Genomic DNA, 134,386 nt, shown 5'->3' on the forward strand with positions numbered 1-134,386 from the left:
ACCCTGCTCCCAACCCCCACACCCACTTGCAGTACTACATCTACCTTGCCCCGCTCAAATGGTCTCCAAAGCCCAGCGACCTGTGTCCCCTCCTCTCTTGAGCCCTCCTGGATTCTCCCGGTGAGAAGTGACCTTTCCGTCTCCCAAACTCTCACAGCCCAGACTGCCTGTGTAATCTAGAAGCTGCAGACTGCAGGAGGCGAGAGATCTCTCGCGCTGTACGGGGGTGTGGTGTAGGGTCTTGCTCCAAGGCCCTGTAGGCAGGAAGTATCTGGTATCAGGGGAGCAAGGTGGGAAGGAAGATGGAAGCCTTCCGATGGGGAGGGCTGTCCTGTTTTTTCCATGGCTTGGTTAGAGGGACCACACCTGATGGTGCTCTGGGATTTAGTGGTACTCCAGACTCAGTGCTCAGGGTTGGCTCCCAGCGGTGCTCAGGGTGCTCAGACCGCGCCTGCAATGCAATCATGCAATGCTGGGGCTGAAACCTGGGCTCCAGCATGCAAAACATGTGCTTCAGCCTTTTGCACCACGTCTGGGTATCTGACCCATGTATTTGAAGACATGCGACAGGAGAGCATGGAGAGTGTGAGCGGTGAGGGCGCAGAGGCTCAGAGATGGGGCCCACCCCAGGACTGGAGAGCCCAGCTACCGTTGCACCCCTATTCTGCGGGGCTAGCCCCCTTGCTGTGTGTTGGGGGAGGCCAGTCTATTTCAGAGTTCTTCGTGGGTGGGGGTGTCGGGGCCACACTCGGGATGCTCAAAGGCTATTCCAAGTGACCCCCGGAAGAACTGGGGGCGCACCAGCTGAACCGGGATTCGAACCACTTCTGGCTGCAGGCAAAGCAAGCACCTTAAGCCCTCGGCACTGGCCCCGGCTCCAGCTCTCGAGTTCCTAAGAAGTGCGCGCAGATCTCACAGGTCAAAAGAAGCCAACAGCAAACAAAAGCCCCAACGCCGCTGCGCACCCGCCTCCCACACCGAGGTGTGTGCGCCGCTGTCAGGGTCCCGGACAGGAGGGGGGACCCTAACTCCGCGCGCTCTCATCAATTTCCCCCTAGACTCCTAGACTCGGCACCGGGGCAAAGGCAGCACCCCTGGCCCCCCCCGCGCACCCGCACCAAGCCCCCTCTCGGGCCAGCCCGGCCGCTCCGCTGCGGTGCCCAGAAGGGAGGTCGGGGGTTCCCCAGCCTGCCCCAGCCCCAGCCATTCCCGCGGCACCTCCCTGAACTCCGGGGTCACCGAGCCGCGTCCGCTCCCGCCCCGCCGCCAGCGCAGACCCAGGCGTCCTGCCCCCGGCGCTGACCCCTCTGGCCCGCACCTCGGGCGACCCCTCACGCACACAGCCTCCCCCGCCGCCCCCCACCCCCACGCACGCACACAGCCTGATAACAGCCCCGACCCCCCGCCCGAGCCGCAGTCCAGGGGCCGCACCCCCGCCGCTCGCCTGCTCGCCCGCTCCCGGGTGCCGCCGAGCCCCCCGCCGCCCCCGAGCTCCCCGGCATGCGGGTCCGCAGCGCGGCCCGCCGAGCCCCCCGACACTGAGCAGCCGGCGCGGCGCGGAGATGGGGGCGCACGGTGAGTGCTCACGGCGGGGGGCGCTGTTGGGCCGGGGCTCTGCCGCCGGGGTTCAAGGACCCGCGAGCCGCCGCGGACCCGGGCAGGGCCGGGGGGTGGGGCCGCCGCCACGTGCCGGCCCGGCCGGGGGGCGCCGAGCAGGCGCAGAGCCGGGTCGGGGCCGGCGGGGACGCGTGTGGCCCCGAGTGAAGTTTGGCCCCGGCCCGGCGGCCGGCGCGGGGGGTGGGGTGCGCGCCGCCGCCGCCCGGGTGAATGAAGCGCGCGCGGGCCGGCGCCGGCCGTCGGGGAGCTCGGGGTCAGCCGCGACTCTGGGGGCAGGGGAGGGGGAGGCGCCGGCACGCCCCCTCGAGCCCACCCCTCGGGGCCTCTCCCTGCCGCCCAGGCTCAGGGTCGCGCCGCTCGCGGGCATGCCCCGTCCTGCTGCTGCTGCTGCCGGGGGCCCTCGCCGTCCTGGGCGCCGTCCCGCGGCTCGTCTGTGACAACCGCGTGCTGGAGAGGTACATCCTGGACGCCAAGGACGCCGAGAACGGCACGGTGAGCCCCCTCCCCAGGCCGCTCCGCCGCGCGCTCGCGGGGATCCGAGCAGGGGCTCCCCGGAGACCCTGCACTCCCGCCCCTTAGTGCAGGGCTGGAGGTGGGAGGCAGAGCCCCCGCAATCAAGACCCACTAGACCCCGGGGGGGGGGCAGGGAGAGGCTGCCTCGCACGTGGCGGGTCGGTTGGATCCCAGCCACCACGCGGGGTGACCCCCAAGCACAGAGCCAGGAGTAGCCCCCAGTGCCCCTGGGTGTGACCCCCTCGAAAAACACAACCCCCCTAAAAAGTAACCTAATAGAGCCGGTAGCCCCGGGAGCCAAGGAAGACCCCAGACTGATTTGGCCCAGCACCCTCATTCCCGACGTCACGCAGCAGCCCCCGCAATCTACCGCTTGAAGGAGACCGAGGCGCCCCCGGCCCGCTGCACCGGCCCCGCCGGTGGTTGCGGCGCCCCCTAGGGTCGGCGATGCTCGCTTTTGGAATCGCAGCTCGGGACAGGGTGGGGGGTGGGAGTGGGGGGAGGGTCCTGAGGGCCGTGGGCAGGGCCGGCCGCTGGCGGGACCACCCACAAACCCTTTGGGCTTTGCAGATGAGCTTTGGTGAAAGCTGCGGCCTCAGCGAGAATTTCACCGTCCCGGATACCAAGGTTAACTTCCACGCCTGGAAAAAGATGGAGGTGGGTTCCTTTCCTTCTTCCCTTTAGGGAAACTGATGGGGGGGGGGTGGAGAGAGAGGGGGAGAGAGGGAGAGAAGAGAGAAGAGAGAGGGAGAGAGAGAAGAGAGGGGAGGAGAGGGAGAGAGAGAAGAGATAGGTGGGGAGAGGGAAAGAGAGGGAGAAAGAGAAAAGAGAGGGAAAGGGGGAGAAAGAGAAAAGAGAAAGGGAGAGAGAATAGAGGGAGAGAGAGAGGGGAGAGGGAGAAGCTTCCTTGGACGGCGTTTGCTGCCTCCTTCATTCATTCCACAGAGGAGAGCGTGTCTGCTGCACCCCTCGGGCTCACTCCAAGTCTCTGCCCCCTCAGGTGGAACACCAGGCCGTGGAAGTGTGGCAAGGCCTGGCCCTGCTGTCAGATGCCATCCTCCAGGGCCAGGCCCTGCTGGCCAACTCGACGGAGGTGCCGGGAGCCCTCCAGCTGCACCTGGACAGAGCCATCAGTGGCCTGCGCAGCCTCACCTCCCTATTGCGGCTGCTGGGCGCGGAGGTGAGTGTTGCCGTCCCTTCCGCGTGGTCCCGGGCCCCTCTGTTCTGCCCCGGACGCTTCTCCCAACCAGCTCTCTCCGGCAGAAGGAAGCCAGGCCCCCTCCCGCGGCCTCCCCCGCGCCACTCCGGACCTTCACGGTGGATTCCCTGTGCAAGCTCTTCCGCGTCTACTCCAATTTCCTCCGGGGCAAGCTGAAACTATACGTCGGGGAGGCCTGCAGGAGAGTGGACAGGTGACCCGCGCTCCTGTCCCGGGCACGTCCACCACCTCGCGCATCACCCCTGCCTGTGCCCACGCCTCCCGCCTCACCACTCCCGACCCCCGCCGAGGGGCTTCAGCTCAGCACCAGCCTGTCCTATGGACACTCCAGGGCCAGTGGGGACATCTCAGGGGCCAGAGGAACAGCCCAGAGCTCCAGTCCGACCTCAGGATGCCACCGGATACATCCAGAGAGCCAGGCCGCCGTGCTGGGGCGCCGCCAAAGCCTGGTTGCTGCTCTGGCACCCCAGAGGCCGTCACCTTGGACCGGATGGGCTTCCGCGGACTGACCAAGCAGAGCGCGACAGGGTGCACTGGAAAACTTGGGTGGCAAGCCATGACCTCTCCTGCACTCGTGGGGACCCGCTCCGAGGCCGACAAGAGCCCCCCCGCCCCCCCGGACTGTGAGGGTGGTGGGAGGCACGAAGGCACAGGGCTGGCGCCTGGCCGCCGTGGGGTCCAAGGTTTATGTATTTTTCCAATCTCACCGGCAAGAACTGAATCCACACCACGCCTCCTGGTTCTTCTGTTGTCCCGAAGCCCCCTGCTTTCCGGGTTCTGCCCTGTCCAGGAAGGCCACTGCAGGTCTGGGAAGCCAGAGGTGGCGGGGGCTGGGCCCTACGTGCTGCCTCGCAGGGCCTGGCTGACCTACTGACCCCGCCGGGCCTGAGGCCACAGGCTCTGCCCACGCTGGTCGATCCCGGGCTCCATTCAAGGCTGTGCTTCGGGAGGCAGCTGCCAACTCATTCAAACCTACCTCGCAGGAACCCAGGAAGTAGAAGCCTAAGACAAGGGCTGGGGGCAGGGGGCAGGGGGCAAGGGGCAGGGGCGGGAGGTTGTGACCAAGTCGGGCCATGGGGTATCTCTTATTTCCTCCCTCTTCTCCAAGAGCTTTCCCAAAATGCTCATTCCTGGATCACCCCCCCTCTGTCACCCAGGGCAGACATACAGCTGACTTCCTTCCCAATTGGGCACCTCAGCCAGAAAGCCACAGAAGAGGCAGAAGGCAGCATGTGTGTGTGTGTGTGTGTGTGTGTGTGTGTGTGTGTACGCACAGGGGGTTGAGGCGGGGGGAGGGACATGTAGCCAGCAGCCTTCGGGGCCCAGTGTCACTTACATGATCTAGATCCAGTGCAGTGTGGAGGCTGTCATTGCTCTTACTTTGGTACTTATTTATTTACTTGTTTGGTTTGGTTTGAGGGCCACACCTGGCAGTGCTCAGGGGTGGCCTGACTCCTGGCTCTACATTCAGGAATTACTCCTGGCATGACTAGAGACCCATATGGGATGCCAGGGGTCAAACCCAGGTCGGCAGAGTGCAAGGCAAACACCCTCCCAGCTGGACTATCGCTCTGGCCTCTTACTGTGTTTCTCGACTGGGCCAGCAATGGGGAAGTTGACCCATAACCGGCGGTGCTCAAGGGCTATTTCTGGCTCAGTGCTCGGGGAACAAATGTTGCTGGTATGGAATCCAGCCTGGCTGTGTGCAGGGCCAGACCTTCCCCACTGTACTGTCTCCCCAGCCCATCCACGGCATTTCCTGTGGAATGGATGAAGGCAACACGGGCCCCCGGCTCCCCGCATCCTCACCCCTTCTCTCTTCAGCTGAGCTCTTCTTCAGAGTCTCTGCTCCTGCAGCCCGTGGCATGGGGCGAGGGGTGGGGGGCTGTAGGAGAAACCAGCCTCCGCCAGGACCCAACTTCTTTCCTTACCCTTGACTCTGAGCACTGTCTGGGGACCCACCCCAGGTACCCCCTTGTTTCCCAGATGGCGGTCAGTCCTTACGCTTCTCGCGGGAGAAGCCAGCCTCCACCTCCAACAGAGGTGTGGAAGGGAGAGGGGAGTTTGTAACCCGAGGCAGATCTAGGGACGGGCTGGAGGACTTCTGTGTGGGATGGGGGTAGGGGTGAAGCCACAGTGGGCGGAGCTGGTCCAGCGGGAGAAATCCACCCAGGGCGGTGGGGCTCTGGGGAGAGAGTGCCCCCTGCAGGTCTTCCAGGGAAGTGTCAGCCGAATAGCCAGGGCCGGGGACTGACCTGCCCTACTCAGGTGCGCGCTGGCACAGAGGCTGGGGCAGGTGCCCTCCCGTTTCCATGGAGATGCGCCGCTGTGACTCAGTAAAGAAAAAACTTTCAGGTGGAGTTGAGAAAAACAGGTGGAAATGCATGTGCTGAAGCCCGAGGGATCACCGTACTAGGTGATGGAGGATCTGATCGAGGCGTTGTAACCCCAAACCCCTTCACTTAACCTGATTTGCTGGCCCAGTACCTGGCTTCTCCACCCCCCCACACACACACCAAGATTCAGCATTATTACTTCCCAACTTTCTTCCACACACCTTACCAGAGAGCACAGAGGTTCAAGTGTAGAACATGCTTTTTTTCTTTCTTTTCTTTTTGGGTCACACCGGGCGATGCACAGAGGTTACTCCTGGCTCATGCACTTAGGAATTACTCCTGGTGGTGCTCAGGGGACCATATGGGGTGCTGGGAATCAAACCCGGGTCGGCCGTGTGCAAGGCAAATGCCCTAACCGCTGTGCTATTGCTCCAGCCCCTAGAACATGTTTTGCCTAGAATGTGGCTGTAACTCTGGTTCAAATCCTGACACCACGTATTGTCTCCTGAGCATCACCAACAGGGGGCCCTGAGCACAGAGCACCTTCCCCAGGCACTGCCTTCCCCTCCCCCAAATTAGGCTGGAGCAGTAGCTTAGCAGTAGAGCATTGCCTTGCGTGAGCGAATTAGTGATGTCTGGGGTCCATTCCCGGCACCAAACACACACCCCCATTCCTAAGACTCCTCCCCCCACACACAGAGTTATGGGGCCTGGAAGAACCCACGCCATCAGGTGCTACCCTGGTGAGAACAGGGTTCAAATCTCACTCAGGCTCCTGTAGTTCCAGATCCCTGTGGCGAGGGGTCTGAAAGCAGCTGAGGAAATGCAGAGCATCCTGTGCTGAACTCGAGCCTGTGCCAGGAATACGGCGCCAGGCATGGTAGCACTGTATCACTGTCATCCCATTGCTCATTGATTTGCTCGAGCGGGCACCAGTAACATCTCCATTGTGAGACTTGTTGTTACTATTTTTGGCATATCGAATACAACACAGGAGCTTGCCAGGCTCTGCCATGCGGGTGAGATACTCTAGGTAGCTTGCTGGGCTCTATGAGAGGGGCGGAGGAGTCGAACCCAGGTCGGCCGCATGCAAGGCAAACTCCCTACCTGCTCCAGCCTGCCAGGCATGGTGGCTGGTATACTGGGGAGATGAAAAGCATAGTTCAGGAGGCTGGAGAGACAACACAGCTGGTGAGGTGCTTGCCTTGCAAGCGGTTGACCCGAGTTTGATCCCCGGCACCCATGGGGTCCTCTGAGCCCCACCAGGAGGGATTCCTGAACACAGAGCCAGGAGTAATCCCTGAGCACCACTGGGTGTGACATCCCCCACCTCCACCGGAAAGGAAACAGTTCATTGATTCCACATTTAGTGAGACGTGATGGTGCTGTTCTGGGACTAACAGTAGGAAACTTGAATGATGGTGTGGGACCCTGAGCAGGTAGTCCAAGGGGGCTCAGGGGTGCTCCATCTGTGGCTGATCCACAGGAGAGCGGGAAGGAGCTGGTGAGAACCAGAGGCCTGTGACGAGATGCCGACTGCACAGAACCTTCCAAGGGGGCCAACAGTTTCAGTGAATTTTTTCTTCCCTTCTCTTTTTATGGTTTGTGGGGAGGCCACACCCGGCAGTGTTCAGGGGCTGCTCCTGGCTCTGCACTCAGGAGTTACTCCTGATGGTGCTTGGGGAACTATATGATTGCTGAGAATTGAACCTGAGTTAGTTGTGTGCAAGGCAAATGCCCTCCCCGCTGTACTGTCATCTAGCCCCTCAGTGATTTTCTTTTTCCTTTCTGGTTTTTGGGCCCCACCCTGCTGTGCTCAGGGCTTACTCCTGGCTTTGCACTCAAGGATCACTCCTAGTGTGCTCTGGGGACAATATCGGGTGCCAGGAATTGAATCTAGGTCAGCCAGATGCAAGGCAAACACCCTCTGCACTGTACTATCACTCCGGCCCTTTTTCTTTTTTTTTTTAAGGGGGGGGATAAAGTTTGAGGCTCCACCTGGCAGTGCTCCAGCACTAATCCTGGCTCTGTGCTCAGCAGCAACCCCTGGTGGTGCTCAGGATTCAAATCCTGAGTGTGGTGGTGGGGTTTGAATCCAGGTCAGCCACTTGTAAGAAAAACACCTTGACTATTGCTCCAGTCCCTCTTTTTCCTTTCCTTTTCTTTTTTTTATTATTAATTTATTCTTTTATTGAATCACCATGTGGAAAGTTACAAAGCTTTCAGGTTTAAGTCTCAGTTATACAATGCTCGAACACCCATCCCTTCACCAGTGCCCATATTCCACCACCAAGAATCACAGTATGCCTCCCCCTCCCCCTCTTTTTCTTTTTTTGGTGAATGAGGAGCGGGTACTCCTGGCTCTGTGCTCAGGGACTCACTTGTTTTTGCTTTTTTTTTTTGGGGTCGCATCGGCAATGCACAGGGGTTACCTCCTGGCTTTGCACTCAGGAATTACTCCTGGCGGTGCTCAGTGGACCATATGGGATGCTGGGAATCGAACCCGGGTCGGCCGCGTGCAAGGCAAACGCCCTACCCACTGTGCTATTGCTCCAGCCCCAGGGATTCACTTCTGGTGTGCTCGGGGAGCACAGGTGGGTTTGGGGGATCGAACTGGAGTTGGCCCGTGCAAGGGAAGCGCCTTCCCGCTGGGCTGTGTCCCCAGCCTCTGCCCTGGGAACTCTCTTCTGAGCTGCGGTCCCTGCGTTTGGCCCCCAGCATCTTCGGCTGCCACCTGACAGACTTGCTTCTCCACCCCACCCCACCCCACAGGGAGGGAGGGGACCGTGTCCTGTCCCCATGGCGAGGAAAGGGCCCTGAAGCTGGGCCAGGTGAGTGGCTATGCCGGCGTTTCTGATTTCCCACTGGGCCCAGAGCCAGCTGAGCTGGGCTCTGAGTCAGCGGTTACATAATCGTTGGGCAGTCCTGCCTTCGACGTGTCCACCACTGTCCAGGGTGCCCCTTCTTTGCCCACCTGCAGTGGGAAGAGAGGGGAGAGAGAGCTCGTGGTGGGAAGGGCTGTGGTCAAGGTGGCAGGGCCAGAGAGAGGTTACAAAGGTTAAGACGCTGGCTGCCCATGGGACCCTGTTTCAAATCCCAGCAATGTGGACGGTTCCCATCAGCACCACCTGGCGTAGTGCAGCCCTGAGGGTGGGGGACAACCCCCCTTGGGTGTTGTCTATTCGTTTGGGGGCCACATTCAGCAGTGCTCAGTCCTGACTCTGCACTCAGTAATTAACTCCTGCTGCCGGTGCTCTGGGGACCATACGGGATGCTGGGGATCGAACCCGGGTCTGCTGCATGCAGGGCCAATGCCCTGCCTGCTGTACTTGCTCTGGCTCCTTTTTTTTTTTCTCTCTCTCTCTTTGGGTCACACCTGGCAATGCACAGGGGTTACCTCCAGGCTTTGCACTCAGGAATTACTCCAGGCGGTGCTCAGGGGACCATATAGGTTGCTGGGAATCGAACCTGGGTCGGCCACGTGCAAGGCAAACGTCCTACCCACTGTGCTATCACTTCAGCCCCGGCTCCTTTTTGGATATCTGCATATTTCTTCACTTGAACTCTCTTTCTATACTGTGATTCAATCTTACAGGTGAGCATGAAGTTCATCTCTTCCTTCCCTATTGGAAACAACTCTGCCATTACTATGGGGGGGAGGTTGCTTCCAAGCAGGACACCCAGGTCCTCCTGATCCGTGTGATTCTTTTTTGGGCGGGGGCACACCCAGCAGTGCTCAGGGTTTCCTCCTGCTTCTGTGCTCAGGGATCACTCCTGGCAGGCTCAGGGGGCCAATGGGATGCTGGGATTGAACCCGGGTCTGCTGTGTACAAGGCAAGCGCCCTCCCCGCTGCCCTTTCCCCCCAGCTCCCGCCACAGTTGGCACCTTGAGCTGCCGGGGCCAACCTCTGCTGGAGACAAGGGGACTCCTGCTTTGTTCCTTCCAGGCCTGGCCCGTCCACTTTCCAGTCCTGCAGCTCCTAGGCTGCCAGTTGGCCGCCTCTGCCACTGTTGCCAACGACAGAATCTTAAGTCTGAAGCGGGTTTTCCGTTGGAATCCCACGGGTTCCGTTGCTGCCGTTAGAATGCGGGTTGCTATCGGGAAGGCCGTGGCTACTCAGCCGCCTGATTCTCAGGATGCGACCCTGCATTTCTGTGTCCAAGCGCTCGGGATTCTGCTCTCGGTGCTCTGAGATTCCCAGGCATGCCTTCCAGGGGCTCCTGCCAGCCCCCGCTGGGCAGGGGCCGGAGCTGTGGGGTCTGGGCTGTCTCTGAAGCGCTTTCAGCTCACGTCCTGGCCTTCTGTGGGGTGGAAGGGAGCTTTGGGGGGACCCCCGGATCCCCTCGCCTCCTCTTTCCGTGCCTCGCGCACCTTCTTCCCGGCGTTCTCTGGGTTTCTCCTGCTAACGCTCCTCCCGGTTCTGACCTTCAGGCCTGCTGGTGCTCGTGCCACAGAGTGACTCCTGCCCTCTGACTGTGCCTCTCTCATGGCCTCCTGGGAAGGGTGCCAGGTCCGGCGGCTCGAGGGTGTCTAAAGAGGCCAGGGCTCCTTGCGCTGCTGCCCCCGTGCCCCTGCCAGCTGCCTGTGAGCTCCCATATGGCCCCCCCCATCTGGACACTGGCACTGCTGGTGGGGGCTGCCTGCGCCCAGGGCCACATGCCTGCCCCCATCCTGTAAGCTGGGCACTGGGGCATGTGCGGGGGGTGGGGGCAGGTCAGGGGTGAAGGCTCCTGCCATGGGGTGGAAAGGCAGGATGGGACAAGGAGGAGGGAGAGAAATGGGGGCCCCTGGGAGCATGCTGGGCAGAGAGGCAGGAGGGAAAGGGGTGCAGCGCTGGGGAGACGGGGCTGATGGGTAAAGGGGAAGCAAATCCTCAAGCGAAGGACAAACTCAGGGGCCGATAGTCCGGCGTGGAGATCACATGCCTTGCATGTGGCTGACCCGGGTTCGATCCCCGGCTTCCCACTCGGTCCCCTAGCGCACCAGGAGTAATTCCAGAGCACAGAGCCAGAAGTAACTTCTGAGCATCTCCGGGTATGACCCAAAAAATAAAAACAATAGAATACAGGATGGACTCTGGTCAGATCCAGGGCACAGAAGGGACACGGCAGGGAGGCATCCAGGAATGGGAAGTTTGGGGTCCGGGAGCCTGTGGCGGGGTCTGGCCTTGCTCCATGTACTTTTCCCTGCACCTCCTCCTCGGGGGCAGCACCTGAGCCCGAGAGGACATGGCCTTGGGGAGCTGGGAGGGGGACCCTATGTTTGTATGAGGGCTAGGGTGGCCATGGATCTCTGCGACAGGAACCAGGGGGCAAATGTCTCGTTTCCTTTCTGGGGCTCAACAACCAGGAAGGAGAAACCTCCGGACCAGAAGCTGGAGGCTCTGATCCCGAATGGCAGCAGTGAGTGGGAGGCCCCAGGACTTCGGGCCCTCCTCCCCGGGGACCCCTTAGGCCCTCTCGCCCCCTGGGGCGCCCGGTCTTCCTCCCATTAGTGTCCCTCAGACCCTCTCTATCCCCAGGGTACACTGTGTGTGCTTTATTCTGGTTTCCAGGGCCTCCCAACCATGTCGGGGGGCCCAGAGCTCCCCACAGGGTGCTGGGGTGCCCTGCGGTGCTTGGCACAAACCCGGGGCACCTCAGTCCCTCATGCCACCGCTATAGTCCCAAAAGGCTGTGAAGGGCCGCCCTTGGCCTGCGGGAGGAGCCCCCTCCAAATGCAGAACATGCCCCGGGCACACACCCTGGGCCCAGCCGCCCCCACTTCCGCCTGCAAGCCCTGTCCAAGCCCCCTCAATTCCTCCCCGGAGATGACTCTTCTCTCCAACCTTCCCTCCAAGTCCCAGCTCCCCGCCCATCCCGGGGGCCACGCGCAGGGTTCTGTGGGGCTCCCCATCTGGCCTCACCCCCCAATTCCCTGCAGCCATCATCACCCAGTGTGACTTTGAGGATGACATCAAACCCCTGTGTGGCTGGTCCCAGGGGTCCAGGGATGACGGGGACTGGACCCGAGACAAGATGTCATTCCCCAGGAGCGACATTGGGCCCCCTGGGGGGTACCCGAGTGGAGGTGAGAGAGCCTAGGGTTTAGAGAGCACTGCAGCCAGGGCCAGCGGGGCGAGGCAAGTGGATGTGGAGGCAGCCGGGAGGGCGCAGGCTGCATGGGGGCTGGGCCTGGGGGAAGGAGCTTTGCATGTGGAGGCATGTGGGCATCGGGGCAGCTGGGAGGGCAGGTGGTGGAGGGCTTGCAGGTGTTGGGGGAGCAGGGGTGGCAGGCAGCGGGGAGCAGGCAGCGGGGGGGGGGGCGGGCAGGTGGGCGTGAGGGCAGCTAGGAAGGGGAGGGCAGGCCCGGCCTCACCAACCAGGCTCCTGCCCCCCCAGATGGCTACTACTTGCACATGCTCTCCAGCACCTTCCCTCGGCGAGGGGTCGCCCGCCTGCGCAGCCCCCCGATCTGGGAACAAGGGCCCCTGTGCCTGCACTTTGTCTACCGCCTATTTGGGCTGTCCTGGGGTGCCCAGCTGAGGCTGCTGCTGCTGCAGGCCAGAGGGCGGGACCAGAACCAGCACCCCAACACCCTCTGGAAGCATCTCAACTCGCAGAGCCCCTCCTGGACCCCCACCACCGTCTCGGTGCCAGCTGTTGAGTTCAACCTGACCGCTTCTAACCTCAGCCTGCCCCGGCGGGTGAGGCCCACAATGGGGGCCGTGGGGTGCAGGGCCGACTGGGAGCAAGGGGGGCTGTGGTGGGGAGCAGGCTGGGCTGTCTGTCCGGAGTCAGGAAACGGGGAGCATCAGGCGGAGGTGCTCAGGGAACGTGGGGTGGCCACTGCCTCCTCCACAGCTGGTGTTTGAAGGTATGCTCGGCAGCACGTCTTACCTGGACATCGCCCTGGACTCCATCTCTCTCCATCGGGGCTCCTGCAATCAGGGTGAGCCCCCCGGCCCTGTACCCCTGCTCACCTGCGCTGTTGGCAGCCTAATCCGAAGTCTCCCAGAGTCGGAGCTACTAGCCCCTTCACCTCTGCACCCCATCAACAACCCCATCCTCTTTCGGGTTCCTTTAGGGCTGCCCCGATGTCCCCATCAAGTCCCGTGTTGGGTGGGGGACCCTCGATTCTGGGCATGCCCGGCTGGTCCCTTACCTGCCCAACTGACACTGGAGATTCCGGGGGAGCAAACTCAAGGGAGGGTATTCCAGAAACTGGAGGGTGAAAGGAACTTACACTCTGTGAGCCTGGCACCCCAACTCGACGTGTCTGCCCTCCCCCTTGTCTCTGCCGCACTTCACAGGCTGAAACCAAGGCTTGGGTGGGTTCATGACGCGTGTTACCACGCGCAGCCACTAGGGGGCAGAACTCAGACGGGCTCAAGCCCAACCTCCCAAAAGGGCCGAATCCCACACCCCGTCATCCGCTCCCAGTCTGCGAGTTACAGCTCTGCAGCTTCGACACGCTGAATGACTTCTGCGGCTGGAGCTGGATCTCCACAGTCTCGGGGGCCAAGTGGGTCCAGAAGAAAGGGTCGTCGGGGATGCCGAATGTGGGGCCCGAGGATGACTTTTCCAAACCCGGCGGTAAGGAAAGCAGCTCTTCTTGGGAGGTTATTTTCCCCTTGGCATCCTTTCTGGGTTTCTCTAGTGGCCTCGCCGGGGCTATCAGATGTTGACTGGCTGTGCCTCGTGACAATTTGGGATGGACCCCAGCGACCCCAAACCTCCATACGACCCAGCCCTAAGGCAGAAAGTAGACTCCTCTGCCAGGTGTTCCCACCGCCCCCCCACAGACCCCGCCCTCAGGCCGGCCCCTACCATCTGGCCTTCACCCGTTCTGGCATTCATCAGTGAATACTGAGCACCCACAGCCTCCCCGCGACCATCCCACAGACTTCCAAGGGGTCCCCCTGACTGTAGGAGGGACAGAGGGAAGGAGACGGTACCTGAGACAGTAATGAAGTAGGTCCTAGTGTCACGACTAAGCCTTCCTCTAAGGGAGACATAAAACTAACCAAGGGGGCTGGAGCTATAGCACAGCAGGTAGGGTATTTGCCTTGCACGTGGCCGGCCGGGGTTCGATCCCCAGCATCATACATATGGTCCCCTGAGCACTGCCAGGAATAATTCCTGAGTGCAGAGCCAGGAGTAACCCCTGAGCATTGATGGATGTGACCAAAAAAGCAAAAACAAAAACAAAAACACTAACCAAGTGAGGGCTGGAGCCATAGTACCTGTAGGGCATTTGCCTCACGCTCATCCAAGCGAGGTTGGATGCCAGGTTGGATGCCAGCACCTCATCTGGGCTCCCAGTACCCATCTATAAGTGCAGAGCCAGAAGCACGCTCTGAGCTCCACTGGGTGTGGCCCCCAAACCAAAAGGGAACCAAAACTTGCCAAGTGAGGGTTTTGATGTGCTGGGATGAGGGTGCTCAGTTTTTTGGGTTTTTTCTTCCTGATTTTCGAGCCACAGCTGGTGATGCTCAGGGTTTACTCCTGGCTCCGAACTCACACCACTTATTCCTGTGCTTGGGGAATTACAGGCATGCTGGGAAGCAAACCCCAGTCGGCCTTGTGCCCTTCCCACTGTCCTCTCGCTCCAGATCAAAGGGATGCTCAATTTTTTTTAACCTTTTTTTAAATATAAATTAATTTATTGAATCACCGTGAGAACAGTTACAAAGTTTTCAGGTTTAAGTCTCAGTCATACAATGATGAAACACCCGTCCCTTCACCAGTGCACATTTTCCACCACCAAAAACCCCAGTATCCCTCCCATCCCACACCCTCCCCCTACCTGTGTGGCAGATAATTTCCACTTTACTATCTCTCTACTTTGATTACATTCAATATTTCAACACTAGACCCACCATTATTATTTGAGATTTTACCCCAACACTCAGATCTGCCAAAAAGACATTAGACAGTTTGTTTTCTACTGCTGATTATGAATAACGTATGATGTTGTGTGACCTCAGTAGCGGCCACGCGATTTTGGATTTTTGAAATTTTAGTAATTAAATCTGGAGGGATTTCTGCCAAAAGCCGCTGGGTTCCGAGATTTGTTTCTGAGTCTCTGGGATCATGGCCATTAAGAGGGATGCTTAGTTTTATTTTTATTATTATTTTTTAAATTTTTATTTATTTATTTTTTTGCTTTTTGGGTCACACCTGGCGATGCACAGGGGTTACTCCTGGCTCATGCACTCAGGAATTACTCCTGGCGGTGCTCGGGGCCATATGAGATGCTGGGAATTGAACCCGGGCCGGCCGCGAGCAAGGCAAACGCCCTACCCGCTGTGCTATCACTCCAGCCCCGATGCTCAGTTTTAAACAGGGAAGTCAGGCAGAGACAGCTCAACAGGAGTGCAGGCTTTCCATGCAAGAAGCCCAAATTTAATCCCTGGCATATCCCTGCTGCTAAACACAGGCGCACCCTCTGAGCCCTGAGAGGAACTGCCAAGCACCACCAGAGATGGCTCTGAAAGAAAAAAACGTAAAATTAGAGAGGTCAGGGCAGATCTCGAGTTAATTTGAGCAGCAGTTTGCTCTGTATTGTGGCCACGCCCAGAGGTGGTGCCCAGGGCGCACTCCAGGCTCTGCACTCAGGGGTCACTCCTGGTGGTGCTCTGGGGACCATATCGGGGTGCTAGGGATCAAATCCATGTTAGATGCATGCAAGCCTTTCCTGTTGTACTATGCTCTGGCCCAACTGGGGCGATGTGGAAGGCAGGCAGAAGAGCATAGGGAAGAGCAGAGATCAGCCACGCAAAGGCTTCGGGGCGGGCGGATGTGGCTGGGATGAGGGGTGGAGGCTGGTCCTAGGAGGCCATTCAGGACTGCACTGAACGGACAGCCCGTGCAAGAGGAGCCCCTTGATTTGGCCTGCTTGAAAGTCTGGCTGTTTCTTTATGGGGAGCATCAGAATGCGCACGGCCAAATGCACGGACCCCTCTCCGAGGCTTCTGCACACGGCCAGACAGTGGACAAGACACTTAGGATACTGGTGCCTACCTTTGCCTCCTTCCTTTCCCTCACCTGCCTTCTTCACTCACCCCCTGCCGCATGCCCCCTCTGTCTCCAAAGCACACAAATTTCCAGGCTCCACTGAGCAGGGCGAGACGAGGATTTGCAGATCACATTCCCTAATTCCCTCCCCTGGTGTTTCTCCATCTTTTCCTTCCTTCCATCTACTCAAGTTTGTGATTTTTCTTTTTCCATCTACGTCCCCACCCTCCCTCCTCTTCCTTGCTTAAGCCCTTTTACCCCCCCCCCCCCCAACCCAGAAGCCGAGCCTCTGACTTTCCTGCAGTCTGAGGTTTTGGAAGGATCCTGAGAACCAACCCACTCCCTCCCCAGTGGCCAGGCCAGCCCTGTCGCCCCCTCACAGCATTTAGCAACCAACAGTATGCCAAGCTACGTCAGCAAAGGTTGCTGGTAGTAGTTGTTTGGGTTTTTAAAAAATTTAATTTAGGGGCCGGAGCAATAGCACAGTGGGTAGGGCATTTGCCTTGGACGCGGCCAACCCGGGTTCAATCCCCGGCATCCCATATGGTCCCCCAAGCACCGCCAGGAGTAATTCCTGAGTGCAAAGCCAGGAGTGACCCCTGAGCATCGCTGGGTGTGACCCAAAAAGCAAAATAAATAAATAAATAAATAAATAAAAATAAACAATTTAATTTATTTATTATTTTGCTTTTGGGTCACACTTGGCGATACTCAGGGGTTACCTCCTGGCTGTGCACTCAGGAATTAGTCCTGGCATTGCTCAGGGGACCATATGGGATGTCGGGGATCGAACCCAGGTCGGCCACGTGCAAGGCAAACGCCCTACCTGCTTTAGTATACCACTGGCCATACTGGTAGTATTTTCTTTCTTTGTTTTGTTTTGTTTCCTGGCGCTGATTTTTCTTTTTCCATCAATTAGTAATTCCACTAATTCAGGAATTACTTACGTCGTGCCGGAGATTGAATCCAGGTTGGCCGTTGTACTATCGCCCCCTAGTTGAAAATTCTTAAATTCTTTCTCTTTTTCCATCTTGCTTGCGGCCTCCCGGTCTCCCTTGTCCCATTTTTCAAATGACCGCGCATCGCCGCTCCTTGTTTCTCCTTCACCACGAACCGTTTCCTTTCCGGCCTCCTTCCTCTTTCCACGACGGTTCTTCCTCTCTTCTCTGCCTCTACCGCCCACCCTCGCCTCCCGTGTCCTCTGCACAGCAGCCCAGCCCAGCCGTGGGGGACGCCTCTCGCCTGCAGGACCGGGCGCGAGCAACGGCGCGCTAGTACGCGTGCGTAAACCCGGCGGCCGCCGAATTTCCCCTGGCGACCGGTTGCGTCACTGAGCAAAGTCCTGAGTGATTGGCTGTACGCGCTGAGGGCGTGACTTAGGGGCGGGGCCAGCGCGCTCCGTTCTGGCTCTCTTATTCTGTGGGGCAATCAGCCACGTCCAGGCCATCAGCCACGTACAGACGGGAAGGACGATGTGGCTTTCATGGGGACACCTCGAAGTCAGAACTCAGGGACAAGGTTCTGGGTGTCTGGGTTGCCGCGTTTTGTAGCTGCTTTCACCCTTCTAGAAGGATGGAAGACCTCAGACGTAGGCGGCTGTCGGGGTTCCCTACGGCTACCCCCTCCTTACCGACCCCTCACAGGTGGCTTCTACATGCTTCTGGACCCCACAAACGCGAAGGGAGGGCAGAAATCCACGCTCGTGAGCCCCAAGACGCAGTCGTCGGGGTGCCTGAGCCTGTCCTTCCACTACACGCTCCGCGGCTCCTCGCCCGGGGCCGCGCTGAGCGTCTACGCGCAGGCAGTGGGTGAGTGGGGGGACAGCTCCGCCCTGCTCCCGGGGAGCCCAGCCCCGGGCCGCGGTCACGCCGCGATCACGCCGGGGGAGCGCGGGGAGGCAGCTTCAGGAGCCGGGGGAAAGAGAGCAGGGGGTCTGCAGTCGCCCCTCCACCCCCTTCTCTCTCGGACCCCGGCCGCAGGCAGCATCCGGAAACACACGCTCTTCTCTGGCCAGCCCGCCGCAGGCTGGCAGCCGGTCTCCGTCAATTACACGGGCCAGGGCGCCCTGCAGGTACCGGGAGGGGCTGCCCGACGAGCTCCCAGGCACCGGGCGGGCGGGACGAGCTGCCAACGCCTGCTCCCCCCCTCCCGCCCCTGCAGTTCATCATTGTCGGCATGTTTGGAAAGGAACCGGAGCCCGCCGTGGCTGTGGATGAGATCAGCATCGTTCCCTGTGGGGGTGAGAGGCGGGTGCCGGGGGGGGGGGGGGGGGGGGGGGGGACCCAGATCTCTTGGAACTGCAAGAGGGGTGTGAGGCGGGGACTGGAGGAGCTCAGGTGTCCCCTTTGGATCTCCCAGAGACTTTGCCGCGTTGCGATTTTGAAGATGACGACCATCCCTTCTGCGACTGGTCTCAGGTGGCAGAGAGCGGCGGGGAGTGGACCCGGGGAAGTAGAACCAGCCCCGGTACATCATCTATCGAAAATTCTTTAAAAAACGGTAAAGAGAGGCTGTTTGCGTTTGCCTTGCAAGTGGCTGACCCTGTCTATTCCCAGCATCCCATATGGTCCTTGAGCACAGCAGGAGTAATTCCTGAGTGCAAAGCCAGGACACCCTGTGTATTGCTGGGTGTGACCCAAAAAGAAAAACAAACAAACAAACAAACAAAACAACCAAAACGGTGAGGAGGGCTTGGAGAGTTAGGACAGCAACCAAGGCGCTGCCTTGCACCTGGCCCGTTCAGGTTCAATCCCCAGCACCGCCTCTGGTCTGCAGAACATTGCCAGGAGGATCCCTGCCTGAGCACTGAGCCAGGAGAAGCCCTGAGCCACCTGATTGGCTCCCAAACCAAACCCAAGCAGCAGTGGGGAGCTGCAGGAGGCCTGAGGGCCCTGTATTCTGGAATAATCTGGAGTGAGCGTAGAGGCACGGCCCTAGGGATGTTCAGGGAAGGGCCGTGGCATAGAATTGTGATGGGACAGAGGTAGGCTCCAGGATTACCTGGAAACACTGCCCTCTTTTTTTAAAAAAACAAAAACAAAACTTTTTTATTGAACCACTGTGAGAAGATAGACCCTTACAAAGCTGTTCATGATTGGATTTCAGTCAGTGTTCCAACACCCGTCCTTCCCCAGTGTACATTTCCCAGCACCAGTGTCTCCAGGTTCCCCCCATCAGCCCCCACCCTCCACCCCCTGCCTGCCTCTATAGCAGGTGCTTTTCTTCTCTCTCTCTCTCTCTCTCTCTCTCTCTCTCTCTCTCTCTCTCTCTCTGTGTCTCTCATTCTCTTTCTCTCTCCTTTTGGGCATTGTGGTTTGCAATATTGATACTGAAAGGTTATCAAGAATATCCCTTTACCTACTTTAACAGTCAGATCTTGTCCAGCATGGTCATTCCCAGCTATTATTGTCATACTGGTCTCATCTCTCTTACCTACCCTCAGCCCCACACACACTTGTGGTTAGTTCCAACCATTGACCAGTCCCCCTAACCTGTTTTCCCTGGTCATGGATGTTGTCACTCTATCACTCTCATCCCGTTGCTCATAATGTCTCCATTGTGAGACTTGTTGTTACTGTTTTTGGCATATCAAATTCACCACGGGTAGCTTGCCAAGCTCTGCCCGTGCGGGTGGGATACTCTCGGTAGTTTGCCGGGCTCTCCGAGAGGGGCGGAAGAATCGAACCTGGGTTGGCTGCGTGCAAGGAAAATGCCCTACCCACTGTGCTATCACTCCAGCCATGGTCATGGCCATAGATATTAGTCTTCATATATATGATACATATATATAACAAATGAATGCAGTCATTCTGTATCTGTCCCTCTCCTTCTGACTCATTTCACTCAGCATAATACTCTCCATGTCCATCCACTTATAGGCAAATTTCATGACTGCTAGTATTCCGTTGAAGACACAGCCGGCTTCCTTCAGGTTGACCCCGGGCTTCAAAGTCCATGTCCTCCTTTTCAGTGACATTTACTAGTGAAGCCAACAGAGGAATCTGGGTGCTGGTGGCTTTTCTTGTTTCTTTTTGTTTGGAGTGGTTCCAGGGCCTCATACGTCCAAGGCATATGCTGACTCTTGTCCTTGGCTATGACTTCCTTTCTCATCCCATTCCCTTTAGTTAGACGTGCTACTAGGTAGGGGCCAGCAGGTTGGACGCCTTGCACGCAGCCTACCTGGGCTTGGTTCTCGTAGAGTCCCCCCAGGCCTCGCCAGGAGTGATCCCTGAACACAAAGCCAGGAACAAGGTCTGAGCACCACCGGGTGTGGCCCCCAAACAAACAAATAAAAGAACTGTCAGGCAGACGACTCAGAGAGCTGGGACTTAGGTCCTGCTGGCGGGAGGCGCCCAGCCAGGGTCGGGAAGAGTGACCCTCAGTGTCACCCTCAGTGACTGGTGTCTGTGCCTTGCATGCAGGAGGCCTGGGTTTGATCCACAGTGCCACATGGAGAGACACCCTAGAACCCAGAGCTCAGTACCACTTGAATGTGGCCCCCGACCCAAATTGAAGCAAACCGAAATAAGCAGGACAAGATGAAGCCGAACCCACACCCCACCCCCACCATGGTGGAGAGTTGGCTGTTTGCCTCCACAAAGCCCCTCCAGCTCCCCCTGTGGTGGTCGCTCACTGGCCTCTCCCCTGTCCCCACCCCCAGGGACTCACTTCATCTACCTGGCAAGTAACAAGTTCTCCCAGGAGGGCCAGAACTTCCGGCTGCTGAGCCGCCCCTTCTGTGCCCCAGCTACCATCTGTGTGGAGTTTTCCTACAGCATGTTTGGCCTTGGAAACGGCACGACCCTCAAGCTGCTACTCGGCAGTCCTGCGGGCTCCCGTCCAAAATCTCTCTGGTGCCAGCAGGGGTCCCAGAAACCCGACTGGCTGAAAACCTCCATCACCGTCCCCTCGGGACTCCCGCAACCCATGCAGGTGAGGGACGGCGTCCCGCAGACCTGAGAAGCCGGGGTGCGAGCAGGGCAGAGTGGTCGTTGGGGGCTAGAGAGAATCCGACCCCTGACAGAGACAAGGGGGTGGGTGGAGGCTGGAAGCAGGGCCATGGCAGGACATGGGCCGAGGAGGACAGACCGCTCGGAGCCGCTGCCTTCCTCACTTCCTTCTCTCCCTGGTATTTCAGCTGATCCTGAGTGCCGTTGGGGGCTCCAACGTGGCCTTCATTGTGGCCGTGGGCTTCATCGGGATCAATCACGGGGCCTGTCGAGGTGAGGCAGACCCCAGGGATCGAGCTCTGGGAAGACAAGCCTCGAGCTCCTGCCCTGCTTCCTACATGGGTTCTCTCATGCGGGAGGCGGGGGAGCAGTTGGGTTTTCTTCATTTTGCCCATCTCTGCCTTTACGTTCCCCCTGAGGTGCCCGTTTGAGTGAATGGGACTTTGAGGACAAGAATCCCCGTGGGGGGAAGCCAGAAGACCTAATCCTGACCTCCATGAGGAGGAAGGGGACTGCACATGAGGTCGTGGAGTAGAGAAGGGGGTTGCGGAGTGCAGTGAGTGAAAGCTGGCTTGGGGCTAGGGCAGGTGTCAGTAAGCTCTCTGTTTGGTGTGGGTTTCTTTTCTTTTCTTTTTTTTTTTTTTTTTGCCTTCTGGGTCACACCCAGCAGTGCTCAGGGGATCCTCCTGGCTCTGCACTCAGGAATTACTCCTGATGGTGCTTGGGGACCCTATGGGATGCTGGGAATCGAACCCGGGTTGGCCGCATGCAAGGCAAACGCCCTACCTGCGGTGCTATTGCTCCAGCCCCTGTTGGTGTTTTTCTTTGTGGCACTGGAGACAGAATCCAGGCCTCACTTGCATGGAAGCAGTTGCTCAACTGCTAAACTTCACCCCGACCCCAAAGTCTCCCTTTGAACCCACTTACTCGAGTGAGGGGTGATTGAAGGCAGTGGTATGATTTTGAATAATCGCCAGGGTTTTTATTTTCTCTACAGAACCTGCAGCAACAGTGCCTCCTTCCCAATCTCCTGACACATGTGAACCCCCTGGCCCTACAGAATTATTCACTGGCACCCTAGACACATTCACTGTGAGCTACACAGCTACCTGGTCTACAGAACAGATTATAGACCTCACAGAGACAACTGTAGGGCCCACAGGAAAACCTACTGTCTCCTCTGGGGAGCAGAACATTGAATGTCAAGAATTCACTCCCCCCCCCAAAGAATTCACTGTACCCCCTGAAAAATTTATTTCTCCCCCTAAAGTGGAAACCAACCTTCCTATAGAGATAAGTATCTCTCTGGGGCAAACTACCCTCCTTAAAGAGCAACCAACTGCTCTTTTTAAAGAGTCCAGTGTCCCTCCTGAAAAGCAAAACACCCCCACTGAACCCACAGAAAAGCCAACTATGCCTACAGAAGAACCCATCTTCCCCACAGAAAAAACCACCATCCGCACAGAAAAACCTACTGTCCCCACAAAAACATGTACTGTCCCCACTGAGAAGCCCATCATCCCTACAGAAAAACCCACTGTCCCTACTGAAACATCCACTGTCACCACTAAAGAAATCACAGAAAAAACAACCTTTTCCACAGAAAAACTCACCATTGCCACCGAAAAGCCTACCATTCCCACAGAAAGGCCCACCACCATTCCCACAGAAAAACTCACTATCCCCACAGAAAAGCCAGCTGTCATCACAGAAAAGCCAGCTGTCACCACAGAAAAACCCACTGTCCCCACTGAAAAACCCACTGTTCCCACTGAAAAACCCACCGTCCCTACCAAAAAACCCACTGTTCCCACCGAAAAACCCACTTTCACCACCGAAAAACGCACTTTCCCCACAGAAAAATGCACTGTCCCGACCGAAAAACCCACTGTCCCCAATGAAAAACCCACTGTCCCCACCGAAAAACCCACTGACCCCACTGAAAAACCCACTGATCCCACCGAAAAACCTACTAATCCCACCGAAAAACCCACTGTCCCTACCAAAAAACCCATTGATCCCACCAAAAAAACCATTGATCCTACCGAAAAGCCTATTGTCCCCACCGAAAAGCCCATTATCCCCACCAAAAAACCCACTGATCCCACCGAAAAAAACACTGATCCCACTAAAAAACCCACTGATCCCACCGAAAAACCCACTGATCCTACCAAAAAACCCACTGATCCCACTGAAAAAACCATTGATCCCACTGAAAAACCCACTGATCCCACAAAAAAACCCACTGATCCTACCGAAAAACCCACTGATCCCATTGAAAAAACCACTGATCCCACTGAAAAACCCACTGATCCCACCGAAAAAAACACTGTCCCCACCAAAAAAACCACTGATCCCACCGATAAAATCACTGGTCCCACCAAAAAACCCACTGATCCCACCGATAAAATCACTGGTCCCACCAAAAAACCCACTGATTGCACCAAAAAGCCCACTGATCTCACTGAAAAAAACACTGATCCCGCTGAAAAAAACATTGTCCCCACCGAAAAACCCACTGATCCCACCAAAAAACCCATTGATCCCACTAATACATCCACTATCCACACTGAAGCACCCACTGTCCACACTGAGAAGCTCACTGTCCCCACAGAAAAACCCACAGTCTCCACGCAGAAACTCACACTTCCTATTCAAAGTTCCATGAAATCAACAATCTTGGTGGCGCCTCCTAAAGCTCTGAGCACTTTCCCGATCACCACAACCCACCAAACAACCCGTGCACAGCATCCAGGTATGAAACGAAGCGTTGGATGAAGAACGAGAAGTAGGAGACAGTGACTTGGAGAGAGAATTCCAGAGGGAGACATGGGCGAGACGTCAGACATGGTGACCCTAGAGAAACGAGGCCTGTTCATGAGCTCGGGGACACCAGAGCTCACTGGGTGGGGTCTGAAGGACCTAGGACTTCTCTTTGAGGGTCTGGGCCACACCTGGCAATGCATGGGGGGCCGGAGATTAGTGGGCTATGCACAAGGCAAGTGCCTTCCCTGCTGTACTGTCACCCCAGCTCCCAGTTTTCTTTAAATTGAGATTTTCCTCGTCCCTGGCAGCCATATATTTGCTTTTTCTCTATTCGGGATTTGTCTGTTCGGGACATTTCCTGCTAAAGGAATCCAGTGCCGTGTGGCCTTTGCTGTCTGGGTCCCTTCCCCGAGGCCCAGACTCAGCCATGTTTGTACAGGACCTCCCTTCTCTTGAGGTCAGAATAACACGGCCGACTTCTTGGAGGAGAGCTGGCCTGTGGGGGTGGAGGAGACGCAGGAAGTCACCTTGGGAACAGCGGCAGACCTGTGGCTTGACCGAGGCTGTGTTTGCCCCTCAGAGATCTGCCCCGCAAATGCCCACTTCGAGAGGTGCGGCTGCCTGGCGTCCTGTAGCAACCCCAGGCCCAGCTGTGGCAGCCACTGCGTGAGTGGCTGTGTCTGCAATTCTGGCTATTTGTTCAGTAATAACAGCTGTACCGAGGCCTCTTCCTGCAGCTGCTTCTACAATAACAATTACTATAAGGTAAGACCACCCTGGCGTCCAAGATCCCCCAAGGAGAGGGCCAGCGGCACACTAGGCTTCCAGCTCCATCTGCTCCTCAGCTGACAGGAGTTGGGACCCAGGGCACGTGCCCAAGCAGTGGGGTCATTCATTCAGCATTTGGTGTTTGATTGTCTTCTCTGCTCATACAATTGGCCTCACAAGATGAACACTTGGCCCCACAAGATGCTACAATATGTGGAAGGTTTGTCTTCTGAGGCCTTATGCTTTATTTATTTATTTATGCTTTTGGGGGCACACCCAGCATGCACAGGGGTTACTCCTGGCTCTGCACTCAGGAATGACTCCTGGCGGTGCTCAGGGGACCATATGGGATGCTGGGAATCGAATCTGGGTCGGCAGCTTGCAAGGCAAACACCCTACCCACTGTCCTATCGCTCCAGCCCCTACTTTAATTCTTTTTTGGGAGGTACAGGAAGGAAGGCCACAGATGGCAATGCTCAGTTTACTCCTGGCTCTGCGCTCAGGAATCGCTTCTGGCAGTGTTCAGGGGACCATATGGGATGCCAGGAATCGAACCTGGGTTAGCGGCTTGCAATGCACGCGCCCTACCTGCCTCTGCCCTGTGGGCGTGTTACTGAATGTGACTAACAGACTTCCTATCTCTGTCCTCCTCTGCCGCCTGCTGGGGGCCTTGACGCATTACACCCCAGCCCTCTGGGGTATTCTCTCCTTGGGGGCGTGGCTGGGGAGGGGGATGTAGAGAGAGTCCTGGACACTGAGCTTCAAGGGGGAGCTTCAGGACAGAACCCAACATTCCAGAATCTCCTGCTACAGGAACTTGTAAATACTGATAAGCTAGGTCAAAAGAGAAGCATTGCTTCATTCTCTTCTCCCTGGGGAGATTTGGCAAGAGCGGGGGCTCAGGAAGGGCCCAGGATGAAGGCCAGCACTGTCCCCAAGGGACGGCATGCCAGCCACACCCGCTGTGTTTACGCTTCCTAAAAATCAAGTTAAATACATTTTAAAAAGTTGAATAGGGAGCTGGAGCAATAGCACAATGGGTAGGGCATTTGCCTTGCACACGGCTTACCCGGGTTCAATTCCTAGCATCCCATATGGTCCCCTGAGCACCGCCAGGGGTAATTCCTGAGTGCAGAGCCAGGAGTAACCCCTGTGCATTGCTGGGTGTGACCCAAAAAGAAAAAGAGAAAGTTGAATAGACTGGATTCATTCTGGTAATCCACTCTCTCGAATATTCATTTTTCAATATAATGAATAATTATGGATGATTACTACTAATTACTAAACAGGAATGTGTCCTTTGCGCTTCTGTGTTGTGGTTGCTCAGACTGTCTTCAAAACCCGGTGTGGCTCGTGCATCCTGCGTGGGCCACAGTGTGGCCTCTGAGCCACAGTGTGGCTCCACACAACTGCTGGCCCTTGTGGGACGAGAGACAGGCTTATCCCTCATGTCTTAGGGTAGCCTGGGGCTGAGGCTCTTGAGCACTTTAGTTCTGTGTCCACATTTATAAAACATGCACAGTGAGATTTTCTACCTGGTAAAATTAGGCTCAGACATAGGCAATTAGTTTCTGGGTGTTAATTACTGTTACTGTTAGCACAACACAATAGGCATCTCAGGTGCCCTATTCATTAAAGGGGCGTCGGATGCGTTTGTCAGAATCCAGTCTCTTCTCTAATCCTGATTCTTCTCTTCTTGTCATTGGAGCTTGAGCCAGTCCCTTTGGGGCCATTTCCTCCCTCTTTTCACCCCCAACAGTCTCCTGGTTATATCTGTGATCTTTTTGGTTTCGCTTTTTGAGGCCACACCCTGATGCTCAGGGGTTACCCCTGGCTCTGCAATCAGGGATTAGTCCAGGTGATCCCTATGGGATTCGGGGGATCGAACCTGGGTTGCCCGAGTGCAAGACAATTGCCCTCCCCGCTGCACTGTCTCTCGGGCCCTTGCAAATATCTATGGAAACCTCTTCACAATGCGTTGTACTCTGAGATGGAATGCAAATATGGAAATGCCTCCTTGGGACCTCCCCACAAATCAATAGAAAAGGGTCATCCTGATCAGTCCTGTGAAGGAAAGGCACCCCAAGCTGTGACGAGGAAGTGATGGGGGGGTACTAGCTCTAGAGGTTGGAAACCCTTCAGCCTCCGTTGGCTTAGAGGATAGATGTAGAAAGAGAGAGAGAGTGGTGCCCTCTGGGAGGAGGCCAGCATGTGCCAATGTCCTGGGGTGCATAGGTGTCCACTGAATGCCGGGGCCCAGCAGAATCAGAGTGCAGTTGGGTCTGTGGTTGTGTTGGAGGAAAAGGCAGGAGGGCCCCCCGGGGCTCCCGCCTGGTGACATGGTCCCCTGCTCCTAGGTCGGCGACACGTGGTTCAGTTCCAACTGCTCGGAGCGATGCCGCTGCTTGCCTGGCAGTCACACGAGGTGTCATATGGCTCACTGCGGGACAAACTCGGTGTGCCAGCTGAAGAACGGACAGTATGGCTGCCACCCCTATGGTGAGCACCGGGAGACCCCGCCCCTCTCTCAAGCAGGAGTGGGGGAGGGGCCTCGCAACAGGCTGCTCTAGCTTCCCTCCCCAACACCAGGGCCTGAGAGATAGAACCGCAGAGAGGGTGCTGGCCCTGCATGCAGCTGATCTGGCTCGATCCCCGGCATCCCCCCTGGTCTCCCTGAGCACCTCCAGGAGTGATTCCTGAGTGCAGAGCCAGGAGCATGGGAGTAAGCCCTGAGTACCGCCAGGTGTGCCCCCAGACAAACCACCCCCACCACCACCACCGTCACCACCTCCCCGCCGCAGGCTCTGCCATCTGCTCAGTTTACGGAGACACGAACTACCTGACTTTTGACGGGAGGCACTTCCGCTTCATGGGCAAATGCACCTACGTCTTGGCCCAGTCCTGTGGCAACTTGACAGGTAGGGCCTGGGCTGGGGCTTGGGGTGTCACTGGGGGGCAGAAGCAGGGGTGCAGGCAGGATGGGCATTGGGAAGGTCAGGGCTGGTGGGTGGCTCGCCCCCAGGGTCATGCTCTTGATGCATCTCTCAGCTGCTCCTGGACCCGCCTCTGACCCCGGGAATTAACGGGCAAGAAAAGTAGCCCAGGGGCCAGAGCGATAGTACAGCAGGGAGGGCTGCTGGCTTGCGAGTAGCTGACCTGGGTTCGATCCCCAGCACCCCATATGACCCTGAGTGAGTCCTCACTCAGGAATCAGAACTTGGAGGAACTCCTGAGCAACGCCGGGTGTGGCCCCAAAACAAAACTAAGCAAAACAAAAATGGTAGTTCCGGGGCTGGAGAGACAGTAAGGCAGGGAAGCCTCTGTCCGTGAACGTGGCCGACCCTGGTCCAGTCTCTCACACCACATTCAGTTCCCCAGGCACTTCCAGGAGTGATCTCTGAGCACAGAGCCAGGAGCAAACGAGAAAATGAGAGGGGAGAGAGAGAGAGAAGGGGTGAGAGAGAGAAGGAGGGAGGGGTGAGAGAAGGGAGGAGAGAGAGAGAGGGAAGGCGAGAGGGGAGGGAGAGAGAGGCTGCTATACCTAAGGGAGCCCCCATCCACAGGGTGGGAAGGGCTGGGGTTCCTGAACTGGCAGTGCCGGTTCCAGGAGGAAGAATCTGATTCCATCCCTCCTCTGCACTCTGGGGCCCCCTCAACTGTCTCTGGGATCCTTCCCTGCCCCGCACAGGGGTAGGTGTCCCCTTGTGGGGCACCCACAAATGCTGCTTGGGTGCTCTCCACCCCGTGTCTCCACCCAGAGCCGTTCTTCAGGGTGACGGCGAAGAACGAGGGGCGAGGGCAAGAAGGCATGTCCTGTGTGAGCAAAGTCTACGTGACCCTGCACGAGATAGCTGTCACCCTGCTCAAGGACCGGCGGGTGCTGGTGAGGCCCCTGGGCGGTGTGCAGGGGGACGGGGCCCAGCCGTGGCCATTTTAACATTCTCGGGTCACTTATGGCCAGTGCCCTTGGTCAGCTTCGGGATAGCAGAGAGGGAGGGGGGCGGGGAGCTAGGGATGCCGGCGGGCCCTTCTGGTGAGGATGACACACACGAAGGCACCGTCTTCACCCCCAGATCTTTCTCTGCCTTCCTCTCTGGCGCCTTCCAGGTCGGGGGTCAGCTGGCCACACTGCCGGCCAATCCTTCCAGTGGTGTCTTCCTGTTCCCAAGCGGGCGCTTCGTGGAGCTGCAGACGCCGTTTGGGGTGTGGCTCAGATGGGACGGTGACCAGCAGCTGTACCTGAGTGTGCCCAGGTACAGCCCGCCGGCCCCTGTGCACCCCGGGTTCCACGGGACCCCCTTTAGATGAGGCGCCGCCATGTCAGGGCAATCAGAACTGCAGGATGTGCACCTGATGCTTTGGGAATATGCTAGAAGGAATTGCTCTAGCTTTCCCTTCTAGCACAGAAAAGGCAGAGGAAGTCTCTCTCTCTCTCTCTCTCTCTCTCTCTCTCTCTCTCTCTCTCTCTCTCTCTCTCTCTCCCTCCCTCTCTCTCTCTCTCTTCTCTCTCTCCCTCCCTCTCTCTCTCTCTGTCTGTTTTTGTGTCACACCCAGCAGTGCTCAGGGTTTGCTTCTCAGTTTGTGCCCTGCCTGGAGGGCTCGGGGGACCACATGGGGTGCTGGGATGGAACTTGGGTCGGCTGCATGCAAAGAAAGCACCCTGTCCACCTTCCGCCCCAGCAGAGGGGGCCTCCTGACCCCCATCTCCAAGATGTGCCTTTCTGGGCAGTGTATACAGGGATAGAAAGAGTGAATAGCAGGGGCAGGAGCAATAGCACAGCAGGGAGGGCGACTGCCTTGCACACGGCCGACCCGGGTTCGCTCCCTGGCATCCCCATGGTTCCCCTGAGTGCAGAGCCAAGAGTAACTTCGGAGCATCACCGGATGTGGCCAAAAGGCAAACAGAAAGAGGGACTAGCAGGGGTGGGCAGTGGGGGTAACTGGGTAGCTTTAGGGGCCCAGGGGATTTGCTGAGGCTAGATTCTGAGCGGAAGGGAGGGGGTGCTGTGAGGTCCGGGGCCCCTAACCTGGCATCCTGGTTACTTGTTCTTGCCTGTGTGTGCCACGCCTGGCAGTGCTTGGGGGGTCACTCTGGAAGGTGCTTGCACGATGTCCTGTGCCGGTCACTGAGCCAGGCCTCCTGCACGCACAGTAGCCACCGAGCTTTCTCTCTGGCTCCTGCCCGCCTTCTGCCCACACCCCGACCCTGCCCCAGCCCTGAGCTTGCTGACACCCCTTCTCACGTACCCGGGCCCGATCCTGGCCCTGTAGCGCCTACGCTGGCAAACTCTGTGGCTTCTGTGGAAACTACGATGGAGACAAAAGCAACGACAAGCAGAAGCCGGATGGCAAAATGGCGGCAGACGAGGAGGAGCTGGGCAGGAGCTGGCGGACAGCGGAGGACGAGGACAAGGAGTGAGGCCCCGGGCCGGCATGTCCCCTCCCTCTCGCCTCCTCCCACGTCCCTGCGCCCTGCCTCCTCCCACCCCCTGCGCCCCAGGCCCTGGCTTCCAATCTCCCCTTAAACTGGAGGGGCCCAGAGGGGCCAGGTGCCAGCTAGCCTTGGCCCCGAGGCTTTATTGGGGGGTGCAAGGGGGGTCTCTAGCTCTCCTTTTGCTTTTTTGGGCCACACCCGGCGGTGCTCAGGGCTACCCTCTGTCCCTGCGCTCAGAGTCAGTCCTGGTGGGCCTCAGGGGACCCTCTGGGATGCCGAGACTAGACCCCGGGTCAGCCGAGTGCAAGGCAAGTGCCCTCCCTGCTGTGCTGTCGCTGTGGCCCTTCTCTTCTAGGTGTCAAAAGGGCCACGTGTCTCCTCCGTCCTGTAACTTGGCCTTGCTGAGTCGCCTGTCGGGGCCCAAGATGTGCGGCCTGCTGGTGGAGGAACGAGGCCCCTTTTCGTACGGAGGGCCAGGCCGGGCTGGGCTGGGCCGGGCGGGAGGAGAACCCTGGGGTTCCGCCCTCTGATGGCCTCTGCCCGGTCCCCAGGGCCTGCCTGCCACATGTGCCAGTCACCACGTTCTTCAGGAATTGCCTATTCGACATGTGCAACTTCCAGGGCATGCAGCAGATGCTGTGTACACACCTGGCGGCCCTGACGGAGACCTGCCAGGAGGCCGGCCTCGCTGTGAAGCCTTGGAGGGGGCCCGAGTTCTGCCGTGAGTGGTGTCCTGCCCTCTTTCCATCCAGGCTCTAGGTCAAGGTCAAGGTCACGTGGGCCTGCCACCCCTGGGGCCCGCTGCAGCGCTCCTGGGAATCTTGGTTTCCAAGCCCCCTTCTTCTTTCGGCCGCGTGAAGGGGTGTGGGGGGGGGCTGTGGCCTTTCCCCCACTTCCTCCATCACTCCCTTTCTCCAGCTCTGAGCTGCCCTGCATTCAGCAAGTACACCCTGTGTGGCAAGTCGTGCCCTGGCATCTGCCACTCCAACTTCTCGGGCGTGAGCTGCCGGGACCGCTGTGCCGAGGGCTGCCAGTGTGACCCCGGCTACGTGCTCAGCGGCCTCCAGTGCGTGCACGCCGGCCAGTGCGGGTGCCTGGACCCCACCAGGGGCTACTTCAAGGTGAGCAGCGGCCAAGCCCCCTTGGATGGTCCCGCCTGCAGGAGGCACTGTGGAGCGAGACAGAGCAGGGGTGGGGTGGGGGTTGGGGGGTACCGGACTGAGGCTCCAGCGATCATATCCTTGTCTCCTTTATTGGGGGTGCGGGGAGCCACACCTGGCAGTGCTCAGGGCTTCCTCCTGGCTCTGCGCGCAGGGGTCCCGCGCAAGGCAAGTGTCCAACCAGCTGTCCTATCACTCTGGGCCCCAAACTTTTTTTTCTTTGGTTTTACTTTGGGGGTCACTTCTAGCAGTGCTCAAAATTTATTCCTGGCTTTGTGCTTGGGGTTTGGGTTTAGGGGGCCGTATGGGGTGCAGGGGGTGGAACCTGGGCCAGCGGCGAGCAAAGCGGGCACCCAGACCCAGGGGCTCGTGGGGATACTAGGGTGGGAAAGCCAGTCGGTTCAGAGTCCGCTGCTCCACTTGGGGCCTTGGGGGTCTCCGGGGGTCCGAGCTGGGAGTCACCCTCCCTGCTTCCTCCGATCTAAAGGTAGGGGAGCAGTGGTACAAGCCGGGCTGCAGACAGCTGTGCGTGTGCGAGGCCAAGCAAGACATCCGCTGCTTCCCAGCTAAGTGCTCGGAGCGCGAAGTCTGCAACCTGCAGGAGGGCAAGTACGGCTGCCACCCCCAAGGTGAGCAGGCCGGGCGCGGCCTGTCCAGGGGCCCGGGGGTCAGGCCTGGGTGTGGCCTCGGTGCTCAGCATGTGTGGGTCGCGCCTCCTCCCGCAGGGTACGGCGTCTGCACCATCTCCGGGGACTCCCACATCCAAACGTTTGATGGGGCCCTGAGCCACTTCTTGGGCACCTGCACCTATGTGCTCACCAAGCCTTGCAGCGCCAGGGTCTTCGAGAGCCACTTTGTCGTGAGCGCCTCCAGCGAGTTCCGCTTGGGGAACCAGGACACCACGTTCGTCAGCGCCGTGCACGTGGAAGTCTACAAGGTCAAGATCTCGATGCTCAAAGGCTCCAGGGTCGTGGTGCGTGTGCGCGCTCCCCTCCGTGCGCACTTTCTCTGTGTGTGCTCCCCTGCTCGCGCACTCGTCTGTGCGTGTGCTCGCTCCCCTGCACGTGCTCGCTCCTCTCTTTCCCTGCGCACATGCTCGCTTCCTTCCATGCGCACGCCCCCACCCCTGCTCGCTCCCCTCTGTGCATGTGAGCCCTTCCCCTGCGCATGCTCCCTGGGAGTCCCTGAGCGCTTACTCGCTCCCTTGCGCACACACGCCCCCCTGCTCTGTGCATCTCTTCCCCTGTGCGTGCTGGCTCCCTTGCTCTGACACGCCTCTGTGTCCTCTGTGTGTGCTCGCTCCCCTAGCATATGTGCCCTGCCTCTGCGCACGTCTTCCTGCGCACGTGCTCCCTTCCCCTCGCACGTGTTTCGTCCCCCTGCACACGTGCTCCTTCCCTCTGTTTGTGCTGGCTCCCTTGCGCACACTCCTCTGAGTGTGCTCGCTGCTCTGCATGCGCACGCCACCCCACCCGGCTTCCCGGCAGATCCAGCCCCCCAGATTCCTGAAGCTCTCCCACACCTCTGGGCTCCTGGGCGCGCGGTGCCCAGGCTGGCCCTCAGCGGCGCCCTCCTCCTCCAGCTGAACGGCCAGCGGGTGCTGCCGCCCCTCAGGCTGCTCCAGGGCCGCCTGCTCGTGCGGCTCAGCGGCGTCTTCTTGCGCCTCTCCACCGACTTCGGGCTCCAGGTGCGCTACGACGGGAACCACCTGGTGGAGGTGAAGGTGCCCTCGACCTACGCGCACCGCCTCTGCGGCCTGTGCGGTGAGAGCCCCGGCCCCGTGCCCAGGGCTGGCGGGCCTGGGATCGTTAGTTTCCGTTCGGGGGTGGGGGGTAGGGGCGCGCTGCGTGCAAAGGTCTGTCTCGGTGGGCAGAGTGGGGGGTGGGGATGGGTAGGGGTGCAGCTGCTGGGACCTCCGTGAGCCCTAACGCCCCCACAGGGAACTATAACAACAAGACTCTGGACGACAACGAGCTCGTGGACCGGAACCACCCCTGGAAGATCCGGGAGGCCTCTGAAGCCGGGTGAGCCGAGAGGGGGGCTGGGGAGTGGGTCCCGCGGGAGTGGGGGACGCGCGGGATCCGGAGTGGATGGAATGCGACATCAGAGGCCGGAGCATGCTGGAGGTCTGGGTTCCATCCCGGGCACGGCCAGGATCGGTCCCCTCAGCCCACGGCACAGAGCTGCGAGTCGGGCCTGAGCAGCGCCTCCTGCGGCCCCAAATGCGGGAAAAGGCAAACCAGAGAAGGCGCTGGCCCCCGTGTCCACGCTGCGCCCTGGTGTGATCAGCCGCCACGTCATTTTAGAGGCGTCCCGCTTCCCACCCTGCAGCTCAGGTTGTGGTCTGCTCCTGTCCTCAGGGCCCCTCATTTCTCTGCATTCGGGCCCCTGTCCGCGACGTTAGTTTCCTCCTGCCCGAGCTCTCGATTTCCCTTCCCTCCCTCCAGCTGCTACACCACCATCAAGTCGCAGAGTTGTGTGAAGAAAGAGAGTTTAGAACCCTGGGAAAACAACTGTTCCATCCTACTGAACCCCCAAGGTGCGTGCTCTGTGCCCCTGGGGCCTCGCCTGGCCAGAGGAAGGAGGCAGAAGGGGGGGCGGGGAATCGGGGGCTGTGGGAGAGGGGCCAGGCCTTGGGTTCACTTTCCAGGGAGCCCTGATATAGCAGAGCGTCTCCAGCAGTCAGTGCCAAAGAAATTCAGTTTTAAAAATAAATGAAGAGGGAGCTGTAGGGATAGTACAACGGGTAAGGCGTTTGCTTTGCACGCCGCCGACCCGGGTTCGATTCCCAGCATTCCATGTGGTCCCCAGAGCACCACCAGGAGTAATTCCTGAGTGCAGAACCAGGAGTAACACCTGAGCATTGCCAAGTGTGACCCAAAAATCAGAAAAATAAATAAATAAAATAAAATAAATTAAAATAAGTGAAGAGGGGCCAGAGTGATAGTACAGCGGGTAGGGAATTTTCTTGCATGCGGCTGACCTGGGTTTGATCCCCAGCATCTCATATGGTCCCACAAGCACCTCCAGGAGTAAAGTAAATGACCCAGAAAGCAAAATAAATGAATGAAGAAATAAATTTTAAAGAAGTAAAAAACACCTGGTTTGGGGGCTGGGAGGTAGGCAGCATTTGCATGTTTATGAGGGGCAGAGATACTCCCCAGCCCCTCGGAGCCTGAACAGCTCCCCCATCCTTGGGCCCTAGCATTGCATTGCAATGTGCTTGACCAGGAATTGCCTGCAGGGGCAGCCCTGGGCCTCCTGAGCACTGCTAGGGAGCACCCCCTTTTCTAAATAGAGGTTTTGCTTTTGAGTTTCCTGCCCCACTTTCCCAGGAGGTTCTGCCCCCTTCTCGAACTTTCCTCTCTGTTCCGTTTCCTCCTCCAGGACCCTTCTCACAGTGCCACCAGGTGGTGTCCCCGAACGCCAGCTTCTTCAGCTGTATGACCAGCCAGTGTGTGAGCAAAGGCAGCCCCCTGGCTCTGTGCCGCTCCCTGCAGGCCTATGCCACTCTGTGCGCTTCAGCCGGCCAGGCCCTGTCCTGGAGGAACAGCTCGGTCTGCCGTGAGTGGTCCCCGAGTCCCCCAGAACCTTCTGCCCCTCTCCGTGCTCCCGTCTCTCAGCCCCCAACCCGGCTTGCCTCCCTGCCTGGGAGCCTCCTCCATCAGATTCTTACCTCACCCCAGAGTTTCACCCCTGTGTGCTGATTGCCCGTCTCTCCTCTTCCTGGGCCCAGACTGTCCCTGTTTTTCTGTCTTTTGTTTTTTTCCTTTGGTTTTTGGGCTACGCCGGGCACTGCTCTGGGGGTACTCCTGGCAGTGCTCAGGGGACCATAGAGTGTGTCAGGGATCAAACCCGGGTCAGCTGCATTCAAGGGTAGTGCCTTACCTGCTGTTCTGTCTCTCCAGCCCCATCTCCCCCCGCCCCCTCTCTCTATTTTCTTTCTTTCCCTTTTTTCCTTCTTTCTTTTTCTCTTTTCTTTCTTTATTTACACATGCCAGGCAGTGTCCCTAAGCCATCCTGTCTTCTGCCCTGGGTCTCAGTTTACACCAGACCCAGCTTCGTTCTTCTGTGACAGTCCCTCACGAGGTTCCTCTGAGCATCCCGCGTGCACCCAGTTAGCGTCCTGGTCCACTGTGGCACGGATGCCCACACCCTTTGCTGCCCAGGGGCTTGGGTGGACCCCATAGGCGCCCTTGACGGGCCCTGGATCTTCCAAATGCTAGTTTCTTCTTAGCCCTGCCGTGCCCATCGGGCAGCAGTTACAGCCCCTGCGCCAACCCCTGCCCGGCCACCTGCCTCGACATGTTCTCCCCGACGGACTGTGGCCCCGCGCTGCCCTGTACCGAGGGCTGCGAGTGCCAGGAAGGCTACATCCTGAGCGGTACCTCCTGTGTGCCCCTCAGCCAGTGCGGCTGCACTCAGGGCCCAGACGCCTACCACGCGGTGAGAGGGGCAGAGGGGAGGGTACGGGGAGGGGGAAGTGTCCAGGCCAGGGTGCGGGCAGTTGGAGAGAAGGAAGCGGCCTTGGGGGGAGGCGGGGGGTGGGGCTCGCTCTGAGTGGCTCTGGCTTCTGCAGAGCTGCCCCACTGATGCCCGCGCCCGCAGGTCGGGGAAAGCTGGTACTCGGACGAGACGTGCTCCAAGCTCTGCTCCTGCTCCGCGTCCAACAACGCCTCCTGCCACCAGGCCTCCTGCGGCCGGAACCAGCAGTGCTGGGCCCTGGACGGGCTCACTCGCTGCCGGAGCGCATGTAGGAGGCTCGGGACTACAGCCACCCCCTCCAGTCCCCCTCTCCCCATCCCCCGCACCCCTGTCATTAGCGCCCCCCTGAGATGCTTCTGGACCAGGGGCAGGTGTCACAGCTGTGGGGAAAGGCTGCTGCTTCTTTTGTTTTGGGGCCACACCTGGCAGTGCGCAGGGGTTACTCCAGGCTCAGCGTTCAAACCCCAGCGGTACTCGGGGGGCCATATGGGATGGAACCCAAGTCGGCCTCTTGCAAGGCAAGCGCCCTACCTGCTGTACTATCGCTCTGGCCCCAGGGGCTGCTTCTTGGGGTGCATTTATCCCTCCTGTAACAACCTAGAACTCAGAGGGGGACTTTGCCTCCCTGGCTGGAGTGTTCCCATTCCTCCCCCAAGCCTGCCCTGCCTTCGCCGCCTGTAGAAAGCCCGTGGGGGCGGCAGGTGGGACGGCCCCTCAGTGCCCCCCCCCCCCGCTTTCCCTCTAGATGTGGGTGTGTGTAGCAGCGTCCTACAAGAGCACTACTACTACGTGAGTTTTGACGGCACCCAGCACACACTGGGCGGCAACTGCTCCTACATCCTGGCCATGAGCTGCCACTACACGGCCAACACGCATTTCTTCAAGATCACGAGCCAGAATGGGCCGCTGGAGGGCGCCGCCTGCACCCTCACCCAGCAGATAATCGTGCAGGCCTTCGACCTCCAGATCACGATGCAGAAGAACCACGGGGTGCTGGTGTGCTGGGCGCAGCACCCGGGGTGCGGGGAGAACGCAGCGTCAGGCCTCCCGCTGCCCCTCACCGCCTGCCCGCCTCCCCCCAGATAAACGGCACGCAGGTGCAGCTCCCCTACAAAGACCAGGGCGTCGGGTTGGAAGGCGAGTTCCCCAAGCAGAGATTCAGCGTCACCGCCGCTAACGACAGCATCCAGCTGACGCTCAGCATCGGGCTGATCGTGAACTTCAAGTCCGACGGCAGCTACTTACAGATCCAAGTTCCCGGAGCCTATTACAAGAAAGTGAGCCCTCGGGGAGTCAGTCGCCAGGGGTCCCCCACAGGTCCCCCACGGGTCCGGTGGGGACAGAACTTGTCTTCCTCCTTGCAGGGGTGAGGGGGGGCCCTGCCCCTCCACGGTTCACGGTGCCCCTGCCCCCCCAGGTCTGCGGCATCTGCGGGAACTATAACGGGGAGCAGGAGGATGAGCTGATGATGCCCAGCGATGAGCTCGCCCAGAGCGACGCGGAATTCGTCACCAGTTGGCAAGATAAGGAGTTCAGCCTGAAGTAATGGTCCCCAAGTCGCCACTTTGGATCCTGGGTGGGGATTCTCTACTCTGGCCAGAATTTCTTTTTGGGGAACAGTTTGGGGGTGGGGGTGCTTTGAGCTCTAGAAACTGAGCTTGAGAAAGGGCTTCTGTCCGGGGCTGGAGAGACACAGGCCTCCTCTGGCTTGGGTGCAGGCGTTGCGTGCTGGGGGCCCACAGTCAACCCCCAGCACCGCATAGGGTCCCTTGAGCACTGCCAGGAGTAGCCCCTGGGTACCACCGAGCATGATTTTTAAAAAAAGGAAGGAGGGGCTGGAGCCGTAGCACAGCGAGTAGGGCGTTTGCCTTGTACGCGGTCGACCCGGGTTCTAATCCCAGCATCCCATAGGGTCCCCTGAGCATCGCCAGGGGTAATTCCTGAGTGAAGAGCCAGGAGTAACCCCTGTGCATCGCCGGGTGTGACCCAAAAACCACAAATAAATAAATAAATAAATAAAGGAAGGAAAGGAAAGAGGGGGCTCCCCTCCCCCTTTCTACGGAAGTTGCCGCAGGTCGGCCAGAGCTCAGACAGGTTCTGGGTGAAGCCAAAAATGGGGTGTCCGTCGGAGTCATCTGGAGGGCCTCCCCCATCATGGGACAGCTCGGCCCCCGGGGCTGCGGCTGTCCAGGTGAGGACTCCTTTCTCATCCCAGTTGCCCATCAGATGCCCAGAAGGCGCAGACGGAACCCACACCGCAGCCCGAGAGCAGCTGCTGGCAGGCTGACCTATCCCAGGCTCAGGAGCAGTGCCAGGCGGCCTTCCAGAGTCCGGCCTGGGTCAGCTGCTCTGCCCACGTGAGTCTCGAGCCCTACCTGCTGCGCTGCGTCCACAGCCTCTGCAGGTTTGGGGGCCTGAACCAGGCCCTCTGCGAGTCTCTGCAGGCCTTCGAGGCCGCCTGCCAGGCGCAAGGGTTCAAGCCGCACATCTGGAGGAACAGCAGCTTCTGCCGTGAGTGTCCCGCTCGCTTGCTGTCCCCCCAGGGCTGTCTGGGAAGCTCCTCGGGGCCTCCGGGCCTGTTTCCAACTGTGTCAGGGCCACACCCAGTGCGGGGTTCTGGGTTCTGGCCTGGTCCTCGGGCTCTGTGCCCAGGGCTGGTTCCCGTGGTGCTCAGGGGACCATGTGGTGCCAGAGATCCAACCCAGGCCTCCCACATGCAAAGCCAGTGCAAGGCCCGTTGTGTGATCTTGGGCTCACCATGGGGGGTCTTTTCGGAGCCTCGTCTTTTAGTTTTTTTGATGTTTGTGGGCCACGCCCAGCGATGCTCAGGGCTGGCTCCTGGCGCTGCACTCAGGATCACTTCTGGCAGGACTCAGGGGACCCTGTGCAGTGCTGGGGATCGAACCTGGGCTGGCCATGGGCAAGACTAGCGCCCTCCCGGCTGTCCTCTCTGGCCTGTTCCCTCTGTTATAATCTTCTTCCTATCTGGGAGCATTTTCTGGTCATTCACGGCCTCTGCAGCTCTTCCAAGCTCTCCTATTTCCCGCTGCCCCCACCTCTCTGTCCTGTGCCAAGGTGGGGCCTGGGTGGAGAGTTTCTTCCCCTTTCTGGGCCCAGAAACCTGGCCCGCAGCTTCAACTCGGTATACATTTAGCCAAGGAGCAGGTGGTCCTGTCGGCCATATCCCTCCCTATTCTGAAGTCCCCAGCCCCCGCCCCCACTTTAGAAAGTTCTTTTGGGGCCGGAAAGACAGTACAGTGGGTAGAGCATTTACCTCACACGTGACCGAGCCGGGTTCGATTCTCAGCATCCCAAATGGTCCCCTGAGCAACTGCCAGGAGCTGTTCCTGAGCACAGAGCCAGGAGTAAGCCCCAAGCATCGCCGGGTGTGGTCCCCCCCAACAAAAACAGGAAGAAAATAGAAAGCTCGGGGCTGGAGCGATAGCACAGCGGGTAGGGCGTTTGCCTTGCACGCGGCCAACCCGGGTTCGAATCCCAGCATCCCATATGGTCCCCCGAGCACCGCCAGGAGTAATTCCTGAGTGCATGAGCCAGGAGTAACCCCTGTGCATCGCCGGGTGTGACCCAAAAAACAAAAAAAAAAAAAAAAAAAGAAAGAAAATAGAAAGCTCGCCTGTTGCTGTCTTACTCCCCCTTCGCCCCCAGCTCTGGAGTGCCCCGCCCACAGCTCCTACACCACGTGCATGGGCCCCTGCGTGCCGGCGTGTGGGAAGGCCAAGTGCTCGACGCAGCCTCAGCCTGAGGCCGGGTGCCGGGAGGGCTGCGTGTGCCAGCCCGGCTTCCTGCTCAGCAAGAAGCTGTGTGTTCCCGAGAGTCACTGCAGCTGCACGAACCCAGAGGGCAGGCCCCTGCCTGTGAGTGGGGCCCACACATGAGGAAGGCGGGGGTGGGGGTGTCCTCCAGCCCACCCTGAGGTGTAGTGTAGGCCGGGTGGTCTCCCTCAGTTGGGGGTGAGTGGTTGGTTTCAGATCCCTGAGTCCCTAGTGGCCTAGGGACATGGCAGGGTTTGGTGGCAGGAGCTGAGCCCTGGTTTGAGTGGGAGTGGAACCCCAAGGCCCCAGGGGCCTCTGTCACCCCTGTTTCTTCCTCTGGAGGCTGAGTCCCGTAACTCCCAGGACAGCCCTGGTCATGGCAGGGCTGAAGGTGTTTGTCTCGCTTGTGGCCCACCCTGGTTAGGTCACCCGGCACCCCAGGGAGTGACCCCCAAGCACCCAAACAAAATAAAACAGGGTTGGAAAGAGAGTGAGGACAGCAGTCAGGGGGCCGAGCACGCAGTGGCCCCAAGCTCCGTCCCTCACAGGGCTCCCCAAGCACCCCAGGAATGACCTGAGCACAGAACCAGGAGTAAACCCTGGGCACTCTGTGTGTGGCCCCCAATCCAGCCCCACGGCCCCGAGGGGTTGCCCTAGGCAGAGGAGCACAGGTGTCCCCTCACCGCCCCGAAGCTGAGCCTTGAAGCTGGCGGGACGGGCCAGGCGAGGCTGCAGGTGCCCAGGAGAGACGCCCCAACATGCCGCCTCCGCTTGTCCCGTTCCCGCAGGGCGGGCAGATGTGGGTGTCCAAGGACTGCGCCCAGAGCTGCATGTGCACCGCGGGGACCCTCCGCTGCGAGCCCTTCTCCTGCCCATTCGGCTCCCACTGCCAGCCCATCCCCCAAGAAGGAGGCAGCTGCAAGCCGGACAGTAAGGGACTCGCCACGCCCCAAAGGCTGGCACCCGCTCTCACTCTCTGAGTCGGTCTCAGTCGCCCCCCCTCAACGGCCCTGCTGGGGGTCAGAGGAGCGACCCTGCACTTTTCACTTGGGGCGAGGAAGTGGCCGGGCCAGCCCAGGGCTAGCAGGAGAGTGTAAGGGGGCTGGGGGGGCACCGGGCCCTTCGGCTCAGCCCCCCACCTCCCTGGCAGGGTCGCAGCTGTGCTCGGTGTTCGGGGATTCGCATTACCTGACGTTCGACGGTCTCCTCTACACCTTCCCCGGCCGCATGACCTACACCCTCCTCAGGACGGTCAGCGAGCTGCCCCGTGGCCTGGAGCCCGTGGTCGTGGAGGGGCGGAACCACGCCTCAACCCGGAGCCCGGACCCGAAGAGCGTGTACACCCTGCAGGAGGTGACCGTGCGCATCCAGGGCCACGTTATCCAGATGCAGAGCAACCTGCGGCTGGTGGTATGCGCAGGCCGCGCACACGGGGGTCCTGGGAACGCCACCGCAGGAGTCAGATCGGTGGGTGGGGGCCACTCAGAGGTGCTGAAGGGGGGCACAGGGCAGGCAGGAGCAGCACCTGTGACAGGAGCAGCACCTGTGTGGATGTAGGGGGCCCAGGAGCCGGGCACTGGGGGGCTTCTGCAGGGCGGCGTGGGGGAAGTGCTGGATGTCTCCTCCCAGGACCCAAGGCGGGTGGGGGCCCCACCGGCCACTGGCAGCTCCCGTGTCTCCCACCAGGTGAACAATCAGAGGATGACTGTCCCCTTCAGTCCCAGCAAGTACCTGCAGGTCAGCCTGCGGGGCCACCGCATGTATCTGGTCACCAGTTTTGAGCTGGTGGTCAGCTTCGACGGGAAGGACAACGCAGGTGGGCGGAGCGGCGACTCCGGGAAAGCCCTGTGGCCCCGGCTCCGGGGAGACGCTCACGGGGCCGCCCCCTCCCGCAGTCATCTCCCTGCCCACCACGTACCAGGGCCTGGTGCAGGGCCTGTGCGGCAACTTCGACAAGGACAAGTGGAACGACTTCACCACCCCCAGTGGCACCCCTGTGCAGGACGCCAGCGTCTTTGGCAGCAGTTGGGAGGTGAAGACGAACCCCAGAGGGCTGCGTCGCCTCTCCAGGTGCGCCTCCCCACACTCCGGGGCAGTCCCCCCATCGCCCCCTCGCCTCTCAGCGAGCCCCCGGCGCCCCCCTCCCCACTGGCCCCGGTCCTCAGCCCTGGCCTGTCTCTGCAGGGCCGTCAGGGAGGAGGACGAGGGCCCGGCTCCGTGCAGCGGGGAGCAGCGGGCGCTCAGCAACAGCTCCCATGCCTGCGGCGTGCTGCTCGACCCCCAGGGGCCCTTTGCCGCCTGTCACCGTGTCGTGGCCCCGGAGCCCTTCCAGGAGTGAGTCTGGGCCAGGCCCAGGGAGGCCTTTCTCTAGCACCCGCCACTGGGTGCCCCTTGCCCCCCATCCCTGCATTCCACCTTCATCCCACGTTTCACATATGTTCCCCAACACTCCCACATACCTCCCCCACACACCCATACACCCTCAAACACCCCCATGGCCCCACAGACGGCCGCACCCCAGCCACACCCCCCACACCCATCCATGCCAGAACCCAGACCCCCACAGCACACGCGGCCCCAGGTACCTCCGCACCAGATACCACACTCCAGGCCCCCACAGACTCCCCACAGAACCCCACACCCCGTACGCTCCATGTCCCACACTCCCTGCACCCCCGTATTCAGACATCCACAGATATTCCCCAAACCCCACAAACACCCTCTCCCACCAAGTCATAACCCCCCACACTCACCCGTAGTCGCCCCCTCTGACGGCCCTGTGCCCCCCGCAGGCACTGCGTGCTGGCCCTGTGTGCCCGCCGCGAGCCGGGGCTGCATGAGGAGCTCCGCTGTCGGCTCCTGGGCGGCTACGCCAGCACCTGCCAGGAGGCGGGCAGCACCCTGGGCGGCTGGCGGGAGCACACCCGCTGTGGTGAGGCGCCCGGCCCCCCAGCCCCCCCATCCCACACACCAGCCAAAGGAACGGGGTGTGGCCAGAGTGATAGTGCAGCGGGGAGGGTGTTTGCTGGCGCGTGACCCATGCAGGTGTGATCCTCGGCACCCCAGAGGGTCCCCCGAGCCTGCCAGGAGTGACCCCCAGCACAGAGCAGGGAGTGACCCCTGAGCACCAGCCACGTGTGCCCTCCCAATGAAGGGGGTCTCCTGGCTGCCTCCTGCCCTGGGTTGGGGTGCCCTGCCTGGCCCACCCGCCCTACTCACCCGGGCTCCCCCGCAGCCCTGGCCTGTCCAGCCAACACCATCTACCGGAGCTGCATGAGCCCCTGCCCGGCTTCCTGTGCCAGCCTGGCGGCCCCCGGGGCATGCACGGGCCCGTGTGTGGAGGGCTGCGCCAGCCTGCCCGGCTTCGCGTACAGCGGGGCCCAGAGCCTGCCTCACAGCCACTGCGGCTGCACCAGGGACGGCCGCTACTACCAGGTCCGGGCTGGAAGCCCCGGGGGGCGGCGGGGCGGTCCCGGGGAGCACCCTCCTCCCGGCCTGTCACCCTCTCCAGCAGGGTGAGAGCGTCGTGAGTGAGGACTGCTCCCAGCGCTGCACCTGCGCCCGCCCAGGGCTCCTGCTCTGCCGGCCCCTGCACTGCGGCCCAGGCGAGACCTGCACGCTGGGCAACCTCACCCGGGGCTGCTTCCGGGGTGAGGCCACGCCCAGCAGGGAGGGCACCCCGGAGCCCGGCCCGTCCTCCCCGGCCCAGACGCCCGCTGGACCCACTCCTCGCCCTGCTGTGGATGATTCGGGCTGGGACGGCTTGGGGGGCCCTGAGCTCAGTGTCCGGAACCCTCCCTGCCCCCCAGCCCACTTGCAGCTGGGAGAGGCTTTCCCAGCGCCAGGGAGAGAGGCAGGCAGGAGCCCCCAGCCAGCTGTTGCAGCCCCTGAACTGCTCTTCCCCGGGGTCTGTGGGACCCACCCAAGCCCCTTCCCTGCTTGTAGAGAGCCCATGTCTGCAGAACCCCTGTCAGAACGACGGGCGGTGTGTGGAGCGGGGAAACCGCTTCGTCTGCGAGTGTGAGTCGGGCTACGGGGGAGACCTCTGCTCGGAGCCTGGGGACAGGCCACGCCCCCCAGAGCCAGGTGAGGACACACCTGGTCCCCTTATCACCTTACTGCACCTGTGGCGCTCGTGTTTGTAGCAGGAGTGACACGGGGGTGGGGTCGGGAACCTTCTCTTAAACTGCCCCGTGGGGCCTGCGCCTCCCCTGCCACCCCAGGACCCCAGTCCTGTGGGGGTCCCGTTCCTGCCACTCCCTGCTCTGGACCAGGGGCTCCCTCTCCACCTTTTATCTCCTGCTTTGGGGTGGGGAGGGCATGTGCCGGCACCCGTGTCGAGCTTCCCAAGGGCCAGGGGGAGCCCCACACCTGCGTTTATTGTTTTATTTGTTTGGGGCCACACCCAGTAGTGCTCAGGGCTGACTCTTGACTCTGTGCTCAGGGATCACTCCTGGTGCGGCTCGGGGCTATATGTGGTCCTGGGATCAAACTTAAGTTAGCCACGTGCAAGGAAAACGCCCTACCCGTTGTACTATTGCTCCAGCTCTGAGATCTGCGTTTTTATTATATGGGGCGCGGGGGTGGGCCACACCACACTGGTGGTGCTCAGGGCTTGCTCCTGGCTCTGCTCAGACTTGAACCTGGTAAGGGAGGCTATGGGCGTCACCAGGAGCGAACTGGGGTCTGGTGTACGCAGACGAAGAGCTTACCCGAGGTACCATCTCTCCAGCCCGAGAACTGCATCTGAGCCAGTTGGCCAAAATGCAGACAGGAGCTTTACGGTTCCTGGGAGAAGCCCCAGGCCGGGCTGGAGAGCTAGGCCGGGGGTCAGGCTCTTGCCTCGCAGAGGTGACCCTGTTGGATTCCTGACACCACATATGGTCCCCTGAGCATCACAAGGGGTGAGCCCTGAGCCCAGAGCCTGGCATTTTAGGGGGGAATACCGACCCTGGGTGGCATCTGAGGGTGTGGTGTGTCTGCTCTCACCGCTTCCTGTCCCCACGGCTGCTCCCCAGACACGTCCAGCCTCGTGCCCATCGGGCTGGGAACGCTGGTGCTGATGACTGCGCTGGCGCTGGCCCAGCTGTGTGCCTCCCGCACGAGGAGGAAGAGGATGCAGTGAGCCTTGGAGGAAGGGGGGCGGGGGGACCTGGGATCAGCTCCCCAGTCTGCCCTGGTGGGGCCGCACGTGCTGACGCGGGTTCCGCTTTGTTCCCAGGAATTGGTTCCGGGTGAGCCCTCGCACAGTTCTCAGCGGGGCTCCAAAAAGGCATCGAGAAAATAAAATTTATTTTTGAGACGTGTGAGGGTGCTAGAACAGCCCAGGAGGAAGGTGGGCGCGGAGGGCGAACAGGGGCTGGGGCAGGCGGTCCCACCCTTGGCGAAGCCTCGGAGACCCCTCCAGGTCTGGAGTGGCCCTGGAGTGACCCTCCAGGCAGGCAGGGCGAGGTGGAGGGAGTCCGGGGTCTCCCCAGACACTGGCTCTGGGCAGTGACTGAGGAGGCCGAGGTGGCCTCTGCAGGGGTGAGTAGGCCCGGGCCCTGTGGGGAGCGTTCGTCACCTGTGCTGACCTGCGCTGGCAGGGGCACCCACAGGGGACACCTCGTCTGCAGCCCTGCCTGGACAGTCCTCAGGAGCCCGGGGGCTGGGGCTTCCTGGGGTTTCTTTATTTTGCGGGGGGGGGGGGGGAGAGGTGGTGAGTATGTGGCTCATGGCTCAGGGGTCCCGAGGCCCCTTCTGATGATTCTCAGCCAAGCAGGCTGGTGTCTGAATGCCAGGACCCGAGGATGTGCTGCCAAGGGCCTGCGGAACTGGGGAATGGAGCCCAGGCCACCTCCGCGGGTCCCATGAGGGCTCGGAGGAGTCTAGGGGGTGCCGGGAATGGAACTGGGGGGGCCGTGTGCAAATAGGCCCCTCCCTGCCCTGTGCTGGCCCCGCCCTGCTGCTGGGTTTTCTGCGGAAGGGAGAGCGGCCAGCTGGGAGAGCCAGGCCAGGACACGGGACAGGAGAGAGTGGGTTCCAGAAAGGCCTCTGGAGCTGCCGCTTCTCCTGCTGCAGCTCAGCTTCCTTAAACGTGACCCGGCTTGGGTGGGAAGGGCCCCAGGAAGGGAGGGGTGCCCCTGGCAGGCTCCCCGGCCCGGCCTGGCGCAGCTTTCTCTTCCTTAGCTGGGGGCAGCTGGGTGTGGGGGGAAGTTGTCAGGGGTGTGTGGAATGGGGCTGGCCCCGCTATAACCTGGGGGCCAGAGTCCCCCGCACACGGGCCCTTCCCACGCTCTCCACCTGCCGTTTCCCGGCAGCCAAGGTCACCTTACCCAGATACAGACTGGTCAGGGCAAGGGCGGCAGCTTCGCATCCACAGACCCCGCTGCCCCCCCCCCCCATATCCTCAGCAGGACCAGATCCCTACCAGCCCTCCCTGGGGTCCCTGGCCAGGGTGGGTGGGGTCATTAGGGGCTCCAGGAGAGCAGGAGAGACCTGAAGTTGGGGACAATCCCTGCTCCCAGGAGAGGGTAGGAACCATGATTAGGGGGCCTGGAATTCCCGCGTGGGGGGCCAAGTGAGATGCAGAAATGAGGGAGACCCCACGGGTGGGAAGTGCTGTGCGGGGCGAAGGAACAGAGAATGGTACGAGGGACCCTGGCCGGGCTTCCTGTCTGGGAGGAGCAGCCTGGCGAACACCCAGCTGCTCGGAGAACCTGCTGGGGCAGCACCCTGAAAGGGGAATTGTCCGCCCGCCGGCCCTGCCCACCCCCCGCCACTGAACAACATCCAGTCGCCACATCTGGTCCACATCTGGCTCCTTGCTGACCGGGTGGCCCCCTCACCCCCTCTGGGCCGAGAGGGCAGGGTGTGAGCCCAGGGCCCCCCTTCCCACAGACCCTCGCCTGGCTGGGCACCAGCCCCTCCCCGGAGGTGCCCCAGGCTTTTGGCAGAACCATCTGGAGCCGTTAGAGCCAATGACTCATCCCCCTTCCCCCACCCACCGCACCCCACTGCACCCAGGGGCTGGGAACCAAGCACCCAGCCCTTCACAGCTGTCGGGGCTCCCACCCCCAGACCCTCCGCTCCGCAAACACATTCCACTCCTCCCAGTTCCCAGTCAACCCAGAGCCGGGACACTTCCCATTTTCCTTTATTTATACAAAAAAAGACTTTTAAATATAATTTAAGGGGCCCTCCAAGCACCAGCGTCTGTCTCAGGCTCCTCCACCAGCAACTCACCCCTCACCCCCTCGTGGACACAGCTTGGGGGGACTCGGGGCGCAGGGACGTGGGGCTGGGGGTGACCAAGGCACTGTTGGGGGCACGGACACAAGGACGGGTCCCTGTTTCAGCCTGGGCAGAGGCGGTGATGGTGAAACGGGGCCCCCCCAAGCACGAACGTTCTGACAGGGGTGGGCGGGAGAGGAGAAAGGGGCCAGGGGAGGCAGGAAGGCAAAGTCAGACCGAAACGAAAAATAAAACTCAAAAACCTTCAATATGAAGGCGGCAGAGGGGCGGGGGCATTTACAAGGACGCGAGTGGGGTGGGGGCGGCAGCAGGCGGGGGACCCCCAGCCCGGTGACCTGGTCGCCGGGCGGGGCGCCCCTTCCCGCCTCTGGGCCTCTCCTTCCACTTGGGGCTCCCGGTGGCCCCGCTTCTGTCTTTGGTCTTCAGAGTCTTCGGGCCGGGCTCTTCGGGGTGAGGGGCCTGGGCAGAGGCGGTGGGGAGCGGGCAGGTTATGGCGCTTCCTTCCCCTGTGCGGTGGGGTGGGGGTTCCCTGCGGGGGGCACACGCGACTCCCAGCCCCCCCAGGTCCCGTCCCCAGGCCCTGTGTCTCCGAACTGCCATCCCCACATTCAAAGTGCAATCCAGTGGGGGTGCAGGGATGGGGCGGGGGCCTCTGGGGTCCCCATCATCCGACTCTGCCCCAGAAGACGAGGAACTTCAGCTCCGGTGGGGGATTTCCCACTGTGCAGAGCTGGGGGTGGCCAGGTCAGTACTGGGGGGCTGGTCCGCCTGACCCGCCTGGCGCTCCAGGCTTGGCCTGGGACTTCATGTGCTGGACACTGGCCAGGATTTTCTTCTGGTGTCCCGCCAGCGTGACTCCGATCCGTAGCAGGTCCCTGGGGGGGAAGCACAGGAGGGCAAGGTGAAGTCTGGGGCTCCTGAGCTCAGCGCCTGGGGTCTCAGGGCTGCTAGCCAATCAGGATGCTAGGGAGGAAAGTGGCGTCAGCTGTTGCCAGGCAAATTCTAGAGGAGCTGGGCGGCAGAGCACAGGTGGGGGCGCACAGGGGACCAGCCCTTCCCAGGGATCAGCAAGCTGCCAGAGTTGAGAAGAGGTGGACAAAATACCACACTAGAGAGGAGACTCCAAAATGACGTTGGGGAAGGAACTTCCAGGTTGTGATGGAAGAGAAAGCAGCAGCAGAGAGGAAAAGGGCTGAGGAAGGGAAGACGGTGAAGCAAGATGGCAAGCAGGCCGCCCCCGCCCCATCCTGCCCCATCCCAGCGCCAGAGACTGAGGAGAGGTGGGAAATGGGGAGCAAGAGCTGGCCCAGGAGAGACCAGAGCGAAAGTCCAGTGGGGAGGAACCCATGGCCAACCTGGGTTCAATCCCCCGCATTCCACACGGTTCCCCGGGCACTGCCAGGAGTAATTTCTGAGTGCAGAGCCAGGAGTAACCCCTGAGCATTGCTGGGTGCAGCCCCAAAACAAAAAGAACTAGGCCAGGAAGATGGTTCACCATCAGAGCCTCACAGGGCCGTCTCTGGGATGGATCAATCCATCAAAAACAAAAATGGGCTGTAGTGATAGGATAGTGGGTTGGACATTTGCCTTGTACTCGGCTGACCTGGGTTGGATCGCTGGTATCTCCTATGGTCCCCTGAGCACTGCCTGGAGTAATTCCTGAGCACAGAGCCAGGAGTAGTCCCTGAGCACTACTGGTGTGCCCCCCCACACACACACACAAAGGGAAAACAGGGCCGGAGCGATAGCACAGTGGGTAGGGCGTTTGCCTTGCACACGGCCGACCCGGGTTCGATCCCCGGCATCCCATATGGTCCCCCAAGCACCGCCAGGAGTAACCCCTGAGCATCACTGGGTGTGACCCAAAAAGCAAAAAAAAAAAAAAAAGGGAAAACAGCAGAATGATGGTGCAAAGGACTGAATATGGAACGACTATGATCCATCCTGGCTATCATGGCCCCCAGAACCTTAGGGTTCCGGCATTCAGGACCACCTGGTGGTCGGGCCCTGGAAGAAACCCCAGCAGACCTGGCCCTGTGGCAGGGCAGGGCTGAGTCGAGAAGCGTGTGTCTGAGCCCCGGGCAGGTCCCCTTGGGAGCTGACCTGCCCTGGCCTGTGGTCCAGTACACCCCGGGCCTGGATTTCCCTTCCATGGCTGTGGTGTGAAGCAGAGACCTGGGACCAGGCAGAGACCTTTGACAAGAAACGGGCAGGCCAGCGGGAGGACATGAGAGCGAGGCCAAGTAGGGAAAGTGAGAGTTCGGGAGGTGCTGGAATCAGAAAATCACTTAGCACTGACGCTGGAAAGACATTCCCAAACTTCGTCCAGACTTGGCCTTTTATGGGAGGGAAATGTCTGGAGCGGCCGGACTGCTGCAAACACAGGGCTGGAACACTGAGACACCCAGAGGGAGACACGGACGGGGTGTGCGTGTGTGTGCACGCACGCGTGCATGCCTGCGTGTATGTGTGCGCATGTGCATATGTGTGTGTGTATGTGTGGAGGGGGTGGGGTGGGGCACAGGCAGCTCCAGACAGTGCCCGATCTCTCAACCCCTCCAGCCCTGATGCCTGGGCCCATGGGGGCGAGTGAGCCTGGCCCTCCTCTGCTCCTGCCACTTACTCTGCAGAGATCTGGCTGACGAGCTCGAAGGATCCAAACCCTGCGGCGGCAAAGCTCTCCTCGTATCTTCCCATCTTGATGGCGCGCAGCCACTCGCCCACCGAGCCAAAGGCAGAGTAGTGCGGCTGCCGCTGGTCCAGGAGCGGGTGTGAGGCCCTGGATGCAGAGCAGGGATGGGGCGGGAGGTGCTGAGTCCCGCAACATCCCCTCACGCCACCCACAGGACAGGGCAAGGGCAGAGGGCGCCTCAGGGGACCTTACCCGCCATTCTCCCGGGCCACGATTTTGAGGCTGGCCGGGTTCCGGATCATCTTGTCCAGGGCGCTGACCACCTGGGGGAATCGGGGCCGTGCATTGCGGTCTTTCTGCCAGCAGTCCAGCATGAGCTGGTGCAGGGAGGTGGGGCAGTCTGGGGGCGGCGGCAGGCGGTAGTCTTGCTCGATGGCATTGATGACCTGTGAGGATGGAGCAAGCGCTGGTGAGGGGTCCAGGGAGGACAACGACGACGAAGGACCGTGCCCCCGTGCCTTGTACCCGGCCGACCCGTGTTGCAAGCCCCAACATCCCAGAAGGTCCCTGAAGCTCTCCCAGGAGTGATTTCTGATTGCAGAGCCAGGAATAGCCCTGAGCACCACTGGATGTGGCCCCCAAACAAAACCAAGCAAACCAAAACAAAGAAACCAGTGACCGAATGAGAGAATGGTACCACGGTCCCCTCTCCACCTCGACCCCCAAGGGTAGATCTGGGTATGGTCCTGGCCGGGGCCAAGGCTGCAAGTGCCTTATCCCTCCACCACTCTCCCACGGCACCTGGACTCTGATCTATACGTGTCCCTTCCCATCTGGCTCCCAGCTCCACCTCCAGTGCTCACCTGAGGGGATCAACTCTCCCTGGTGCCCTCCACAGCTTGAGGAACTAGCCCTGAGTTCTTTTTTTTTGGGGGGGGGTCACACCCGGCGATGCTCAGGGGTTATTCCTGACTTCACACTCAGGGGACCATATGGGATGCTGGGAATCGAACCCAGGTTGACTGTGGACAAGGCAAATGCCCTCCCCGCTGTGCTATTGCTCCAGCCCCTATCCCTGAGTTCTCGAGTATCCCCCAGGCCCTGTCCCCAGCGACACTTACGTCCTGGTTGCTCATGTCCCAGTACGGCCGCTCCCCGAAGGACATCACCTCCCACATCACGATCCCGTAGCTCCAAGCATCGCTGGCTGAGGTGAACTTCCGGAAGGCGATGGCCTCGGGGGCCGTCCACCGGATGGGGATTTTCCCTCCCTAGGGACAGGGGAGGGAGAGGTGAGCGAGGTGGCCCAGGTCTCGCTCACACCTCGCTCACACCTCCCAGCATCCAAGGCCGCTGCTTTCCAAGCCCCCTGGAAGTGAGATTCCCCAAAACTGACGGGCTCCTCTGCGGGGTCTTCCTCCTCAAACCCCCTTCCCCGACTCCCACCTGTCGCCCCTCCCTCCCCACCCGACCCTGGGAGATCCTAGGTGGGACCCTGTGCCTCACCAGGGAGCTGGTGTAGGTGGGGTCTGAGGAATTCTCCTCCAGGAAGCGCGAGAGGCCGAAGTCCGAGACCTTGCACACCAGGTTGCTGTTGACCAGAATGTTGCGGGCCGCCAGGTCTCGGTGCACGTAGCTCATCTCGGCCAGGTACCGCATGCCCGAAGCGATGCCGCGCAACATGCCCACCAGCTGGATGACGGTGAACTGTCCATCATTCAGCTGTAACCGGGGAGACGCGGGGGCGGGAAACGTGAGGGTGGCGTGCGCTCAGACGCTCCCCTGCCCTCCTGCCCATCACCGGCCACGCCCAGTTCCCAAAGGCTTTCCCCAGCCCAGAGAACGCTCGGACCCTTACCTGGCTCCGCCCTAGACTGGCAGAGGTAGTCATCATTTCTCTTCCTTTGTACACACACACACACACACACACACACACACACACACACACACACACACACACACACGGGCTGGAGTGATAGCATAGCGAGTAGGGCGTTTGCCTCGCACGAGGCCAACCCACCCAGGTTTGATTCCTCAGCCCCTCTCGGAGAGCCTGGCAAGCTACCCTTGGCGTATTCGATATGCCAAAAACAGTAACAATAAGTCTCACGTGGAGATATTACTGGTGCCCACTAGAGCAAATCGATGAGCAACTGGATGACAGTGACAGTGACAGTGATATACACACACACACATATACATATACACACACCTATACACACACACACACACACACACACACACACATATATATATATATATATATATATATATATATATATATATATACATTCTTTCAGTTTTGGGGACACACCCAGAGATGCTCAGGGCTTACTCCTGACTGCACTCAGGAATCATTCCTGGCAGTGCTCGGGGGACCCTATGGGATGCCAGGGATTGAGCCTGGGTTGGCCCCGTGCACGGCAAGCACCCTCCCTGCTATGTTATGTTCCGGCCCCTCTGCTCCTTCTGAACCTGGTGCCTTATCAAAGCAGGTGATTCCCTCCAAGGACATACTGCGCCCAGCTTCCAATCAAAGACGCTCTTTTATCGGAAAGCAGCACATGTCCGTGGCTGACCCAGACCTGCTGACCAGCCCTTGAGCCAGCAGAGCGCTGGAACCCAGGGAAGGGCGGGGCTAGGGCCTGCGGCCATGCACCAAAACTGACTTCAGGCGTGCAGTGGGTCAGAGAAGCAAACGCGATTCCCCTGCTGGGTTCAGCTGGACACAATCCACAGCTGTCATCCAGGCCTCGGGCCTCACCTCCCTCGACATGCTCAGTGGGTGCTCTCCACTCAGCATCGCCAGCAGGGGCAGCGCCCCAGACCTTCCCAAATCCAGCCCCTGCTCCACACCTGCGGGCTCCTCACAGGCCGCCAGCTCCCCAGCCCCTGCCCAGGGACCTCAGATCACCCCATACCCTGCAGGCACCGTCCAAAGGCCCCTCAGACTGCAGCTGCTCCGGCCATGGGTCCCCCGGACCCCGGTGCCCTGTGCCACCCGTGGGATCCCACCCACCATCACACCCTGACTTGCTTATACCCACTGGCTATGTTCTTCTTCGGGGGGGAACTTGGGGCCACAGCGGGCAGTCCTCAAGGGCTATTCCTGGCTCTGCTCGACAGTCACCCTTGGCAGTACTCAGGAAGTTTAGCACATGTGGTACTGAAGATTTGAACCCGGGTCAGCAGGACACCAGTGGTCCTTAGGCTGGGTGCTATCTCTCCAGCTTGCATTTTGTTTCCTTTTTTTTTTTTCTTTTTTCTCTTTGGGTCACACCTAGTGATGCTCAGATATTACTCCAGGCAGTGCTGGGGGACCATATAGGATGCTGGGAATCAAACCTGGGTCAGCCACGTGCAAAGCAAACACCCTACCCGCTGTACTATCGCTCTGGACCCCCCCTTTTCTGTTTTCCTTTTTCTTTTCTTTTTGCCACAGTCCTTGGTGTTCAGGGCTTACTCCCACTCTGACTCAGAAATCACTCCTGTTGGTGCTGGGGGGCTGTATTTAAGGCAGGGATCCAACCCAGCTCAGCGGCAAACGAGGCAGGCGCTCAGGGACCAGAGTGACAGGACAGCGATTGACCTGGCTTTGATCCCCAGCACCACAGCACCCTGAACCCTGTCACGAGCGATCCAAGAGCCCAGAACTGAGAGTAAGCCCTGAACACCACTGGGTGTGGCCCTAAAACAAACAAAAGAAAGGCAAGCGCTCCCCTCACAGTGCTCTCTCCTGCCCTGCTCCTTTCTGAGTTGTTTTGTGGGCCACACCTGGCAGTATTTCAGGGCTCTCTCAGCGCAGTGCTCAGGCAGCCTTATGTGGTGCTGGGAACTGGGCCCGGGGCTCCTGCATGCAGAGCACGTGCTCAGCGCCCTGTGCTCTCTCCCTGGCCCTGGCTTCTGTTTCTTTCTTTTCTTGGTTTTTGAGCCACACCTGGGGGCTGGAGCATTAGCACAGTGAGTAGGACATTTGCCTTGCACGCAGCTGACCCGGGTTCGATTCCCAGCATCCCATATGGACCCCAGAGCACCACCAGGGATAATTCCTGAGTGCAGAGCCAGGTGTGACCCCAAAAGCAATTAATTAATTAATTAATTAATTTAAAAAAAAACCTGAGCCACACCCGGTGGTGCCCAGGATCAAACCTGAGTCAATCATGTGCAAGTTAAGTGCCTTACCCGCTGGACTATCTCGCCGACCCCTGGCTTCTCCTTCCCTCCTTCCCTCCTTCCCTTTCTTCCTTCCCTTCCTTCCCTTCCTTCCTTCCTTCCTTCCTTCCTTCCTTCCTTCCTTCCTTCCTTCCTTCCTTCCTTCCTTCCTTCCTTCCTTCCTTGTTGGTGTGTGTGGAGGTGGGGGGAGAGGATTGGCCCATACCTGGCATGCTCAGGGGACATGTGGGACTCCAGGGATGCATGCAAGGCAAGTGCCCTCCCCACTGTACTATCATTCCAGCCCCTGACTTCTGTTTCTTAAGTCTGCTGGTCTCCTGCCCGCTCTGGGTCTTTCCACTCCACCCACCCAGCCACCCTTCTCCCTGCTCAGAGCTGGCTCTTTCCTATCCACCAGTGGGATCTACGAACACCCATTGGGCTGGGACGGTGACTCAAAGGGGTGGGGCGCATCAGTCCTGGGTTCCATCCCCAGCACTGCCTGGTCTCCTGCGCACCCCGGGGAGTGGCTCCCCAGGCCCACACAGGGAACGGCCTCTGAGCACTACTACGTTATTTCGGGGTGATGTCTCTACCCCACCCCCAAATAAGACGGGCCCTTTCCCTTCCCTGCAGTGGACTTCTGCTAGTAAGAGGGAGTCAGACTCCGGTCCACTGAGACCATCACGGCACCTATGGAGCGACCACACTGTCACTCACCAGGGAGCCTGGAGTCTCCTATGCCCTGTCAAGGATGCAGCACCCTCGGCCCTGGGCGAGAGTACAGCAGGGAGGGCGCGTGCCTTCCATGTTCCATCCCCGGTACCACATACGGTCCCCTAAGGCTGCAAGAGTGATCCCTGAATGCAGGAGTCAGGAATCAGCCCTGAGCACTGCCGGGTGTGGCCCAAACACCAAAACCAACCAAGCAAACAAGAGAAGCAGCACCCCAGTGGGGACCGGCCGCAGACGTTTACTTTGGGGCTTTACCAAACCATTGGCCTTACAAGGAAATAGTTACTGCCAAATTGCCCCATCTGGGCTGCGGGCCAGATGTCTAGGGGAACAAGGTGGGAGTATTGTGACAAGGGACTGTCCTGTCTACAGAGCCGGAAAGAGGCTCCAGCAGCTATGCATGCACCAGGTGGAATGCTTGACCCTGTCTGAAAGAAAGCGACAGGCCAGGACGCTTAACAGACAAGTTTGAGAGAACACACGTGTCTACAGACAAGAGTGCCTGAGGAACCAGGACACAGCTCAAGGCGAGGGTGCGCTGTTGGCAAGGAAAATGTTTCGATTCCTTTCAACGCTGGCCTTGTGCAGGGATGACCCAAGCTTTGTCCCCAGCACCATGTGGTTTCCCTAAAGCAGAGTCAGCGGAGACCTGGGTGTGCACTGCTAAGTGTCTAGCATCCTGCCAGCTCCATGCAAACACCCCGATACCACACGGAGCCCCAAGCACCAAAGGAATGGCTGCGGAGTACAGAGCAAGGACAGCCCCTGATGTGGCCCCCAAAACCAAAAAGCTACAAAATAGAGCCAGGGAGATAGTAGAGCAGGGAGGGCACTTGCCTTGCACATGGCCGACCCAGGTTCAATCCCTGGCACTCATAGGGTCCCTTAAGCACTGCCAGGAGTGAACCCTGAATACAGAGCTAGGAATAAGCCCGGAGCACGACCAAGTGACACCGCCCCCCCCACCCTGCCCCAATGCTACAAAATAAAATGAAATTCAGCTAAACTTGTTACAGCAACAAAATGAAAATTCTGGGCTGGGAGGAGGCCCCCAGGGCGGGACTTTGCCTGTTGTGGAAGCCCAGGTTTGGGCTCACTCACTCTGCCGCTGGGGCACACCACGAGCAGCACGGAGAATGAGCACATATGGCCACCCTCCAAAAAAAGCAGGAAAGACAGTACAGTAGGGAAAGAGCTTGCCTTGCATGGCACTGACCCGGGATTGGTCCCCTGTACCCCTTACGGTTCCCTGAATCCCACCAGGAGCGAACCCTGAACACAGAGGCAGGAGTCAGCTCTGAAGTCGTGATCACAGCCAGATGTGGCCCCTCAATTAAAAAAAAAAAAAAAAAAAAAAAACCACTTTTTTTCAAAAAAAAAATAAAAACGGCTCATTTATATCTGGACTTGGTCCACATTTCCGCTCCCGGAGCCCAGCCCTTCCTTGGAGAGAGAGAGTTGGACAGAGCCCCCATGCTCCCATTTATTTGTCCTGCCTTCCTTGGCTTTTATTTCGGCGGGGGAGAGGAGCTCACCCGCAGGAAGGAGTCCAGGGCTCCGTTCTCCATGAATTCCGTGAGGATCATGACCGGCACGCTGTTAGTGACCACGCCCTCCAGGCGGATGATGTTAGGGTGCTCAAACTGGCCCATGATTGATGCCTCACTCAGAAACTCGCGCCGCTGCCGCTCCGTGTAGCCACCCTTGAGCGTCTTGATGGCCACGCAGCTCTCCTTCTTCCCCGGGGCCTTGAGGCGCCCCCGGCACACCTCGCCAAACTCACCTGCCAAGGGACGCTCATCAGCCCCTCGGACACCGCCGCACCCGCCCTCCCCAACCGTCTCCACCAATCACCACCCTGTGCGCACGCTCATTTGCACCAATCACTAACCCGTCCGCCCGCCAGCCCCGCCCACCTGTGCCAATCACCACCCCGGCTCACCTGCACCAATCACCTCCTCGATCTTGACGTAGGACACGTCTATCTCTTTGGCAAATTCCCTCACTGCCTCATTGGGATCTTCATACGTGAAGGGGTCAATGTAGACTTTAGTACCTGTGGAGTCGGACGCCCAGCACCCCCGTTAGTGAGCAAAGAAATGACTCCCCCCAGTCTCCAACCCCGCTTCCGCTCCCCCACCCTCACCTACTGCCACAGGCCAGGCCGACCCACCGTGCCCGATGAGGTACTGGCCATGTTTGTCAGAGTACTCAGCATCTCTCCCGTTGCTCTGTTTCCTAGGAGAGGAGGAAGCAAAAGGTAAACCCGGGTCCGCATCTGCATGCCCGTGGCTGTCCGCCGAGGAAAGATATGTGCAGGGAGCAGAAATGGGCACTTGCTTTGCATGCAGTGACCGCATGGGGTGCCCTGAGCACCGTCAAGAGTGATTCCTCAGAGCAGAGCCAGGAGTGAGAAGTCCTGAACACACATGGGTGTGTGGCTCCAAACAAAAAAGAAAGCAGCTCCTGGGGAAGTTGTGTGTGTGTGTGTGTGTGTGTGTGTGTGTGTGTGTGTGTGTGTGTGTGTGTTGTGTGTGGTGAGGGGGACAGGGATATCCCTGGCTCCTCCAGGGCCCTCACCTGAGGCAGAGAACTGCAATGACAATGACCACCAGCACCAGCACAATCCCGACCACCGCTGTGCCTGCCACCAGGGCCAGCTGCTCCCGCCAGCCGTCACTCTCTGGGGGAAAGAAGGAAGGTGCTTAGACCCGCTCAGGACGAAGCCTCCTGGAGGAACTGGGCCCAGTCCCGAGGTGGAGGTGGGGACACAGCAGCCCAGGCCAGGAAGATGGTTTCCCAACTGTTCCCCAAGGGCCTGTGGGCCCTGATTTGTTAGCCAGAGCAGGATATCACCCTGCAGTGCTCTGAACCCCTGGGACCACTCGACGGCCCATCTGAATCGAGCTTTCCCAGGGCAAACGTGGAGGTTTCCAGCCCCAAAGGAGGGAAGCTACCCAAATGTCCATCAACAGATGGATCAAGAGCATGCCAGAGCCAAGCGGTGGAATAGTTTCCAGCCACAGGAAGGAATGATGTCTGGGTACATGCCCCAGCACGGAGGAGCAAGCCTTGGAAACCGGATGGAAAAGAATGACGCAGCTGCCAGCCACCAGCAGCCCCACACTGCAATTCTGTCTGCATGAAATGCCCAGAGCATGGGGGCCAGGGCAACAGTATTGCAGGGCGGGCACTTTCCTTGCAGCAGCTGATCTGGGTTCGATCCCCAGCAACTCATAAAGTTCCCCCAAGCCTGCCAAGAGTGGTGATGCCTAAGTGCAGAGCCAGCAGTAAGCCCTGAGAGCACCGGGTGTGGCCCCCAAACAAAAACAAAACTTAAAAAAATAAAAAACACGTCCAGAGCAGGCAAATCTGGAAGCCACTGCTGCCCGAGGAAAGGGGTATTGGAAGAGGCAGATGAGGGACCAAAAAGTACAAACTTCCTGTTGGCAAATACACGGTTCCTGGGGTAGGGGATTAAGACTCAAAGGCTAGAGTGCTGATTTGCATGTGGCAGAGAGGGGTTCCACCCTCGGCATCTCATGGTCCCCTGAGCACTGATCCAGGAGTAGTACTGCTGGATGTGACCCATCATGAAGTCCCTGGGCAGGTCTGGAAAGACAGAATAGCATGTAGGGCACCTGCCAGGTTTGTTGCCTGGCACCATCTAGGGTCCCTTGAGCCCTGCCATGAGTGATTCCTAAGCACAGAGCCAGGAACAAGCCCTGTGCGTGCGCCACAAGCAGTGGCCCCAAAACAAACGAGAAGGAAGTCCTGGGGGTGGGGGATGGGTGTATCCAGCTGACAACTGGACCATAATTTTGTGGAGTGGCCGGTCAGTTGCCAAGTTCTTAAGAGTCAACTGAGTGTGCTGATGGGGTCACTAACCTTTTGAGCATTTCAGTCTACAAATGTCTGATTATTTTGTCTATGCCTGACACCAACAGATGGTCAATGCCACTTATCCCTCAATAAAAACCAAGAAAAACCGGGGTTGGAGAAACAGTCAGGGGATAAGGCGCTTGTCTTGCACTCAGCCGATGTAGGCTCGACACCCACCATATCCTATGCACCCCTGACACCCCCCCCACAGAGTGATTCCTGAGCACAGAGCCAGGAGTAAACGTTGGACACAGCTGGACGTGGCCCAAAAGTGAACGGAAAAAAGCAGATTCATGTTTGCTGACCCCCGAAGTCTGGAAAGACTGAAAGGTCCCTGACTCATACACTTTGTTATAAAAAATAAGTGAAATCATTTTAAAACACAAAGTTGGAGGTGAAGTGATAGTACAGTGGAGAGAGCACCTGCCTTGTAAGTGGCCGACCTGGGTTCAATTCCCAACATCCCATATGGTCCAACCCCCCTCCAAAAAAAAAAAAATAGAAGGTTTAGAATGTCTCCCAGTCAGCCCATCAGAATGCACAAAGCAGGGGATGGAGCGATAGTACAGCGGGGAGGGCATTTGCCTTGCATGTGGCTGACCCAGGTTCCATCCCAGGCATCCCCTTTGATCCCCAGAGCACTGCCAGGAGTAATTCCTGAGTGAAGAGCTGGGAGTAAGCCTTGAGCATTGCTGGGTATGATCTAAAAAGTCAAAAAAAATAATGCATAGAGCAGACCTGGAGCAGCAGTACAGCAGGGAGGACACTCGCCTTGCACGCAGCCAACCAGGCTTCTCTATCCCCGGCACCCCAAATGAAACGGTCCCCCAAGCACCACTGGGACTGATTTCTGAGCACAGAGACAGGAGTCAGTCCTGAGCATCACTAGGTGTGGCCCAAAACACAAAACAAAAAGAATGCATAAAGCTCCTTTATTTAATTCTTGGAGCCCTAGAGAGGCCTCTTGCTATTTCCAATTCTCTTGCTGAGAGATGGGCACCGGGATCAAGCTTTGCTAGAGTGCACACAGCGCCCAGCCGGCCGCACACCAGCTGCTGGGCTGGGACCCTCCAGCAACTTATCTGAGACTTATCTGAGAAACTCGGGGGTTGGGGGGGAGCACAGGAGCAGCAGAAGCAGCCCCGCCCTACCCAGGCTCACCGTCCAGCTGCGTCTGGCTGTGATGCTCCTGGCCGAAAGGCCCGTACCCAGCCTCCGAGCGTGCCCGCACCTGCACCAGGTAGCTGGCCCCCCGCTTCAGCCCCCGCAGCTCGGCCCGGTTTTCCGAAGTCTTCAGGAACCGCACGCTGCTGGGGCCCTCAGTGCCCTGTCCAGGGGGAAGAAGGGGCTGGCTGTAAGAAGGACCCCAAATTCTTTGTTGCTGCCACAGCGCTACACTACACACCATCACGAGCCTTTCGATCTGAGGGCGCAGCAAACGGGGGCTTTGTGGTCCCTTTTTTTTTGCTTTTTGGGTCACACTTGGCGATGCACAGGGATTACTCCTGGCTCTGCACTCGGGAATCACCCCTGGTGGTGCTCAGGGAACCATATGGGATACTGGGAATCGAACCCGGGACGGCCGCGTGCAAGGCAAACGCCCTACCCGCTATGCTATTGCTCCAGCCCCTTCGTGGTCCCTAAGTGCACCGTGCGGAGTGCTTCTCAGCATTGTGGTAAGTCTGCGGGACAGGGTCGGAGTGATACCCAGTGGGCAGGGCGCTTGCCTCGCACACAGCCTACCCGGGTTGGATCCCCGACACCTCGTAGGTTCCCCGGAATCCGCCAGATGTGCCCCCAAAACTGCCTGCCCCCTAAAAAAAATTCTGCTGGACAGTTAGTTTCCAGCACCAAGGGGATCATCACCAATGGATCCGGAATTCAGAGGGGCCAAGGCGCGGGTCGAAGCTCAGCCTATTGGCTGCAGCAGAGCCTGAAACCTACAATCCCCGCCCTTGGCCACACCCACCGGGGGCGGGGGCGGGCTCACCTTCTCGTGGTACTTGACCTCGTAGTCCAGCACCGCGCCGCTGGGGGCCCGGGGCACAGCCCAGGCCAGGCTCAAGCTGCTGGGTGATGACCGCGTCACCCGGATGTCGGACACCGGGGGTGGCACTGTGACAGGCAGAGAACGCATTGGCGCCCTTCTGTTTGCAGGGCTGTCCCCGAGTCCCCCCAGTTCTCTAGTTCCGTCGGCTGTCCGGCCCATGTCCTCTCTGTCCGTCCCACTCTCAGCCTCCCTGTGTCTTTCCTGCTTCTGCAGCTTGACCCCTCACATTATTGCGGATCTGCTCCCCAGGCCCTACATTGCTTTGCTTTTCGGAAGTCGCCCAGTAACTACTCCCAGCTCAGTGCTCAGGGTACTCCTGGCAGTGCTGGGGGTCTTAGCACATGCACAGTCTGTGGTCAGCCCTCCCCATCCCTGCCTTTCTTCCTTCGGGACCCTCGTGGGGTCCCCACCCAGCCCCCGTGCTCACCCTCACGGTCGGTGGTGACATTCACCACCTCAAACGGCCCGGGCCCGTTGGCTAAGGCGGACACCCCGTTCAAGGCGGTGACCTCGAAGGTATAGGTAAAGTCAGGACGCAGCCCCCGAACGGTCACCCAGGGCTCCACCAGGTTCCGGGGTCCGGGGTCGAAGGTCAGGTCGCCCCCACAGGGCGCGCAGGAGCCCCCCGGCCGGCACTCGCGGCAGCGCAGCGCGTAGGTGAGGTCCCCACGGCCGCCGGACTCCAGGGGCGCGCTCCACTCCAGCCGCAGCGCAGAGCCGTTGAGGCGGGACACCACGCTTCTGGGGGCGGAGGGGGGCGCTGTGGAGAAGAGGGGTGTCAGGGAGGGTCTGCCTGGTCGGCCCCGCAGCAGCGAGGGGGCAGGGTGGGCGCTGGGGGTCCTCCCCAAGGATCACTTACTGGTACAAGGTGCACTCGGGGGGTCTGTGCGAGCCCGGAAGTACCCGATGCGACACTGGCAGATGGAGGAGCCAATGGCGTTGGAGTGGCTGTTGGCTGGGCATGGCTGGCAGGGTCCCTCCCCAGGCAGGGGCTTGAAGGTGCCCTGGGCACAGGCTGAGAGAGAAACAGGCCATCAACAGCCGGCACACAACAACCCCCCAAAGGGCGGTCTGGAGAAATGCACTGACCCCCATAAGGGGAAGGAGGGAGTGATCCCAGCACCCCATTTGATCCCCTGAGTCCACCCGGAGTGATCCCTGAGCACAGAGCCAGGAGTAAACCCTGAGCATTGCCAGTGTGGACTCAAAACAAAATAAGAGGGGCTGGAACAATAGCACAGCAGGTAGGGCGTTTGCCTTGCATGCAGCTGACCCAGGTTTGATTCCCAGCATCCCATATGGTCCCCTGAGCACTGCCAGGAGTAATTCCTGAGTGCAGAGGCAGGAGTAACCCCTGTGCAAAAGCAAAAAAAAAAAGAAAAAAGAAAAACAGAAGAAGAAGAAGAAAGTAAATTTGGAGTATAGCATTCCTGGATTGGATTACCTAGCAACAAGACATAAGGCCGGTCAGCCCCTGTACATCAGGGTCTAAATAAGCAAAGTGAGATCCAGGGACTTAAGGGGCTGTGGCGCGAGCTTCACCTGGAGAGGGCCCAGGTTCGACCCTTTGCACTTCAGGACCCCTGAGCACCATTCAGTGTAGCCTGGGAGCGGCCCCTTGCTAAACGGAGGGGGGAAAAAAAAAACAAAAACGGGGCCAGACAGCTCTTGCCTTGCACAGGACTAATCCAGGTTCAATCCCAGGGATCCCCAGGGTCCCCCGAGCCCCACCAAGGGTGACCTCTGAACGCAGAGCCAGCTCTGAACACCGCTGGGTGTGGTCCAAAAACAACAAAATCGAAACTAGCATTTTGACATTGGTGTGTCACTTAACACCCAAAGCGCCAGTGTCGGGAATGGAGCTGATTGATAGAAATATAGTGTGTGTGGTGCTGGAGCTCAAGGTTGGTCTTCGAGCTGAGCTGCCTCGCGGCACTCACAAGGAAAGAGGAGTGATTTCGTCCATTCCGCGCCCCCCGCCCCTCCCAATCTGGACAAACCCCAAATCGCAAAGTGCTGAGTGATGTTGGTGAATCAGAGCAAACCCCGGGGTGCATCGAGCTCTCTGAGCCCAACAGGATCCGCGATTCTGGAGACTTCCTGCACCCCAGTTCGGCATCTGACCCAGGCAGGGCCCCGACAAGTCTCAGGAAGGAAGACAGTGGGCGGGAGAGAGCTCGGCGCTGCTGGAGACTCAGACTGGCCTGCCCTCCCGAGTGCCCAGGAGAGAGAGAGGAAAAATAAATTCCTAGCAGTGGGGCTGGAGCGATAGTACAGCGGGGAGGGCGCCTGCCTTGCACACAGCCAACCCAGGTTCACCCTCCAGCACCTCATAAGGCCCGCTGAGCCCCACCAGAAGTGATCCCCGAGCACAGAGCCAGGAGTAAGGAGTAACCCCTGAGCATCTCTGGGAATGAGCCCGCCCCCCTGTCAAAGAAAGAATATTTACAGCAGAAACTTCACCCCCACAAAGGGCCGGCTCCATGGGGACCCTCACCTCGACATTTGGCATTCCCGTCAGCGGCCTCGAATCCAGGAGCACAGCTGCAGCCTGTGACCGGCTGTCCAGTCCACTGGCCATCCTCCCGACAGTAGAGGCTGGGACTGTGCCCGGGTGGCGGGATGGCATCGGCCACACAGCTGCCGGCCACGGGCACCACCATATCCCCGGGCACGGTCTCCGGGAAGTGGGTGAGGTTCATGGTCCGCTGGGCGCACTTCTTGTAGAAGAGGTGCAGGGAGAGCAGGGCCATGCAGGCGCCCTGGTCCTGGAAGGCCAGGTAGAAGCCGGCCTTGGTGAGGGGGCCCAGCCGCAGGGTCTTGATGTTCACCTTCCCCGTGGCCTCGGCCCCGGGCCGCTTCCGAGTCAGGTGCTCAGCTGCTACTGTGTCCACCTGCGGGGCCAGAAGGACACTCACTGCGGCCGCCCTCCACGTCCTCAGGACCCCCTGCTTCTTCCCATACCCTGACCTCCCCAGTTCCTGTTGCAGAACCTGCTCGCGTCTCCCACGCACTTCCCGCAGCCCCTTCCAACCCTTGGCTCATCCTACAAATTGACGCCACCACCGGGCTCTGGACTCAGGGCCCGGTGGGGGGGGGGAAGAATGGATACAGATGGGGGGGGGCGGAGCTGGGGATCCTCCGGGGCCGCCCGTATCGGCCAGTGTCCTAAGAAGCCTTCTGAGCTGGGTCTTGGAGGATGAGCTGTAGCTGGGAACCCGAGGGGAGGGGGGCTGCAGCGGGACGCGGGGTCCTGGAAGCACCTTGATGTAGGGGTTCTCCATCCAGGCGGGCGTGAGGGCCGTGGCCGTGTCGGCGTCGCTCTCGAAGTAGAAGACGGTGAAGGTCTCCTTGCAAGAGCGGCTGGCGTGGGGCAGGGACAGGCACTCGAGCATGGTGAAGCGCAGCGTGGCATACACGTTAACGGCACCGCGCCGGGGCACCCAGCTGGTGCGCAGCCAGTGCTGCACACCCGGCGGCCGCGCCACGTCACACACCTCATAGGTCCGCACGCTGTGCTGCTCCTCGTCCAGGCCGCTCAGCTCCTCCCACTGCAGGGACGGACAGGGGCCGTGCCCGGGGACAGTGTCAGGAGAGCCCGCGGGGGCTGGGCTGGCTCCCTCCCAGACACCCAGGATAGAGCTGGGAACAGCGCCCAGCACCACTGGGTGTGATCCCCAAATCCCCCCAAACTAAAACAAATAAAGAGACCGGGGACCAGGGGAGGGGACATGCTCTCTGCTACTGGGGGACTCAATCAGCTATGGGGACGCCTTCCCTTTAATTTCTCTCCTGAACCCCAGCTTTGTTCAAAGTCTGATTTTTTCTGGCTATTTGGGGTCACACCGGGGATGCTCAGGGGTTACTCCCAGCTCTGCACTCAGGAATCACTCTTGGTGGTGCTCGGGGGATCCTATGGGATGCCGGGGATCAAACCCAGATCAGTCCTGTGCAAGGCAAGCGCCCTTCCTGCTGTACTATCGCTCCGGCCCCCTTAGAAGTCTTTTTTTATTTACTTATTTACTTTGGCTTTGGGGCCACACCTGCGGTGCCCCTGACTCTGTGCTCAGGGATCACTGCTGTTGCGCTTAGGACACCAGGACACCCTTGGGATACCAGGGATCAAACCGAGGTCAGCCATGTGCAAAATAAGTGCCCTCCTCTGTACTCCGCGGCCCTGAGCCCCAGCTTCAGAGCTTCAGGGGGACTTACCTGCCCTTCTACCTGGGGGTACGTCACCCACTTCAGGTCGGCCGTTTCCAGCTTTGTGTTTAGCAGGGTCTCTAAGAGAGACAGACGAAGAGAGAGACGATGGGGTCTGTGGGAACTAAGCCAGGTGAGGCCAGCGAGCTGCAGCAGGTGGGAGAAGGGGAGCCCGCCCTGCCCTCAGCAGCCACTTCGGCCCCCCCCCCCCCCAGACCCGGGCCTGCGGGAGCCAGGGAGGCAGAGTGGGGGGAGTGGACACGCAGCTCTGAGGTGAGCCTGGAGGGCCTGAGTCTGCCGTGAAGGGGGGCAAGGGGCTGCTGGCCGGGACCCCCTTCTTACAGAATCTTATAGACCTTAAGACCTGAACCCAACGCTGCTGCCTCCCCAAACACTCTCCTCGGGCCCCACCTCTTTTGGGAGCCAAACCCTCTAGTCCTTGAGGGCTAGCCCAGATCCTGACCAGTTCCCTGGCACCTCCAGGGGAGGAAGTGGTGCTGGGGGCCGGGGCGCTGTGGGGTGCCGGGCTCCCCCCGCCCGGCCAGCCTGCAGAGGCCTCACATCTGGACTTGGTTACGGGAAGTGAAAGGGGAGGAGATTTTAGGCGTGTCTATCTGGGGGTGCAGGGGGGGGATGAACACACCTGGGCCTGGCCTCGGGGAGGGGAGGAATTAGGAGAGAGGCCAGAGCCCCTGGTAATGAAGGGGGCAGGGAGGGGACTCCCGGGGGAGGCAGGACTCAGGGTAGAGAAGAGGCCCCCAGGAACAGAGGCGACCCCTGGGGGAGGAGCCCCCCCTTCCTTCCCCTCCCTCGTCCTTCAGTACCAGGAGGAAGAGGAGGCAGGGGGGTGGGGCCGCCTCCTCCAGGACCACGCAGGACCCGGGACCAGGTGGGATACGGAGGTGAGCCCCCGGGACCCTGATGGGTGGCAGGAGACAGCCCTCAGGCTGGGGACAGGATGCCGGGGTTCTGGGAAGGGGTGGCTGGCGGCGCGTCCCCACCCTCCATTGTTCCAGCCTGGAGAGCGTTTTCCTGTCTCTCATTTACAACTGTCTGCTCCAGCAGTCCTGGGGCAGCCTCACTTTCTCCCCTGCAGTCCAGCTCCTGGGAGGTGAGGACCCTGCCTGGACATCTCTCTCCTTAGGACTCTGTCCTGCCGGCCACCGCTGCCCCTCACTGGCTGCCCTTGCCCTTTCGCCTTCCGGCTCCGGCTCTCCCTCATCAGCTCAGACCTCTTCTCACCCTCAATGTCCTCATCTGTGAAATGGGGCTACAGCCCCTCCTGCTCCCACAGGAGTATCGGACCATAGGAAAGCACCAAGCACGGGGCGAGGGCCTGGGGACACGGCCAGGTGACAGGCATGACCTCTGCTCCACACTCCCCTCCACAGGGCCCCCAGCCCATGCCGGACACTCTCCTTCCCCGCAGCCTGTGGGCAAGTCTCTCCGCACACCCAGTCCTTGGAACAGGAGGTTTTGGCTGCTTTTGATTCTTCCTTCTCACACCCCCCAGCAACCGCCCCCCTAGAGACCCCTTTGATGCCAGGCAATGAAGGAGGGGAGGAGGCAGCTCATTGAAAGGAGATTAGGGCTGGGGAGGAGCATCCCTGGGCTTTGGGCCCCCTGGTTTGGGAACTGAGAGGGCGGGGGAGACACCAGGAATTCAGAGAGGCAGAGAAGGGGGCATTTAGCTGAGTTCAGGTGGGGAGGGTCCATGGCAGCTGGGGACATGGGGGAGGGGTCCCCTCCACCAGGACACTGGCTTTGGGAGCGCCGGCGGTTGGGTGGGGAGCGGGGTGCAGAAGGTGGCTAATCTGGCTGGCTTCAGGGTCCAGACTCCAGGTGCGAACGTGCAGGGCTGTGGGGGTCGCGGAGATCTATGGCCTAGCACAAAGTTCTGCCGGGCGCCCCAGAAACCTCTCCTCGTGCGTGGCGGGAGAGGGACAGAAACTTTCCGAGACTTTGGGAGCCTGGAGCGGAGGGCCACGGAAAGGCGGCCGCGGCCTCGGAGTCGGGAGGGACGGTTCGGGGAGCCCGGGAGGGGAAGGTCCCGGATCCGAGTCCGATCCTGCTCTTTTTCCCAAACAAAAGAAAACTCCACACCCCGCTGGGCCGCCTCCTCCCCGCCCCCTCCCGCCCCAGCTCTGCGGGTCGGGAGAGTTTGAGGCCGGGGTGCCGGGAAGGGGAGGCTGCGACCGGGCTCTCGGCTCCGAGGCTCCGCTTTGGGGGGGCCCTGGAGGGGCGGGGCGCCCCCACCCCCGGGAAACTCACCTTCCAAAGCGGCCGCGAGCGAAGCCCAGCAGAGCAGGGCTCGGAGCTCCATGGCGCCTTCTCGCTCCGCTTGGATCCGATCCGAGTTTGGGGGGCGCCAGCCCCCCCAGGTCTGAGCCCCCCCCCCTGGGCGGGTGGGCGCCGACTCCGCGCGCGGGACGCTCGGCCCGGGCCCTCAGCGCCGGCCCATGCGGGCGCGCCGGGCACCCGGCGGTGGCGCCCAGGTGTGGCCCCGCGTCCCCGGCGCGCGCGCGGGCGGGGGGCGTCCGGGCAGCCGCGGCGCAGGGGGGAGACGTGGCCGGGCTCGGGGTCCCGCCCCGCCGGGCCGCCCCTGCTCGCCCCGGGCTCCCCGCACCCGCGCCGCCGCGCCGCCCGGGCCGAGTGCGCTCCGCGCCGCCGGGGACCGTGAGAGCCCGCGGCGAGGCGAGCGGGGCCGGGCGCGGGGCCGGGTCTGGGCCGGGTCTGGGCCGGGCGGCGCCGCGGCGGGCCGGGAGGGGCGCGGGCAGCTCCGGGCTCGCCGAGGGGCCCGGCCGCGCTGATTGGAGCGCGCGCTGCTGAATAATTCATGAGGGGAGCGAGCGGGGCGCCGAGCGGAGCAGGTCGGGAAGTTGGAGAAAGTTTGCAGAAGGGGGAGGGGCGGCGGGCGCCCTGCCCGGGACCGCCCCGACGTGCCGCACGGCCGCGCCGGGACCCCCCGCGCCCCGCCACCCGCTGCACGACGGAGGGTCCCCGCGTGCGGCGTGAAACGGGCCCCGCACGGCTCGCGCCCTCGCTCGCCCTGCAGCGGGCCGCGATCGCCGAGGCCGGGGACCGGATCGCGACGCGACTTTCTGAGGATGGGTCGAGGGACGCAGCCAGCGGCGCCCCCGCCGGGGATCCCCGCGCGCCGGTCATCTCTGTGTGTGTGGTGCCAGGGGTCGAACCCCGGTTGCGTGCAGGCCAGGCCCGCCGCCCGTACCGGGACCGCTGCGCCACACCCCCCGGTCCCCGCCATCCCTCTTTAGGGGGTCCGGGGGGTACGTTCATCTCCAAACCGGGGCCCTCCCGCGCTCGCAGCCTGCGCTGGCAAAGGTGGGAAGGAAACCGACTTTGTGTGGAGCTGGGGGCTGGAGAGACAGCGCTGAGCTCAGCGCCGGCCGTGCGCGCAGGACGCCAGGGTTGGAGTCCCCATTCCAGCGTCGCAAAGATCCTAGGGGAAAATCCCCACACTGCAGAGTATAACCCCAAAACCAAAACCAAAAACAAATTCTGTTTAAAGGCAGGTGGGTCCGGGAGAGTGAAGGATGAGATGGTTTTCCAAATCCCAGTGGTCACTCTCACTGTCCCGTGACCCCTCGGGCTGGGCCCCCTGCTGCTGCTGTCTTTCCTGAGCTGTTTCCTGTCTGGCTCCTGGGGGCCCTGGGGATGACTGGGAGGGCCCTTCCTCTCTGCCAGCCCCCCACATCCCATCAGTCAGAGGGGAGGGTCCAGGAAAGCAGAGCTCCTCCCACCAAATGCCTTGGACTGGACCCCAGGGTCCCTCCAGTGTGGGTCACTGCGTCCCCCATTGTTGCTGCAGGAGTCAGGGCCAGGAAGGAGAAGGACCGCGCAGCAAGTGTGTCTGAGGAGCCAGCCTGGAGGGGCTCCGGGGAAGGAAGAGTCTCGGCAATTGGAGGGACTGCCAAGTGCCTCCGCACCCCCCCCCCCACACACACACACAAGTGAGGACAGCCAGGCCTGCGGTGACCTCTCGTTCCAGTGCACTTATCTTCCTGCCGCCAGTGGACTCCCCGCGCCCCTGCCCTTCCTTGCTGCCTGCCTGGGTCCTGCTCCGGGGTGGCGGGTCACAGAGGGCAGGAAGCAGCCGGCTTGGCTGGAGCCAGGCAGACCAGGCTCACCGGGGATCCCCTCCTCCTGCCCCAGCGTGCACGCATGTACACACACACACACACACTCACACAAACATACAATCACACACAGACACATTGATGCACACTTACAGAAACATATACTCACACAGATGCACTTATACACATATACTCACATTAATGCATACACACAAATATGTATACATATATTCATATATGAACATACACACGTAAACACACATATGCATAGATAAACTCACATTCACTTACTCTCACACACATACACACATGTACACACACATATATATACACACTCCTCGTGTACACATGCACTCACACAGACACACACATATACACATACATACACACATACATTCACACATATGCACTCACACACATACATACAGACTCACACACACTCAGACACACTTGCAAACGTGCTCATTCACATGCTCCTACTCGTGCTCAGTAGAATTCAGCATCTCTGCAGCTCTGACTCCCCGCTCTGGAGTGCTCATATCTTCTCTTCTGGGGGGACGCACCTCGAGGGCTGAATACTTCATCTGGGGTGTGGGACTGAGCGCTGGACAGCAGACAGGCTGCTGGTAGGCTCACTGCACATTCAAATCCTGTATTGTTGATCACTGAGGACCAGATCCCGCTTCTGTTCGAGGGAGGACAGCACCCAGCCCCTGGGGTGGGGGAAATGAATAAAAGAAATGAATCAAACTTTGCTGAGCACCTACTGTGTCCGGGTCAGTGATTACCAAGCTTGTTTGTGAGATTTCAAACACTTGATTCCAGGCCTCACAGCTCTTCACACTCTGGCTGGAGAGAGCTCAAAGGGCTAGAACACAGGCTTTGCAGCAGGAGCCCTGGGGCTGAACCCAGGCAACACACGACTCACCCCAGCACTGCCAGCAGCGATCCCCGAGCACTGAGCTGAGAGCGGCCCCTGAGTACCACTAGGTGTGGCCCCAAAACAAGCATATAAAGCAACCCAAACACAACCTAAATGAATTCAAAAAGCCCCTTTCCCTAAAGAGGGTGTGTGATGGGGGTGGAGATAGCACAGCGGGCAGGACTCTGCCTCACAAAGGGCTGCTCTGGGTTCGGTCCCCGGCCCCATTTGGTTCCCCGAGCCCACAAGAGTGCTACAGAAGTAAGCACTGAGCACAGCTCGGGAGCTGGCCCAAAACAAAACTGGGAAAATCCAATCCTATGAGGCCAGTTCCTTAAAGAGTGTTCGAGATCGCCCCGGAACCCGGGCCGAGACCTCCCTCCCCTAGTGTGGCTGAAGTCCTTTCTCTAGCTGACCAGAGCTTCTTCCACAGCCCCAGGCCACCTCAGTCCCCCTTGCCTTGGTCACTGTCTGCCCCACCCAGGATTAGGGGGGCACTCCTGTTCCACCCGTGATTTGCATGCTGTCACTCGCCCTCAGCGGTCTCCTGGCTGCCCCTTGCCCCATCTCACTCCAGTCGTGTTAAACAGTCTCTAGCCTGAATTTTCCTACGGTAATGAGTCACAACAAACTGTCCCACTGTGTGGAGACTCAGTCCCAACCCTTCCCCTCAGGGCCCCCCTCAGCTGCCCCTTCTAACCCCAACAGGTCTGCATTTCCCTCCCTGGAAGCTCCAGAGATTAGAGTTTAGTCTTTGCCCCCCGCCCCCCCCCATGCCAACCCGCCCCGCCCCGCCCACTGCCCTGGTTAATGAGTCTCGTCAATTTCAACAGGCCGATCCTCTGCCAGCCGGAACTCTTACCTCTCCTCTATCCAGAGAATTTGATAGAGGTTTCAGTGGCTCTGATAACAAGTACTAAAGTGCGAAGGGACTTTCTGAAAATCTCAGTGACCAAGGAAACAAGGATTTGTGTTTGTTTTTGTAGTTTCAGGTCACCCCAGCAGCGCTCCAGGATGACTCCTGGTTCTGTGCTCAGGGATCACTCCTGGCAGGACTCAGGGAGACCATCTGGGGTGTCAGAGATAGAACCCAGGTGGGCCACAAGGCAAATGCCCAACCCACTGTACCCTCTGGCCCAGTAATAGCATAACAGGTAGGGCATTTGCCTTGCACACGGTCGACCTGGGTTCGATTCCCGGCATCCCAGATGGTCCCCAAGCACCGCCAGGAGTAACTCCTGAATGCATGAGCCAGGAGTAACCTCTGTGCATCCCAGGGCATGACCCAAAAACCAAAAGAACAAACAAAAGAAACAAGTTTCATAAAAGCTTTGTAACTGTATCTCACGGTGATTCTATGAAAATAAATAAATAAATAAATAAATAAATAAATAAAAGAAACAAGTTTAATTAGCCTTTCTAGAGGGAAGACTGAGAGAAGGAATACAAAGTAGAATTACAAAATCATGGGCTGGGGGGTTGAGGGGGGAAGGCTCGTGTCATGTTGTCATCTAAGAAGAAGGCAAGAAATGGGGATATTTAGAAGTCTAAAGACTGTGGCCTTTGCATTACAAACGTTGTTTTTCTAGATTTTGAAGTAGAGTATTTGTCACGTTAACATTTGAAATCCACTGTGATTTCTCAATCTAAATAAACATTAACTTTATTTTGGGGGGAGGTACTGGGTGCTGAGCACCTGCAGGGTTATCACCCAGAAGTGCTCGAGAGGACTTGGGGTGCTACGGATCTATCTGGGGGCTCAGTGCGTGCCCTTGGAGCTCTCTCCCTGGCTAGAAACATGTTTGTTTGTTTGTTTTTGGGTCACACTCAGGGCTGTCATTTGGTGGTTCAGATAATAAATACTCAAGTGCAAAGGGACTTTCTGAAAATCTGAGCGACCAAGGAAACAAGGATTTTTGTTAGTTTTTGTAGCTTTGGGACCACCCCAGCAGTGCCCAGGGATCATTCCTGGCAGGTGCTAAGGAAACTCCCTACCTGCTGGTTTATCACTCCGGCCCCGGCAAGAAACATTTGATTTTATTGGTTTTGGGGCCACACCTGGCTCAGGGTAACGCCTGGCTCTGACTCTGACCCAGGAATTACTCCTGGCAGGGCTTCGGAGACCATCTGGGATGCCAAGGATCAAACCTAGGTTGGCCACATACAAGGCAAGTGTTCTATCCACTGTACTATCTGCCCAGTCCCATATTAAACATTTCTTTTTTTGGTATACAAATAATTTTAAGGCGCTTGAGCAATAGCACAGCGGGTAGGGCATTTACCTTGCACGCAGTCGACCCGGGTTCGAGTCCCAGCATCCCATATGTTCTCTGAGCACTGCCAGGAGTAATTCCTGAATGCAAAACCAGGAGTAACCCCTGTGCATTGCCAGGTGTGACCCAAAAAGCAACCCTCCCAAAAAATTTAAATTTAAAAACTTGCCCTGCACATAACCAATCAGGTTTGATCACCAGTACTCTGTGGGGTACCCTGAGCCCCACCAGGAGTGACCCCTGAGCACAGAATCAGGAGCAAGCCCTGAGAACTGCTTGAAGTGGCCCAGCGCTTCCCCCCCACCCCACGCCCCACAAAGTGACTTGTTGGCAGCTGGAGCAATATAACAGCAGGGAGAGCATTTGCCTTGCAAGTGGCCAACATAGGTTTGATTCCCAGCACCAAATATGGTCCCCCAAGCTTGTTAAGAGTAATCCCAGAGCACAGAGTCAGGAGTATCCCTGAGCATCGCTGGCTGTGGCTCTAAAACAAACACAACTGTCTGCCTGGACTGATGTGGAGGAGCACCCCGTGATCCCCTGAGCACTCTGCTAGGGAGTAGCCTCTGGGAGCTGCTGGGAATGGCCCCTTTTACCACAAGGATGGTCATTAGGGGCTGGACAGATAACTCAAGTGGTGGAGCACATGCCTGGGATGTTTGGGACCCCAAGTTCCACACGGCACTGCTGGCTTTCTAGACTGCCAGGTGTAGCCTGTGACCCCGGTGCCACCAAACCTGAGCAACACTAGGCTTGGAGCAGCCCTTACCTGGCAGGCTTGGAAACGCCAGTGCAGTATCGCTGGGACAGGCCCACATACATACTTGCGCACATATGTGTATGCATGTATGTGCATATGCATAACATATGACAGGATGTGGAAGACTGGGGGTGGCCCAAAGGGCTGGAACGCACACATAGCATGCAGGACTCCGGGGTAAGACCCTCCCCCTGAGCACCACCTGCTTTGCTCCCCACCCACCCTGGAATAAAATAAAATACACATGGGGCCAGAGCGACAGGACAGGGGCTGGAGCGATGGCACAGCGGGTAGGGCGTTTGCCTTGCACGCGGCCAACCCGGGTTCGATTCCCAGCATCCCATATGGTCCTCTGAGCACCGCCAGGGGTAATTCCTGAGTGCAGAACCAGGAGTGACCCCTGTGCATCACCAGGTGTGACCCAAAAAGCAAAAAAAAAAACAAAAAAACCCCCAAAAAACCAGCGACAGGACAGCAGGAAGGCGCTTGCCTTGCACTTGTCAGACCCAGGTTTGATCCCCGGCCCCTACATGATCCCCTGAGCACCAGGAGTGATCCCTGAGTGGTGCAGAGCCAGGTATAAACCCTGAGTATCACAATGTGGATCAAAACAAAACAGCAACAGATAGACTATTGGGGGTTGGAGAGATAGGCAGCAAGTAAGGCGCTTGCCTGGCACATGGCCCACCTGGGTTTTACCCCCAGCATCCCATAGGGTCCCCTGAACACAGCCAGGAGTAACCCCTGAGCACCCCCCCGGGTGTGTTCCAAAAACCAAAACTGTCTGTAGCACTGTTGTCCCGTTGTTCATTGATTTGCTCGAGCGAGCACCAGTAACGTCTCCATTGTGAGACTTGTTACTGTTTTTGGCATATCGAATACGCCACGGGTAGCTTGCCAGGCTCTGCCGTGTGGGCGGGATACTCTCAGTAGCTTACCGGGCTCTCCCAGAGGGACAGAGGAATCGAACCTGGGTCGGCCGCGTGCAAGGCAAACGCCCTACCTGCTGTGCTATTGCTCCAGTCCAAAACAAAAAAACAATAAAATAAAATAAATACACGACTGAAATCATTACATGAAACCCAGCTGAGGGTGAGAGGGAGTTGCTGTGGCAGCTATTTAAAGATGAAGACAGGGGTCCGGAGTGAGAGCACAGTGGCTTTTGCCTTGCACGCAGCTGACCTGGGTTCCATCCCCAGCATCCCATATGGTCCCTGAGCATTGCCAGGAGAGACTCCTGAATGCAGAGCCAGGAATAACCCTTGAGCATCGCCGGTGTGACCCAAAAAGCCGCCGCTCCAAATAAAAATGGAGAGAAACTTGGGGGCAGTGATGTGTCTGGTCATCTCCAACGAGAGCTCAGGACCCTTCAGACACTCCTTGGCAATAACCTTACTGTCCCACCTCTGAGGACTTGCTCATCAGCCCGGCAGGTCTTTTACTTTAATTTTTATTTTATTCTGTTTTGGCTTTTTGGGTCACACCAACGATGCTCAGGGGTTACTCCTGGCTCTGTACTCAGGAATGACTTCTGGCGGTGCTCAAAGAACCATATGGGATGCCGGGGATCGAACCTAGGTAGGCTGTGTGCAAAGGCAAATGCCCTACCCACTGTGCTATCGCTCCAGTCCCAGGTCTTTGATTTTTTTAGGGGGTAAATGCTGATCCGCACCTGGCCGTGCTCAGGGAACACTCCTGGCTCTGTGCTCAGGGGCCACTCCTGGCCGTGCTCAGGGATCACTCCTGGCTCTGTGCTCAGGGATCATTCCTGGCTGTGCTCAGGACCAAACAGGGCATGGCTGTGTGCAAAGCAAGCACCTTCACCCCGCACCCCCATTCCCGCACGATCTCTCTCCTTGCCTGGGTGTCCTCTATTCCTTCTCTTCCATGTGCCCACGCTCTTCCTCTGGGGAGAGCATGCTTGCCCCCAGAAAGTAAAGGGGTGTTCCCGGGCCAAGGAGGTGGTTCAAAGGGCTGGAGTTCAGCCTTTGCACACAGGCGCCCAGATTCGATGCCCGGAAGTGCATGGTCCCCAGGGCACCCGCTTGGAGCAGTCAGGAGTTGTGCCAGGTGTGGCTGCCCTTAAAAATCTAAGGAAGGGGGTGACTTACCCCCGATCAGTCCCGGGAACCTTATCCAGCCTTGGTGCTGGGCCTGGAGGAAAGGCTCTGAGCTATGAGGGGGTGCAGGGGTCTCAACCCGAGAGGGGGCTGCGGGGTGGGGGTGGGGGTGTGGCAGCCTAGAGGAAAGCGCAGGGGAGGGCAGAGGAGTGGAGAGCAAAGGGGCTGGGGGCGCGGAGAGGGGTGTGTTCGGGGAGGCTCATTGTCCCAGGCGGGGGAAGTCTTTTGTTTCCTCTCTTCCCTTGGCCGCTGGACAGGATATGAGGTTGAGCCCCTCCATGCCAGCAGCCCCCTGCACCAGCTTCCCTCATTGTGTCTTGCACAGAGATGCTGGCAGAGGTTTTCGGGATGGCACAGAGGGGCTCTGGGGTGCGGGGCTGAGCTCCCAGGGTGCTGACGGTCCCCCGAGTCCTCTGGGTGGGTAGTGGCGTCAGCCGGGCACTGCGGAGGGGCAGGAAGCCTGGCCTGGGTGGGGCCAGGGGCATGCTAGGCTGGGCCTCAGAGGAGATGACGTGGGGCTTCAGGCTTTTCCCAGCCCCCACCATCCAGCCTGGGGGCCCAAGAGCTCACCTGCACCCCGGTGTCCCTCACACCCCCTCCATTCCCTACCATTGACATCACCCCTTGGGGGCAGAAGGGATCCCGGGGAAGCCGGCAAACTCAGGTGCTGCCTGGTTCCTGGGACCCTTTCCCGGCCCCCACCGCCGGCCCCCGCGGCGGCCCTGCAGGAACCCTGGGATCTCATCCCTCCCCTCCTGGGCCATTTTGCTCCATCAGCTGTTCCTGCAGGAAGGGCGCCCCGTTCGGCCTCGCCTCTCTTCCCGAGAGCCTTTTGTTTGCTGGGTCTGCAGGAAATTGTAGGGGCGGCAGCCAAGGGCTCATCTGCCCCTAGGGCCTGGGGGAGGAGGGGGGTCAGGATTCACCAGACTTAATCCTGGGGAGCTGGGTGGGGCGCGTGATCGCCAGGAAACTCGGGACCCCGTGCTGGGCCGACTGGGCGGCAGTGTCTCCCAGAGGCGGCCCTGGGGTGTGTGTTCGGTGATCTCCACTCCAGGGGGCTAGACGGACACCCCGATGTAACCTGACAGGTTGAGCCGAGAGGCCCACACGAGGGAAGAAAACCCAGCCTGCATCCTGCAGCCCCTCTCGAACGCCCCGGGTGGGTTCCCGGGTTTGGGAGCTGGTAGGCAGGCCGTCTCCGAATATTACCTAATTTGCTTTTTTTTTTTTTTTTCCAAATATGCCCTTTAAAAAAAATGGTGGAGAGGAGGACTAGCACGTAGCCCCAGAATTCGCGCCTTCCCAGGACGCAACCGCAGCCCCCGAGCGGCGTGGACGCTCTAGTGAGCTGGCGCCATCTCGTTGGTTGCCCAATCTCTGAAGCCGCCCTGGGCGCGGCCATCTTCCCTTCCCAGCTAAGGGGCGGACCGCCGTCTTGACACGAGCAATTCACAGGTCCCCAGCATTCTCACTGTTGGGGAAAACCTGGGAGGGCCCCGGGAAGACTTGGAGCTGTTTAAAGTTCACGGGCCACGCTGCGGGAAAAACAAGGACTCCAGTGTAGTGGAGTTTCCTTTTTTTGCTTTTTCTTCCCTTTTGTTGGGAGGGGGTGGGGGGAGGTCACACCCAGCAATGCACAGGGGTTACTCCTGCCTCTGCACTCAGGAATTACCCCTGGTACTCAGGGAACCCTATGAGATTCTGGGGATCAAACCTGGGGTCGGCCGCGTGCAAGGCAAATGCCCTACCCGCTGTACTATCGCTCGGGTCCTGAGTTTTCTTGATAGATTTAATTTTTAAAGCAGATTTGAGCCACACACATTTGATGCTGGGGGAGGGGGGGGCTTACTGCTGACTCTGCACTCAGGAATTACTCCCGATGGTGCCGGGAACCCTATGAGATACTGGGGATCAAATCCCGGTTGACTGCGGGCAAGGCAAGCGCCCTACCCATTGTGTTAGCTGTCGCTCCGGACTCCAATTTTTAAAATAGATTTAAGTTGTGTTTATTTTATTTTCATGTATTTGCCAGTGTGAAACTCAGGGTCTCACATGAGTGAGATATTTGCCCTACTACTAAGGCAAACCCCCGCTTCTTGGAGTTAGATTCTATTGGCACTAGAATAAACAAAAACTTGGGGCTGCAGCGATAGTTCAGTGGGTAGGGCATTTTCCTTGCATGCAGTGGATCCTGGTTCCATGCCCAGCATCCCATATGGTCCCCTGAGCACTGCTAGGAGTGATTCCTGAGTGCAGAGCCAAGAGTTAACCCCTGAGCATTGCTGGGTGTGACCTAAAAACCAAAAACCAAAAAAAAAAAAAAAAGAAAGTAAACAAAACTAAAGAGGGATGGCACATGGAATGGATGACACATGTCAGGTGATATTATGTTCTATGGAGAAAAACTACAAGAAGGAGATGGGAAGGAAGCCCTGGGTCCATTCACAGCGGAGCTGGCAAGTCAGAGAGGACGGGGCAAGCCGCATGCCTGGAACGCAGCCAACCATATCTCTAGCACCCAAACGGTCACCCTCGCCTAGCCCAGAGCACAGAGCCAGGAGTAAAACTCTGAGAACAGCAGGGTGTGGCCCCCAAATGAAACAAACAAATGGAATTGGGGTTCCAAGGCGTGACTATGTGCGTGCACTACATGCACGGGAGCTAGCCGATTCTTAGCACTGCAAAAAAAAAAAAAAAAAAGAAATGAAAGAAATGGGCTTGGCAGAGATGTCCCAAAGAATCTCCTATCCGTGATAAAAAGAGGCTCATTGCACATCCTCTGACAACAGCCCAGAGGCCCTTGTGGGTGGGAGCAGGGAATGGATTAGAGGTTGGGGGCCAGGGGGGCCGAGTGGGAGGCTGGGACGCTTGGAGCAGAGGAAACGCTGTGGCCACGAATGCCAAGGCCGCAGACCCACGCAGCCGGGATCAGACTTGGCACAGGCAGGAGGTCTGTTTTCTACCTCGAAGGCCCTTTGACTTTTACTGGGGGAAACGGGAAACCACCGGGGAGTTCTGGAAAGAGAGGCGTGATGAACTGGTCACTGCTTTCCTAACATCACTCTGACTGCGCTAGTGAAAATGGACTAAATTTGGCAAGGGCAGAAGTGGGCATCCCACGGAGGGGGCTACGGATGAGGAGCTTGAACTGGCTCAGCACCTCCATTTGGCACACGCCTGGGGGTAATCACTCAAGACTTTTATTTTTATTTTTTTGACACACCCACCAATGCTCAGGGGTTACTTCTGGCTCTGCACTTATGAATCAAGGCCTCCAGGGGTGCTGCCAGGGAAGACCAGATGGGGTGCTGGGGATGGCACCCGAGTGAGCCAAGTGCAAGGCGAACTTCCCTATTGCTCCAGCCCCCAGGGATATAACTTTTTATGTTATTGTTTTCACATTCTTCGAAGGGTCCCGGAAGTGGGATGGCTGGATCATATGATAACACTATCTGCATTCTTCAAGGGTTTGCCTTTAGACACACCAGCTCGGAACTGATCTGACAGTCAAGTGGAGATAAGGTTAACAGGTGCTTGGACTTCAGTGGAGCCGTGAAGCACCTGGGCAGGAGCTGTGGGCCCATGATACAGGTAATATTAAAACCATAAAATCGAATGAGATCACCACGGGAGTGGCTGAGAAAAGAAGACTGAGGACTTAGCCTCAGGTGCCTGCTCTTCATTGTTCTCTCAACAGCCCCCGTGGGGTGCTTCAGAGGTAAGGTGTGACCAGCACTAATAAAGAACTGGAGGGGCCGGAGCGATAGCACAGCGGGTAGGGTGTTTGTCTTGCACGTGGCCGACCAGGGTTTGATCCCCAGCATCCCATATGGTCCCCCAAGCGCCGCCAGGAGTAATTCCTGAGTGCAAAGCCAGGAGTAACCCCTGAGCATCGCTGGGTGTGACCCAAAAAGCAAAAAAAAAAAAGAACTGGAAACAGGCAGAAAGGTAGTAGGGCACGTAAGGCCTTGCATGCAGCTGACCCGGGTTCGATTCCTGGAACCCCACAGGGTCTTCCTAGCATGGCCAGGAGTTATCCCTGGGCACAGAGCCAGGAGGAAGCCCTGAGCACTGTTGGGTGTGCCCCCCTCCCGGTGCCCAAAAAAACAGTAGGAAGGGAACTGAGGGAAGAAGTTTGTCCGAAGATGGGGTGTGTCAGTGAGGTGAGGATGAGCTCTGGCTGCTGGGCTGACCAGGGGCAGACCATGATTTGGTGAATTTCCCTCTTGCTGAAGCCAAACTCAATGTGGTGGGTGGGGTGGGGGATGGGCTTAGACACAGCCAGAGCCACAGCCTAAGAAGAAAACAATGAAATGGTGTATGATGCATGAAGTGTGTGTATGTGGGGGGTGGATTCAAGATATTTTTTCATTTTGTGGAGGGCACATCCACAGTTCTCGAGGGCTACTCCTGTCCCTGTGCTCTCTCCTGGCAGTGCTAGGGGACTGTGTATTGAAAAGGGACTGGTTCCATGCAAGTTCTTTTTTTTTTTTGGTTTTGGGGTCACACCCAGCAATGTTCTGGGATTACCCCCCCCTTTTTTTTTTTGCTTTTTGGGTCACACCCAGCGATGCTCAGGGGTTACTCCTGGCTCTGCATTCAGCAATCACTCCTGACGGTGCTTGGGGGACCATATGGGATGTTGGGAATAGAACCCGGGTTGGCCGTGTGCAAGGCAAACGCCCGACCCTCTGTGCTATTGCTCCAGGCCCCTAGTCCCTATATTTTTTCACATGCTACAATGGGAATCAAACCTGGGTCAGCTACAAGCAAGGCAAGTGCCTCATCCCCAATACTATTTCTCCACCCCCCCCCTCTTTTTTTTTTTCATCACACCCGGCAATGCACAGGGGTTACTCCTGGCTCTTCACTCAGGAATTACTACTGGCGGTGCTCAGGGGACCATATGGGATGCTAGGATTCGAACCCGGGTCGGCCGTGTGCAAGGCAAACGCCCTACCCGCTGTGCTATCACTCCAGCCCCTCCTTTCTCTCTTTCTTTTTTTTTTTTTTTGTGCCACACCTGGCGATGCTCAGGGGTCACTCCTGGCTCTGCACTCAGTAATTATTCCTGGCAGTGCTCAGGGAACCATATGGGGTGCCCAGGATCAAACCTGGTTTGGCCTGGTACGAGGCAAGCACTGTATCTGCTGTACTGTCTCTCCAGCCCCCTCCCCTTTTGTTTTCACTTTTGGCCTGGCAGGCCCTGGGGTGCTGGAGACTTAACATGCAAGGCAAGTACCCTACCCTCTGTACTACCTCTCCGCCATCCCCGTCTATTTATCTCTGTTAAGAGAGAAGTAAATTGTACTCCTGAGAAAGACTGGTGTGCAAAAGCAAAGAGGTGTGGTGGCCGCTTGGCCAGCACTGGAAGGAACATCAGCTTGTTGGAGGAAAGACAGGGCTGAGGCCAGAGCTATTCCTGGGCTCCTGTTTTTCCCCCACAGGCTGGGCCTGCAGGCAGGGAGAGTGAGAAAGGTGAAGGGGCAGGGAAGGGGCAGGGATTTAATAGGCCTCAGGGAGCCTCCAGGAACCGAACAAGAACCCGCCCAGCCGGAGGCCTTGGAGGCTGTCAGTCATGCTTTTGAAGGGTCTGGCTGGGGTGTTTCTGGGCCCTGGGAGACTGCAGGCAGAGGGCCAGCAGAGCAGGTTTATAAGGCTGAGGTTTGCCAGCAGTGTAATGGGGGAGGGGAGCTGGGTTTTGGCTTTGAACTTGACACTGGGTGAGAAGGGAATTGAGTGTGTGTGACGTGGGGCACAGTGGCAAGAGGACAGGAGTTGGGGTCCAGTGAGGTGGGGAAGGGGAATCACTCTTGGGTATGACAAGGACTTTTTTTTTTTTTTTTTTGCTTCTTTGGGTCACACCCAGCGATGCTCATGGGTTCTGCACTCAGGAATTACTCCTGGTGGTGCTTGGAGGACCATATGGGATGCTGGGGATTGAACTCAGGTCGTTTGTGTGCAAGGCAAATGCACTACCTGCTGTGCTCTCCCTTCCTTTTTTTGAGGGGGGTTGTTTGGGGTCACACCAGGGGATGCTTGCTCTGGGGTTACTCCTGACTGTGCTCAGGAATCACTCCTGGTGGTGCTGGGTGGGGGGGTGTGTGATAGAGGATATGGGGATGGCATCAGGAACCAGGGTCAGTCCAGTTGTGTGAAAAGTGAGCGCCCTCCCCTCAGAACCACTGCCCACCGCCCTGAGCTGCCTTTGGCAAGAATCCTTAATCAATGTAGCAAGAACTTCTCTGGTCTTGCTGAGAAGTTCTTCATTTCCCTTCTCATTTTGCCTTTCCATTCTTTCCATTTCTGCTGTGCCAGGAGTCTAGCTTAATCCCAGCCCACCCCATTTCCTCTGTCCCGACACCTATTACAACAGTCCTTGTGGATTTAGGAAAGGTCAGAGGAGTTTTCCCCCAGGCCAACCTGAGCCGGTAGAGGAAAGGGCTGCTTTCACTGCTGAGGCCAGTCCGTGGCAAATTCTTGGGGAGGGTGGAGGATGGAGGGGCAGACAGGCAGAAGGGAATGACAACTGCCTCAGCGTGGATCTTAAAACCACCAGTGGGGCCGGAATGATAGTACAGTGGGCAGGGTGTTTGCCTTGCACACAGCCGATCCGGTTTGGGCCCTGGCATCCCATATGGTCCCCCCCAACACCGCCAGGAGTGAGTCCTGAGTGCAGAGCCAGGACTAACCCCTGAGCATCACTGGTGTGACTCCCCCCTAAAACAAAAAAATAAACCCCACCAGTGCGGACAGGAACATTGCAGCAAACAACGGAGAACGACCCGTTTCACTATTCCACCTCTACCTGCCAAGCCACATTTGGGCCGGTTCGAGTCCCTGCCGGTCTTGAGAAATGTCTCGGATAATCTACATTCCGAGATCGGGGCAGGAAAAAGGGGGACTCGCACACCCCGACACGTTAGGAGTGTTTTATGGAACTCCGTGGGCTGTTTCCTAATGTGCCGAGAGGGGATCACAGTGGCATCTGCCTGGCAGGGCGCTTCTGCAGTGCCCTGACCCCGGCGGGTGTTCGGGCTTTGTTCTCCGGCGCCCACTGCTTCACGGAGCTCTCAGTCCTCTCACGGCCAGGTTCTGGTTAGTGCCCATTTCACCGACGTGGGAGCGTTTCGAGCTGGTGCTGACGCTGACGGTACCTGAGTGATGCGTCCTCGGCTGCGTCGGTGGATAATGTCATCTCCGAGGCCTGAAAGCGGGCGGTTGAGGACACAAAGCGGCGGGACCTGGACCTCCGCGGCTCGCGGGCATCAGCGGCCAATGGCGCCCTCCGGTGGCCACGGCGAAGAGCGCGGCCGGGATAGTGGGCCGGGAGCGAGCAGGAGGGTCCCCGGAGGACCGAGGAGGAGGCGAAGCTGGGGGCCCGCGGCACGTACTAGATCCTGGAGGAGAAGCAGGAGAAGTCCGGGATCCTTGAAGCCTCTGAGCTCTCCGAGGCGTACCTGGGCCAGGTGTCGCGGCCCCGCCTTCCGCCCTCACCCCAGCGTCTCTCTCAGCGGAGCTCCAAGTGGGGTCCGGTCGGCTTGGGGGGGCCCCTTTGCACCCGGCGGGGATGGCTCTGTGGGAGCCCGCGGGGCTACCCCAGGTTGCACCCCCAAAGCACGTGGAGCGCCGGCGGCTGCGGATCCCGAGCTCGGGGGCGTGGCCTCCCGGGACCGCCCAGGGGGCGTGGGCCCGCGCGCAGACCAATGAGCGGCCGGCGCTGGAGGCAGGCTCGGGGCCTGGCATCCCGGTAGCCGCCGCTGCCTTTTCCGGCACGCGCGCCCCCTCTTCTCCTAGCGGACCCCCCTCCTTCCCGAGCATCACCCCCGAGCCGGGCCGCGTCCTCCGGGGGGGCCCCCGGGTGAGCACCCGCCGCGCGCGGGCCGTGGGCGAGTGGCGGGCAGGGAGGAGGGGAGCTCGGGCCGGCCCCGGGACAAAGTGGGCAGGCTCGGGGTGCGGCGAGGGGGGCCGGCGGGGGGCGCCGCCCGGGGTGGGTGCTTCGGGTGTGTTTGGGTTGGAGGGTTGCAGGGGGCGGCTGGTCAGGGTGGGAGCGGCTGAGAAGGCGGGGATAAGCAGGCCTGGGAGGGGCGAGGGAGGACCGCGGGGGTGGGGCTCGGAGGTTCGGAAGTTTCTTGCTGACCCGGTCGGGGAAGGGGATGCAGGGGTGGGGTGGGGGGCCCGAATTTGAAGGTTCCACGGAGACTTCAGAGGCGTTCTCCCGGTAACTCACTTCCCTTTCTGCGGATTTACTTCCTCTTGCACCGCTAGTGGAGAAGGGCGAGGATCTTTGCCCCTTGCAGGGGAACGTGGGGGAGGGGTGGATCCCCCAAAGCAGGGCTGCACCGGGCCACCCAAACGCTGTGTCTGGGAGTCCCTGCGGAGTATTTCCCCGTTGGGGAGTCTTTCGGGTGCTGGATAGTGTTCTTATGAGGGCGCTGTGGTCCACCCGGCCTCGTCTCTTTTGCAGGCCTCAGAACACATTGGAGGCCGCCTCTTGTCCACTCCACCATGGCCAGCGAGAACTCCCCTCTGCTGGCCTACCGGCTCCTGGGGGAGGAGGGTCTGGCCTTCCCTGCCAATGGGTCTGGGGGTCCGGGAGGGGCACCTGTCCGGAAGCTTTCCACTTTCCTGGGCGTGGTGGTACCCACCGTCCTGTCCATGTTCAGCATCGTGGTCTTCATGAGGATCGGTGAGTGGGTGCCGGGGCTCTGTCGTGGGGGGTGGCTGGGGGTTGGGGGTAGGGATGAAGTTGGGGGAGGATGTGGGTATGCTTGTGCGCAGAGGTCTGGGGAGGGGCTCCCCGTGGGTGTGTCCAGCTCTGTCCAGGCTGGGGAGTGACCAACCTTGCCTCTCGTGGCCCTAGGGTTCGTGGTGGGCCACGCGGGCCTGCTGCAGGCTCTGGCCATGCTCCTGGTCGCCTACTTCATCCTGGCGCTCACCGTTCTCTCTGTCTGTGCCATCGCCACCAACGGAGCCGTGCGCGGGGGTGGAGCCTACTGTATCCTCCTCCTGGGATGGGGGTGCTGGGGGGCGGTTCAGGGGTCCACCCCACTGCCTTTCCGGCCTGCCGATTTGGTGCAGTTCTCTGCACAGCGGAGGCCAGGCTGGCTCAGGGGCACGGGACGGCACAGGAGCAGCCGCTGGGGACACTCTGCCCCGTGGGAGCTGTCCCGTTGGGAAGTGTCTCGGCGTGTGCTGGGAGACCAGGCCTGGGGGGCCCCCTGGGGCACTGCCTCCAGCTCCCGTGGTTCGTTTCCCTTGACGCTCACCCCCTGCTTCTGCCCTTCAGTCATGATCAGCCGGACGCTGGGTCCAGAGGTTGGGGGCAGCATTGGCCTCATGTTCTACCTTGCCAACGTGTGTGGCTGTGCCGTCTCCCTGCTAGGGCTGGTGGAGGCCGTGCTGGACGTCTTCGGGGCTGGTCCGTGCGCCCCGCCGGGCTCTGTGTAGATATCTGAGAGCTTGTCCTTGCCCACGGGTTGCGAGGGGGGGAGCGGGCTTATGCCCCCACCAAAACTCAGAGGCAAACTGGGTGGGAGCCATGGGTGGGCCAGGAAGCTGGGGTACAGCGGAGCTGGGATTCCCGGTGAGCAAGGAGGGAGGCCCCGAGGGGCCTGCTCCTGCTCTGAGGGTGGGCTTGCGTAGCCCCTAACCCCGTCCCGCCTTGCCCGCAGATGCTGCAGGTGCCAGTGGGCTCCGGGTTCTGCCGCAGGGCTACGGCTGGAGTCTCCTATACGGCTCGCTGCTGCTGGGGCTCGTGGGGGGGGTGTGCACCCTGGGGGCTGGCCTCTACGCCCGAGCCTCTTTCCTCACCTTCCTGCTGGTGTCCGGTTCCCTGGCCTCCGTGCTGGTCAGCTTTGTGGCTGTGGGGCCCAGAGATGTCCCCTTGGCCCCTCGGCCCGGCTCCAACGGCTCCTCCCTGCTGCCCCAGTTCGGCCACTTCACCGGCTTCAACAGCAGCACCCTGAAAGCCAACTTATACGGTGAGTGGGCACAGGGGGGCCGACTCGTCGGGGGCCGGGACTCCCCACCTGAAGGGTGGAGGGGCCAGAGGGCCAGGCGGGAGCTGAGGGGAGGTACCCCTGGAAAGGGCCCGAATGAGAAAGGCAGGGGAGGGGCTGGCAGGGCGTTGACCTTGCATACAGTGGACACAGGTTCAATCCCCGGCACCCCATAGGGTCCCCTGAGCACCTCCAAGAGCAATTCCATGTTTAGCCGAGCCAGGCGTAACCCCTGAGCATCCTGGGTGTGACCCAGAGGGAGGGAGAAAGGAGAAAGGGAGAGAGAGAGGCAGGGAGGAAAGGGGAAGTTCGGAACAGTGGGGAGGAAGGAGGCATCAGGCCGGTAGGGCCAGAGCTGGGGTGAGGTAGGCATCATGCCATGTTGGTGGGGTGGGCCGGGGCTGGGCCCCTGAGGAGAGGCGCTGATGGCTCCCGTCTTGGGATGGGCCCCAGCTGGCTACGCCAAGGACTATACCACTGGCGCTATGATGACGTTCGCCAGTGTCTTCGCCGTCCTCTTCAACGGCTGTACTGGCATCATGGCGGGGGCCAACATGTCGGGTGAGTGGGGTTGCGGGGTGAGTGGGGTTGCCGGGTGGGTGCTGCGGGGCGTGCCGTCTGACCATTCTGCCACCCAGGGGAGCTCAAGGACCCCAGCCGGGCCATCCCGCTGGGCACCATCGTCGCTGTGGCCTACACCCTCTTCATCTACACGCTGCTCTTCTTCCTCTCCAGCTTCACGTGTGACAGGTGCGTGCAGCCGGGGCGGGGGGAGTCGGTGGGGGCGACACAACGCCGGGCGCAGGGCAACCAGGCCCAGGCACTTGTGGGGTGTTTGGGGGCCACACCCAGCTGTGCTCAGGGCTTCCCCCTGGTGCTGTGCTCCTGGTCACTCCCGGTGGGACTCGGGGACCATAGGAGGTTGGCCGTGTGCCTGGGCTGTGTCTCAGTGCCTGCTCCTGCCTTTGCAACAGCTCTTTCCAGGGTCTTTTTCTGGGTCTCGTGGGGAGCAGGGAAGGTGGGGGCTGGTTGTGCCAGGAGAGAGATGAGCTTCTGAGCGAAGGCAGCACCTGCCAGGTTCCTTGCTTGGGGTGGGGGGGGAGGATGTGGCCCCTGGCCCCTGAGACAGTCATACCATCAGTCTCTTGTGACTGTATTACTGGGAGCAGCCACCAGGCCATGAAACCTACCACTGGGACTGGAGCAGTAGTACAGCAGGAAGGGCCCTTGCCTTGCGCGTGACTGAGCCAGGTTCAATCCCTGACATCCCATAGTGTCCCCCGAAACCCCGCCAGGAGTGATTCCTTAGTGCTGAGCCAGGAGTCAGCCCTGAGTGCCACCATGTGTGGCCCTAAGACAAAAATGAAATCCAAAGCCCCCTTCAGACAGCAGATGTGGCCAGGCCTGCCCCGGGGAGCGTAGACTGCCCTCTGTGACCCCCAGGACCCAGCCGGGGCACTGAAGGACATCCAGCCGGTAGCCTGACACATGTCACGAGGACGCGGCATGGAGGCCTGTTCTCAGCCTTGGCCCTGCTCCCCACAGGACGCTGCTCCAGGAGGACTACGGCTTCTTCCGTGCCATCAGCCTGTGGCCCCCGCTGGTGCTCATCGGCGTGTACGCCGCCTCGCTGTCGGCCTCCATGAGCTCCCTCATTGGCGCCTCCCGCATCCTGCACGCCCTGGCCCAGGATGATCTCTTTGGTGTGTGCCGGCCGCCTCCTGGCTCTCCTCCTGTGCTTCTGTGTCTGCGTCCCCCTCGGCCCCGCTGACCGCTCTGTCCTGTCACAGGAGTGATCTTGGCGCCTGCGAAGGTGGTGTCCCGAGGCGGGAACCCGTGGGGGGCTGTGCTCTATTCTTGGGGTCTTGTGCAGGTGAGTCTTTCTCCTTCCTTCCCTCGCCCCCCGCCGCTCCTGGTCCTGTGTGTGTTACTTGGACCAAACGTGGGCTGGGCTGCATGACACAGGAGTGTGATGCTTTGATGTGTGTGTGTGTGTGTGTGTGTGTGTGTGTGTGTGTGTGTTGGATTAATATCAGTTAGTTTCTGGGTGCTTCTATTTTTTTTTTATTTTTTTTTTATTTTTGGGTCACACCTGGCGATGCGCAGAGGTTACTCCTGGCTCTGCACTCAGGAACTACCCCTGGCGGTGCTCAGGGGGCCATATGGGATGCTGGGAACCCGGGTCGGCCACGTGCAAGGCAAACGCCTTACCCGCTGTGCTATCACTCCAGCCCCTATTTTTTAAAATTTTTATTTATGAGGCTGGAGTGATAGCACAGCGGGTAGGGCGTTTGCCTTGCACGCGGCCGACCCGGGTTCCCAGCATCCCATATGGCCCCCTGAGCACCGCCAGGGGTAGTTCCTGAGTGCAGAGCCAGGAGTAACCTCTGCGCATCGCCAGGTGTGACCCAAAAAGCAAAAAAAAAAAAAAAAAAAAGAAAAAATTTTTTTTTGCTTTTTGGGTCACATCCAGTGATGCTCAGAGGTTACTCTTACGCCCTCCTCTGGACTATCACTCTGGCCCCAGGGGTTCTTTTATTTATCTAGGGTATTTTTGGGTGAGGGCTTGGGGGCCATGGTTGTTAGTACTCAGGGGCTATTGGGGGCTACTGTGGTACTTGTGTACCACGAACGCCCCCACCTCCTGCCTGCGAAGCATGCACTCAGCCCTGTGTTCTCGTGCAGCTGGTGCTCTTGGCAGGGAAACTGAACACGCTGGCGGCCGTGGTCACCGTCTTCTACCTGGTGGCCTACGCCGCAGTGGACCTGTCTTGCCTGAGCTTGGAGTGGGCCTCGGCCCCCAACTTCCGGTGAGAGGGAAGGCCTGTGTCCCCAGGGAGATGGGGGCCGGGGAGACATGGGGCGGGCTCGGCCCTGAGCGCCCTCCCTTTTCCCCAGCCCCACCTTCAGCCTGTTCTCCTGGCACACCTGCCTGCTGGGGGTGGCCTCCTGCCTGCTCATGATGTTCCTGATCAGCCCTGGCGCGGCCGGCGGCTCCCTGCTCCTCATGGGCCTGCTCTCCGCCCTGCTCACCGCCCGCGGCGGCCCCAGCAGCTGGGGCTATGTCAGCCAGGCCCTGCTCTTCCACCAGGTGGGGGCGGGGAGGGAGCTCGGAGGATGGTGGGGGGCCGGGAGATCGGGAGGGCCGTGGGGTGCTGCTGCCGGGCCCTTCCGTCCCCCCAGCGCCTCCCCGTCTGCAGGTGCGCAAGTACCTTCTCCGCCTGGACGTCCGGAAGGAGCATGTGAAGTTCTGGCGGCCGCAGCTGCTGCTTCTGGTGGGGAACCCTCGAGGGGCGCTGCCTCTGCTGCGCCTGGCCAACCAGCTCAAGAAGGGGGGCCTCTACGTGCTGGGCCACGTCACACTGGGGGACCTCGGTGAGCTGCCTGCGCCCTCTCGATGTGTCTCTCTCTCTCTCTGTCTATGTCTCTGTCTCTGTCTCCCTGTCTCTTTGTTTCTGTCTCTGTTTCTGTCTGTGTCTCTATGTCTCTGTCTGTGTATTTTGCTATGTCTCTCAGTCTCTATCTCTCTGTCTCTGTCTCTTTGTTTCTGTCTCTGTGTTTCTGTCTGTGTCTCTATGTCTCTGTCTCTGTGTCTCTCTCTGTCTATGTCTCTGTTTCTGTCTCTCTGTGTCTGTGTGTCTCTCCATCTCTGTGTCTATGTCTCTATCTCTGTCTTTGTTTGTGTCTCTATGTCTCTGTCTTTCTCTGTCTCTCTGTCTCTGTATCTCTCTATCCCCCTTTGTGTCTCTGTCTCTGTCTCCGTGTCTATATCTCTGTCTCCATGACCCTATGTCTTTGTTTCCATGTCTATGTCTCTGTCTCTCTCTGTCTCTGTGTTTGTCTCTGTATCTCTCTGTTTCTGTCTCTATGCCTGTGTCTCTGTCCCTGTGTCTTTCTCAGTGTCTCTGTCCCAACCCCAGGCCCTTTTCTTCTGCCACCCCTGGGGATGGGGGTTCTGGAAGGAAAGGCCCGAGCCAGCCCCCCCATTGGCTGCATCCTTGCCCTCCTGCCCGTAGACTGTCTCCCGTCTGACCCAGTGCAGCCGCAGTACGGGGCGTGGCTGAGCCTGGTGGACCGGGCCCAAGTGAAGGCCTTTGTGGACCTCACCCTCTCACCCACCGTGCGCCAGGGGGCCCAGCACCTGCTGCGGATCTCAGGCCTTGGTGAGTTGTCCTCCGTGCTCCCCGTCCCTACCCAGCCTTACTCTGTGGGTCCCTCCCAATCTCTGCCCCCCCCCCCAGGGCATAAACCACAGATTGCAAACTGCAGGAGGAACTGGCTGTCTGGGCAGATAAGCGCCCAGCGTGCAGAGATAGCCAGCGTGTGGGATGCGGTCCCCGAGGGGAAGTGGAGGCCGCGGCTGTGGTGGGGAGACAGTTTTTGTTTCTGTTGGTCTTTTTTTTTTTTTCTCCTGTCCAAACATTGGGGCTCAGGCTCTGAAGGGCAGGTGGCAGCTGTGGGAACAGGAATGGGGCTGCCCCAGTCCACGCAAATGGTCTCTGTGGACAGATTTGGGGAGAGGGGCCAGTGGGCACCTCTGCGGGCAGCAGAGCTTCTGTGTCCTGGCAGGCTCGCAGCTGACCCTGGAAGAGGGGACCTGGCCGGTGTGACCTGGCCCCAGAGGCTACAGGATACTGAGGGTGTGGGCTGTTGTCCAAGTGAGTGTCCGGGCCCTTGCCTTGTACCCCTGTCCCCAGTGAGTCCCTGCTCAGCTGCCTCCTCGCTGGCACCCTGAATCGTGTTGTCTCCTCACCAAGGCCCCCTGTTCTGCTTAGAATCTGGCTGAGCATAAGCCAGATCAGAATAAGGTTCAGCATGGTGGACATTGCCCCCAGGACTCCGCAGTTGCTGCAGCGTCCCCTGTGTGGGTGTGGCATCTTGTTGAGCGAGTTTAGACCCAGCCTAGTGGGATGCCCGCTCTCTCCTCAGCTGGCATGCCAGTGGGAGGACTGCCCCCAGCTAGAATTCTATATGGGGGGAGAGCCTGAACGTGCGGTCCTACTCAGCGGGGACTGACTCCATTTACTTAAACTTTTTTTTTTTTTGCTTTTTGGATCACACCCGGCGATGCACAGGGGTTTCTCCTGGCTCTGCACTCAGGAATTACCCTGGCGGTGCTCAGGGGACCATATGGGATGCCGGGAATTGAACCCAGGTCGGCCACGTGCAAGGCAAACACCCGACCTGCTGTGCTATTGCTCCAGCCCCTAAACTTTTTTTTTTCACTTTAAAAAAAAAATTAATCACCATGAAATAGACCCATCTCAAAGCTATTCACGGTTGGGTTTCAGTCATACAGTGCTCCAACACCTGTCCTTCCACCAGTGTACATTTCCCACCACCAGTGTCCCCAGTTTCCCTTTCACCCCCTCTTCCCATCCCCGCATGCCCCCTCAGCCCAGTCTGCCTCTGTCACAGGCACCTTTCTACTGGCTCTTTTTGTGTTATAGTTTGCAACTGGGTATTGGCTTTGGAGAAGAACATGAGTGCCAGGGTTCTGGAGGTGCAGGGAGGTGGGGGAAGGTAGCCTGTCCCAACCCCAGAGAGCCTAGAGATTTCACTGACTCCATTTTAGACCAGCTGTTCACATAGTTATTCTTTTGGTTTTGGGGTGTACTCCGAGCAGTGCTTGGGGCTTCCTCCTGGCTCTGTTCAAGGGTCAGTCCTGGCAGCGGTTCGGGAGACCCTATGCGGTGTCAGGATCAACCTTAGGTCAGCTGTTTGGAAGTCAAGTTCCTGGCCTTACTCTCAGGCCCCTGTTCTAAGCTGTCAACTAGGACTGAGGTGGGGAGGGGTGGTGCTTCAAAGGGCTGGAGCACAGGCTCTGCAGGCAAGAGGCCCAGGTCTCACCCCCAGCATTGCTGAGTACCCCTGAACTTCACTGGGGTGACCCTGGAACACCGCAGTGGTCCTAAAAATCATGGGTTGGGGACAGCTCAAAAGGCTGAGTGCATCTGAGCCTAACTGCGGGTAGGGCGTTTGCCTGCACACAGGCTGACCTGGATTCAATCCCCGGCACCCCATATGGTCCCCCGAGCACTGCTAGGAGTGAATCCTGAGTGCAGAGACAGGAGTAAGTCCGAGAACCACTAGGTGTGGCCCCCAAACTGAACAAAAGAAATGAAGGCTGAGCTGTCTTTGAACCAGGAAGCCTGTGTTCCATCCCTGGTATCACCAGGAGCAACCCTCCCAAACATGAACAGGAGTAGGGATCCCACCCCTCAATTTGTTTGCTTGTGTTTGGGCCACACCTGGTAATGGTCAGGGCTTACCCTGGCTCTGAACTCAGGAATCATTGTTGGTGGTGCTCAGGTGACCATAGGGGATGCCGGGGATAGAACATGGGTCAGGGGCTGCAAGGGAAGCCCCTCCCTGCTGTACTATTGCTCCGGCCCCTCTCCCCAGATTCTAACCCCCAAAACAAATACTTAAAGTAGGGACTTTGGGTTCAGAAACTCTGAGCTGGGTTCCAGGGCTGGCCTGGAGCCTGGGGCCACTGACTTCACTGCCCTGGGCCCTGGAAAAGGAGAGAACTAGTGTGACCTCCTGGCATTGCTTGTCCCCTGCACGCGGCTGCCAGGACACCATTAGGGAACTTGCCCCTGTGGGTATGGGGGCCCGACTCTGGGTGGGGGGAAGAGGGGTGGGAGAGAGGTTGATGGGGTTGCGACCCTCCTTCTGTAGAGGAATCTGAGCGCACACTACCCGGTGATCTTTCCCCGCTGGAGAAATGGGAGCTCCTAAAAGCTTGGAGTGGGGCTGTGTCCCCTGGGGGACAAGCAGGCAAGTGTGAAAGTGTCACACCGCCTGCGTGGCCACAGGAAGCCAGGAAGGCAACACCAGGGGGTGGGTGACCCTTCAGTGACAGGCCGCAGTGTCTGATTCCCACGCCCTCCCTGTGTCCCCAGGTGGCATGAAGCCCAACACCTTGGTCCTGGGCTTCTACGATGACGCTGCCCCCCAGGACCACTTCCTGAGCGACCCTGCCTTCTCCGAGGCAGCCGATGGAGCCCAGGAGGGCGGGGTCCCAGCGCTCAGCACCCTGTTCCCACCACCCCGGGCCCCCGGGAGCCCCCGCGCGCTCAGCCCCCAGGACTACGTGGCCACAGTGGCCGACGCCCTCAAGATGAACAAGAATGTGGTGCTGGCGCGGGCCTGCGGGGCGCTGCCCCCCGAGCGACTGGGCCAGGGCTCCAGGGGCACATCCACGCCGCACCACGTCGACGTGTGGCCCCTCAACCTCCTGCGGCCGCGCGGCGGGCCGGGCTACGTGGACGTGTGCGGCCTCTTCCTGCTGCAGATGGCGACCATCCTGGGCATGGTGCCCGCCTGGCACAGCGCCCGGCTCCGCATCTTCTTGTGTCTGGGGCCGCGGGAGGCCCCCGGGGCGGCCGAGGGCCGGCTCCGGGCGCTGCTGAGTCAGCTGCGGATCCGGGCCGAGGTGCAGGAGGTGCCGTGGGGCGACGCGGCGGCGCCCGGGGACGCCGACGACGAGGAAGGGGACTTCGTGAATGGCCGGCTCGGCGATGCCCAGGCCGAGGCGCTGGCGCTGAGCGCCAACGCGCTGCTCCGCGCGCAGCAGGGGCGCGGCCGGGCGGGCACGGGGCCCGGCGGGCCCGAGGGCGGCCCCGGGCCGGAGGGGCCCGCCACGGCGCTCACCTTCCTCTACCTGCCGCGGCCGCCCGCCGACCCGGCCCGCTACCCGCGCTACCTGGCGCTCCTGGAGCTCCTGACCCGGGACCTGGGCCCCGTGCTGCTCATCCACGGCGTCACCCCCGTCACGTGCACGGACATCTGAGGCCGCCCCCAGGGGGCTGCAGGGACCCCGCCCGCGGCCGTGCGGCCCGGCGGGGGCGGGGCTGGGGGCCCCTCCCGCCCTTCACCGGTGCCTTGCTGGGGGGAGCCGGGTCTCCTCGGGTCGGGGCTACCTCGGGCTCCCCCCGCCCCACACACCCGCCGGCCCCCGCGGGTGCTGTCGTCCTGTTTTATTTTTCTAACTGCGGATCGTGAATAAAAGAGCAAAACACTAAGCTGGCGCCGCACTGCAGGGCGGAGGAGGCGCGCCCGTGGGATAAGTCTGGGGGGGCCCCCCCGCGCCCGGGGCCGACTGAAGGGGGCGGCGTTCCTCTACCCCCGCGGCCGGCCTGGCCGGACGCCCGGGAGCGCAGCCCGGGCCACTGGCTCGGCAGGAGGGGGCCCGACCGGGGGAGGGGACTTAGGGGCCACGTGACCCCAGGAATGCGGTGACGTCACTGGGGGCGTGGTCGTCCCCAAAATTGGGGAGGAAGGGAAAAAAAAAGTCAGGAAAAGTTTCTTTCCTGGAGTTCCTAACGAGTGTGGGACAGAAGGGGAAAGGCCGGAGGCCCGGGGTCCGGCGGGGGCCTGGAGTCCCTGGTTCCTGGCCATGTCGGGTCCCACCTGGCTCCCCCCGAAGCAGCCGGAGCCCGCCAGGGCCCTCCACGGGAGAGCACTCGCCCGGGGCGCCCCGGGCCCCCCGTCAGCTCACGGAGCAGGTAAGGCACCCCCGTGGTGCCACTCCCGGGCCCATCGCCCAGGCGCCGCCCCTGCCCGCCCGCCCCCTCCGGGGACTCGAGGGTGGTGTCCCCAAATGTCACCCTCCCCTTCCCAAGCCCCACCTCTGCTCTTTTCCCTCCCCCACAGCACTCCAGCCCCACCCCAGGGTCAGTTTTTGCCCCCTTCCGTCTGAGCAGTGCTACCAGGTCCCCGGGGGTCCGGAGGAGCGGGGGCTGGCCTGGGTGGGGTGCCATGGCACACCCCAGCGCTCGCAGGTGAGAACCGGAGGGCGGGCAGGGGGGCAGCCGGGCCAGAGTGGAGGTGTGAAGGTTACATTGCGCTTGCTCCGCCCCCCCACCGCAGGGGCTGCCCCCAGACAGAGGGGGCATGTGCCCCGGAAGTCTGGATGCCGAGATTGATTCGCTCACCAGCATGTTGGCGGAGCTGGACGGGGGTCGTGGCCACCCTGCACGGCGGCCAGAGCGGCAGGTGAGCCCCAGTCGGCCCGGCCCCTCCCCGCGAGGCCAGGGGTGGAAATCGTGGGGTGGGGGGAGCAGCTGGGTCCAAAGCTGACTCGGTGGGGGGCAGGGCCCTGTCAATCCCCATCTTCTTTGGGTGGTTGGGGGGCCTAGAGGGGTGTTGGGGGTCGACTCAGTCCCCCCCCTGCTTTCCTCCATAGGCATATGAGCCCCCGCAGCCTCCTGCTTACCGCCCAGGAGCCTGCCCCCTAAAGCTGAATGGAGGGGGTGCTCCTTCCCCGCTGCTCCCCACGTGTCCCTACGGGGGCCCCACCCCAGCCTCCTACACCACCGCCAGTACCCCCGCCGGGCCCGCCTTTCCCGTGCAAGTGAAGGTGGCGCAGCCTGTGCGAGGCTGTGGCCCCCCCAGGCGGGGGGCCTCTCAGGCCTCCGGGCCCCTCCCGGGCCCCCACTTTCCTCTCTCAGGCCGGGGTGAGGTCTGGGGGGCTGGCTATAACAGGAGCCGCCGGGAGCCAGGCCCAGGGGGCAAAGAAGACACAGCTGCGGTCACAGGCCCTGGAAGGAGCAGTGGGTACGGGCCCCAGGTGAGCCCCGGCACTGGGATGTGGGGTCCCCGCAGACAGTGGTGCCCTGGCCTCAGGTGAGGTTTGTGAGTATCGGGTCCCGCCTCGCAGGGGCCCCTGAGCCAGCCGCCAGAGCTGGAGCTGGAGCGGCTGACCAAGAAGCTGGTGCAGGACATGAACCACCCTCCCAGCGGCGAGTACTTCGGTGAGCAGAGCTGCGGGCAGGGGGGAGGAGGGCTGGGGGGCTGTGCACCCTGACCCTGACCCTGTCCCTGCTGGCCTGCAGGCCGGTGTGGCGGCTGCGGAGAGGATGTGGTCGGGGATGGGGCCGGAGTGGTGGCCCTGGACCGCGTCTTCCACGTCGGCTGCTTCGTGTGTGCCACGTGTGGGGCGCAGCTGCGGGGCCAGCACTTCTACGCCGTGGAGAGGAGGGCGTACTGCGAGCACTGCTATGTGGTGAGTGTGGGGGCTGCAGACCAGGGGGGAGGCCAGCAGAGGTGGAAACAGGGCATGTCCAGACCCCAGAGTGGTACCTGCGCCTTCCCAGCGGGGACATGAGCACTGACACACACCAGGGGGCGCTGAAGGGCCCAGGGATGCGCTTGCCTTGCGTGTGGCCCACCCTGTTTGTCCCCTGTCGCTGCCTACCGTCCCCTAAGCTCAGAGCTAGCCCTGGGCACAGCTGGTGTGGCGCGGCAGTAAAAAGTGCAGGCGGGATCGCTAAGAAATGTTAGAAGGAAAGTGGACAGGATGAGGGACGGGGACCAGTTGGAGGTGACTTTTGGCCCAATCACACGCGGAGGGGAGTGACACAGCCGGGCAGGCTGCCAGGGCGCGCCTCAGCCCCAACCTCCCTCCTTCCCCTCCACCCTCCAGGCCACTCTGGAAAAATGTTCCACCTGCTCCCAGCCCATCCTGGACCGGATCCTGCGGGCCATGGGCAAAGCCTACCACCCCGGCTGCTTCACCTGCGTGGTCTGCCACCGCGGCCTCGACGGGATCCCCTTCACAGTGGACGCCACCAGCCAGATCCACTGTATCGAGGACTTCCACAGGTCAGGCCTGGGGGACAGGACGAACCTGCCCCATGAGCCCAGCCTCCTCCTTCCTCCTCCTCCCTGCTCACCTCTTTCGGATTCCTTTCCACCCCAGGAAGTTTGCCCCACGGTGCTCTGTATGTGGCGGTGCCATTATGCCCGAGCCAGGGCAGGAGGAAACGGTGCGCATCGTGGCCCTGGACCGCAGTTTCCACGTGGGATGTTACAAGTGCGAGGTCAGGGGCCGAGGGTGAAGGGGCAAAGGGGGCTCATCTGGTCTGGGGTGTCGGATGAGGCAGAACTGTTGAGTCTCTCTCTCTCTCCACAGGAGTGTGGGCTGTTGTTGTCCTCTGAGGGGGAATGCCAGGGCTGCTACCCGCTGGACGGGCACATCCTGTGCAAAACCTGCAGCGCCTGGCGCATCCAGGAGCTCTCGGCCACTGTCACCACCGATTGCTGAGGACCTACCAGCGGCCCTCCCCGGCTGCTGCGTTCACAGCTCCATCTCCAAACTCTCTGTCACCTCTTACAATAATAACCCCCTTGGGAGTTTCCAGAGTCACGCCTGTTGTCTCGTCAGACTCACACCACAGCCCGGCTTCGGCTCGCTGGGGATCGTCCACCTTTTCTAGCTGAGAACTTGCAGGGCTCCCAAATGGTAGCACTGAGAAATGGAGTCTTCCACGGCCCTGGCCCAGTATATGTGGAAATTCTCCCCTACTCGGCACCCCTAGGCGCACCCACACTTAGTTTTGGCACTTGAGCCTGCTCAGTCACCTTGATCATAGCTGCAGAGCCAGCATGCAGCCCGCGTGGGCTCCCATGTGCAAAGCAGGGAGCTGTGTTGGATCGCTAGGTTCAGTCACTTGAGAGCAGTCTGGTGGAACCCTACATTGGGACCCACTGCAGTATGGGGTGGGGGCAGCACTTCCTATTGTGTATTATTATCTTTTGGGCTGTCTCCAACCATACTTAGGACTCTCTCCTGGCTAGGTCTGGGGGACCCTGTGCAGCCTTTAAGACCCAACAGGGGTCAGCAAGACGTCTTACCTGCTACACTATTCCTATGGCCTCTTACTAGGTTTTTGGGCCACATCCTTAGGTTTCAGGGATCACTCCTGGAGGTGCTCTGGAGCCCTATGTGTTGCTGGGGATGAAATCTTGCTCGGTGGTGCACGGCAAGCACCCTGCCCACCAGACTATTGCTCAGCCCCTTTCCTAATTTTTTATTTGCAGTTCCAATCCAGGGCACTCGGAGGGCGGTTAGGCTCTACCTGAGCTCCCTTCCGAATTCCTTTTTATTTTTTGGTGATGGGGGGGTGAGGAAGCTGCAGCCCCTTGGGTCTTTTCCAGCCTGACTTTTGCTGTTCCTGAGCCTTCATGTGCCGGTGGCCGGTGGCCGGTGTTAGCGCCTAAGTGCTGCTGGAGCTTCATGGGGGAAAGGCTAATCCTGCGTCGTCGGCAGGGCCTCAGCCCGGCCTCCATCCCCCCAACGCTCAGGCGGGGGCTACGACCGACATCCCCCGTTTTCCGTAAGCGCGGGCCGTCCCGGCGGAAAGGCAGAGACCTCGGGCTCTGGCCGGGAGCCAGTGACGGCCGCTTCTCCGGGTGGGAACACAAAATGGTGGGAGATGCTTTAAAATGGTTGCTGCGTCGCCTGGAGCGCCCGCACTGCCCCTGCCCCTGCCCCCGCGCCGAGAGGGGCGACGCCGCCCGCCCGCCCGCCCGCCCTCCCGAGGTCCAGGGAACGCCCGCGGCGGGGCTGCGGGGCACCGTGACCGAAGGCGAGCGGGGGAGGGGGGGTGGCCGGCACCGCGGGGGCCCCGGCCCGGGAGCCCGGCCCGAAGACGCGCCCCTCGCGGCCCGCGCTCCCCCCACCCTGCCTTCCGCGCGGGCGCGAGGCCCAGCCCGGCTCCCGTACTCGCCGGGGCGCGCGCCGTTCTCGTCCCCGAAGGCGCGCGAGACTTGGGCGGCCCCGCCCCTTCCCGTCGTGCCCCGGGCCCGGCCGCCTCTTCGCTCGGCGCTTTTCTGGGCTCAGGCCGCGCGGGCGCGAGTGGCGGCGGCTCGCGGCGTCGTGGCGCGCGGGGCGCAGGCGCAGCGCGAGTGGCGCGCGCAGCCCGCTGGTGGCCGCCGCTGCCTCTTCCTCGCCGCCCCCCTCGGCGTCCTCTTGAGAGCCCCGCGTCTCCCTCGTCCCCCGGTCGCCGTTGTCGTCGCGCGCCCGCGGCGAGGGGCGGGCCCAGGCGGCCGGGAAAACCCGCCGACCCCGGCGCGAGGCTAACGGCCGCTACCGCTCCCAGGTGGGGGAGGGGCCGGGCTGCGGGACCCGGGCGGGACGCGGGGAGCGGGGCGGGCCCCGGCAGGGGTCGTGCTGCCGCCGCTCATTGTCCCGCACCCCGGTCTCCCCCCGCGCGCGCTGCAGGCCCCGCACGCCGCGCCATGGGGGACAGCGACGACGAGTACGACCGGCGGCGCAGGGACAAGTTCCGGCGGGAGCGCAGCGACTACGACCGGTCCCGGGAGCGGGACGAGAGGCGTCGGGGGGACGACTGGAACGACCGGTGCGAGCGCGCTTTCTGTCAGGCGCGCCTCGGCCCCGCCGCGCGCGCCGCCGAGCCTCTCGCGCGACCGCCGCGTGCGGGGCCCAGGCTGGGGGCGGAGCGGGGGGCTGCGTGCGTCCGGGGACCACCGCCCGGAGAGGGGGCCGCCCGCGCCCGCAGCCCGGACGTGCGCGCCGGTGCCGGGGCTCTGCACGTCCCGGGGGATTGTGCAGCCTCGTCAGCGTGCGAGGGGTGCCGTGCGGACGCGGGCAGACCCTTCCCGCCGGCGTTTCTGGGTACTCGCTTCTTGGGGAAGAGTGTGGATGGTGTGGGTTTGATTAGGTTGCTTGGTGTGTCTTGGTGCTCGGGGGTCGCGCCAGGTCCGCTGGTTGGCCGAGTTCAGGGCCAGCATCTTCTCGCCCTTTTTTCTCTTTGGCTTTTTGGGTCACACCCGGTTTACTCCTGCCTCTGCACTCAGGATTACTCCTGGCAGTGCTCGGGGGACCCTTTGGATGCCGGGGATCGAACCCGGGTCGGACGTGTGTGTGTGCAAGGCAAATGCCCTCCACCGCTGTCCTGTCGCCCGGGGCCCGGTTCTAGGTCCTCTGTATTATTTTTCCGGCTGTCTTTGATTCATTTTGCGGTCTCAGTGAGCGTTCAGGCATGTGTGCAGAGGCCTCGTCCTTGAGGTGGTTTGAGAAAGAAGTGGGAATGTGCGAGAGGCGTCATAACTGGCTCTTGCACCTGCCGATGAACCAGGTTCCAGGAGACACATGAGCATTTTGCTGTGATGTGCGTATCAGTTGGGTCGCTGTTGGCAAGTGAGTCCTCCTGCAGTCAGGACGTCTCAGCATTGTGGAGACTGGTACTGGCCTCTCCCTGGGGTTTCCAAGGAAAGAAACAAAGTCTATTGTCTTGGGCACTGGAGAGAGCTTCATGGGTTACATGTGGGTGGGCTGGGTTCTACCCCTGTAGGAGTGATAGTTCTGGCATGTGTGAGACACCCCCCCACCCCCCACCGCCCACCTCCAAATAACTGAAAACAGGATGAGTGTTTCTGACTGGAGCAGGGCCTGGGGCATGGCTTTGCTAATGAGAGGTGTGGGGCAATGAGTGGCTTTTTTTGATGCAGTGGGAGCCAGTATTTCAAGTTGGGGGCGCAACAGCACATACTGTTTAGGGTAGTGGGTCCACAGAACCTTGGTGTCTTTTGGTGTGGGGGGGTGACTCTCCACGGTTCCCAGGAATCACTCCTGGCAGAACTCGGGTGGCCATCTGTCTGGCTGGGGATCAGCCAGATCAGCTCTGGAAAGGCCAGCACCCTACACGCTGTACCTTCTCTCCAGCCTGGTTGTGGTTCTTTTTAGAGCGAATACCCAGGATCTTCACTAATTGGTGTTTATGTGGATGGTGTGGAGCAGTGGCTGGTGGCACTGGCGCTGCCCTGGAATAGCAATAAACAGTCTAAACTTCTTGGGGCCAAAGAGGGGACTGGGGTATGGCTCCATAGAGCACTTGCCTTGAATGTGTGAAACCCGGGGCTTAATTGTCCACGGTGTTGGGGATCAAACCCTGGTCATCTGTGCACAAGCAAGTGCTGGCTCCTAGCCGCAGCAGTAGACCGAGGGTTTTTGGTTCTATTTTGTGCTCGGGCTTGCTCTGAGAGCCAGGGGTCACACAGTGTGGGAGGTTGTGGTTGCACACCCAGCCTGGGTGCTTACTGTGGGCTCCCCCAGTTGTGCTGACTGGGGGACACTCTTCGCTCAGCCACTCATGTTAGGGTTGTGGAGTTGTTTATCAGGGGCCACTTCAGTGCTCGTCCAACCACGATGCACACTCTTTTGCCTGGTGCTTGCTCGAGTTGCACTTCTTGTATGTGGGGTACTTTAAAGTCCCTTGGGTGGGGGAGCGTCACGGACAGCAGACCTGCCCGTGTGTGCCAGGTGTGTGTAGGCCAGCAGGGGTTGTGCTGGTGACCACATGTTTACACGGCATGTGCACCAAGCATGAGCTCAACCTTTTCCCGGCGTGGCCCCCTTTCAAGCTTGCTTTTTTTCAGTTGGGGGCCAACCCTGCATCCTACAGGTTGACTGTCCATTTACAGGATTTTCACCTGTGGGCTTGTTGAAGTATCCGGGGGCCCACAGGGAGCCGTGTGGTCCCCAGTGGAGCAGTGCTGCTCTGACGTGCGCACTGTTCCTCTGGGTCTTGCCTGTTCTCATCGGTGGCTGCACAGGAGCCCTGCCACAGCAGGTGGGGAGCTGGCAGGAAAGGGACGGAGCTCCTGGATCAGCGGCTGCTCATAGCTGGGTGTGTGCTAGATGTTCTCTTGCAAACAGATTAGGAGAACTTGTTACTTAAAAGAATCCTTAGTTTTATTGCCACGGGTTGTGAAACTTTCCAGTGAAAACTGAGATTTTGGAAGACTTCACCAATGTGAGTGGATTTGGACCTTTCTGACTAGAAAGTTTGGGGCTATGGCAAAGCCCCCACTAAGAGCAAAGCCGAGCCCTTGATTTGTCTGTTTATTTTTTGAGCCACACCTGGCTGTGTTAGGCCTGACTCTTCGGTATGTGCTCAGGAATCACTCTGGTTAGGGTTCAGGTAACTGTCTGGGATTGACTTGGGTCAGCCATGTGCAAGGTCAGCGTGCCCCCTAGTGTCTTCTCTCGAGCCCCAGCACAGGGGATCCGTATAGGACAGAGCACTCACTCATAGGGGCCTTCCTGGGGCCGGGGGGAGGTGCAGCTTGAGCTTGGCATATAGGAGCTCTGTGTCTGTTCCATGCTGAGGACCACTGGGAGTGACCCTTAAGCACAGAGCTGGGTATACCCCCGCCACCCCCCCAGTACAAGTTATGAGTCAAGTTATGAATAGTATTAAAGTTACTTGCAGTTTTGAAAAGGTTATATTCTTTACAATCAAAGAAATCCTATGGCAGGTTGGGCATCAACTGAATAAGAATATAGTCACCTTGGGGCTGGAGCAGTAGGATGGCGCATTGGCCTCCCACACAGCCAACTTGGGTTCAATCCCTGGCACCGCATATGGTCCCCAGAACAGGGCTCCGTGTGGTCCCAGAATAACCTTTTTTTATTAACTTTGTGGGCTCTTTCTCTTCCTTTCTTTCCCAGCGCTCAGGGCTTACTCCTGACTCTGCTCAGGGATCACATGGGGTGCTGGGGATTGAACCTGGGGTAGCCTCTTGCAAGATAAGTGTCCTCCCCACTGTATTACATTCCCCTGGGTTTTTTTTTTTTTGTTAGGGCCGAGGGAGGCTGATATATGTGCACAGGTGGGGAGGCCTCAACCCTGGTTCTGAGAAGCATTTATTGGCAGTGGAGCAAGAACATGGCTGAGAGAGATTTATGTTGGCATCAGAGACACCATCAGAAGTGGCGCAGGTGGAGGCAGGTCCACACAGCTGGCGGGGCAAAGGTGGTGGGGTGTTCGGCATGGGACAGTGCATAGGCTCTGAGGTCAAGGCTTTAGTAGGGGGGTGAGCTGGTTTGGGCCACAGTTGGTGGTACTTAGAGCTTCTCCTGGCGCTGCGCTAAGGGATCACTCCTGGTGGGCTCAGGGGACCCTATGAGGTGCTGAGGATCAAACTTGGGTTGGCCAGATGCAAGGCAAGCATCTGACCCGGTGTGCTGTCGCTCCGGCCCTGAGGTCGAGACTTGACAGGACAGGGAGGTTGGTGATGAGGGCATCCTGGGATCCTGCTGCTGGTGCAGGGAAGGGGGCAGGAGGCGGGAGTCAGCGCCCTCCAGCAGGGCTTGTGCTGCTCCTTAGGGACGGCCATGGAGAGGGAGGAAGGCAGGCCGGACCTGGGAAGAGCTGGTGAGCGTGAGGGTGGCGACAAGAACGCCGCTCTGCCTGGAGTGTGTGGAGGGACTGTGGGGCAGGACTGGCTTCTCCTCAGGAGACTAAGTGGTGCAGGGAGCGAACCCAGGGCCCTGGCCCTTTGAATGCTCTCCCTGGCTCGTAGGTGTTTGTTTATTGACTTATTTTTGGTTTGTTTTTGGGCCACGTCCAGCTGCATTCATTCATGGATCACTCCTGTTGGGCTGTGGGGTGCCAGGGATCGACACCCGGTCAGAAGCATGCAAGGCCAGCACCCTACTCACTGAACTACCTCTTCGGCCCTTATTTTTATTTATTTATTTAAATTTTATTATTTTTATTTATTTGTTTTTTTATTATTATTGAATCACCCTATGGAAAATTACAGTGTTTTCAGGCGTAAGTCTCAGTTATACAATGCTGAAACACATATTCCACCACCAAAAAAACCCCAGTATACCTCCCATCCCTCCCTCCCCCACCTGTGTAACTGATAAATCTCACTTTACTTTCTCTTTACTTTTTTTTTTTTTTTTGCTTTTTGGGTCATACCCAGCGATGCTCAGGGGTTACTCCTGGCTTTGCACTCAGGAATTACTCCTGGCCGTGCTTGGGGGACCATATGGGATGCCGGGGATCGAACCTGGGTCGGCCACGTGCAAGGTGAACGCCCTACCCGCTGTGCTATCACTCCGGCCCCACTTTCTCTTTACTTTGGTTACATTCAATATTTCAACAAAAAACTCATTATTAGGAGTTTCCCACTAGAGACAGACCTGCTGTGGAGAGATATGAGGTCGCGCGGCTGAGATAGCAGTTTTGGATTTCTGTATTTTAGCAACTAAGTCCAGGGAAATTTCTTCCAGAAATTGGATCATTGCAGGCTTGTATCTCTCATTAGTGGTCCTCATAATATGGCGGTTGCCATGCCCTTCCCCCCCAGCAAGGAAAAGGAGAGAGAGAAAAACCTTTCCCCTCCAGGGCAGGCATGGGGCCGCGACTTAGTTCTCAGTCTGGAGACATTCTGCAAGAAGGTGCCGGTACCAAAAGGATTATAACTGCCAGCAGCCGCTGTGTTCTGTGATTGGTTTCTGTGCCTCTGCGATAATGGACGCTTAGGGGTGGCGGAGCCATTCCTGAGCATATATTTTGTATATCAGGAAAGGTTGTGCGGCCGCTTATGCAGCCTCGGGGTTTGGAGGTGTCCCAGTCCCACATACCGGAGCTGTGTTAGTAGCTGCTCAGTGTCGCTGGGGCTGCATCTGCAGAAGGCGTGCCAGCTGTACCTTCTCCGTCAGGCCCCCCGGTGTTGTTGGCCCGGTCTGGGGTCCGGAGCATCTCCAGCTGGTGGTGCCCGCCGGAGCGGCCCAAATTCTTCACTGCGGCCCTTATTTTTTAGTCTGTAGTCCAGGGCGCAGGCTCTGGGTTTACATATGCACGGTGTGTGCTGTGCCATTGAGTTACACCCTCAGCTCTCCTCGATTTTAGGCTCTAAGCAGGGGAAGGAACAGCCCGTTGGGGTGTGCAACTCTCCCATCCTCATTCTTCCCCTCTAGGGAGTGGGACCGCGGGCGTGAGCGCCGCAGTCGAGGCGAGTACCGGGACTATGACCGCACCCGCCGGGAGCGCTTCTCGCCCCCGCGCCACGAGCTCAGCCCCCCGCAGAAGCGTATGAGGCGAGACTGGTGAGTTGGCCTGGTGGCTGTCGGGTGGGGGCCTGCCCTCCCACAGGACGCCCAGCTTTAATGACTCCTTCAACGCTGGCGGGAGTGAAGGGGCTCCCCAGGTGCCTGCCGAGGCCTCTGTGCCGTGATGCCTTTCTTTTGACGCTTGTGTCCCCTACTCTCAGGGATGAGCACAGTTCTGACCCGTACCACAGTGGCTATGAGATGCCCTATGCTGGGGGGGGCGGGGGCCCCACCTATGGCCCCCCTCAGCCCTGGGGCCACCCAGATGTCCACATCATGCAGCATCATGTTCTGCCCATCCAGGCCAGGTAAAGACCTCGGGTTGTGGGTCTTTGGGAGAAGGGAGTGGGGCCAACTTGGGTTTGTTTGGGGCTCATGGCGGGAGAGACCGGTCAGGGACACAGGAGCTTTTGTGGGCTTGGGAGTAGCTGGTTGGGGGCCGGGTATGAAGGGGGCAGTGGGCGACCTTGGGCCCCCGCTTCCTCCCCAACCAAGACTTGCTGCTGGGCGCCTCGTCTGCAGGCTGGGCAGCATCGCCGAGATTGACCTGGGTGTGCCCCCGCCTGTGATGAAGAGCTTCAAGGAGTTTCTCCTCTCCCTGGACGACTCGGTGGATGAGACGGAGGCGGTGAAGCGCTACAATGACTACAAGCTGGACTTCCGGCGGCAGCAGATGCAGGATTTCTTCCTGGCGCACAAGGACGAGGAGTGGTGAGTGCGACCTGCTGCTCCCGGCATGCTGCCCCTCCTGGGCGGGGGATGGGGGGCCACCTGCACCGGCCGAGGGGTCTCTCTCCCTTCCCCACTGCCTCTGTGAGTGGGGCTCTGCAGGCCACTGGCCAGCGCCTCCTGTTCCCCGGGGACCACAGGCCGGCTGCACCCCACTTGCTGCTTCTGGGGTTGCCGTCATCCCTCGTCGCCGGGACCCGGCGTGGCTGTGGCGTCCTCCCAAAAGCAACGAGTGAATCCAGATGAGACAAATCAAAGCTCTCAGGGTCATTTGACAAAAAAAGAAATTTTAATTTTTTTCTTTTTGTGGATGTTTTGATTTTAATCAACCATCTTTTCCCCCCTTCCTGCTCCTCCTCCTCATCCTCTTTCTGCTCCTCCTCCTTGAAAAGAGCCAGAACTGGGAACTACACCCGCTCATCGACGGAGCTCGGAGCAAACCCATCTCCACCCCCACCATACCCAGCCCAAACATGAGCCCTGGGCTGAGCCGCGCTGCCCGGCCAGGCAGACAGGCAGGGCACCGCTGTGCACAATGCAGTGGTCTAGCTGAATGTGATCGCTCAGGCAGCTAGTCAGTCAGGGCCCCCCCGCGGACTCCCGCGGGGCTGGGGCCTCCGGGCCGGGCGCCCCAGCCAGGAGCCAGCCGGTGGCCCACCAGCCAGCGTGGGCCCTGGGCGCGGCTAGTTAAATCTTGAGCTCTGTTTGACCAAGCGGCCAAGGTAAAGATCCTGGAGGTGATGCCTGCGGCTTTCCTTTCCTCCTCGACCTGTGGTTCTTCCGTCCTCCGCTGCCCTCTCCCCGCCTTCCCAGTGTCGTCTTCACCAGCCTTCCTGTCCCTCTCTCTGTCCCCCTCCGTCCTGGTCCGACACTCCTGACCCCCCACTTTCTCCGTGTGTCTGCTCTGATTCCCCTTGGTTTCCCGCTCTGGGGCTTTCTCACACTTTCCCTCTTGCTCCTGATTCCTGTCTTTCCTGCCAGGCCCTCCTTTAAGTGTTTTCTTCTCCCTGCTCTCCCTCTCTCTCTCCCTCGTATCCCCTGTGGGCAGTGCCTGCGGGCACCCGGGCATTTCTGGGTCTCCCTTTGCTTCACCACCTGCTTCTCTTCCCTGGGGGAGAACTGTGTCCTTCCTCGGTTGGCCTTTCCTCTCTGGCGCACTTCAGGTGTCCCTCTGTCTGCCACGGAGGGATGGCGGGAGCTGGTGGGAGTGCTCCTGGGGCAGGAGAGGGCAACGCTTGGGGCCTCCCCGTTCCTCAGCTCTCCCCTCGGGAGCTCTGGGGCGAGGCCCTGCTGCTGCCACTGTGGTCTCCTCCGGCCACAGCCCTCCCCAGCCCAGGCGCTCAGTCTCTGGTTCTCCCCGAGTCTTGTCAGAGCAGAACCTCTGGCTCCTTTGGAGGGTGGGGGGTGGTCACAGTGCACCCCCTCCCCTAGCTGTGCACCGATAGCCCGTGTGGGTGTGAGAGGACGGGCACTGCCCCGTCTTGCCTGCGCCCCGCCCCATGTCCTGGCGCTGGCCCCTGTGACTGTCTCTGCCTTCCCCTTCGCCTTGCAGGTTCCGGTCTAAGTACCACCCAGATGAGGTGGGGAAGCGAAGGCAGGAGGCCCGGGGGGCCCTGCAGAACCGCCTGAGGGTCTTCCTGTCCCTCATGGAGACAGGCTGGTTCGATAACCTCCTCCTGGACATCGACAAAGCTGATGCCATCGTCAAGATGCTGGACGCTGGTACGTGCACTGGGCCAGTGGGCTTCGGGGGTTGTGGGGGACAGCCATGGAGGGCCAGGACCTGTGCACTGATGGCTCGGTCTGCTTCCGGTAGCTGTGATTAAGATGGAAGGAGGGACAGAAAATGACCTACGCATCCTGGAGCAGGAGGAGGAGGAGGAGCAGGCAGGAAAGCCTGGGGACCCCAGCAAGAAAGAGGAAGGCCGGGCTGGCCCAGGCCTGGGAGATGCAGAACGCAAGGCCAATGACAAAGAGGACAAGAAAGAAGAGGGCAAACAGGTCAGAGCACTGGCCCCGGGAGCTGGAGCTGGGCAGGGGGGAAGGGAGGTCTCCATGCAGCTCTGTCTGTAGGCCGAGAATGACAGTTCCAGTGAAGACAAGACCAAGAAGTCGGAGGGCGAAGGGGACAAGGAAGAGAAGAAAGAGGACTCGGAGAAGGAGGCCAAAAAGGTGGGCACTGCTTGCCTCGTGGGCATCAGTGGGGGTCTGGGCTGCCACTCACTGGGTGCGTTGCTTCACAGAGCAAAAAGAGGAACAGAAAGCACAGCGGCGATGACAGCTTTGATGAGGGCAGTGTGTCCGAGTCGGAGTCGGGCTCGGAGAGTGGCCAGGCAGAGGAGGAGAAGGAGGAGTCGGGTAGGCCTGGGTTGGGGCCGTGGTTGGGGCTGGGCTGGGAGCTGGTTGCCGGGATTCGGACCCTGGAGTTCATGCCAGGCCTCGTGCTTGGCCACTGAGCCACTGCCCTAGCTGTATTGTCTAGCTGGGCCCATTCGTCGTGAGTGTATGAGCAGTGTAGGGGTACGGTAGGCTGTAGGGAGGGTGCTTTTTTTTGGCAGGAGGGAGAGTGTGTGAGTATGTTTGCCTGCCCCCTAGTGTGAGAGTGTGGTTAGCCTGCCCTCTAGTGGGAGTTGTGTGTGTGTGTGATGGGGCTTGCCCGTGTGGGGGGGGGGCGGGTGAGGGGGGGGTGTCAGCCTGCCCCCTAGCGTGGAGGGGTTGTGGACCTTCTGGGCGCATGCATATCCCAGTTCTCTTCTGCCACCTGCTCAGAGGAAGCGTCGAAGGAGAAGGAGAAGCCCAAGGAGGAAGAGCGGGAGAAAGCCAAGGACGGGCCCGGGCTGGAATGTAAGCCTAGGCCCCTGCACAAGACCTGCTCCCTGTTCATGCGCAACATCGCCCCCAACATCTCCCGGGCCGAGATCATCTCCGTGAGTGGGGGGACGGGGACGGGGGTCTCCCAGGTCTCCAGGGGAAGGTAGAACCTCAAATCTCTAAGTGGGTTTTGTTCCTGTTTCTCAGCTCTGTAAGAGATACCCAGGCTTTATGCGCGTGGCCCTCTCGGAGCCGCAGCCTGAGAGGAGGTGAGCAGAGGGGGAGCAGGCGTGAGGTGCAGAGGCCAGTGGCTGGCCACATGCCACGGCATTCACACTCCTTCCTTGTTCAGATTTTTCCGGCGTGGCTGGGTAACCTTTGACCGCAGCGTGAACATTAAGGAGATTTGCTGGAATCTGCAGAATATCCGAGTGAGTGTGGGAAGCGGGAGGGGAGGGACCTGGCCCCCTGTAGCTCGGTGCTCCCGCACCTCTGTGGCAGCCAGAGGAGCTGAGCGCCCTCCTGCTTCCAGCTCCGGGAGTGCGAGCTGAGCCCCGGGGTAAACAGAGACCTGACACGCCGAGTGCGGAACATCAATGGCATCACCCAGCACAAGCAGATCGTGCGCAATGACATCAAGCTGGCGGCCAAGCTGATCCACACACTGGACGACAGGACCCAGCTCTGGGCAACGGAGCCCGGCACGCCGCCTCTGCCAGTGGTCAGTGCCGCCCCAGGGCCCCCGTTGGGTGCCTACCCGGGCAGCGGTCCGAGTCCGTCCCTTACTGTACTGCTCTGTGCACTCTCCCCCCCAGAGCCTGCCCTCGCAGAACCCCATCCTGAAGAATATCACCGATTACCTGATCGAGGAAGTGAGCGCCGAGGAGGAGGAGCTGCTGGGGAGCAGTGGAGGGGCGCCCCCTGAGGAGCCGCCCAAGGAGGGGAACCCTGCTGAGATCAATGTGGAGCGGGATGAGAAGCTGATCAAGGTGCCTATGGGTGCAGGCGGGGCTGCAGACCAGGCTCTAGGGGGTTGGCTGCAGGGCCAGGGGCCAACTCTGCTGCTCGTGCTCTCAGGTCTTGGACAAACTACTCCTGTACTTGCGCATCGTCCACTCGCTGGACTACTACAACACCTGCGAGTACCCCAACGAGGACGAGATGCCTAACCGCTGTGGCATCATCCACGTGCGTGGGCCCATGCCCCCCAACCGCATCAGTCACGGCGAAGGTGCGTGCTTCCCGACCCCGTAACTCTTCTGGGGGCCAGGTACAACCTGAGTCCCCTTTTGGCTCCCTGCTCCAAGGCCTGTCTGTCCCCACACCATAGTGCTCGAGTGGCAGAAGACATTCGAGGAGAAGCTGACACCCCTGCTGAGTGTGCGGGAGTCCCTGTCTGAGGAAGAGGCCCAGAAGATGGGGCGTAAAGACCCCGAACAGGAAGTGGAGAAGTTTGTCACCTCTAACACCCAGGAACTGGGCAAGGATAAGTGGCTCTGCCCTCTCAGTGGCAAGAAATTCAAGGTCTGAGATGTTGAGAGGCAGGCTGGTGGGGGCGGGGGGGTGGGCTGCGGAGCTCACACTCGGCGCAGGGCTCTCACCCTCTCTTCCCCCACTAGGGCCCTGAGTTTGTGCGCAAGCACATCTTCAACAAGCACGCTGAGAAAATCGAGGAGGTCAAGAAGGAGGTGGCGTTCTTCAACAACTTCCTCACTGATGCCAAGCGCCCGGCTCTGCCTGAGATCAAGCCCGCCCAGCCTCCCGGCCCCGCCCAGAGTAAGATACGATCCATGGGGGCTTGCCCTGCTGTCACCTCCCCTCTAAAGCATCCCGTGTTTCTTACATTGAGTAAGGACAGCTCTAGGAAGGTGTTCTTTAGAGGGTGGGGTATGGTTGGGCCTTATCTGGCCCTGCCAGGGGGCTACCCCCAGGGATGCTTAGGGGACACTGTGGTACTGGGAATTGAACTAGGGTGGTCTGCATGCAAAGCGAGTGTCTCAACCCTGTCTCGTCTCTGGCCCCGCTCCCACGCAGTAATTCACATTCCTTTTCCTGTTGTACTCCCCCCAGGCCTGACTCCAGGACTCCCCTACCCGCACCAGACTCCGCAGGGCCTCATGCCTTATGGTCAGCCGCGGCCCCCCATCTTGGGCTACGGAGGTAAGTCAGGAGGGGGTTTGAAGGGGCAGGAGGTGGGGGGTCGGGTGGGAGGATGGGCAGTGCAGATGGCTGAGGTGGTTCCTCACCACAGCCCCGATGGTCTTTGTAGCTGGTGGTGTCCGCCCCGCAGTCCCCACAGGAGGGCCTCCGTACCCCCACGGCCCCTACGGTGCTGGCCGAGGCAACTACGATGCCTTCCGAGGCCAGGGAGGCTATCCCGGCAAGCCTCGCAACAGGTGAGGAGCCAAGGTGGCCGGGCTTTCCTGCCCTCTGCTCGTCCGTGGACCCTCAGCTCATCCCTTCTTACCTCTCGGCTCACCACAGGATGGTTCGTGGGGACCCACGGGCCATTGTGGAATACCGTGACCTGGACGCTCCAGATGACGTGGACTTCTTCTGAGCGCCTGGCGTCTCACTCCCGGTCTCTGTACTGACTGCCGTGCCCCAGCCAGCTCAGTTTTTGTACGTTCAGCCCTACTGCCAATAAATGCACTTCCACGGGGACTGCCAGGAGCCCCGCGCCCCGCCCCCCAAAGATGGGCCAGGCGGGGCTAGCGGGGCCTGTCGCTTTATTGTTACCGAGGGTTGGGCCTGTTCCTTGGATAAAGGACATGGGGTGGAATATGGGGGGCCACGGCGAGCCTCAGTCCAGGGAATGGGCCCCTGTACTGTCCGGGCTTGGGCTGGTCAGACACAGGTTGTAGAACGAGGCGGGGTTGAAGACCGTGCTGACGTCATGCCAGCCCACCCACCCGGCGGCCTGGAGGTCACGGGGGCTCTGTGGAGCCCCCCAGCAGTGAGGGTCCAGGACCAGGACGGAAGCTTCCGTGCCCGGCCCCAGGCACACACCCAGCAGGGCCTTGGACTGGGCGTCTGCGTCGCCCCCCACCATCACGGGCCCCCCGCCTCCCGCGAAGTGGGAGTAGAGCGAGTCCAGCTGCCCACGCAGCCCGGTGCCCCGGGGCACGTGGCACAGGCGTCCCTGGGGTCCTCCGAAGTAGTCGAGGCAGAGGCAGGCCTCCACGCAGCCGATCCAGTCCCGGGAGCCGCGGAAGCCACGCGGCTTGTCGCCCATGTCCTCCAGGGCCGCCTGCACTGCCGCCAACGTGGGCACCCGCGTGGGCCGGCCGGCTGGCCAGGAGCACAGCGTCTGCAGGGTGCGGTAGCCGCAGCCCCAGCCGCGGTCGTCCACGCCGTCGCAGCCGTAGTGGTAGTAGAGGTAGTGGCCGGACAGCAGCGCCAGGCGGCCGGGGCGCGGGGCCAAGCCGAGGTGGACGTCTCTCAGGGGCTCCAGGGCTGCGGCGGCGGGCTCGGGCGGCTCCCACAATGCCCTGCGCTGGCCGCCGACTGCGCAGGCGCGGGCGAGGGCGGGGCGGCCGCTGCCTGCTCGCGTCCTGCACCTGCGCTGGTCTCTGCGGGCGCGCCGGGCTCTGCGCGCATCCTCGACGGCGGAGACGTTGCGATCGGTCCCCGCCCTCCGAGTCGCGCACACTCCGGTGGTGTAACAGTTTATTGGCAGCCCCGAGGGGCGAAGGCACCGCGGGGGAGGGGCTCGGCCCGAGACATGCAGAGGACGGGGCGCCCCGGGGAGGGCCGGGCAGAGGCGGGGAGGGCTCGTGTTATATCCCAGCCCGTAATAAATAGTATGTACAGCGCGGGGGGGCGGGCCGGGGCCGGCGTCCGCCGGGTCACAGGTCCGAGCAGCGGTCCTGCTTGCTGTAGTGGTCGAACTGGTTCTTCCAGTGCACCATGTAGGAGCTCCAGCGGTGGAACTCGGCCTTCCACTGGCGCTCCGCCTCGTCCAGCGTGTCTGCGGCCGGGGCGATGGCACGGGGAAGGTCAGGGACGGGGGCGGGGGCGGGCGGGCGGGCGGCGAGTGCACGGAGGACACGTGGGAGGGTGGGGAGAGGATCAGGGGAAAAACGCCAAAGACCAGAGGGAGGATGCGGGTAGGGGCGGGGCCGGACACGGACGGCAGGAAGGGGGAGGGGGGCGAGAACATGACCGGAAGACGGGGACAGGGAGCAGAAGCACAAGACAACGACCGGAAGACGGGGACAGGGAACAGAGGCGGGAGGATCCGAAGGTTGGCGGGGAGAAGAGAAGAGAGAAATGATTGACAGTTATCGCCCCACTGTGCCGGGTTTTTTTTATCCAGACCCGGGGCCTCCCGTAGCCCCCAACACCAGGCTTAGGCTGCAAAGGATAAATTTATAAAATAAAAATTAAAAATTGTGGCTTTTCCATTTCTACTGAGGCAACAGAGGCGTGGGGATCCCTGAGTCGTCAATGGTCACCCTCCACCCTCCTGGCCCTCCCGCTTGAGGGTCTCAAGAGTGAGGGCGCTGGGTTGGAGATCCCTGAGTGTAGGGGGGCCGGCCCCACAGACCGAGCACGCGTCAGAGGCGCAGGAGCCAAGAGAGGAGGAGGCAGAGGGACAGGGGGAGGCCAGGCCGGGGCCTCGGGGCAGCCTCCCCGCCGGCGGGGTCTGAGCAGCTGCAGGGACCCTGAGTGTCTGGGGACGGGGGAGAAGAGTGGGGTCACACCCAGCCGGCCCCCACTCCTCTCCTCCCGCGGCGCCCGGACCCCGCGTACCCGTGGCGCTGAGTAACTTGGGGAGGAAGCGGTTCCAGAAGGCGCAGGCCTGCGCGTGCAGCCCCTGGCGCAGCTCCAGCGGCCGCAGGTTCAAGCTCACGTACTGCTGTGTGTCCCCCGAGTACCGGGGCCACTGCGAGCCTTTAGGGTCCGGAGGACTATTGGGGTTCCTGCGGAAGGCAAGGCAAGGCTCAGGGTATTCCGCCCTGCCCCGCCCGCAACTGCCAGATCTACCCTCCCTGGGCCCCTGCTAGGCCCACCTCTTTCACCCCCTCTTTCCCCGCAACAGCTTCAGGAGTCTGCCCGGCCTCTAGCCTTCCTCTTTTCTCTCACCTCTCCCTTTTCCCGCGTTTTTCTGCTGCATTTCCCTCCTCTATTTAAATCCTCGGTTACACTGGCTCAGTACACCGTATTTACAACAGCTTATTATACTTCTACCAGCAATACGCTGATGAGTGTGGGGGTGTCAGGGATTTCCCCCCACCCCTTCGAACCAATCTGGCTTTTACTTTGGACAACATCCACATGATGTGGGATTTTTTTCAGACAGGTCAAGTGCAGCCCCAGGTCCTGCTCCTAAGCTCCTTCTGTCTGTCCTCTCAGGCCCTTTCTGCTGTCTCATTCTGCTGTCTGCGCCCTCTCCTCCCTGGCCTCCCCGCCCCCACCCCAGCCTCTGTCCCCGCTGACCCTGTGCGTGCGAAGTTGGCCCAGTATCTCATCATCCGCCGGGCCAAGTCTTTCTCCTCTGCGGTGTAGTTCAGCCCTGGTTTCAGGGGGAGCCCAAAGACGAACTCGATCTCGTAGCCGTGGGGCACCCCCATCCACTGGGGCCAGGAGAGCGTGGACGAGCGGTGCTCAAACAGGTAGGCGTAGACCCGCGCCCCCCGGGCGGCCAGCCGCCCAGCCACCTGGGCCAGTGGGCACACGACGTTGTGGTCGCCCACCACCTCGCTCAGGGCGTCCCTCAGGAGCTCGGGCTCTTCGGGGCGCAGCCAGTCTGTGTACTGCAGGACCACAGCCTCGGCGGCCAGGTCACTTGCCTGGGGGACCCCGACCCGCACCCCGGACAGGAACTGGGCCCGGCTGATGAGCGACTCGTTGTCTTTGCTGAAGCCGGGGGCCCCGTAAACCAGAAAATAGGACCCCTCATCCTTCACCACACCCACCAGCACCTGATAAGGGGACGGGAAGGTGGGAGGGACAGACAGACAGACAGAAACAGAAGAACAAAGCCAGAGAGAGGCACCGTTACAGCCCTGTACCCTCGGGGAGCAAGAGTTAAGTGCTAGGCGGGGAGGGAGGAGAGAGCGGAAGCGGGGTCCCCTGTGGCTTACCGCAGCCCCCATCTAAGTCCATGGGGAGAAGGGAGCAATGGGCCTCTGGGGTTGGTTCCCAGGAGCAGTGAGGGGGGCCAAGGGACCTAGAGGGAGTGGCTCCATCCTCCACCACCCCCCACACAGCCCCAGCTCACCTGCAGGCCACTGAAGTCCCCGGCCTCCAGGAGGGCCTCGGGCGTGTCGCTAAGGAAGTTCCCATCCAACACCGGCACGAAGGAGAAGCGGAAGACACTGTCCTGTGGCAACAGGTGCCACTCGAACTCCACCAGCTTCTTTGGCGGCTGTGCACGCAGGCAGGCCACCAGCTCAGTGTCGTTGCTACCTGTGCCCGTGAAGGGACATCCCAGCAGGCGGGCCAGCTTTGTAGCCCTGCGCCGGGCCTCCCCCGTGGTCACCGTGGCCCAGGGCGCATTGGGGGTGCCGCTCTGCATCACCACCCGGTGGAACAGGCCCCGGCTCGGGGGCGACAGCAGGTGCATGCCCACCGAGGCGCCGCCCGCACTCTCCCCAAACAGTGTCACGCACGTGGGGTCCCCCCCGAAGGCGGCCACATTCTCCTGTATCCACTGCAGCGCCAGCCGCTGATCCAACAGCCCCACGTTGCCTGGTGCCTCCCGGCTGCCCGCCAGGGCCAAGAAGCCGAAGGCGCCCACCCGGTAGTTCATGGACACCAGCACGGCGCCCTCGGCCTGGACCAGGAAGCGGCCTTCGTACACGTCAAGCGAGGAGGCGCCGCTATAGAAGCCGCCACCGTAGATCCAGACGAGAACGGGAGCTGGGCTCGTGGGCCGGGGCGACGGGGTCCACACGTTGAGGTACAGGCAGTCTTCGCTCAGCGCCCGGTTGGGGTTCCACATCTCGCTGCCCTCAAAGCCAGGGTACTGGTTGTCCACGAATTGATAGCAGACATTTTGGAAGGCCGTGGCGTTCAGCACCCCTGACCAGGGCCGCTTGGGCTCAGGCGGCAGGAAGCGGCGAGGCCCCACGGGCGGCTCAGCAAAGGGGATGCCCAGGAAGGCGGAGACGGGGCCTCCTGGGGCCATCAGGCGGATGCCCCGCAGCCGCCCCCCGCCAACAGTCACCAGCAGCTCTGGATCCTCCAGGCCCTCCACCCCTCCTTCCAGGAGGAAGAGGAGGAGGAGGAGGAACGGGGAGGCCTGAAGCGATGGGGGCCTCATGGCTTCTGGGGGGCAGGAGGGTGTCTGGGGGTCAGAGAGAGAGAGAGAGAGAGAGAGAGAGAGAGAGAGAGAGAGAGAGAGAGAGAGAGAGAGAGAGAGAGAGAGAGAGAGAGAGAGAGAGGAGAGAGACAGGGAGGCAGCCTTGGTGAGATTAGGTGGCACTCCTACCCGGGGGTTATCAGAGAGGTGCAGGGGAGGTGGGGCGGGCTGGCAGCAAGGAGAGCGGGCAGTGAGGGCCGCAGCAGACAAGGACACAGCCAGGGAGGGTCAGAAGGGAGGCGGGGGCACCCCCACCCCACCGGGCACATGCTAGCAACCCCCACGGGACCTGCCCGCCGGTCCATCTGCTCCTGTGCCCACAGGGCCTGGCCCTCACCTCCTTCCCTGGCAGGGGTCACGGGGCTGGGCACAGAGGCCGCTGGCCGGCAGTGGCCACGTCAGGGGCGGGGCCCTGTCTGCCTGAAGAAGCGGATGCGGGACCCGCGGGCCGTGAAGACGCAATCTCTTCTCTCTGGCCTGGGCCAGGGCTGGGGCCCTGGAGGGCGGGTGGGGGGCAATCAGGGTGTGGGAACTGTCGGTCTCAGGGCACCCCAGATCTTGCCTTCCTGCAGACTCCGCGCCCCGCCCAGTGCCTCCCGGTTCGTTGCCGACCCCCGCCCCCCCACACCTTCCCGCGCCGGCTCCCTGCGGACGCGGGTCAACGACGCACGACCCTGCCCATCCGGGGCGCAGGGGCGCTCCAGGCCGAGCCCCCCGGCCCCCGAGTCCCCAGTGCGCGCGGCGCTGTGGTGCGCGGCGCAGCCTGCGGGGGGCAACAGAGACCGAGGGAAGCGCGGCGCTCCCCGCCCCGAGTCGGCGAGCCGGGAACTTGGGGCGGGGGTCTGGGGGCTCCCCGGCATGGCGGAGGGGTCTGAAGGGTGAGTCGGGATTTCCGTGTTCCCGGAGCTCCGGAGATTCCCCGGCGGCAGGGGCGGGGGCGCTATTTTGGGGCAGCAGCTGCCGCTGCGGGTTCCGGCATCTCCAGCCAAGGGATCAAAATTCCCCGGGTCGGAACAACCCCCTCTGCCCGCGGTCCCCCCTCCCCAGCCCCGCCGCCCGGAGCAGGGGGTGGAGGTGCAGGAGATTAACTTGGAAACCCGAGTGGGGCTAATTATAACTCGGGGCTTCCGCTGAGCCTCCCCTTCCCAATACACCGAGACGGCGGGGTCCCCGCGGGAGGGGCCCGCGCAGGGGGGGCGCGGGGTCGCGGGGAGAGGGGCCGGAGGGGCTGGTCCAGCGGGCGCCGCCAACCGGCGTGGCGCGGGTTCCGCCCCGAGCAGGGGGCTGTCTCCCAGCGCTTCCAGACTTGGGGGCGACGGTGGAGGGGAAGGGGTCTCCCCAAGAATCCGGGAGCCAAGGCGGCGGCCGACCCCTGCGGGGCGCCGAGCCGGGCGCGGGCGTGGGACCGGCGGCGGCCGGGGAGGAGTTAAGGCGGAGTGCGGGGCGGCGGGGGGCGTCCCGTTTGGGGGTGCCGATCCCCCGGCGGGCGGGCCGGGAGACTCACCTGAGGCCGGGCCGCGCCGGGAGCTGGAGGCGGCCGATGATCCCGGGCGCAGGCTGAGCCGACTCTGACAGCCGCCGCCTCCGGCCCCCCGCACACACCCCCTGCGGGCCGCACGGCGCCCCCGCCCGCCCCGCGCCCGCCCCTGCTCCGCCCCCGGCCCTCCCCGCCGCCGCCTCCCCGGTCCCTCCCCGGCCCCGGCCCCGGCCCCGAGAGACCCCGGCGTGGCGCCGACTGACGGACAGACGCGACCGGCGCAGACACCCGCAGGGCCAGACGGACGGACCGAGGCGGGCGAGACGGACGCGGGCCGCTGGAGGGCGTCCTGGGGTGACGCCCCAGACAGACGCAGTGGCCGACCGCGCCAGACGGACGCACGCACGGGGACACCCCGGCAGCCTCGGGCGGCGAGCATCCCCCGGCACCTCCCGGCAGCTGGCCTGCAGGACGCGCACGTGCAAGTGCATAGAACTGACCCCCGCTTCCCCGGATCTGGGGGGCCCTGGCGGGGAGCAGGGGACGCTCCTGGGGACGAGGCGCACCTGTGGGAATGAGGACGCGCGCATGGGATCCCGAGTGGGAATGCAGGGGGTCCCCGCGGAGTGGGGAGACCCCCGCGCGGCGGGGGGTGGGAGAGGTGACCTGGGGACAGCCGAGCGAGCGGCCGGTTTGGTGGCACGCGCAGGGCTGCGGGGCGAGACCGTGCTCCACCGCTGCAGTGGAAACTTCCGGAACCCCCGCGGGTGGGTTCGCGCCAGGTCCCTGACGGGCGACCTGGGGCTTTCGTCACCCGGGTCCGGCCGGGCCATGACATCACCGGGCCACGCTCTCATTGGCCGCGGCAGCCGGCAGGTGGGAGCGGCCTGGTTCTGGTGACCCCCTGGTTGGCTCCGAGGGGCCTGGACCGCGCAGCCCCTCGGGTCCCTCTCTTCGAGAGTGTCCCTCCTAAGGGGACCGCGGAGGCCGTGGCGACGTCTCCGCTCCCGCGGGGTACCGTGGAGAGAGCGCGCCTGACCGCCCGCACCCGCGCCCCGCGCCGAAGGGCCTGCGTGGCCGGGGGCGCCCCTGCGTGGGAGCCCGGCCCGCGGGGGCGAGCGTCGGGGCGTGCGTGCGCGCGCGCGGCGGTGCGGGGCGCTGCGTGGGGCGGGCGCACGCGCGCAGGCCGCCTCGGCCTCGGCCACCCCCGGGTGCCCGCTGCGCCCCGCAGGGCGCCGCTGCCGGGGGCGCGAGGTGGGGGGGCGGGGCGTGCAGAGAGTTGCGGGATGCGCCCGGGTTCAGGGAGGGGGCCGCCCTGCACCGCGAGGTTCGGGCTCCCCAGGCCGCGCGCTCTCAGCGGCCCCTCATATCCCCGCAGGGCTGGGGCTGCGCACGGTCCGCTCGTCGCTCGCCGGGGTGGCCGCCAGATGGCGCCACCGGCTTCCACTCGCGCCTCGGGGGTTCCCGAGGGATAGGGATTGGGTGGGGGGCATCGCGGAGGTGAATCCCCTCCTCACCCATCTTCCTCCAGTTTCTGGCTTTGCGTGCCTCACTGTTCACACGCCCCAGGTTTCCGGCCCGCTGGCCGCCAGGTTCCCGCGAGATCCGCCCGGTCTCCAGAAAGTCCTGGAGAGCAGGAGAGAGCGTTGCTGCCGCCCATCGTGGCTACCGGGGATGGTGAGAATATGGATCATGGGTTTGTTTTGTTTTGTTTTGTTTTGGGGCACAACCAGCAATGTTCAGGGTTTACTCCTGACTCCGCACTCAGGAATCACTCCTGGCCGTACTCAGGCCACCGCATGGGATGCCGGGGATGGAGCCAGGGTTGGCCGTGTGGAAGGCAAACGCCCTCGCGGCTGTCCTATCTCTCCAGCCCAGGACAACCATTCCTAGGACAGGTACGAGAGACACCTGCCCTGGTCCCAAAGATACCCCCCAGGAGGCTAAGAGAAAACAATTGTTTATTAGGAGCCTTAGGTTTGCAAATCGGGGAGCACAAAGTCAGAAATCAAGCCAGATTGTGTCTCTTTGGGCTTTTTCACGGGCCTATAAAGCCAGAAAGGTGTAATGGGTCCCACGTGGGGGTGCAGAACAGAGTGTGGGAACGAGGGTTGCTGCAGGGCATTCTCCTCCCGCTTCTTTGTCTTTTCCTCAGAATGGCCTTAGTTACCTCGGAGGAAAGCAAAGGAGCAAAAAGGCCACATTTGCTCTTGTCACATCTAGCTGGTGAACAGTTCTTGGCCTAAAATTGATTTATGGAGCCGAGGTAGAGTACAGTGGGGAGGGCACTTGCCCTGCATGCAGCTGACCTGGGTTCAATCCCCGGCACCCCATGTGGCTCCCTGAGCCTGCCAGGAGTAAACCCTGAGCACTGCCATGTGTTGCCTCCAAACAAAGCACAACAAAAACAATTGCTCTCATGAGAGTGAGGTGTTCAGGAAACATTAAGTTCAAGGGGCTGAGTGCAGGCTTTGCATCTGGGGCTCAGTCCTCAGCACCTCGTGGTCCCACAGCACTGTGGGTGACCCCAAGCTTCCAAACACTTGTGGTGTGACTCCAGCACACACACACACACACATACACACACACACACACCAACAGGGAGCGCTGGTTCACCTCCAGGAAGCTGGAGGGGTTTCTCTCCGGGAAAGCCCTGGTGGTGATATGCACCAGCTTCCCCCATGCTCCCGGACCCTGTGACCTGGGCTTATCACATGCGAATGATTAGCGATGCACCTGGCAGTGGGTGTCATGTGAAGTGAGTGATCAAGGTGCTCTGGTAACCTCAGAGGCTGCCATTGATTGTGGGCTGCACTGGGCACGGGGTCCAGGTGAAGGTGGGAGGCCTGGCCTGTCTCAGGGGCAGAGGCACCCTGGCATTCAGCTGGGCAGAGGATGTAGGTGTCACTGCAGGAGCCAGAGCTCAGATCTGTGAACAGGGGCTGCTGTTGAGAACCCAGTCAGGAAAGTGCTTGGGAGATCACACAGGAGAGGTGGGTGTGTCTGTGGGGACACTTAGGGGAACACCCCCCTTTCCTGTTCCCTAAGTGGGAGCAGCTGGGGCAGGGATGTTCGGGATGATGGCAGGAAAGTGTTGGGCTCAAAGCTGGTACCCTAAGTATATTTTAAAGCGGATCCCCTTGGCAGGGGGCCAGGAGACTCAGATCCAGAATGGAGTGAGCGGGTGTCCTTTTAGGGGCAGGGAAAGACGCTCGTGCCACCGCTGCTGGGGGACCAGGTATTGCAGGGGCTGGACCCAGGCATGCTCCTCCTGCCTCAGTGGGAAACAGTTTCAGTGAACAAGGAAGTTTACTGGGAAGGGTTTGTCTGAGCAATCAAAGTTTGATCAGCAGCCAAATCAAAATTCTTTTTCAAATTGATTTTGATTGGGCTGGAGCAATAGCACAGTGGGTAGGGCTCTTGCTTTGCACGTGGCCGACCCTTGTTCGATTCCTGGCACCATCTATGGTCCTCCCCGAGCCCTGCCAGGAATGATTCCTTAAGTGCAGAGTCAGGAGTAAAATCTGAGCACCGCCGGGTGTGTTCCCTACAAATTATTGACTTTTATTAAGATACCGTGGTTGGGGCTGGAGTGATAGCATAGCGGGTAGGGCATTTGCCTTGCACGCAGCCGACCCGGGCTTGATTCCCAGCATCCCATATGGTCCCCTGAGCACTGCCAGGGTTAATTCCTGAGTGCAGATCCAGGAGTGACCCCTGTGCATTGCAGGGTGTGACCCAAAAAGCAAAAAAAACAAAAACCAAAAAACCAAAAACCATGGTTTACAAAGTTATTCATAATAGAGTCGTTTTCAGGCATACAAGTTTCCAGCACTAGTCCCATCACTGGTGTCACGGTCCCTCCACGAGTGTCTCCAGGTTTTCTCTCAACCCCCAGCCTTCCCAAGGTGTAAAATAAATTACTTTTTTTTTGGCTTTTGGGTCACACCTGGCGATGCACAGGGGCTACTCCTGGCTTTGCACTCAGGAATTACCACTGGTGGTGCTCAGGGGACCATGTGGGATGCTGGGAATCGAACCCAGGTTGGCTACATGCAAGGCAAACGCCCTACCCGCTGTAATATTGCTTCAGCCCCCCCTTATTTTTGTAAAAAAAATAAAATAAATTACTTTTATATTACCTGTTCCCACAAAAGTTAAAGGAATGGAAGATGGAATTATCACAAAGTACATCAATAAAAGTCAAGTTGATTGCTTTATCATCTGAACTGGAATAATTTTAAAGAGGCCTTAACTGTTGAATTATGCCCTCAGCCAGATAGCCAAAGTACAGCACAAGTGCACATGTTCACATACACACACATGCACACACATGCAATACACACAGGCAATAGACATGCATACACAATGCACATATGCAATAGACACAAATGCACATGTGTATGCAAAGGACATACATGCACATATGCAATAGACACATAGCACACAATGCAATACACATATAAAACACAATAGGCAGTATACATACGCTGCACGTGCCTGCACACATGCAGTACACACACACATGCAATGCACCTATGTATACATGCAGCACTCCCTCTCAAAGCTGTTCCCAAGGAGCCACGTCAGGGGCGACACGTTCCTGGGAGCTAGCCCGAACAGCTGTGTGGGCTGGCCGCGCTCCAGCTGGCTGGGAACTCTGTGGCTGGCCAGTCTGCAGATTCACCGAGGTTGGCTGGCGTGTGAGGATGGGTCCTTGCATGGAACCCACGGTGCAGGCAGGCCTGGGAACGTCCATCAGACCAAGGATATGCCAGCCCAGTTGTGGGCTTTGGGCAGCAGGCAGGTGGGTCTGGGCTGTGGCCACGGAGCAGAGGCTGTGGGGGGAACTTGTGTCCACACCCCTGCTATTTGGGGGCCACAACCAACTGTGCCCAGGGCTTATTCCTGGCTCTGCTCAGGGCTCGTTCCTGGCAGGCTCAGGGACCATATGGGGTTCCAGGCTCAAACCCGGGTCAGTCGAGCACAAGGCAAGCGTCCTCCTGACTCTGCTGTCACTCAGGCCCCTGGAAACTCAGTTCTTTGTTTTCAGGTGTTTGAATTGTTTTCCCTAAAGGCTGGGCTTGTGTCCACTCGTGTGCCCTTCTCCATGCGCGAGACCACCACTGCTAGGCCCAGGGGAAGGGTCGAGGATGCCCCCCTGAGGCAGGGAGAGGAACTTCCAGGAATCCTGGTGGCATAGGTGGGTACCTGCCCTGCCCTTTGCCTTCCGTGGACTTTGGGAGACAGTTTTCTGGAAGTCTGGTGTGGCCGTGGCTCTCAGCCAAGGTCCGGGCGCTGTGACAGCTGAGTGTTGGGAAGTGTGCCACTCCCACAGCCCGTGTCAGTTTCCTGGCCATCAGGTGAGATGAGAAGAGGGGACCTCAAGGCCAGGGCAGGGAGAGTGAGAGAGGGCATAGTGCAGGGTGCAACGGTGAGGCCAGAGGGACAGACATGACTGCCTGGCCACCCAGCACTCGGGGCCCCAGGGCTGTGGGCATTCATCCCAGGCTCTGACCAGGCGGCCAGCCTAGTGGTCACTTCTTCCCACTCTCCAGATGAACCCTTCCCACATCTGTGGGCTACTGGAAACCCCCCCCCCAGCTCCTCCAAAACTGTCCCAGTGGGCTCACCCCTGCCAACAGGCAGAAGCACTTGGCACATGCCCAGAAACTGCCCAGTGCTGGACACTGAGTCCCACAGCCACCAGGGGAACTCCATGAGGAGCGCTGAAGCCAGAGCAGCGTGGGGGCAGCCAAGTGCCAGCAGGACACAGCACAGAGGCCCTGCAGAGGGTGCTGGACACCCCCAGGGCCCTGCAGGCTTGGGCACCAGGCTGATGTCACAGCCCCCCAAATCCAGCTCAAAGGGACGTGAATTATCCCCTGGGCCCTGAACTGCCTGCTGCATCCTGCCCCGACTAGCAAGGGGCAAGAGAGGCAAAGGCGGTGGGTCCACTCCTGGCCCTGTGGACTGATGGTTTGGAGTTTGGGCCTCGGCAGTGCTGGGTTGGGGTGCAGGGTCTGGGCAGTGGTGCCAGAGACAGAACTTGGCCTCATGCACGCTGGTATGTGATTCCCCACTAGAGTTAGTTCCTTGAATTTTTACTATTTTTTGTTTTTTTGAGGGGTTGCCCTCGTGGGCTCAGGGGACTATATGAGGGCCATGGGATCGAACCCAGGTTGGCTGTTTGCAAGGCAAGCACCTTATCCTCTGTACAATCTCTCCAGCCCTCTACTTTCTTTTTCTTTTTTTTTACTTTTATATTATTTATTATTTTTCTTTTTTTGGCAGGGGGGTCACACCTGGCGATGCACAGGGGTTACTCCTGGCTCTGCACTCAGGAATTACTCCTGGTGGTGCTCAGGGGACCCTATGGGACGCTGGGAATCAAACCCAGGGCAGCTATGTGCAAGGCAAACACCCTCCCTGCTGTACTATTGCTCCAGCCCCTACTTTTCCTTTATTTGGCTTTGGAGACACACCTGGTAGTGCTCAGGGCTTACTCCTTGCTCTGTGCTCAGAGATTACTCCGGGTGGGGCTTGGGGGACCATGTGGGGTGCTGGGGATCAAACTGCCGGCGACCAAACCCAGGATGGCTGGGTGCAAGGCAAGTGGCCTCCCTGCTGTGCTGTGTCTCCAGCCCTTTATTCATTTTTTTTTGTTTTTTTTTTGTTTTTTGCTTTTTGGGTCACACCTGGCGATGCACAGGGGTTACTCCTGGCTCCAGCCCTACCTTTATTCAATTTTTATCCCTGTTCTGGTGCAGGAACCAATCTAGGTCCACATCTGCTCAGAGGTAAAGGTTCTTAGTCCTGTCCAGTTTTAATCATTCCTTGGTGCTTTTTGGCCTTGTGTGACGTTCACACATTTGAAGTGCACGAGTCAGTTCTTTTTATTGAATATCCCTCAATTTGGTTGTCTTGTCACTGACATGTTGATGCTGGCGTGTACCACTGCTGTTCACACTTGTGTTTGCCTATTTGTCTGATTTTGGATGCACCTGGTAGTGCTCAGGGCTTATCCCTGCCTCTGTCCTCAGGAATCATTCCTTGTGGGGCTCTGGGGACCCTCTGGAGGTGAGGATTGGGCCCCGGTCAGCTGCCTGTACAACCAGTGCCCTCCCATGGTTTTGCTCTGGCCCCAGGGGTGCACACTGGCATGTACATAATGAATTACAAATTGCAGCGCCAGTATCCTCCACCTCCGGGTCAGGCCCTGCTGGGATGCTGAGGCTTCTCACAGAGTCCTCAGGGGTGCAGGTGTCACTAGTCACCCAGCTAAGGGGTGTCCCCAGACTTCTCAGTTCTCAAGGGACTGCTTCTCTGCTTGGCAGCTGCTGAGTATCTCAACTGGATCTTAGTACCACTAAGAGGGAAAAAGCTATTTCTGATGGCATATGCAAGAACAGTCAAGCAGGTCACCTGCCTCCTCCTTCCTCCCTCCCTCCCTCCCTCCCTCCTTCCCTCCTTTCATTCTCCCTCCCTCCCTCCTTCCCTCCCTCCTTCCTTCCTTCCTTCCTTCCTTCCTTCCTTCCTTCCTTCCTTCCTTCCTTCCTTCCTTCCTTCCTTCCTTCCTTCCTTCCCTCCCTCCCTCCTTTCTTCCTTCCCTCCTTCCCTCTTTCCTCGCTCCCTCCCTCCCTCCCTCCCTCCCTCCCTCCTTCCCTCCTTTCATTCTCCCTCCCTCCCTCCTTCCCTCCCTCCCTCCTTCCTTCCTTCCTTCCTTCCTTCCTTCCTTCCTTCCTTCCTTCCTTCCTTCCTTCCTTCCTTCCTTCCTTCCTTCCTTCCTTCCCTCCCTCCCTCCTTTCTTCCTTCCCTCCTTCCCTCCTTCCTCCCTCCCTCCCTCCCTCCTTCCCTCCTTTCATTCTCCCTCCCTCCCTCCCTCCTTCCTTCCTTCTTCCTCCCTTCCCTCCTTTCTTCCTTCCCTCCTTCCCTCCTCCCTCCCTCCCTCCCTCCTTCCCTCCTTTCATTCTCCCTCCCTCCCTCCTTCCTTCCTCCTTCCTTCCTTCCTTCCTTCCTTCCTTCCTTCCTTCCTTCCTTCCTTCCTTCCTTCCTTCCTTCCTTCCTTCCTTCCTTCCTTCCTTCCTTCCTCCCTCCCTCCTTCCCTCATTCGTTCATTCGTTTGTTCATTCGTTCGTTCGTTCCTTCCTTCCTTCCTTCCTCCCTCTTTCCCTCCTTCCTTCCTTCCTCCCTCCCTCCATCTCTTCCTTCCTCCGTCTCTTCCTTCCTCCCTTCTTCCCTCCCTGTCTCCCTCCCTTCCTCCATCCTTCCCTTCCTCCCTCCTTCCTTCTTTTTAAATTGATTTCTTTTGCTTTTTGGGTCACACCTGGCGATGCACAGGGGTTACTCCTGGGTTTGCACTTAGGAATTACTCCTGGCCGTGCTCAGGGGACCATATGGGATGCTGGGAATCGAACCCGGGTCGGCTGCGTGCAAGGCAAACGCCCTATCCACTGTGCTATCTCTCCAGCCCCTTTAAATTGATTTTTGGGCCCCATCTGACTTTGCTTAGAGTTTCGTCCTGGCGCTGCACTCAAGAATCACTCCTGGTGGGATTCAGGTGCCAGGGATGAAACCCGGCTCCACCATGTGCAAAGCCAGCGCCCTCCCCACTGTACTGTTGTCCAGTCCTGACATGGTATGTTTTATTCTCCTAGATCTCAGTTTGGCCTGGGAAACCAAGTCTATCTTCCATTCTTTATTTTGGACTTCTTTTGGAGGGGCATCATCCCCAGCGATGCTGAGGGCTTACTCCTGGCTCTGTGCTCAGGAATTACTTTTAGCAGTACTCAGGAGACCAGATGAGATGCCTGGGATTGAACCCAGATCGCCGCATGCAAGGCAAGCTATTTCTGGGGTACTATCGCTCCAACCCCTGTTTTATTATTTTTTTTTACTTTTTGGGTTACACCCAGCGATGCTCAGGGGTTACTCCTGGCTCTGCACTCAGGAATTACTCCTGGCGGTGCTCGGGGGACCATATGGGATGCTGGGAATAGAACCCGGGTCGGTCGTGTGCAAGGCAAACGCCCTACCCGCTGTGCTATTGCTCCAGCCCCTGTTTTAAATTTTTTTGAGTACACCTGGACGTGCTCAGGACTTACTCCTTTTTTTAAAAAAAATTTTTTAATTGAATCACTGTGAGATAGTTACAAGCTTTCATGTTTGGGTTACAATCTCACAATGATCAAACCCATCCTTCCCCAGTGCACATTCCCCACCACTAGTATCCCGGGTATACCCCCCTTTCCCACCCTCACCCTGCCTCCAAGACAGACAATATTCCCCATACTCTCTCTCTACTTTTGGGCATTACGGCTTGCAACACAGACACTGAGAGGTTATCATGTTTGGTCCATTATCTACTTTCAGCATGCATCTCCCATCCCAACTGGTTCCTCCAGCCATCATTTTCTTAGTGATTCCTCCGCCACTCCATCTGCCTTCTCCCCTCTGCTCATGAAGAAGTCTTCCAGCTATGGGGCAATCCCCCTTGTATCTACTGTCCTTGGGTGTCAGCTTAAGAATCATGAATCAAGAAATCCCGTTAATCGTCGATTTCTTGAGTGGGCTTAGTAACCTCTCCATTCGTCCTTTCCCTGAGATTTTAGAAGTCTCTCTCAACTCGGCTCTCCCAACAATGTCACACTGGAGGCTCTTTCAGGGTCAGGGGAATGAGATCCAGCTTGTTACTGGCTTTAGCACATGAATACACCATGGGAAGCTTGCAAGGCTCTCCCATGTGGGCAGGAAACTCTCAGAAGCTTGCTAGTTTCTCCCAGAGAGAGAGAAGTAGGCTACAAGTTATTACATGGCCACTTTGCGGCCGCGCACTTCTGGGAGCTTGCTTTTAAGTCTCTGTATGTTGGCCGCTGATGGGATTACACACACCTGGGTTCCTCTGCCGGTACCTTCATGTGTGAGGCCTGTCCGAACGTGTGGAGAGGGGCCTCGAGCATGGCTATGGCTAGGTTCCAGTGGTCTTCGGCCACCAGGAGCTTTGCTTGGGGTGGGGAGGGAAGCTGGAGCCCATCCCCTCTGAGGGGCCCCGGGGAAGACAGCCAGATGTGCGGGCAAGAGACTCTCTGCTCCCCGCCCCGAGCAAATCTCCTGGCGGCCGAAGACCACCGGAACCTAACCACAGCCATGCTTGAGGCACCTCTCCACACGTTCGGACAGGCTTCAAGCATGAAGGTACCGGCAGAGGAACCCAGGTGTGTGTAATTCCATCAGCGGCCAACATCCAGAGACTTAAAAGCAAGCTCCTAGAAGAGAGCGATGCAGAAAGTCTCTTGCCCGCATGCCTGGCTGTCTTCCCCGTGGCCCCTCGGAGGGGATGGGCTCCAGCTTCATGTGATGTTATTGTATACTCCACAAATGTGTGCAGGCTCAGGACTTACTCCTGGCTCGGCCACGTACAAAGCGAGCTCCTTACTCTCTGTACTACTGCACCGGCCTTGGATTTTCTTTGATCTGAGTCTGAGAGGAGGCACAGGCAGAAGCACCTTGAAATACAAACCTGCAGATGCCGGCTAGCCAGTTGCCTCCACTCCACAGCAATGAGACACGCCGACTATGTTCTTTTGTGAGTCTCTGCTTGCTTTTCTTTCGTGTTTGTGTTTCGTTTTTGTTTTGGGGCCACGCCTGGTGTTGCTCAGCCTTGCTCCTGTCTTTGCACTCAGGGATCATTCCTGGCAGCGCTTGGGGTGACCCTCGCTGTTCCCTATCTCTCTAGTCCCTCTGCTTGCTTTTTAATTTGGAAAAGACTCTGGGCTATGGCAATGAAGGAAAAAAATGTGCCCAATATTGGTGCATAGGGGTTGAGGCAACAGTTCAGCAGGGAGGGAGGGCACTTGCCTTGCATGCGGCCAATCTGGGTTTGGTCCCTGGAACCCAATGGTCCCCCAAGTCCACCGGGAGTGATCCTTATGTACAGAACCAGGAGAAAGACTTGAGCACCACTGGACACATCCAGACAAAATTAAGCAACTAAAATAAGGGACATGGCTCCCCTCCCCTCCAATGAGTATAGTTATGTCGCATTTTTTCTTTCTTTTTTTTTGGGACCAAACCCAGCAGTGCTGTTTGGTGCTTGGAGGTCGTTTCTGCCAGTGCTGGGGGGGGGGGACACAGAATGCAGCGGATCCAACCCGGTTCCCCATGTACGAAGCTCATCCATCCTCTCGCGCACTGGGTTCTCTCCAGCACGAATACCGCGCTGCATCTCACCTCACTGCATCTCACCTCTCATAAATGGGAGAACTGCACCCTGTATTGCATGTGTGCATGGAACCAGCATTTTGCTGCTTTTTTTCCCCCTTCCTAGGAATGTCCAAGTAGTGACACTTGTCAGAAATGCCTCTGCGCAAGTGTCTGCACTTTTGTTTATCTATTTAGTATTTTTTTTGGTGGGGCCACACCCAGCGATGCTCAGGGCTTTCTCCCTACACTGCACTCGGGAATCAGTCCCGCAGATGCTGGGGGACCCATATGGGACGCTGGGGATGGGATCCTGTTGGCTGCATCCAAGGCAAGTGCCCACTTGCTGTGCTGCTGCTCTGGGCCCAGGCCTGCACTTTTAAAGTGCTCACCCCACATCACCCCTCAGATAAAAAAAATGATCAGAAAATGATTATTTTTACCTTAAGTTTGATGTAGTCCCTTCCTCTTCCTCCTCCTCCTTCTCCTCCTTCTTGTTTTTCTTCCTCCTCCCTATCCCTCTCCTCCTTCTCCTCCTCCACTCTCAGCAGTGCTCAGGGCTTACTCCTGGCTGTGTGCTCAGAGGCCACTCCTGGTAGGACTCAGGAGACCATATGAGGTTTTGGGGATCAAATTGGAGTCGGCCTCGTGCAAAGAAAGCACTTACCTCTCCAACATTCTTTGTGGTTTGTTCTTTTCTTTTTTTCTTTTTAGGTCACACCCGGCGATGCACAGGGGTTACTCCTGGCTTTGCACTCAGGAACTAATACTGGCGGTGCTTGGGGGACCATATGGGATTCTGGGAATTGAACCCAGGTGGGCAGTGTGCAAGGCAAATGCCCTCCCCACTGTGCTATTGCTCCAGCCCGTTTTTTTCTGTTTTGCAGTGCTTGGAGGCTAACTAACCCCTCTGTCCTGGGTTCAGGGTGTCTGTCATTCCTGCAGGGCTTGGGGACCCACGTGGTGTAGAGGTTGGAACCGAGGGCCTCACATGCGCATGGCAATTGCTGCCCTAGTGAGCTGCATTCCCCCCAGCTCTGTAGTTCTTCCATTCTGCTTTTTCTTCACCATTATTTTTTTTTTTTAATATTTACCTGTGCTGTTAAATATTTTTGAAGTTTATCAGTTGTGAGTCATCTTTAAGGGTCATTTAGAGAATAAGCATTGTAAAAGACAAAGAACTCTGCACCTGGTCCTGCCTGTCCCCCTCCCTCCCCACATGCACCCCACCCTGTGAGTTGTCATGCTCTTTGAGTTCATGCCTCTTGTTATGCTCTATGAGTTCTGAGAGTTAATTGTGTCTCAAAACCTCCAGTGTCAGGTTTTTCTGCATGTGCTGCAAGCTCTGTGATCCTCTTCTTGTTGTCTTTCATTTTGTGCAGCGCTGGGGATTGAACCCAGGACCTCACACATGCAAAGCAAGTGTTCTTACAGCCGGGCTCAATTTTGTTCCTAACTTGTATATATTTGGGGACTCACCTGGGGGTGTTCAGAGACTACTCCTGGCTTTGTGCTCAGGAACGACCCATAGCAATGCGGGGGGGGGGACTGTAGGAGGTGCTGGGGTTCTAACCAGCTTCAATTATGTGCAAAGGCAGCCCCTTACCTCCTGGCTTATTTCTCCAGCCCCTCAAATTTGTTCTTTCTCAAAAAATTGTTCTGGTTACTCTGGACCCCTTGGATTTCTGTGTGGATTTTGTTTCATGGTCGATCAGGTTATGGTGGGGAGTGCTCCTGGTAACAGTGCTCAGGGAATCGTGCAATGCTGGGGCTCTACCCCAGGGCTCCCGCTCAGCCCTTTGAACTGGTCTTCCCAGCCCCTCTGTCTGGATTTTAGCATTTGTGCCATCATTTTTTTTTTCTTTCTTCAGGCCACACTCGGCAATGCTCAGGGCTTACTCTTGGCTCTGCACTCAGGAATCACTCCAGGCGGTGCTCAGGGGACCGTCTGGGATGCCGGGGATGGAACCTGGGTCAATTGCGTACAGACAAATGCCCTCCCTGCTGTCCTATTGCTGCAGTCCTGTGCCATCATTTTGGACAGATACATTTTGTAGGAATACAAATTGTGAGGGCTGGAGCGATAGCACAGCAGGTAGGGTGTTTGACTTGCACGCTGGCCAACCCAGGTTCGATTCCTCTGCCCCTCTCGGAGAGCCCAGCAAGCTACTGAGAATATCTTGCCCACATGGCAGAGTCTGACAAGTTCCCTGTGGTGTATTCAATATGCCAAAAACAGTAACAACAGACCTCACAATGGAGATGTTACTGGTGCCCTCTTGAGCAAATCAATGAGCAATGGGATGACAGTGATTTACAGTGTTTTACAAATTGTGAGCCGTGAGTGTTTGGCTCAGTGCATGCTTCTGACCTCGGGCTGCAGCTGTCTTTTAAATCACCAAGAAGAAAAGGAGGGAAGAGTTACAAATCAAGCACACGTCAAACAGGGGCCTGAGCCATAGCATAGCCGGGAGGGCACTGGCCTTGCACACGGCTGACCTGGGTTCAATCCCTGGCACCTCGTATGGTCTCCAAGCCCACCAGGAGTGATCCCTGAGTGAAGATCCAGGAGTAACCCTTCAGCACTGCCAGGAATGACCTAAAATGCCTCCCCCTAGAAGCCCCCAAATAGCTTTTGCTCATTCCCTGCTGTCAAATCTTTCCTGGCCCTGTGTCCTTTTTCAGGCAGGTGGAATGGGCTCCCCTGCAGCACCCCTGACCCTCTCTCTGAGGGTGACTCTAGAAGACACACTGGCTCCTTGCCCCCTCCCTGGGGACTCAGTCTCCCTCCTCATCAGGCCGGCAGCCAGGGCCATGGATGCTCAGGCTGGAAACTGCGCCATTCCCCGCCACTGCCGCCTCTTGCTGCTGTGATGAGCAGAGGTGTGCAGCTCACAGGCTCACTCACCCCTGGCTGCAGTGCCCTGGGGCAGACACACTCGTGGTGGTGCCAGGAGTCCAGAGTTGCCAGGACCACACTCAGCACACGTGGGCTTGTGTGTGGGTGCAAACCCTTGGCCGGAGGCTTGCAGAACTGGTGTCTTTGCAATGAGTCATCCCAGGGTCTCCCAACGCTTCGTTATTACAACATCATCATTATTATTACTATTATTATTATTATTGTGGTTTCAGGGGTTGAATTCAGGGCTTCACATGTGCACGATGAGGGCTTGACAAGTCATTTTTTATTTTATTTTATTTTATTTTATTTTTTTTTGCTTTTTGGGTCACACCCGGTGATGCACAGGGGTTATTCCTGGCTCTGCACTCAGGAATTACCCCTGGCGGTGCTCAGGGGACCATATGGGATACTGGAAATTGAACCCAGGGTGGCCGTGTGCAAGGCAAATGCCCTACCCACTATGCTATCACTCCAGCCCCCGACAAGTCATTTTTTAAATATATATATTTAATTTTTTTCCTTTTTTTGGGTCACACCCTGCATTGCACAGGGGTTACTCCTGGCTCATGCACTCAGGAATTACTCCTGGCAGTGCTTGGGGGACCATATGGGATGCTGGGATTCGAACCCAGGTTGGCCGCGTGCAAGGCAAATGCCCTATCCACTGTGCTATTGCTCCAGTCCCTAATTTTTTTTTTTATTATTGAATCACTGTGAGGTACAGTTACAGACTTACAAAGTTTCAGGCTTGCATTTTAGTCATACAATGATCGAGTGCCATCCCTCCACCAGTGTCCATTTTCCACCACCAATGGTCCCAGCATCCCTCCCACCACCCGCACCCCGTCCCCTCCACCGCCCCCACCTCTGTGGCAGGGCATTCCCTTTTGCTCTCTCTCCTTTTGGGTGTTGTGGTTTGCAGTAGAGGTATTAAGTGGCCATTGTGTTCAGTCTAGAACACCCTGGCGGTGCTCAGGGGACCATATGGGATGCTGGGAATTGAACCTGGGTTGGCCGCATGCAAGGCAAACGTCCTACCCGCTGTGCTATCGCTCCAGCCCCGCATTTTTTTTTTATATTGAGGCCAGGCTCATTTTTGTTTTTGTTTTGTTTTAGGGCTCTGCACTTAGGAATCACTTCTGGCAGTGCCAAGGGGATCAAACCCAGGCAGACCACATGCTAGGCAGTGCCCTTCCCATATTACTATGGCTCAGGCCTCGAGGCCAGGTTAGTGTTTAAGGCTGTGACTCAGCCCGTGTGCACACTGTGGGCTGATGTCCCGTGGTCTGAGTCCTGTGGCCAAGTGGAGGGAGCCTGGGATGCCACTTCTGTCCTGCAGTCTTGTTTCCACCAACTTTCAGGGAGGAAGGAAGAAAGGGAATCTGGGAGTGGGACAAACAGAAATCTCTGCTGGCTCTAATGCACACGGCTCTGTCACACAGCTCTGATGCACATAGCCCTGTCACAGGGCTCAGCACACAGTTCTAACCCCACTGCTCTAATTTCATGTACACGACCCTAATGCACATGGCTCTAACCACACGGCTCTAAAGCACACAGCTCTAACCACACAGCTCTAATAGACATGGCCCTATCACAGAAGGCTCAGAACATGGCTCTAACCATATGGCTCTAACCACATGGCTCTAATGCACACGGCTCTAATGCACACGGCTCTAATCACGTGGCTCTAATCACACAGCTCTAATGCACATGACTCTAATGTGCACGGCTCTCTCACACATGGGTTTATTTGATAAGGGCTCACACGGTCCGAGTGGGTGACTTTCTGCCTATATACACATAGAGCTGAGGTGGCCCCCGCCCCCGTCTGCCGGGAGCTGGTGTGGCTCCTGCCGCTCCCTCGTGCTCACTGGCGCTAGTGGGGCTTGGTGGTCTCTAGGAAGGCAGAGCCCCAGTCACAGGCTCTGTGATGGAGCGCCCCTCCCCTGCTGCTCCCCAAGCCCCACAACTCAATTCTGTGTGTCTGTGCGTGTCTGTGCATGGAGCTGCCTGTGGTCCAGAGGTTTCCTGTTAGAGGGTCACATGTCAGTGTCTGCCTGTCCAGGCGCTGAGCGTCAACCATCCCCCCGCTGCCCGAAAATTCTCCTTTTTGGTTTTTGACACGTTCTGAGAAGGTGCTCTGGTATTCCCCAGAATATCCTGACGCTCATGCTGATTTCAGTATTATTATGAATTAGTTAGTTTTGGGACCATATATGGCTGTGTTCATGGCTTACTCCTATCTCTGTGGTTAGGGATCACTATTTGTTTTGGGCCACACCTGGCGATCCCCAGGCCACACCTGGCTCTGCACTCAGGAATTACTCCTGGCTCCGGGGACCCTATAGGATCCCAGGGATCATACCTGGGTGGGCCGCATGTAAGGCAAGCACCCTCCTCACTGTCCTATTGCTCCAGTCCCACAGGAGTCACTCCAGGCGGTGCTTGGGGGACTATATGTGGGACCAGGAATTGAACTTAGGTCTGCCATGTGCCAGCCCCCTGGCCCCAAGGTCACATCAATTTTAGTACTGAGAAACTGACTCATGGACTTGGTGAGTGCCGGGTGGGGCTGGTTATCTGGCAGGATCAGGGTGTGGGGAGGAAACAGCTTTCATCCAGGGAAGGCAAGGGACTGCAGCTGATGTTCAGCCTCCAGCCTGTACTGGAGTCTCCAAAAGACCCTGGGTGGGGATGGGGCTGGCTCAGTGCAGAGCAGGTGCTGGAAGCTGGAAGCCGTGAATTCGAGCCCCAGCCCCTCCCCGACTCGAGTGCTCCCCTCCGCGCTGGAGGTGGGGGGAATGAATGAGTTTCCAGGCTGGAGGTGTGAAGACACAGGGGCCCTTTAGCGATGAAATTCAAGAAGCCCAAAAGCCAAGGCTGGAGGGACAATACATAGCGGGGAGGGCGACCTAGGTTCGATCTCCAGCAACCCATACGGTCCTTCCAGCATTGCTGCAGTGATTTCTGAGCACAGAGTCAGGAGTCAGTCCTGAGCACCACTGGCTGTGACCACCCCCAGAAAAATGACATATTTTTAGGGGGCAGATTTTTGCTTCTTTATGGTCCCACCTTTGGGGCTTCTAGAGAGTGACTCAGAAGTTGTCCCAGTTTTTCTCAGAACCAGTCTCTCAATCCTGAGGTCCACTAAAGAAGTGTTAACAAATCCCTGGTACAAAAATGAGAGAGGGAGAGAGAGAGAGAGAGAGAGAGAGAGAGAGAGAGAGAGAGAGAGAGAGAGAGAGAGAGAGAGAGAGAGATGGAGGAAGGGGAAGAGAGAGAGAGGGAGGGAGAGAGGGAGGGAGGGGAAGAGAGAGGAGGGAGATAGAGAGATAAAGAGGATGGAAATAAATTGAAAATCCAGTCCAAAGGTCCAAAGTTTCATGAACTGGGCCAGAGAGAACTCAAAGTCCTCGCACCTGTTCTGCATGATGAAGGCCTGGGTTCAATCCGAACAAGTCCTGAAAGCCCCCTGAAGAGTGGAGACCCCCCCAGGCACTGCTGGGTGCACCCTGTCCCCTCTCCAGGTGCAGCTGGGTGGGTATCACGTGTCTTCAGCGCACTGGCTTCCTGCATGTCTGCCGGGGCACTCTGGACCAACACAACCATAGCTGTGACCTCTGCCGCAGCCCCGCCCCCTGCTTGTGGGGTCATTTTTGTTAGTTCTTTTGGGGAGCCACGTCTGGTGATGCTCAGGGAGTCACTCCTGGTGGTGCTTGGGGACCTTATGAGGTGCCAGGGATCAAACCTGGGTCAGTCGTGTGCAGGGCAAGTGCCCTCCCCACTGTTCTGTTGCCCCAAACCCAGCTGACTGAATTCAGGAAGTTGCAGCCAGATATTATTATCAAAATGTAGGATTCATTCCAGTCCACAAGAAAAGTGAAAAACTTCCCCCAAATGAAAGAACTAAGTTTGGATTCATAGGTATTATGGAGACCACCAGGGGGCAATTCTTTCTTTCTTTCTTTCTTTCTTTCTTTCTTTCTTTCTTTCTTTCTTTCTTTCTTTCTTTCTTTCTTTCTTTCTTTCTTTCTTTCTTTCTTTCTTTCTTTCTTTCTTTCTTTCTTTCTTTCTTTCTTTCTTTCTTTCTTTCTTTCTTTCTTTCTTTCTTTCTTTCTTTCTTTCTTTCTTTCTTTCTTAAATTTTTGGGTCACACTTGGTGATACTCAGGGCTTTCTCCTGGCTCTGCACTCAGGAATTACTCCTGTTGGTGCTCGGGGTTGGGGGGGGGGTGGCACACGGGGTGCTGGGGCATGAACTTGGCCTCAAGGAGGCAATTCTTTTTTTATTTTATTTTATTTTAGACTTGGGCTGGAGCGATAGCACAGCGGTAGGGCGTTCGCCTTTCACGTGGCCGACCCGAGTTCGATTCCTCCACCCCTCTCGGAGAGCCCGGCAAGCTACTGAGAGTATCGCGACCGCACGGCAGAACCTGGCAAGCTACCTGTGGCATATTGGATATGCCAAAAACAGTAACAATAAGTCTCACAATGAGAGACGTTACTGGTGCCCGCTCGAACCAATCGATGAGCAACGGGATGACAGTGACAGTGACAATGATTTTAGACTTCTGTAGCACTGTAGTACGGTCATCTCGTTGTTCATTGATTTGCACCAGTCGTTACTCCATTGTGAGACTTGTTGTTACTGTTTTGGGCATATCAAATACACCATGGGTAGCCTGCAGGCTCTGTGGTGCAGGCGGGATACTCTTGGTAGCTTGCAGGGCTCTCCGAGTGGGGCAGAGGAATCGAACCCAGGTTCAATTCGAGCCAGGCAAAGCAAATGCCCTACCCGCTGTGCTATCGCTCCAATCCCTTTAGACTTCTATGTGACATTATTTAATATTTTATTAGTTAATATTTTAGCTACAAAGATGAATGATATCACATGTTCATAAGTTCATAAGTGCTTCTATGTCTTACTAAGAGATATACTACAAGATAGAAAAGCATTATAGAATATTATAAAACAAAGCATTCTATAAAACTAAATCTAAAAATGTAAGAATACGAAGGTTTTTAATGTTTCTTAAATGTCAATGGATTGTCTTTTTTTCAATTTTCAGCCATGTTCTGCTCTACACATTTTAAACAGTGACACAGTAGCCTACATCTGTCTATAAAAGCAGATTTTCAATCGACATTGCTCCTTTTGAACTGTGAAGTATACATTTTAAAACATACTGAATGTCTCATATTTAGTCAGATGAAAGA

General features: G+C 59.4%; 8 protein-coding genes across 19 annotated transcripts; 5 read left to right on the forward strand and 3 right to left on the reverse strand.

The window, feature by feature from the left end:
- The first annotated feature begins 1,562 nt into the window (after window positions 1-1,562).
- Window positions 1,563-3,546, forward strand: EPO (erythropoietin). Its single transcript, XM_055136782.1, has 5 exons — window positions 1,563-1,575; window positions 1,958-2,109; window positions 2,701-2,787; window positions 3,131-3,310; window positions 3,394-3,546. The coding sequence occupies exons 1-5, from the start codon at window positions 1,563-1,565 to the stop codon at window positions 3,544-3,546; spliced, it is 585 nt and encodes a 194-aa protein (XP_054992757.1).
- Window positions 3,547-17,256: 13,710 nt separating this feature from the next.
- Window positions 17,257-44,144, forward strand: ZAN (zonadhesin). The gene is made up of 39 exons (XM_055136783.1): window positions 17,257-17,272; window positions 17,328-17,492; window positions 17,664-17,755; window positions 17,845-17,923; window positions 18,043-18,150; window positions 20,345-20,616; window positions 20,822-20,906; window positions 23,980-24,164; window positions 26,525-26,666; window positions 26,969-27,085; window positions 27,926-28,050; window positions 28,275-28,420; window positions 29,439-29,582; window positions 29,957-30,064; window positions 30,153-30,322; window positions 30,520-30,722; window positions 31,249-31,390; window positions 31,487-31,734; window positions 32,344-32,524; window positions 32,701-32,785; window positions 33,209-33,300; window positions 34,149-34,325; window positions 34,999-35,207; window positions 35,370-35,514; window positions 35,992-36,236; window positions 36,329-36,523; window positions 36,664-36,788; window positions 37,462-37,757; window positions 38,913-39,121; window positions 39,808-39,949; window positions 40,170-40,429; window positions 40,706-40,835; window positions 40,915-41,089; window positions 41,204-41,353; window positions 41,812-41,951; window positions 42,255-42,454; window positions 42,534-42,669; window positions 42,965-43,105; window positions 44,038-44,144. The coding sequence occupies exons 1-39, from the start codon at window positions 17,257-17,259 to the stop codon at window positions 44,142-44,144; spliced, it is 6,087 nt and encodes a 2,028-aa protein (XP_054992758.1).
- Window positions 44,145-46,138: 1,994 nt separating this feature from the next.
- EPHB4 (EPH receptor B4) lies at window positions 46,139-66,433 on the reverse strand. Of its 2 annotated transcripts, none has more exons than XM_004617305.2 (17): window positions 66,178-66,433; window positions 63,916-63,986; window positions 62,967-63,254; window positions 62,201-62,597; window positions 60,563-60,718; window positions 60,131-60,463; window positions 59,644-59,768; window positions 58,815-58,980; window positions 56,352-56,454; window positions 55,945-56,009; window positions 55,714-55,827; window positions 55,307-55,554; window positions 50,391-50,606; window positions 50,006-50,155; window positions 49,137-49,330; window positions 48,876-49,031; window positions 46,139-47,127 (listed from the first exon to the last, which is right to left on the reverse strand). In XM_004617305.2, exons 1-17 carry the CDS (start codon window positions 66,227-66,229, stop codon window positions 46,998-47,000), a joined length of 2,964 nt encoding a protein of 987 aa, XP_004617362.1. In that variant the 5' UTR covers window positions 66,230-66,433; the 3' UTR covers window positions 46,139-46,997. The 2 variants fall into 2 exon arrangements, with proteins under 2 accessions (XP_004617362.1, XP_054990284.1); XM_055134309.1 differs by having other exon boundaries at window positions 55,918-56,009.
- Window positions 66,434-81,800: 15,367 nt separating this feature from the next.
- On the forward strand, window positions 81,801-92,107 carry SLC12A9 (solute carrier family 12 member 9). Of its 2 annotated transcripts, XM_055134310.1 has the most exons (14): window positions 81,801-81,939; window positions 82,546-82,767; window positions 82,942-83,076; window positions 83,368-83,499; window positions 83,753-84,061; window positions 84,533-84,640; window positions 84,718-84,829; window positions 85,625-85,782; window positions 85,870-85,952; window positions 86,765-86,889; window positions 86,978-87,170; window positions 87,280-87,454; window positions 88,096-88,242; window positions 90,988-92,106. In XM_055134310.1, the coding sequence occupies exons 2-14, from the start codon at window positions 82,587-82,589 to the stop codon at window positions 91,875-91,877; spliced, it is 2,748 nt and encodes a 915-aa protein (XP_054990285.1). In that variant the 5' UTR covers window positions 81,801-81,939; window positions 82,546-82,586; the 3' UTR covers window positions 91,878-92,106. The 2 variants fall into 2 exon arrangements, with proteins under 2 accessions (XP_054990285.1, XP_004617361.1); XM_004617304.2 differs by lacking the exon at window positions 81,801-81,939 and having other exon boundaries at window positions 82,263-82,767; window positions 90,988-92,107.
- A 232-nt stretch (window positions 92,108-92,339) lies between these two features.
- Window positions 92,340-95,230, forward strand: TRIP6 (thyroid hormone receptor interactor 6). Its single transcript, XM_004617303.2, has 9 exons — window positions 92,340-92,592; window positions 92,741-92,868; window positions 92,957-93,082; window positions 93,273-93,656; window positions 93,747-93,840; window positions 93,922-94,091; window positions 94,512-94,690; window positions 94,788-94,908; window positions 95,001-95,230. Exons 1-9 carry the CDS (start codon window positions 92,484-92,486, stop codon window positions 95,130-95,132), a joined length of 1,443 nt encoding a protein of 480 aa, XP_004617360.1. The 5' UTR covers window positions 92,340-92,483; the 3' UTR covers window positions 95,133-95,230.
- A 1,446-nt stretch (window positions 95,231-96,676) lies between these two features.
- SRRT (serrate, RNA effector molecule) lies at window positions 96,677-108,944 on the forward strand. Of its 9 annotated transcripts, none has more exons than XM_055134311.1 (20): window positions 96,677-96,969; window positions 97,092-97,230; window positions 102,609-102,737; window positions 102,902-103,048; window positions 103,263-103,451; window positions 105,022-105,191; window positions 105,286-105,470; window positions 105,543-105,641; window positions 105,713-105,827; window positions 106,239-106,396; window positions 106,488-106,549; window positions 106,633-106,711; window positions 106,813-107,001; window positions 107,096-107,269; window positions 107,358-107,511; window positions 107,611-107,804; window positions 107,900-108,056; window positions 108,336-108,440; window positions 108,532-108,676; window positions 108,765-108,944. In XM_055134311.1, the coding sequence occupies exons 2-20, from the start codon at window positions 97,109-97,111 to the stop codon at window positions 108,838-108,840; spliced, it is 2,649 nt and encodes an 882-aa protein (XP_054990286.1). In that variant the 5' UTR covers window positions 96,677-96,969; window positions 97,092-97,108; the 3' UTR covers window positions 108,841-108,944. The 9 variants fall into 9 exon arrangements, with proteins under 9 accessions (XP_054990286.1, XP_054990290.1, XP_054990294.1 ...); XM_055134315.1 differs by having other exon boundaries at window positions 108,550-108,676; XM_055134319.1 differs by having other exon boundaries at window positions 108,571-108,676.
- Window positions 108,945-108,992: 48 nt separating this feature from the next.
- UFSP1 (UFM1 specific peptidase 1 (inactive)) lies at window positions 108,993-109,997 on the reverse strand. The gene has a single exon (XM_004617193.2). It carries the CDS (start codon window positions 109,513-109,515, stop codon window positions 109,084-109,086), a length of 432 nt encoding a protein of 143 aa, XP_004617250.2. The 5' UTR covers window positions 109,516-109,997; the 3' UTR covers window positions 108,993-109,083.
- ACHE (acetylcholinesterase (Cartwright blood group)) lies at window positions 109,936-115,518 on the reverse strand. 2 transcript variants are annotated; one of them, XM_055134323.1, is made up of 6 exons: window positions 115,094-115,517; window positions 113,927-114,085; window positions 112,507-113,574; window positions 111,723-112,207; window positions 111,036-111,205; window positions 109,936-110,250 (listed from the first exon to the last, which is right to left on the reverse strand). In XM_055134323.1, the coding sequence occupies exons 3-6, from the start codon at window positions 113,548-113,550 to the stop codon at window positions 110,129-110,131; spliced, it is 1,821 nt and encodes a 606-aa protein (XP_054990298.1). In that variant the 5' UTR covers window positions 113,551-113,574; window positions 113,927-114,085; window positions 115,094-115,517; the 3' UTR covers window positions 109,936-110,128. The 2 variants fall into 2 exon arrangements, with proteins under 2 accessions (XP_054990298.1, XP_054990297.1); XM_055134322.1 differs by lacking the exon at window positions 113,927-114,085 and having other exon boundaries at window positions 115,094-115,518.
- Window positions 115,519-134,386: the final 18,868 nt, after the last annotated feature.

The sequence above is a fragment of the Sorex araneus genome, chromosome 4 (genome assembly GCF_027595985.1).
Source record: "Sorex araneus isolate mSorAra2 chromosome 4, mSorAra2.pri, whole genome shotgun sequence".
Taxonomy (NCBI): Eukaryota; Metazoa; Chordata; class Mammalia; order Eulipotyphla; family Soricidae; genus Sorex; species Sorex araneus.

Excerpts from the sequence above, each read along its gene's own strand:
- SLC12A9 (XM_055134310.1), top strand. The coding sequence starts at position 82,587 with ATGGCCAGCGAGAACTCCCCTCTGCTGGCCTACCGGCTCCTGGGGGAG. Across the intron at positions 83,077-83,367 it reads GCGCGGGGGTGGAGCCTACT|TCATGATCAGCCGGACGCTG; the intron begins GTATCCTCCTCC and ends TCTGCCCTTCAG. Across the intron at positions 86,890-86,977 it reads GCCTCGGCCCCCAACTTCCG|CCCCACCTTCAGCCTGTTCT; the intron begins GTGAGAGGGAAG and ends CCTTTTCCCCAG.
- EPHB4 (XM_055134309.1), bottom strand. The coding sequence starts at position 66,229 with ATGGAGCTCCGAGCCCTGCTCTGCTGGGCTTCGCTCGCGGCCGCTTTG. Across the intron at positions 56,455-58,814 it reads CAGCCAGACGCAGCTGGACG|AGAGTGACGGCTGGCGGGAG; the intron begins GTGAGCCTGGGT and ends TCTTTCCCCCAG. Across the intron at positions 49,331-50,005 it reads GGGACATGAGCAACCAGGAC|GTCATCAATGCCATCGAGCA; the intron begins GTAAGTGTCGCT and ends CCATCCTCACAG.
- ACHE (XM_055134322.1), bottom strand. The coding sequence starts at position 113,550 with ATGAGGCCCCCATCGCTTCAGGCCTCCCCGTTCCTCCTCCTCCTCCTC. Across the intron at positions 112,208-112,506 it reads GGGACTTCAGTGGCCTGCAG|GTGCTGGTGGGTGTGGTGAA; the intron begins GTGAGCTGGGGC and ends TCCCCTTATCAG. Across the intron at positions 110,251-111,035 it reads CAAGTTACTCAGCGCCACGG|ACACGCTGGACGAGGCGGAG; the intron begins GTACGCGGGGTC and ends CCCCGGCCGCAG.
- ZAN (XM_055136783.1), top strand. Across the intron at positions 31,735-32,343 it reads TCAAAGGCTCCAGGGTCGTG|CTGAACGGCCAGCGGGTGCT; the intron begins GTGCGTGTGCGC and ends CTCCTCCTCCAG. Across the intron at positions 39,122-39,807 it reads CAGAGGGCAGGCCCCTGCCT|GGCGGGCAGATGTGGGTGTC; the intron begins GTGAGTGGGGCC and ends CCGTTCCCGCAG.
- SRRT (XM_055134311.1), top strand. The coding sequence starts at position 97,109 with ATGGGGGACAGCGACGACGAGTACGACCGGCGGCGCAGGGACAAGTTC. Across the intron at positions 105,192-105,285 it reads CGTCAAGATGCTGGACGCTG|CTGTGATTAAGATGGAAGGA; the intron begins GTACGTGCACTG and ends TGCTTCCGGTAG. Across the intron at positions 106,712-106,812 it reads GGAATCTGCAGAATATCCGA|CTCCGGGAGTGCGAGCTGAG; the intron begins GTGAGTGTGGGA and ends TCCTGCTTCCAG.
- UFSP1 (XM_004617193.2), bottom strand. The coding sequence starts at position 109,515 with ATGGGCGACAAGCCGCGTGGCTTCCGCGGCTCCCGGGACTGGATCGGC.
- EPO (XM_055136782.1), top strand. Across the intron at positions 2,788-3,130 it reads ACGCCTGGAAAAAGATGGAG|GTGGAACACCAGGCCGTGGA; the intron begins GTGGGTTCCTTT and ends CTGCCCCCTCAG. Across the intron at positions 3,311-3,393 it reads TGCGGCTGCTGGGCGCGGAG|AAGGAAGCCAGGCCCCCTCC; the intron begins GTGAGTGTTGCC and ends TCTCTCCGGCAG.
- TRIP6 (XM_004617303.2), top strand. The coding sequence starts at position 92,484 with ATGTCGGGTCCCACCTGGCTCCCCCCGAAGCAGCCGGAGCCCGCCAGG. Across the intron at positions 94,691-94,787 it reads TGTATCGAGGACTTCCACAG|GAAGTTTGCCCCACGGTGCT; the intron begins GTCAGGCCTGGG and ends TTTCCACCCCAG. Across the intron at positions 94,909-95,000 it reads TGGGATGTTACAAGTGCGAG|GAGTGTGGGCTGTTGTTGTC; the intron begins GTCAGGGGCCGA and ends CTCTCTCCACAG.